The sequence below is a fragment of the Pseudophryne corroboree genome, chromosome 10 (assembly GCF_028390025.1).
Source record: "Pseudophryne corroboree isolate aPseCor3 chromosome 10, aPseCor3.hap2, whole genome shotgun sequence".
NCBI classification, from domain to species: Eukaryota; Metazoa; Chordata; class Amphibia; order Anura; family Myobatrachidae; genus Pseudophryne; species Pseudophryne corroboree.
In genome coordinates, this window is record NC_086453.1 from 284649734 (window position 1) to 284793912 (window position 144179).

The 144179-nt window shown below is 47.8% G+C and overlaps 1 protein-coding gene, 2 non-coding genes and 1 pseudogene across 4 annotated transcripts; all 4 read right to left on the reverse strand.

The window, feature by feature from the left end:
• Positions 1-10526: 10526 nt before the first annotated feature.
• Positions 10527-118898, reverse strand: TRIM28 (tripartite motif containing 28). Of its 2 annotated transcripts, none has more exons than XM_063943326.1 (17): positions 118432-118898; positions 112423-112532; positions 85916-86048; positions 55112-55244; positions 54881-54997; positions 35773-35887; positions 35116-35262; positions 34918-35032; positions 34031-34098; positions 33783-33807; positions 33656-33698; positions 33380-33572; positions 32997-33292; positions 32155-32263; positions 14644-14718; positions 14378-14512; positions 10527-11243 (listed from the first exon to the last, which is right to left on the reverse strand). In XM_063943326.1, the coding sequence occupies exons 1-17, from the start codon at positions 118679-118681 to the stop codon at positions 11031-11033; spliced, it is 2277 nt and encodes a 758-aa protein (XP_063799396.1). In that variant the 5' UTR covers positions 118682-118898; the 3' UTR covers positions 10527-11030. The 2 variants fall into 2 exon arrangements, with proteins under 2 accessions (XP_063799396.1, XP_063799395.1); XM_063943325.1 differs by having other exon boundaries at positions 33923-34098.
• LOC134967931 (U5 spliceosomal RNA) lies at positions 77522-77629 on the reverse strand (annotated as a pseudogene).
• LOC134968007 (small nucleolar RNA SNORD94) lies at positions 99260-99400 on the reverse strand. Its single transcript, XR_010189309.1, has one exon. It is a non-coding gene; the product is annotated as a small nucleolar RNA SNORD94 (small nucleolar RNA).
• LOC134968006 (small nucleolar RNA SNORD94) lies at positions 115302-115442 on the reverse strand. The gene has a single exon (XR_010189308.1). It is a non-coding gene; the product is annotated as a small nucleolar RNA SNORD94 (small nucleolar RNA).
• Positions 118899-144179: the final 25281 nt, after the last annotated feature.

A 144179-nucleotide genomic window follows, 5' to 3' on the forward strand; every position in this document is an offset into this window, starting at 1 on the left:
ATATGTTGTCAATAAGATCATACAGACAATAAACAGGTTGAGGCAAGCAGTGAGAGCTAGGGAGAATCAAGAGCCCCGTTAGCATAAATCAAAGGGTGAGAGAGAAGCTGGATAGGTACATGCATAGCTATAGATACCGCTACGAGCCCAGTGAATAGCCTGACCATAAACACATAGGCTACTTAAATATGATCATAGAAACACACTCCAGGCTATGTGTTCGTTGAGTCCATCTGGTGCTAGAGCTGATAAACGGTGAATCCATTCAATCTCTCTCTGTGCTAATGCTTTGGACCGATCTCCTCCTCGTGTATGAGGGGAATGTGGTCAATGATCATATACCGGAGTTGCTGTAATTTGTGAGATGCATTTTTAAAGTGCCGGGCAACCGGCTGGTCATTCGGCTTGCCCTCCAATGCAGCCTTAATGGCTGATCTGTGCAGGGCCATCCTTTCACGAAAAGTTCGTATAGTCTGTCCCACGTAGATTAACCCACATGGGCACGAGATGACATAAATGATAAACTGGGATGTACAGGTGACGTGATGTTTAATCTTGAAGACTTGTTCCGTTTTAGGATGTTTGAATACTGGGCCAGTGTCCATAAATTTGCAAGTTGTGCAAGAGAGGCATCTTTGGCATCCTGGTTTGGGCAGCTGTTTCCTACTCTGTGTAATGTCAGTTTTGACGAGAATGTCCCGTAAATTGCATCCCCTCTTGTAGCAAGGCATGATGGACGTCTGTTGAAAACAGGGTAGGGATGGATCAGTGCTAACAATAGGCCACAAAGCCTTGGTCGCACGAGTTATCACAGAACTTGCTGTCGTATATTCTGTTATCAGAGGAACCTTGTGCTTGTTGTTTTTCGTTGTCTGTACAAGAAGCGTTTCCCGCGGGATATGCAGGACTTCTTGTTTAATGGATTCCAATGTGCGTTTCTCATATCCCCTCTGTGTGAATTGTGCCACAACGTGCTCAAGTGCTGATGCAAGCTGTGTCGGGTCACTTGTAATTCTGGCAATCCTGAGCATCTGGGATCGGGGAAGTCCCTTCTTGAGTGCCGGGGGATGGAAACTGTTATGCATCAATAAGGTGTTACGGTCCGTAGGTTTGTAATAGACGGATGTGTGTATGCTGTTGTTGATGATGCTGATTTGTACATCCAGAAAGTGTATAGATGATGGACTGGATTCAAAGTTAAATTTAATTGGAGAGTCCCTCTTGTTGATGTTGGCACAAAGATTAACTAGGGCAAAAGCGCCCCCGGTCCAAAAGAGTAGCAAATCGTCTATATACAGTTTGTACAGTAAAATGTCGGCTTGTAGTGTGTCTGAGCCAAAGAGTGCCCGTTCTTGAGAGAACATGTATACATTGGCGTAACTAGGCGCCACGTTTGATCCCATAGCGCAACCGGTGAGTTGGACATAGAAGTCACCATTGTGTAAGAAATAATTATGCGTAAGAGTGTATTCCAAAAGTTGCAGAAAGAGTGGAATATGTAACCCCTGGAAATTTTCAGACTGTAGAAATTCTTTCATGGCTGATAGTCCATCCGCGTGAGGAATGACTGTGTACAAGCTGTGTACGTCCATAGTGCACATGATCGTGCCATGAGGAATATCTGTCATGTCGTGTAGTAGACGTAGTAAATGTGAAGTATCCTTTAGATATGTACTTTGTCTAGTAATTAAAGGCTGGATAAGGAGGTCAAGAAACTGAGAGATTGGCTGTGTCAATGAGCCACGGGCTGAGGTAATCAGACGTCCTGGCGGATTCACACAATCCTTATGCACCTTGGGTACCGTATATAATACGGGAATAATTGGATGTGCCTGCATGAGGGAATTTGCCTGCTTTGAACTGATGTGGCCTTCCTGTACAGCGGTTTTAAGAATAGCGTCGATCTCGGTCTTATAGGCTGCAGTGGGATTGTAGCGTAATTTTTTTTTATAGGTGGTGGTGTCCGCCAGTTGTCGATCAATATCCTGTATGTAGGCACTCTTGTCTTGTATGACAATTGTAAGATTTTACTCACCGGTAAATCTATTTCTCGTAGTCCGTAGTGGATGCTGGGAACTCCGTAAGGACCATGGGGAATAGACGGGCTCCGCAGGAGACTGAGCACTCTAAAAGAAAGATTAGGTACTATTTGGTGTGCACTAGCTCCTCCCTCTATGCCCCTCCTCCAGACCCCAGTTAGGATACTGTGCCCAGAAGAGCTGACACAATAAGGAAGGATTTTGAATCCCGGGTAAGACTCATACCAGCCACACCAATCACACCGTATAACTCATGATACTATACCCAGTTAACAGTATGAAATATAACTGAGCCTCTCAACAGATAGCTCAACAATAACCCTTTAGTTAGGCAATAACTATATACAAGTATTGCAGACAATCCGCACTTGGGATGGGCGCCCAGCATCCACTACGGACTACGAGAAATAGATTTACCGGCGAGTAAAATCTTATTTTCTCTGACGTCCTAGTGGATGCTGGGAACTCCGTAAGGACCATGGGGATTATACCAAAGCTCCCAAATGGGCGGGAGAGTGCGGATGACTCTGCAGCACCGAATGAGAGAACTCAAGGTCCTCCTCAGCCAGGGTATCAAATTTGTAGAATTTGGCAAACGTGTTTGCCCCTGACCAAGTTGCAGCTCGGCAAAGTTGTAAAACCGAGACCCCTCGGGCAGCCGCCCAAGATGAGCCCCTTTCCTCGTGGAATGGGCTGTTACTGATTTAGGATGCGGCAATCCAGCCGCAGAATGCTCCAGCTAAATTGTGCTACAAATTCAGCGAACAATAGTCTGCTTAGAAGCAGGAGCACCTATTTTGTTGGGTGCCTACAGGATAAAAAACGAGTCAGTTTTCCTGACTCCAGCCGTCCTGGAAATCAGATAAGGGCTTTTACATGACAAAGCCGCCAATTCTGACACACGCCTGGCCGAAGCCAAGGCCAATAACATGACCACTTTCCACGTGAGATATTTCAAATCCACAGTTTTAAGTGGCTCAAACCAAAGTGATTTTAAGAAACTCACCACGTTGAGATCCCAAGGTGCCACAGAAGGCACAAAAAAGGGGCTGAATATGTAGCACTCCCTTTACAAATGTCTGTACTCCAGGCAGTGAAGCCAGTTCTTTCTGGAAGAAAATCGACAGAGCCGAAATCTGGACCTTAATGGAACCCAAATTTAGGCCCATAGTCACTCCTGACTGTAGGAAGTGCAGAAAACGACCCAGCTGAAATTCCTCTGTTGGGGCCTTCCTAGCCTCACACCACGCAACATATTTTCGCCAAATACGGTGATAAGATTTTACTCACCGGTAAATTTATTTCTCGTAGTCCGTAGTGGATGCTGGGAACTCCGTAAGGACCATGGGGAATAGACAGGCTCCGCAGGAGACTGGGCACTCTAAAAGAAAGATTAGGTACTATCTGGTGTGCACTGGCTCCTCCCTCTATGCCCCTCCTCCAGACCTCCGTTAGGATACTGTGCCCGGAAGAGCTGACACAATAAGGAAGGATTTTGAATCCCGGGTAAGACTCATACCAATCACACCGTATAACTCGTGATACTATACCCAGTTAACAGTATGAAATATAACTGAGCCTCTCAACAGATGGCTCAATAACCCTTTAGTTAGGCAATAACTATATACAAGTATTGCAGACAATCCGCACTTGGGATGGGCGCCCAGCATCCACTACGGACTACGAGAAATAGATTTACCGGTGAGTAAAATCTTATTTTCTCTGACGTCCTAGTGGATGCTGGGAACTCCGTAAGGACCATGGGGATTATACCAAAGCTCCCAAACGGGCGGGAGAGTGCGGATGACTCTGCAGCACCGAATGAGAGAACTCCAGGTCCTCCTCAGCCAGGGTATCAAATTTGTAGAATTTAGCAAACGTGTTTACCCCTGACCAAGTTGCAGCTCGGCAAAGTTGTAAAGCCGAGACCCCTCGGGCAGCCGCCCAAGATGAGCCCACTTTCCTCGTGGAATGGGCTGTTACTGATTTAGGAAGCGGCAATCCAGCCGCAGAATGCTCCAGCTGAATTGTGCTACAAAATCAGCGAGCAATAGTCTGCTAAGAAGCAGGAGCACCTATTTTGTTGGGTGCCTACAGGATAATAAACGAGTCAGTTTTCCTGACTCCAGCCGTCCTGGAAATATAAATTTTTAAGGCCCTGACTACGTCCAGTAACTTGGAATCTTCCAAGTCCCTATTAGCCGCAGGCACTACAATAGGTTGGTTCAAGTGAAAAGCTGATACCACCTTAGGGAGAAACTGGGGACGAGTCCTCAATTCTGCCCTATCCATATGGAAAATCAGATAAGGACTTTTACATGACAAAGCCGCCAATTCTGACACACGCCTGGCCGAAGCCAAGGCCAATAACATGACCACTTATCACGTGAGATATTTCAAATCCACAGTTTTAAGTGGCTCAAACCAATGTGATTTTAAGAAACTCACCACGTTGAGATCCCAAGGTGCCACAGAAGGCACAAAAAAGGGGCTGAATATGTAGCACTCCCTTTACAAATGTCTGAACTCCAGGCAGTGAAGCCAGTTCTTTCTGGAAGAAAATCGACAGAGCCAAAATCTGGACCTTAATGGAACCCAATTTTAGGCCCATAGTCACTCCTGACAGTAGGAAGTGCAGAAAACGACCCAGCTGAAATTCCTCTGTTGGGGCCTTCCTGGCCTCACACCACGCAACATATTTTCGCCAAATACGGTGATAATGGTTTGCGGTTACTTCTTTCCTGGCTTTTATCAGCGTAGGAATGACTTCCTCCGGAATGCCCTTTTGCTTTAGGATCCGGAATTCAACCGCCATGCCGTCCAACGCAGCCGCGGTAAGTCTTGGAACAGACAGTGCCCCTGCTGTAGCAGATCCTGTCTGAGCAGTAGAGGCCATGGGTCCTCTGATATTATTTCTTGAAGTTCTGGGTACCAAGCTCTTCTTGGCCCATCCGGAACCACGAGTATCGTTCTTACTCCTCGTTTTCTTATTATTCTCAGTACCTTTGGTATGAGAGGCAGAGGAGGGAATACATAAACCGACTGGTACACCCACGGTGTCACTAGAGCGTCCACAGCTATTGCCTGAGGGTCCCTTGACGTGGCGCAATATCTAGTTTTTTGTTTATGCGGGACGCCATCATGTCCACCTGTGGCCTTTCCCAACAGTTGGAAGACTTCTGGATGAAGTCCCCACTCTCCCGGGTGTCGGTCGTGTCTGCTGAGGAAGTCTGCTTCCCAGTTGTCCACTCCCGGAATGAACACTGCTGACAGTGCTAAGATGTGATTTTCCGCCCATCGGAGAATCCTTGTGGCTTCTGCCATCGCCATCCTGCTTCTTGTGCCGCCCTGTCGGTTTACATGGGCGACTGCCGTGATGTTGTCTGATTGGATCAGTACCGGCTGGTTTTGAAGCAGAGGCCTTGCCAGACTTAGGGCATTGTAAATGGCCCTCAGTTCCAGAATATTTATGTGTAGGGACGACTCCTGACTTGACCAAAGTCCTTGGAAATTTCTTCCCTGTGTGACTGCCCCCCAGCCTCGAAGGCTGGCATCCGTGGTTACCAGGACCCAGTCCTGCATGCCGAATCTGCGGCCCTCTTGAAGATGAGCACTCTGCAGCCACCACAGTAGAGATACCCTGGTCCTTGGAGACAGGGTTTTCAGCCGATGCATCTGAAGATGCGATCCCGACCACTTGTCCAAGAGGTCCCACTGAAAGGTTCTTGCATGGAACCTGCCGAAAGGAATTTTGCTTCGTAAGAAGCTACCATTTTTCCCAGGACTCGTGTGCAGTGATGCACCGATACCCGTTTTGGTTTCAGGAGGTCTCTGACTAGAGATGACAGCTCCTTGGCTTTCTCCTGCGGGAGAAACTTTTTTCTGTTCTGTGTCCAGAACCATCCCCAGGAACAGCAGGCGTGTGGTAGGAACCAGCTGTGACTTTGGAATGTATAGAATCCATCCGCGCTGTTGTAGCACTTCCCGAGATAGTGCTACTCCGACCAACAACTGCTCCATGGACCTCACCTTTATAAGGAGATCGTCCAAGTACGGGATAATTAAAAACTCCCTTTTTTCGAAGGAGTATCATCATTTCTGCCATTACCTTGGTAAAGACCCTCGGTGCCGTGGACAGTCCAAACGGCAGTGTTTGGAATTGGTAATGGCAATCCTGTACCACAAATCTGAGGTACTCCTGGTGAGGATGGTAAATGGGGACATGTAGGTAAGCATCCTTGATGTCCAGGGATACCATGTAATCCCCCTCCTCCAGGCTTGCAATAACCACCCTGAGCGATTCCATCTTGAACTTGAATTTTTTTATGCATGTGTTCAAGGACTTCAAATTTAAAATGGGTCTCACCGAACCGTCCGGTTTCGGTACCACAAACAAACAGTGTGGAATAGTAACCCCGTCCTTGTTGAAGTAGGGGCACCTTGACTATCACCTGCTGGGAATACAGCTTGTGAATTGCCTCTAGCACAGCCTCCCTGCCTGAGGGAGTTGTCGGCAACGCAGATTTGAGGAAACGGCAGGGGGGGGGGGGAGACGCCTCGAATTCCAGCCTGTACCTCTGAGATACTACTTGAAGGATCCAGGTATCCACCTGTGAGCGAGCCCACTGATCGCTGAAATTTTTGAGGCGGCCCCCCACCGTACCTGGCTACGCCTGTGGAGCCCCCGCGTCATGCGGTGGACTCAGAGGAAGCGGGGGAAGAATTTTGATTCTGGGAACTGGCTGACTGGTGCAGCTTTTTCCCTCTTCCCTGTGCAGAAAGGAAGCGCCTTTGACCCGCTTGCTTTTCTGAAGCCGAAAGGACTGTACCTGATAATACAGTGCTTTCTTAGGCTGTGAGGAAACCTGAGGTAAAAAATTTTCTTCCCAGCTGTTGCTGTGGATACGAGGTCCCAGAGACCATCCCCAAACAATTCCTCACCCTTATAAGGCTCTATGTGCCTTTTAAAGTCAGCATCACCTGTCCAGTGTCGGGTCTCTAATATCCTCCTGACAGAATGGACATTGCATTAATTCTGGATGCCAGCCGGCAAAATATCCGTGTGCATCCCTCATATATAAGACGACGTCTTATGTTCGCAAAATAGTATCCCTGTTTGACAGGGTTACAGACCACGCTGCAGCAGCACTATCTGCAGGTCTCAGTCTAGTACCCGAGTGTGTAAATACAGACTTCAGGATAGCCTCCTGCTTTTTATCAGCAGGTACCTTCAAAGTGGCCGTATCCTAAGACGGCAGTGCCACCTTTTTTGACAAACGTGTGAGCGCCTTATCCACCCTAGGGGATATCTCCCAGCGTAACTTATCCTCTGGCGGGAAAATGTACGCCATCAGTAACTTTTTAGAAATTATCAGTTTCTTATCGGGGGAACCCACGCTTTTTCACACTTCATTCACTCATTGGATGGGGGAACAAAACACTGCCTGCTTTTTCTCCCCAAACATAAAACCCTTTTTTAGTGGTACTTGGGTTAATGTCAGAAATGTGTAACACTTTTTTTTTTTGCCGGGATCATGTAACGGATGTTCCTAGTGGATTGTGTATATGTCTCCACCTCGTCGACACTGGAGTCAGACTTCGTGTCGACATCTGTGTCTGCCATCTGAGGGAGCGGGCGTTTGAGCCCCTGATGGTCTTTGAGACGCCTGGGCAGGAGCGGGCTGAGAAGCCGGCTGTCCCAAAGCTGTTACGTCATCCAGCCTTTTATGTAAGGAGTTGACACTGTCGGTTAATACCTTCCACCTATCCATCCACTCTGGTGTCGGCCCACAGGGGGCGACATCCCATTTATCTGCAACTGCTCCGCCTCCACATAAGCCTCCTCATCAAACATGTCAACACAGCCGTACCGACACACCGCACACACACAGGGAATGCTCTGACTGAGGACAGGACCCCACACAGCCCTTTGGGGAGACAGAGAGAGTATGCCAGCACACACCAGAGCACTATATAATGTAGGGATAAACACTATCACTGAGTGAATTTTCCCCAATAGCTGCTTGTATAAACAATATTGCGCCTAAATTTAGTGCCCCCCCTCTCTTTTTAACCCTTTGAGCCTGAAAACTACAGGGGAGAGCCTGGGGAGCTGTCTTCCAGCTGCACTGTGAAGAGAAAATGGCGCCCAGTGTGCTGAGGGAGATAGCTCCGCCCCTTTTTCGCTGACTTTTCTCCGGCTTTTTTATGGATTCTGGCAGGGGTAATTATCACATATATAGCCTCTGGGGCTATATATTGTGATTTTGCCAGCCAAGGTGTTTTTATTGCTGCTCAGGGCGCCCCCCCCCAGCGCCCTGCACCCTCAGTGACCGGAGTGTGAAGTGTGTATGAGGAGCAATGGCGCACAGCTGCAGTGCTGTGCGCTACCTTGGTGAAGACTGAAGTCTTCTGCCGCCGATTTTCCGGACCATCTTCATGCTTCTGGCTCTGTAAGGGGGACGGCGGCGCGGCTCCGGGAACGAACACCAAGGACGGGTCCTGCGGTCGATCCCTCTGGAGCTAATGGTGTCCAGTAGCCTAAGAAGCCCAAGCTAGCTGCAAGCAGGTAGGTTCGCTTCTTCTCCCCTTAGTCCCTCGTTGCAGTGAGCCTGTTGCCAGCAGGTCTCACTGTAAAATAAAAAACCTAACATACTTTCTTTCTAGGAGCTCAGGAGAGCCCCTAGTGTGCATCCAGCTCGGCCGGGCACAGAAATCCAACTGAGGTCTGGAGGAGGGGCATAGAGGGAGGAGCCAGTGCACACCAGGTAGTACCAAATCTTTCTTTTAGTGTGCCCAGTCTCCTGCAGAGCCGTCTATTCCCCATGGTCCTTACGGAGTCCCCAGCATCCACTAGGACGTTAGAGAAAGTGGTATTCAAACAAGTATGAAATTTGCAAAAAAGACAAAAAAAAAACCTGTAAAAACTGAAGCTGTGTCAGCTAAGATTACATAATAGTCACAACTTGTCCATGGATAAGAGTGTTCTACATAGTGAGGAAATTAACAGTAAGATAAAAATAGCTGAAAGTGAGCCAAGCAAGCTTACGTTTACTACGTGTGCTTTCTACTAATCATTTACAAATATCAAGTGGCCTAAGTATGGCTGCAGTACATACAGAGCAGCCTTTAACGAAACCATTGCATCAAGTTTCAAATGTTTATTCCATATTAAGCATTCTAAAATATACAGGCATTTTGCAAGGAATAGCAGAGTTCGTAAAAGAAAATGAAGAAAGTATTGATGCTACTTTAGTGAAACAAAGAAAGCCTATTAGCTGAAACAATCATTTTAAAGTGTTGCATTATAAAAATAAAAAAAATTAAAAGGTTGTTTTAAACAAATGTTTGCTGCTCTTACAAAATGTTCTCACCAGGTATCACAGCTGATACCTAGGCAAACAGAACAGCACATTGGCTTAGGAGTAAACATTGTTTTTAAAAGTCTACGCGTAATATATGGGGGACGTCAGACTTCGGTTTTTAACAGTATAGCAATGATAGAAGAAAACCCAAATCCATCCAACATGTTCCGATAGTGTATTAAACAATGATCTCTCCGCTGGTACGGTTTGAAAATTTAGCTTCCCAATGTTTTCAGGTATTCCTGGCACTGTGTAACCAAAGACGGTCACTTGGTGATGCACGTCTGAGGGGCATGCGAATGAATCATAAAAGGCTTATGTGAACAGCCAAAAGTACCACAATTCTCTTAAGCCACTAGACAATAGTTTTGTAATCTTAAAGTAAAAAAAAATAAAAAAGTAAAACATTTTTTAAACTGAAAAAGGATAAGGGCGTGTGTGTTTGGGGGGTAATAAGTGTGATCCCATTGGATATTTATGTTCAGATCACCATTTCCTCCCTGCAAGTAGTAGCTTTTCTATAGCTCATCTGAAAGCCACCATTATGCAAACTGACTTCTCAATGTAAAACTCACCATGGAACATTAAGCACGTCATTGGAGAAATGAGAAAATAAATTGGCACAGGACAGGTTCCATACCAGAATTATTAAAAACCATGGCATATCGTACAGGTGCTCCAAAAACTTTAAAGCATTGTTCTTATAGTACGAGTCAATCTGCCTGTGAGTGAGTTTGTGGGGTTATTGAAACCATATTATTTTGTTTAATGTTATGTAACATTTTCCAAAGCTAATAGCACAAAACTGAACAAACTGAAATATCTTAATTAAAAGGCGAGCACTGCATAATGTGGCTTTGCACCAACAGTAATATCAATGAGAACCTTTAGGTAACAACATGCCAACAGATTTTTTTTTTTTTTTTTATCAAGGGCCCTGTGGCTCATGGATTCCAATGTTCTGTTGCATTGAAGGCAGCAGTTGTATGTGGGATGAGGGACATTTGGTCCTGGTTAAGGCTGCCACATAAAGAGTAACGTTTGCGTAATGGAAGTTGAGTAAGGGAACTTCCATCATCCAGAACAGAAATTGAGGCCAGAATACTGGCTAACCACACACAAATACAACAAAAACTAAATTTAATTGAAGAATACTTTTACATTGTAGAATTTCAAAGTAAAACTTTGCACAGATTCTACCCAGGAAGAGAGGTCGCACTTAACAGCACCGTTTCATCACAGCTAGACATTATGGGGTCCTGTCAGCAGAATAAAGACTGAAGTCTAAGCAATGACTGTTGGGCTGCCAAAATCAGTGCAATGAGTTTTTCTACACAGCTGAAACTGTAATAAGAGTTATGAAAACAATGAAAAACCGAAGAGGACACAATGCGAGTGAACGTAACACATAACTCGCTATTTCTACATTGGCCTCTCCCAAAATGTCTTCACTGCCTAGGGCATCCATTGTTCGTTTCCAGTGGCAACCTATCACTCATCTATTGAAAGAGGAGGGAGAAGGACTATACTGAAATGTCCAGTCACTTGCGCATTTGTGATTGTGGGAAACCAGACATGCGCATATCCACTTGAATTTGATTATCCGGGTACATCAAGCCAGGCTGAATTATTCTTGTTCAGCTGTGTTTTTAACAGATGATACACTCTCACTGGTCGTGCTGACTGGGGAACTTCTCTGAGTAACACTTTCACTCTGCTGCTCATCTTCACCTCCGACCTCCCCCAGGAGACATGAGAACTTCCGGTCACCGAACAGAAGGCTGAGTCTTGCCTCAAAGAAAGACTGTAACTCGATGATGGATTGCACCACAGCTTTATCCTGTAAACAAAAATAAAGAGATTGAAAACAACTCAACATCCCATCAGCAAGCAGTATAGTCAGGACAATTGCAAACATGATCACCATAATTTCATTGCAACACCGTGATCCTTACGTCAACCTGAAACTACCTATGACTGAAAAAGGTCTGACTGATGCTTAGACTGAAACCATGCGGTAGGTGTGGGATAAACTATTCTGCAGCCTGGACAATAGTACCGTTACTGATCAGGAGTAAAGAGTAACACCCAGATTTTACAGTACAGGTTGAGTATCCCTTATCCAAAATGCTTGGGACCAGAGGAATTTTGGATATGGGATTTTTCCGTATTTTGGAATAATTGCATACCATAATGAGATATCATGGTGATGGGACCTAAATCTAGTGTTCACTCTAGGTGTCTTTCACAGGGCGCTGCGCCCTGCCCCTTTTTTAGACACCTGAATGCCGCCCTGCCCATTTGTGTGCGCCCTCCCGCCCCGCACTTTGCTGCCCGCCGGACCCCGCCAAGCCACCGGACACATTACTGCAGTAATCCAGTGTGCTTAATCACAGTCACACTGTCTCCCTGCATGAGAGACAGAGACCTCCGCGGCCCGCCCCGTCTGTACCGCCCCATCTGTCCCGCCCACCTCGTCCGTCCCGCCCGCCCACCTCGTCCGTCCTTAGTTGTCAGCCGCAACATCTCCCCTCCTCTGCGAGAGACAGGAGGGCTGGGTTTGCCTCTCCCGCCGAGGCAAACCCAGCCCTCCCTCCTCTCTGTGTGCATGGCCAGACACCCGCGGGCAGCCCCCATCTCCCACCAGCCAGTGCCACTGGCCAGCGTACCCATCTACCGGAGTGTGACCCTCAGCTGCCAGAGTGTGAGTAAGTAGATACACACAAAGTAATGAACATGTATTTTAATGCATTGCCATATCCTGCCCCCACCCCCTGCATGTGACCCCATTTACCCCCAGCCTTTGTGTGTGGCACACTTTACCCCCCTCACCCTGGTTTGTGCGCCCCCCCCCCCCCCGTGTGTGTGACACCTTGTGCCCTCCTGCCCCCCCCCCCAACCCCCTGTGTGTGGCCCCACTACCCCTTGTCTTATGTGTGTGCGGAACCATCTACCCCCCCCCCCCCCCCCTCCTCCTCCAATGTGTCTCAGTGCTTTCTACCTGGTGCAATGTGTCTCGGTGCTCTCTACCTGGTGCAATGTTTCTCGGTGCTCTCTACCTGGTGCAATGTTTCTCGGTGCTCTCTACCTGGTGCAATGTTTCTCGGTGCTCTCTACCTGGTGCAATGTTTCTCGATGCTCTCTACCTGGTGCAATGTTTCTCGGTGCTCTCTACCTGGTGCAATGTTTCTCGGTGCTCTCTACCTGGTGCAATGTTTCTCAGTGCTCTCTACCTGGTGCAATGTTTCTCAGTGCTCTCTACCTGGTGCAATGTTTCTCAGTGCTCTCTACCTGGTGCAATGTTTCTCGGTGCTCTCTACCTGGTGCAATGTTTCTCGGTGCTCTCTACCTGGTGCAATGTTTCTCAGTGCTCTCTACCTGGTGCAATGTTTCTCGGTGCTCTCTACCTGGTGCAATGTTTCTCAGTGCTCTCTACCTGGTGCAATGTTTCTCGGTGCTCTCTACCTGGTGCAGTGTGTCTCAGTGCTCTCTACCTGGTGCAGTGTGTCTCAGTGCTCTCTACCTGGTGCAGTGTGTCTCAGTGCTCTCTACCTGGTGCAGTGTGTCTCAGTGCTCTCTACCTGGCGCAATGTGTATAACGTGCTCTGCCTGGCGCAAAGTGTAGAATGTGCTCTGCCTGGCGCAATATGTATAACGTGCTCTACCTGTCGCAGTGTGTATAGGAGGTTCTACCTGGTGCAGTGTGTATTAGCTGCACTATTGTGTGGTGTAATGTGAATTGCCACTATTATGTGGCCATGCCCCTAACCCCACGAAAAACAACGCCCCTAAATTTTCGCCTTTGGCGCGCACTGCCCATTCTTTATCATGTGGGAATGGGAGGACCAAGCATTATAGTATGTACCTAATTTTGCCCTTCTAATTGAAAAATGTGCCCTCCCGAACGAAAAATGTGCCCTCCCGAATGAAAAATGTGCCCTACCCGTGATCAGCACCCTGCCCTAAAAAATTCCTAGAGTGAACACTATAAATCTAAGCACAGAATGCATTTATGTTACATATACACCTTATACACACAGCCTGAAGGTAATTTTAGCCAATATTTTTTATAACTGTGCATTAAACAAAGTGTGTCTACATTCACACAATTCATTTATGTTTCATATACACCTTATACACACAGCCTGAAGGTCATTTAATACAATATTATTAATAACTGTGTATTAAACAAAGTTTGTGTACATTGAGCCATCAAAAAACAAAGGTTTCACTATCTCACTCAAAAAAGTCCGTATTTCGGAATATTCCGTATTTCGGAATATTTGGATATGGGATACTCAACCTGTATTACTTTTACATATTCTTTATATCTAGGTCAATCTCAAATATTTACTCCCTCTTACACAAAAACGAGTATTTTATTAATCGTGTTCGGTATGTAATAACATTGGTCATGACCGAGAGCAGCACCCAGACATCGGACGGGGTAAGTACTTCCTACCCTAACCCTCAGGAGGTGGCAGCTACTGCTAACCCCCCCACCCCCTTACCTTCAGGATGTCGGCTGTCTGTGTTCCAGCAACAGTCTCCTGGGTGATATCGGTATTCCGGCGCCTGTCACATGACTGCCAGCACATCATCAACTGCCGGGATGCAGATCGCATCCCTATTCATCACCCCTAATAAGAGCCCTCGATAAACCAGGGTTCCCAAACTAGGGCTATATCTAAACATTCATTTAGAATGGGGCATTATTCTAGCACCTACAACAATTGTTGCCCTCCAGGTATCAATGTAGGCTCCCTAAATTCAAATGTTCATTTTTAATAAAATGTTTAAGAATTTTTTTTTGTGCACACATGCATAGTTTCTTCCCAAATTTATATTACTGATTTAACAGCCAATGATTATGTTAACCTTTGCACTCTGCAATCATTGACATGCGGCTCTGAACACAACATAGAATTTTCGCACGGAAATTACGAGGTTGGAAAGACACAAAGGTTTTCTGACCTCTGCAAACTTGCTGACATTTCTAAACATCATCCATACATCTCTGACAAAATCATCAGGGCTGATATATGAAGGTGATAACTTCTGCTGTAGCTTGGCTCGGATGAGGGTTAAGTCAGTTAGCGGATCATCATCCTAAAAACACAAATTTTGGTATTAAGGACGGAGCACAACACTACCAAAAAAAAAAAAAAAAACCACACACCAAAAACCCCCAACACAAAAGCACACACTAAACAGATGTGCAAACATTGGGGAACACTTACCGTTCCACTAGACAGTCTGTGGAAGGGTCGGCAAGGATCATGGCAGAGTAGCTCCAATAATATACGTTCACATTTCTGATAAAGAAGAGGAAAGGAAGAGGATGAATAGGCGCAAATTTGAGAAACAGGCCGTACTGGATTTTTGTGGTGTTACCATTACTAATCTAATTTTGTACTGTACCATAAAGAATTTGTAATCTGTACTGACGACATTTATGCACTTAACTCATCTGTTTTGATAAATGATATATTGGAGCAATCTTTTTTGAAGTTAAGAAACTTTTTTTCCCTTCAAATTATACATATATCAAATAAATTAGTTAATTTTGCACAATCCTCTGTCCCCTGGAAGTAGTCTCATTGTACAATGGACAAGTTTATACATGTCCCTTTCCCAGCTTATGTGGCATGTACATATATAGGCAGATATCCTCATTTAACAGTTGCCAATCAAAAAAGTCAATGATCAGCGATCTGTTTTATTGACCAAAGAGAGGATTATGGTACTTGCCGATAAAACCCTCTCTCTGAATCCACTCGGGGACACTGGAGATCTAGACAGCTGGGGTGTGGAGGATGCAGTCCAGAGGTAGCACAATTAAAAAAAAAAAAAAAAAAAACACACATTACAAATTTTTGCACAGCTGGCTCCTCCCCCTTCACGCATCCCTATCCCTCCAGTTAGAAAAACTGATGGAGAGAAGAGGGAACATGAAAGATCAAGACCATATGGGAAGGAACCAACCGTACCACTATGTCAAACAGCAACAAAGACATTAACCAAACTGTTTGAACTAAAAATTTACACCACCACGCAGGCTGACAACACAGAGGTGGGCGTCCATTGTCACCGAGTGGATTCAGAGAAATGGATTTATCAGTAAGTACCAAGGTACTTTTTTTCTCCATCATCCACTAGCGGACACTGGAGATCTATACAGCTGGGGATGTCCCAAAGATACTCCCATGGGCGGGAGTACTGGCTGAAGCATGAAGAACCGAAAATGTCCAAAATTTGCATCTCTAGATGCAAACATATCAGACTTGTAGAAACAAGTGAACGTGTGTACGGACGAACACGTCGCAGATCTGCAATGATGGGTAGTGGAAGCTCCTCTAGCCGCAGCCCACGAAGAGCCTGCTGATCTGGTGGTATAAACACCTAGCCGAAATGGAAGTCTTACCACAAGAAATATATGTGATTGATGGTAAGTTGCATCCATCTGGCCACGGTTTGTTTTGAAGCCGGCAACCCCTCATACAATACAAACAAAACGTCAGACTTCTGAATAGAAGTCGTAGCCTGTATTTAGACTCGTAAGGCTCTGACTACAACCAAGGGATAGGTCCCCCTCCGACAATCCCTGGAAAGAGGGGGCCACAATCGGATGGTTTATGTGGAAGCCCGAAACCACCTTAGGCAAATACTCAGTTTTTTTAATACTCTTTTCTGTCCTTATGAAAAACTAGGAACGGACTCTTACATGACAAGGCGCCCAACTCTGAGACACGTCTTGCTAATGCTAAAGCAAGGAGCAGGACTGCTTTCCAGCTCACATATTTGAGATCAGCCCTTTCTAAAAGGCTCAAACACAGATGATCTCAAAATTTGTAGACCCAAATCTAGATCCCACGGGGCCGTGGGAGGGCGAAAAGGTGGTTGTATTCTCACACTCTGTAGAAACGTCTGGACCTCCTGCAAAGACACCAGACATTGCCGGAAAAGGATCGAGAGGGCCGAGACCTGTACCTTCAAGGATCCCAACCTCAAACAACCGTCCGAACCCTTTGAGAAACCTCAACAGTCTAGCAAGGTGGAACTCTGGGGTTCCAACCCCAAGGTTGGCACCAAGCCATTTACTTCTTCCAGATTCTATAGTAAATGTGCCGCAGTGACTGGCTTACTTGCCACTAATATGGTAGGAATAGCTGATTTTAGTATCCTGGTCTCAAGAACCACGCTGTCAAACGTAGACGGTTCAGGTCTGGGTGAAGGAATGGGCCTTGTGACAACAGGTCCTCCCTCTGCGGCAGTTTCCAAGTATCTTCTGCCAGAAGGTCCTCACAGTTTTTAACATTCTTGGTAACAGGGGAAACGACGGGAAGATGTACACCAGTTCAGGGGATCGCCAGCGCATCCACCACCTCTGTTGCTGGTTCCCGCATCCTGGCCACATATCTTGGCAGCCGATGGTTGTTCCGAAAGGCCATTAGGTCTATCTGCGGTAGACCGCACCTTCTTACCACTGCATCGAATACTTGTGGGCGTAGACACCACTCCCCTGGATGCATATCCTGACTGAGGTAGCCTGCTTCCCAATTGTCCACTCCTGGAATGAAGACTGCCGACAGGATTATGTTGCACTTTTCTGTCCAAGACAGAATCTTTGCGGCCTCTTTTAAAGCCATGTGGGTTCTTGTTCCTCCCTGTTCATGTATGCTGTTGCCGTCACATTGTCCGACTGTACTCTCACATGTTGAGCCCATACTAGGTCTTCTGCCAAAAGAGCATTGTAAATGGCTTAGTTCCAGTACATTTATTGGAAGACTGCTCTCCTGTGGCGTCCATCTTCACTGAAACTGATGGTTGTCCAGTACTGCGTCCCATCCTCTGAGACTGGCATCTGTTGTCAAAATCTCCCAGTTCTAGACTTCAAATCTTTCCCGCCGTAAAGATTCTTGTGAACCGACCACCAGATAACCAAAAGGTCCTGGCTTAATCCTTCAGTGTAGTAGTAAATGCATGCCTGCCCCCTGAGCAATTAAATTTAGCTGAAAAGGTCTGAAATGCAATTTGCCGTATTGGATCGCTTCGAAAGATACTACCATCTTCCCTAGAAGCCGTACACAAAGATGTAGGGAGACAGTCTGGTTCTGTAGAACCGGACGTAACATTCCCTTGGGGAGAAACACCTTCATTTGTATCGTATCTAAAATGAGACCCAGGAATTGAATCCTCTGCGTCAGTTGTAGATGTGAATTTCAAAAAATCCACGATCCAAACGTGACGAATCAGAAACTGATAAGTGCTCAGAGCATCCCAAATCAACTGGTCCTGAGAGGGAGCCTTGATAAGAAGGTAGTCCAGATACGGTATTATAGTTACCCCTTGCGATCTCAATTTCGCTACCATGACTGCCATGATCTTTATGAAGACTCTCGGGGATGATGATAGGCTGAACTGTAGAGCTCTGAATTGGTAGTGCGTCTTGCCCACTACAAACCATAAATAAGCTTGGTGCGGGGTCCAAATTGTGACACAGAGGTACGCATCCTTTATGTCCATGGACAACATGTACTCCCTTTGCTCCAGTCCCGCCATAACGGACTATGGATTCCATCTTGAATCTGAAAAACAGTCAAGAATTGATTTAGCACCTTTAAAATTTAGGATTGGCCTGACAGACCCATCCGGTTTTGTCACTATAAAAAGATTTGAATAAAATCCTGTCCCTTGGAACAGGCATAATTACTTGGAGTAACTTTTGAATAGCAGTGTCCAATGACCTCGCTGAGGGCACAGAGGAAGGCCCGTTGTAAAGAACAGACTGAGGTTGGTTCAGAAAATCTATTTTGTATCCCTGGGAAATAATATTGTTAATCCAGACTTCTGGTGAGGTTTCAGCCCAGGTGTCCTGAAACCTTTCCAACCATAGGATATCACAGGTGAGCTGGGAGACAGTCATGCCACGGTCGAGTCCTGTTTTTGGGCTGCGGACTGGAAACAGCCTCTGCCCCAGTTCCCACGAGCTTGACTGCCAAAACCTCTTCCTCTAGCATGAAAGGACTGAGACCTAAGAGATTTAAACACTGAACCAGAGTAACTTCTAACCAGTGGCGTGGTTCAAGGATAAGTGGTAGGCAGAAAAGTAGATTTTTCTGCTGTTGCCTGTGAAATCCACTTGTCTAGTTCCGGCCCAAATAAAGCCTCCCCTACAAAGGGGATCGCCTCCACCACTTTTTTGGAATCGGAGTCCACATGCCATTCTCTGAGCCACAGAATCCATCTGGCCGATATAGCCGAAGCAGAGATGCAATCCTGCTAGCATCCATTGTAGCTTGGCAAATGTATGTGGCAGACCCCCGGATATGTTCCGCTACTCTAACAATTTCCTCCTGACTTATCTTCCGCCACTGCCTGAACAATGTGACCAGCCCATGTTACAATAGCCTTATTTACCCAAGCACTGAAAAAATAAGAATTTACTTACCAATAATTCTATTTCTCATAGTCCGTAGTGGATGCTGGGGACTCCGAAAGGACCATGAGGAATAGCGGCTCCGCAGGAGACTGGGCACAAAAGTAAAAGCTTTAGGACTACCTGGTGTGCACTGGCTCCTCCCCCTATGACCCTCCTCCAAGCCTCAGTTAGGATACTGTGCCCGGACGAGCGTACACAATAAGGAAGGATTTTGAATCCCGGGTAAGACTCATACCAGCCACACCAATCACACCGTACAACTTGTGATCTGAACCCAGTTAACAGCATGATAACAGAGGAGCCTCTGAAAAGATGGCTCACAACAATAATAACCCGATTTTTGTAACAATAATTATGTACAAGTATTGCAGACAATCCGCACTTGGGATGGGCGCCCAGCATCCACTACGGACTATGAGAAATAGAATTATCGGTAAGTAAATTCTTATTTTCTCTGACGTCCTAGTGGATGCTGGGGACTCCGAAAGGACCATGGGGATTATACCAAAGCTCCCAAACGGGCGGGAGAGTGCGGATGACTCTGCAGCACCGAATGAGAGAACTCCAGGTCCTCCTCAGCCAGGGTATCAAATTTGTAGAATTTAGCAAACGTGTTTGCCCCTGACCAAGTAGCTGCTCGGCAAAGTTGTAAAGCCGAGACCCCTCGGGCAGCCGCCCAAGATGAGCCCACTTTCCTTGTGGAATGGGCTTTTACAGATTTTGGCTGTGGCAGGCCTGCCACAGAATGTGCAAGCTGAATTGTACTACAAATCCAACGAGCAATAGTCTGCTTAGAAGCAGGAGCACCCAGGATAAACAGCGAGTCAGATTTTCTGACTCCAGCCGTCCTGGAAACATATTTTCAGGGCCCTGACTACGTCCAGTAACTTGGAATCCTCCAAGTCCCTAGTAGCCGCAGGCACCACAATAGGCTGGTTTAAGTGAAATGCTGAAACCACCTTAGGGAGAAATTGAGGACGAGTCCTCAATTCTGCCCTGTCTGTATGAAAAATTAGGTAAGGGCTTTTATAGGATAAAGCCGCCAATTCTGAAACACGCCTGGCTGAAGCCAGGGCTAACAGCATTACCACTTTCCATGTGAGATATTTTAAGTCCACAGTGGTGAGTGGTTCAAACCAATGTGATTTTAGGAACCCCAAAACTACATTGAGATCCCAAGGTGCCACTGGAGGCACAAAAGGAGGCTGTATATGCAGTACTCCCTTGACAAACGTCTGAACTTCAGGAACTGAAGCTAGTTCTTTTTGGAAGAACATTGACAGGGCCGAAATTTGAACCTTAATGGACCCTAATTTTAGGCCCATAGACAGTCCTGTTTGCAGGAAATGCAGGAAACGACCCAGTTGAAATTCCTCTGTAGGGGCCTTCCTGGCCTCACACCACGCAACATATTTACGCCAAATACGGTGATAATGTTGCACAGTTACATCCTTCCTGGCTTTGATCAGGGTAGGGATGACTTCATCCGGAATGCCTTTTTCCTTCAGGATCCGGCGTTCAACCGCCATGCCGTCAAACGCAGCCGCGGTAAGTCTTGGAACAGACATGGTCCCTGCTGGAGCAGGTCCTTTCTTGGAGGTAGAGGCCACGGGTCTTCCGTGAGCATCTCTTGAAGTTCCGGGTACCAAGTCCTTCTTGGCCAATCCGGAGCTACGAGTATAGTCCTTACTCTCCTTCTTATGATTCTCAGTACCTTGGGTATGAGAGGCAGAGGAGGGAACACATACACTGACTGGTACACCCACGGTGTTACCAGAGCGTCCACAGCTATTGCCTGAGGGTCCCTTGACCTGGCGCAATATCTGTCCAGTTTTTTGTTGAGGCGGGACGCCATCATGTCCACCTTTGGTTTTTCCCAACGGTTCACAATCATGTGGAAGACTTCTGGGTGAAGTCCCCACTCCCCCGGGTGGAGGTCGTGTCTGCTGAGGAAGTCTGCTTCCCAGTTGTCCACTCCCGGAATGAACACTGCTGACAGTGCTATCACATGATTTTCCGCCCAGCGAAGAATCCTTGCAACTTCCGTCATTGCCCTCCTGCTTCTTGTGCCGCCCTGTCTGTTTACGTGGGCGACTGCCGCGATGTTGTCCGACTGGATCAACACTGGCTGACCCTGAAGCAGAGGCCTTGCCTGACTTAGGGCATTGTAAATGGCCCTTAGTTCCAGGATATTTATGTGAAGTGACGTTTCCATGCTTGACCACAAGCACTGGAAATTTCTTCCCTGTGTGACTGCTCCCCAGCCTCTCAGGCTGGCATCCGTGGTCACCAGGACCCAGTCCTGAATGCTGAATCTGCGGCCCTCTAGAAGATGAGCACTCTGTAACCACCACAGGAGAGACACCCTTGTCCTTGGAGACAGGGTTATCCGCTGATGCATTTGAAGATGCGATCCGGACCATTTGTCCAGCAGATCCCACTGAAAAGTTCTTGCGTGGAATCTGCCGAATGGAAATCGCTTCCCAGGACCCTTGTGCATTGATGCACTGACACTTGGCCTGGTTTTAGGAGGTTCCTGACTAGGTCGGATAACTCCCTGGCTTTCTCCTCCGGGAGAAACACCTTTTTCTGTACTGTGTCCAGAATCATCCCTAGGAACAGCAGACGTGTCGTCGGAATCAGCTGCGATTTTGGAATATTTAGAATCCATCCGTGCTGTCGTAGTACTACTTGAGATAGTGCTACTCCGACCTCTAACTGTTCTCTGGACCGTGCCCTTATCAGGAGATCGTCCAAGTAAGGGATAATTAAGACGCCTTTTCTTCGAAGAAGAATCATTTCGTCCATTACCTTGGTAAAGACCCGGGGTGCCGTGGACAATCCAAACGGCAGCGTCTGAAACTGATAGTGACAGTTCTGTACCACAAACCTGAGGTACCCTTGGTGAGAAGGGCAAATTGGGACATGGAGGTAAGCATCCTTGATGTCCAGAGACACCATATAGTCCCCTTCTTCCAGGTTCGCTATCACTGCTCTGAGTGATTCCATCTTGAATTTGAACCTTTGTATGTAAGTGTTCAAGGATTTCAGATTTAAAATAGGTCTCACCGAGCCGTCCGGCTTCGGTACCACTAACAGCGTGGAATAATACCCCTTTCCCTGTTGTAGGAGGGGTACCTTGATTATCACCTGCTGGGAATACAGCTTGTGAATGGCTTCCAATACTGCCTCCCTGTCGGGGGGAGACGTTGGTAAAGCAGACTTCAGGAACCGGCGAGGGGGAGACGTCTCGAATTCCAATTTGTACCCCTGAGATACTACCTGCAGGATCCAGGGGTCCACTTGCGAGTGAGCCCACTGCGCGCTGAAATTCTTGAGACGGGCCCCCACCGTGCCAGAGTCCGCTTGTAAGGCCCCAGCGTCATGCTGAGGACTTGGCAGAAGCGGGGGAGGGCTTCTGTTCGTGGGAAGAGGCTGTCTGCTGCAGTCTTTTTCCCCTTCCTCTGCCCCGGGGCAGATATGAGTGGCCTTTTGCCCGCTTGCCCTTATGGGGACGAAAGGACTGAGCCTGAAAAGACGGTGTCTTTTTCTGCTGAGAGGTGACCTGGGGTAAAAAGGTGGATTTCCCAGCCGTTGCCGTGGCCACCAGGTCCGATAGACCGACCCCAAATAACTCCTCCCCTTTATACGGCAATACTTCCATATGCCGTTTGGAATCCGCATCACCTGACCACTGTCGCGTCCATAACCCTCTTCTGGCAGAAATGGACAGCGCACTTACTCTTGATGCCAGAGTGCAAATATCCCTCTGTGCATCTCGCATATATAGAAATGCATCCTTTAAATGCTCTATAGTCAATAATATATTGTCCCTGTCCAGGGTATCAATATTTTCAGTCAGGGAATCCGACCAAGCCACCCCAGCACTGCACATCCAGGCTGAGGCGATTGCTGGTCGCAGTATAATACCAGTATGTGTGTATATACTTTTTAGGATATTTTCCAGCTTCCTATCAGCTGGTTCCTTGAGGGCGGCCGTATCAGGAGACGGTAACGCCACTTCTTTTGATAAGCGTGAGCGCCTTATCTACCCTAGGGGGTGTTTCCCAACGCGCCCTAACCTCTGGCGGGAAAGGGTATAATGCCAATAATTTTTTAGAAATTAGCAGTTTATCGGGGGAAACCCACGCTTCATCACACACCTCATTTAATTCATCTGATTCAGGAAAAACTATGGATAGTTTTTTCACACCCCACATAATACCCTTTTTTGTGGTACTTGTAGTATCAGAAATGTTCAAAACCTCCTTCATTGCCGTGATCATGTAACGTGTGGCCCTACTGGAAAATACGTTTGTTTCCTCACCGTCGACACTGGAGTCAGTGTCTGTGTCGACCATCTGAGGTAACGGGCGCTTTAGAGCCCCCGACGGTGTTTGAGACGCCTGTACAGGTATTAACTGATTTGCCGGCTGTCTCATGTCGTCAGTCTTTTGTAAAGTGCTGACACTATCACGTAATTCCTTCCATAAGACCATCCAGTCAGGTGTCGACTCCCTAGGGGGTGACATCACTAATACAGGCAATTGCTCCGCCTCCACACCATTTTCCTCCTCATACATGTCGACACAACGTACCGACACACAGCACACACACAGGGAATGCTCTGATAGAGGACAGGACCCCACTAGCCCTTTGGGGAGACAGAGGGAGAGTTTGCCAGCACACACCAGAGCGCTATATATATATACACAGGGATAACCTTTATAAGTGTTTCTCCCTGATATAGCTGCTGTATATATTTATCTGCCAAATTAGTGCCCCCCCTCTCTTGTTTTACCCTGTTTCTGTAGTGCAGGACTGCAGGGGAGAGTCAGGGAGCTTCCCTCCAACGGAGCTGTGAGGAAAAAATGGCGCCAGTGTGCTGAGGAGATAGGCTCCGCCCCCTTCTCGGCGGCCTCTCACGCTTTTTTATGGAAAAATTGGCAGGGGTTAAATGCATCCATATAGCCCAGGAGCTATATGTGATGTATTTTTTGCCATATAAGGTGTTTTTATTGCGTCTCAGGGCGCCCCCCCCCCCCAGCGCCCTGCACCCTCAGTGACCGGAGTGTGAAGTGTGCTGAGAGCAATGGCGCACAGCTGCGGTGCTGTGCGCTACCTTATTGAAGACAGGACGTCTTCTGCCGCCGATTTTCCGGATCTCTTCAGTCTTCTGGCTCTGTAAGGGGGCCGGCGGCGCGGCTCTGGGACCCATCCACGGCTGGGCCTGTGATCGTCCCTCTGGAGCTAATGTCCAGTAGCCTAAGAAGCCCAATCCACTCTGCACGCAGGTGAGTTCGCTTCTTCTCCCCTTAGTCCCTCGGTGCAGTGAGCCTGTTGCCAGCAGGTCTCACTGAAAATAAAAAACCTACTTTAAACTTTTACTCTAAGCAGCTCAGGAGAGCCCCTTAGTATGCACCCTTCTCGTTCGGGCACAAAAATCTAACTGAGGCTTGGAGGAGGGTCATAGGGGGGAGGAGCCAGTGCACACCAGGTAGTCCTAAAGCTTTTACTTTTGTGCCCAGTCTCCTGCGGAGCCGCTATTCCCCATGGTCCTTTCGGAGTCCCCAGCATCCACTAGGACGTCAGAGAAATTGTAGGTCTTTGTGATGCTCCTGCAGCAACAGAGATAGATTTTAGAGCCGTATCCAACTTGCAATCTGACACGTCCTTTAGTGTAGTCACGTTCGGTGTCAGTAAGATTGTCTTCTTTGACAGTCTAGCCAGGGAGGCGTCCACAATCTGAGGAACCTCCCACTTAATCATAACTCCCTTAGGTAGTGGGTAATTAGCAGAGAACTTTTTGGGAATCTGAAAGCATCCATCTGGTTGCTTCCATGCTTCTCCCATTTGATCCTGGAGATTGAGTAATCGGAAAAACTGCAGTTTGCGGTTTCTGAGACTCTGATAAGATACTTCAGGTTCCTTAACGTCTTCCTCCTTGAAGTTAAGAACCTGTTTCATGGCTTCAATTAGGGATTCTAACCCCTTGACCTCAGCATCTACCTCCTGGGAACGGACATCAATTACAGCCTCTATTAACTATCCCTCATCGAGACCCTCCTCCGACTCTTCCTGCAGGATAGGGAGGGGTCTCTTTACTGCTTTAGGCACATTATTTTCTACCTTAGAGTTAGTCTAATTAAGAATTCCTTCATAGTTTTGGAAAAACCCGCAGCCCATTCTAAATGTTACTTGCGGGATTCCGCCATTTCCTTAGAAATATCTGCCAGGGCATTTTCCCATGATCCGGACGGACCACTGCTCCCAGGGTGAGCATTCATTCCCAAGCTTGTATTGCACACCCCGAAGCTGCTAAAATTAGTTCTCTTTTTGTCACATTTTGAACAAACATAACAAGTTTTAGTGGTCTTGGTTGGTGCTTTAGACACGTTAAAACATCCACACACCAATCAGCAGTACTTTCACACTATTAAAATAGGAGGAGAAAGACCATAGAGATATAGGGAGCAATGAAAAATTGGGAGTCGCACAGCTGGAATTATATAAAAAAAATATTTTTTTTAAACCATCCTAACATTTACAACACCCACACCACAACTGTTGATACAAGCTTGAGTTGATCAGGTTGAGAAACTGTCGCTCCTGCTCTGCAGGACCCGTCAACAGTGTCCTTTAGAAAAAAAAAACATAACAAAAACACCTATTACTTTATTTCTCTCAGAAAGATCTGTTCAAGAGAGCTTCTTGGTTGGTGCTTCTGCTTAAAAAAAAAAAACTCACGCAGTACTAGTAGGGATTAATGATAACTGTACAGATGCTTAAGACTTTTGTTCAGACTGCCCTCCTTTAACCAAACACCTAATAAGTCCTTCCCCTTCAGAGAGAACTGCCCACTCTAATTGCGCACCTCACAGAACCTAAAAACGGCTGCCACTAAAAAAATGTTTTTGCCAACTCGCAGCCTAGCTCAGCACTATCTATTCCTGCTGTGTTATGAGAATTAGCACGCTCATTCTGGTTCTAACTGACCTCTGCAATTTCCCTCTATCCATGCCTGTACCTTAATGGCTTCTCCGTCTCCGATCTCACTTCACCAGAGCGTCTATTTGTGGTCACCCCGCTGGCTGCGCACTGAGCGCAGCAACGGTGTCCTGGCCTCCTGCGCCGCCATGCTGCCTCGTTTCCGCAGGACCCCCTCTAGCTGCACCTTCACCGCTGACTATATAACTCTGCTGTGGGGAACTCCACTTGCACTGCTATGGGGGATTAAGCTGCCTTGCTGCCCGCTCTGTCCCCTGCCCATAGCACCCACTGCTCTGAATCGTCAGATCTTCTGAGTGAAATGCTGATCCCTTCTAATTGGATCTTTGTGTCACTTAAACTGTAATCACACAGTCTTGAAAGCCTTCTCCTTACTCTCAGGTAGGCTGCATCAGCTCACATCAATATTTATAGGGGAAAAAAAAAAAGTCACTCATGAAGCAAGAGCTCCTCTCTTGTGCTGCTACCTCCAGCACAATTTTTCAAACTGGAGGCATTAGGGGGCATGAAGGGGGAGGAGCCAGCTGTGCATTTTTTATTTATTTTTTGCTAATTGTGCTACCTCCGGTCTGCATCATTCACACCCCAGCTGTCTAGATTCCCAGTGTCCCCTAGTGGATGATAGAGATACTGCATATTAAAAATTACCAGACTGATTTTTGGGTCTGAATTCAGGATTTTCACGACCCCAGCAGGACTGGGAATTGCCTGGAAAGCTTCTCGATGTATGGGCCCCATAACATGTTTGCTACCTCACAGCATCAGAGACACATTTTGGACTATGGGTCTAATTCAGACTTTATTGTATATGTAGGAGAAAATGCACATCTACGATCAGTTTCTTTGACATGAGGGAGGATGCCCAGCACAGGGCAAGTCTGCCCCACATGCCGTATTCAGCCTTCCCCCACATACGTGCGAGAGCAAAGCATGGCAGCAATGCTTTCACATGTATAGAGTAGCTCCCTGCTTGCGCAGCCTAGCTGCGAAGGCAGACAGCTACCCGCCATTTAAGAGTCACAGCGGCTGCTTGGCCGCGCCCCGCATACTGTCCGAACCGCGCCCCTAAAATGGATCATCAATGCCCTATCCCCCTCCAGGTTTTAAACTGCGTTCTGAAGAACGCAGTTAAGGACCTTCCACAAGTGCATACATGCAGAAATCGCTTCATAGTGATTTTTTGCACGTCAGGATCTGAATCTGCCCCTATAGCCTTATATCTACAAAGCCAGCATTGCTCATTTTTAAAACCTGTATTTGCCGCTACCTTTCGCTGTGATTATTTAAAAAACAAACCAGTATCCGAGCAGAGACATTAAACGGTCAAAACTGCCCCAGAACTGGACGGAACCACAATAGGTTAATTCAGATGAAATGCAGAGACAACCTTCGGCAGGAACTGCTGCCTAGTCCAGATCTCCGCTCTGTCCTTGTAAAAGACCAAGTACAGACTTTTACACGATAAGGACCCCAATTCTTAAACTCGTCGAGCACAAGCCAGGGCCAGTAACATCAGTCTTCCACGTGAGGTACTTGTCTTATACAGTCATCAGAGGTTCAAACCAGGAGGACTGTAGAAATTTCAACACTACATCCAAATCCCAGTGTGCCGTGGGCAGCACAAAAAGGTGGTTGTATGTGGAGTACACCTTGCAAGAAGGTCTGAACTTCAGGCAACACTGCTAATTTCTTTTGGAAGAAGATTGAGAGAGCTGAAATCTGGACCTTTATGGAACCCAGACATAAGCTCTTATCCACACCAGCCTGCAGGAAACGTCCCAAGTGAAACACTGCAGGCGGATACGTGCGTTCCTTGCACCAAGAGACATATCTCCTCCAGATACGAGGACAATGTTTTGACGTCATAGGTTTCCTTGCCTGATCCATAGCAGCAATAAACTTTTTGGAAGGCCTTTGTGAACTAGGATGTTCCGCTCAACTTCCATGGCGTCAAACGAAATTGCCGTAAATCCGGGTAGATGAACGGTCCTTGCTGAAGATCTCAGTGGTAGAGGCCAAGGGTCTTCGGCGGACAAGTCCATAAGATCCGCGTACCACGCCCTCTGAGGCCAATCCGGGGCAATCAGAATTGCCTAGCCACCCTGATGCCAATTCGCTTTAGCACCCTTGGGAGCAATGGAATCGTAGTAAACCGGTAGACCAGCCCACTGCCAGTGCGTCCACTGCCCTCGCCTGAGGGTCCCTGGTCCGTGAGCAGTACCAAGGAAGCTTCTTGTTGAGCCGAGAAGCCATCATGTCTATTTGTGGGCAACCCCACCGGTCAATGATCTGTTGGAACACCAGATGGTGGAGCCCGTGACAACTCGGGAAGTCCGCCTCCCAGTTGTCCACACCTGGAATGAAAATTGCTGACATTGCTCTTGCATTTCTTTCCACCCAGAAGAGTATTTTTCACACCTCTTGCATGCAGGTTCTGCTTTTTGTCTCTACTTGATGAGGCGTTGTCAGACTGTACCTGGATCGCGTGATCCCTGAGCAGAGGAGAGGCCTGAAGCAGAAAGTTCCAGAATGTTGATCGGAAGGAGAGCCTCGTGGGCTGACCACCTGCCCTGGAACTGTGCCCCTTAGGTGACCGCTCCCCATCCTCGTAGACTTGCATCCGTCAATGAGGAGGGTCCAATCCAGAGTCTCGAAACTTCGGCCCGCTAGGAGATTGTAGGACTGTAGCCACCACAGGAGGGAAATCCTGGCCTGAGGCGACTGCTTAATCAGCCGGTGCATCTGGAGATGCAATCCGGACCACTTGCTCAGGAGATCCAATTGAAATGTACTGGCATGGAACTTACCGTACTGGATCGCCTCGTATGAGGAAACAATTTTTACCAGCAATCTTATGCAAAGATGGATGGACACTCTAGTATGCCGGAGCACCATGCAGACAATCTCCTGAAGTGTTTTTGCCTTGTCCTCTGGCAGAAACACCTTCTGGGGCACAGTATCCACCAACATCCCCAGGAAAAGGAGCCTCTGAGTTGGCTCCAGGTGGGACTTCTGTAAGTTGAGGATCCACCCATGGTCCGAAAGATGGATGGTGTGGTCGATATAGAGCAACAAAAGCTCCCTGGATCGTGCCTTTAACAGAAGATCGTCCAGATAAGGGACCACATTGACCCCCAGGACCCGGAGTTGGAACATCGCCATCACCTTTGTGAATACCCACAGGGCTGTGGACAGGCCGAAGTGTAGTGCCTGGAATTGGAAGGGATTGTTTAGGAGGGCAAACCGCAGGTACGCCTGATGAGGCGGCCAAATTGGAATATGGAGATAGGCATCCTTGATATCCAAGGAGACCATAAATTCCTGTTCTTCCAGGCCCGCAATCACTGCTCGCAGGGACTCCATCTTAAACACCTTCAAGTAAGGCTTCAAGGTCTGACCAAACCGTCCGGTTTCGGCACCACAAACAGGATTGAGTAAAACCCTGTGCCGCATTGCGGTAGTCGTACTGGACAATGATGCGGGACTGAACCAACTTTTGGATTGCCTGTTGGAACTTAACTTGCATATCCTCCAAAGCTGGTAAGCTTGATTTGAATAATCATTGGAGTGTGTGGGTGTGTACCTTCATGCTGAGGCCTTAGTGGAATTAGAACCGGTGAACTGTTCCAGAGAACTGGTGCTTGCAGGTTTTCTGGACTTGCCTCTGGTGCATCTAGCCGCATTGGAGGGACATCTGGCTTTAGATCAAAATCTGTATTACCGATAGGACTGGACAGACGGCCCAGGATAGGAGCATCTCGCCGGCGGGGCCCCAGAGAGGAGAAACGTGGATTCCCAGCCGTAACTTTGGAAATCCAATTCGACCCCAAAAAGCCATTCCCCCGAAAAGGGGAGTTTTTCCACGCTACGTTTGGATTCTGTGTCCGCAATCCACTGACGCAACCACAAGGCCCTGCGCGCCGACACTGCCATAACAGAAGCCTGAGCATTAATGTTCCCCATCTCCTTGAGCAAATCACAAAGGACACTGGTAGTGTCCTGAATGTGCTTCAGGAGGGTCACTGTAGTAACTAAGCGCATATCTCCCGAGAGGCGCCCTGAATTCGAGTGGCCCAAGAATGAATAGCATGGGTCAACCAGCAACGACCGATCTTTACGATATACCGGCTGCTGTGTATATAGATTTTAGGGTAGTCTCAATCTTCCTATCCCCTGGGTCCTTCATGGTAAAGAAGCCCGGGGCGGGTAGCACCACTTTTTAGACAGGTAAGATACAGAGACCTCCATCCCAGGGGGGTTCCTCCTAAAATGGTCTACCTTCAGGAGCAAATGGGAAAATACACAAAAAATTTTTTGGACACTTGGAATTTTTTGTCTGGATTTTTCCAGGCCTGTTTGAATAAGTCATCTAACTCTGTAAAATCAGGGAAAGTGACAAGAGGCTTGTTTTGTACAAAGAAAAACGACTGCTGTGATGCAGCGTCCTCTAGAGGGAGCTGTAACACATCCTTTATAGCCAAAATGAGGTATTCAATACCCTGAGCAGCATCAGGATCCCCACTAATGGGGTTCAGGTCATCCCCCATCATCTGTATCCGATAGAATCCACGCTTCTGGGGACCTGCATCTGCCCTAGCAGCTAAATCTGCAACAGCTGCTTGTAGTAGCTGAGTTTTCTGCACATGAGCATTGAGCTGGGATAACATAGCTGACAGTTTTTAGAGGCCCTAACCAGTGGGGCTCTGGACCCTCTCCCCCAGCCCTTCACTGATTTGTGAAGATTGACTACATTGTTCACAGGAAACAGTAATTCTATAAGGGAGATAATCTAGTGTGACATACTGCACAGCTTGTGTTTACTCATATTCACAGTAAGCACAATAACATAGTTATATTGCAAGCCTGCCCTACTGTATGTGAGAGGAGACACAGAAGAGAACACCAGCACATCCTGAGCTGCACAGCCCCAGTGAGTAACACTAACAATTATTGTCCTAGATGGGATCAGGATAGTGTACACAAGCAGCTCTCCCCCTTTGCTACACCCTGTACCACATTTCCAGCGTGGAATCAGGAAGCGCTGTCCGTGCTGCAGTAAGCAGAGGAAGGCGCCAAAATGCCTCAGGTCCCGCTCTGAGGTAGCTCCGCCCCCTCCTATGGTGCCAGTTACATACATAGATTATACTGGCAAATCTCCTTTTATGCTTAAAACATCACACAAGTGCTAGTCAAGCTCTTTTGTGCCAGTTATACACAGGATGGGGGGGATCTTAGCGGGACCCCCCCCAGGAGGGTCCCGTATGCCACACCTGTAGTCAGCCACACTTTGGACTGGGGACCTCCCTAGCGGGGCCCCCGGTTTGTACTCACCACCAATGTCACCTTCAGGCAGCACTAGGGGTGCGCGGCGTGCTGCAGCTGTGACAGCCAAGGCACAGTGCTGCGCTGAACAACCCCTTAGGACGGTGGTCCCGCAGCGGGGAAATTGCTCTGCACCTCGTAAGGCCAGTGACCGCCCCCACCTACAGATGCGTCCACTTACATCTTTGCTTTTTAACAAATTTGGCACAGCATGCAGCTGTTTTTCACAAGTAGCGAGTGGATAAATGTTAACATTTTTGTTTGCCATAATAGAGTATGTATAAAGTAACATATTAAAGAAGAAAATTAAGAAAAATGACAAGGCATAGCTAAATCTCTGAGTCTATGGCATGCAAAACTGTGTCATACATGGTGGGATATAGCAAAGGTGTATGTGGACATATCTGTAACTCACATGGTGCAGGTATGCTGTTGCCCAGACAGCATGCCGAAAATAAGATTTAAAAGAAATTGAAGAAAACTCTGGAGCTGCAGAGATGTGCATCCTCTCCTGAGGGCACTTTTTTCTAAACTGCCTGTGGGAGGGGGCATAAAGGGGAGGAGCCAGCACACCCAGCTGAAGAAATTTAAAGTGCATTAGCTCCTTTGGACCCTGTCTATACCCCATCGTACTAGTTTCCCCCAATATCCCTTATGGATGCTAGAGAATTATCCATTTGTTCTTACTGCTTTAAAAGCGGGCAATTAGCACCCAACATTTAACGTGGGATAACCCATCCACATCATTTTAATGCAACTTTAGTGTTGCACTGCATGGGTTTCCTTCTCTTTATACCATCTAGTAAACACTTGCACATGTCTGGTGTAAAGCCTATAGGAACACAACTGCTACACATAAAACAGAAGCAGGAGACAATACTGCAAGTAAGGACAAGTCTGTCACACTGTATTCCTGAAAATCCAAATTGGCTATCTGTGTAACCTGTGAGCTACATACTGAAATCAACAGCAAACAAACCTTCTGGTCAGTCGAGGAGAGGTTTGTGGGATTGGCATCCACTAGTGGAATAATCTCACTCTGGTCATGCTTTGAAATGTCCTGACAGAGCATACACTTCCACTCCCCACTAAAATAAAAATAGAAAAGTTAGACATTCTATTTGGGACTGTAAACTACTCGCACCCTATCTGTTCTGCATTATAAAGAATACACCTATAAGTGCATTGACTTTTTTACACAATCACAAGGACTTCAGCAGACTACACATCAATAGTAAAAAAAATTTTGATAAACACAAATCTGAAATTAGAAATCCTATGAAGTGTCAGCTTAAAAAACTAGAGGCGTGAAATCAGAAAGGCTACATCAGGAAATCTGTTGGGTACATCACAGAAATAGAACATACTCTCTGCTGCCACCACAAGACGTGCTCTACCTGCTCCGCCCCCCTACAATCAATGGTTATTAATATCACACGAGAGTTTATGTCAGCAATTTCCAAAAATATCACTCAAAATACCCATACAAAAGTTACTAAAATTTACAACGTTATTGGAATTAAAGGTCCGAGAGTACAGAAATACATTAACATTTTATACAATGTATAATGGTTAGCATTACTGCCTCACAGCACTGAGGTCATGGGTTCGATTACCACCACGGCCCTGACCGTGGAGTTTGTGTATTCCTCCCGTGCTTAAGTGGGCGTCCAGCGGTTACTAAGGTTTCCTCCCACAACCAAAAACACACTAGTAGGTTAATAGGCTCCCGACAAAAATTAACCCTAAGGTGTACATGTGTATAGGGCAGACTAGACAGGCAAGTGGTTTAAATCTGGGCCAAGTTCCACCAAATTCTACCTTGAGATCTCCAGGATAGCAGGCAAGTGGCAGTCTCTATGGAAGCTGGTTTTACACTGGTTGCAGGCGAGTAGGGTTCCTTCTTTCTGGCACACCTTACAGCGAGAAGCAGTGCCAGTTTCTGGAAAACCACCAGCACTAGATCCCTGGAAATCGGAGGAAACACCATCGCTGGCTGCACTTGGTGGGCGGATGACAGGTGGCAAACTTTCTGGCAGACCATCAGGACGACCGTATGTTTTATCCTCTGTGGAAACATTTGTGGGGATACTGATGCCCGTTTCCATGGCTTCCTCCTGGCAGGGAAATTGCTGTTAGCACTACAGCACTAACAAACCTTGATTTGAGAGAGGCATAGCAGATATACCCCACCCATTGATTACCTTCACAATAGGTTCCCCTGCTGCATTTCCCCTCTCAATCACAATTAAATTATAGTCCTCATTGGTGTTTCCGGGGAAAACTTTGAAGACTGGCGGCTGTGTGTCTGGATTAAGATCCACATCCAATCGTTCCAGGCTGACACGAGGAACTTTCTTCAATAGTTCATTTACATCACCGTCTGAGCTGCGTCCTCTTTGAGAATATGTAAGAGAAATTACATTAAAGCTCAGAACAGACATGTAGTATGATGTGAAGAGTTACATTTGCAAGTGTACCTTTTATGACCCGCTACAGCTTCCAACCCTGAAGATTCACCCTCTGAAAAGAGGAAAAGAAAATTGTTCACGCACAAAGCTCATCTCAACATGGCAGGACAAAGCAAAACTTCAGTTTATAGCATACCTGCCCCATCATAGTCATCCATTGCCTGTAAATACAAAAGAGGGAAACATCAAGAGTGAATCCTAAAGAAAGTCACATCGCGCGCATTTAAGTCTGAGCGTGACCAGTACGAGGAGAGAACCGTGACCGCCAGACTGCACCTGCTGCATGAAGTTCCCAGGACCGCCAGCAGCTGCCCTTCCTTGAGAAACACCAGATCGTGATCGATTCTGTACCATTGGGTTAAAGTTGGTGAGCGGTGTCAGTACCTGACTGGAGTTTAAAGATGCAGATCCTGAAGATGGCAGAACACCAGTTTTATCAGATATGATTTTACCTGGAAATAAAAAGCAACCATTATTGAAAAATATTGCAAAGACTTGCTGCCTAGACACACCCAAAAGAGATGAAGGGCATGTGCTCACTTCAGTTCTGAGAAGTAATTGTTGAAAGAGCCAGAGATCAATGAAGTACTGCTGGTGCAGTGAGCACAGTTCTAGCAAAGGATGAACAAAGGGAAGTGGAGCATGTTCTGTTTTCTCTATGTCCCTAATCTAGTATTAAAATATAAAAATAGACCATTACATAATGCAGAGAGCACAGGACCTTTTTCAACTGGCCAGAAGATGGGATAAGTTTTATAAACCGTAAGTAATTCTACAGAACTTAATAGTCTCTTTGGTTAAATATTGATGATTTAAAACAAACACACACTTAAGCCAAAAATGCAAGTTACTAAATATAGTTCCTAGTAAGCTCAAGCAAACAAAGAAAACACAAGTGGTTGTACAAAGTGGTGACCTTGTCATAATTGTATCCTAGAAATAACCCCACTACTGATCAATGAGACCACATTCATGTTACGGTCCACCTTCAGACTGAGGAGCCTGTACATGCCTAGTGCCCTTTGCATAGAACAATTACGCTGTTTTCCATGGATGCTTCCCAGGCATGTGTTGCTATGACCATGAGGGGCTCTTTATTGTAAGCTCTGCTGCGCTAGCTAAGCACAGACTTAAGTAACACCCAGTAGATCACGCCAAAGGATGTATACAAGTCAGCAAACTTGCACACATTCTCCTGTAAGGGTTTCTGTATAGTTAAACAGCTGAGATTTGGGAAAGTAGGGGAGGGTGCAAACTGTAAAAATTCTTACCAAAGAACTCTGCATGTTTTGTCCAGGTATCCGAATCCCACTGAAACCTCAAGTCTCCTAATGGCTCAACAGGGTCTACTACAACTTTCAGAGCACGGTGGAGCTGGAAATAAATCTGAGACAACAGGTATCTGTTAGTTACATGAAGCATTAATTATAGAGAAGGAGAAAAAAAAAAAAGCCTTAAGATATTTATACCAGTTTCTTGGAAAGCAGCAACGCAGTATTATTGTCACTTTCTAGGGCCCACGTGGCGAAGCGGAGTATGTGTTCCTGGTGTTTCTGTAGCTTAGTCATAGTCCAGTGCTGTTTCTCTAGTTTATCCTGATGTCCCTCTGTCACTTTCTAAACAAAACATTCAAATTAAAAAAATAATAACTCACATGACTCTAAAATAAATCTTGTATTCCATAAACAAACCACACACTGCAACAAAACCTTACAACTCCGTAAACCAGGCCTGTCCAACCTGTGGCCCAACAGTTGTTCTGAAACTACAAGTCCCAGCATGCCCTGCCAGAGTCTTGCTATTAGGGCATAGGTTCCCAACTCTATTCTCAGGACCCCAGTCAGTCAACATTTTCCAGGTAACCCAGCAGGTTTATTAATTACTCACCGACAAATTTAAAAAAAATCCACAGGTGGAACTAATCATTTCACTTGTGATTCTGTGAGGAGACCTGAAAACCATGCACTGTCTGGGGTCCTGAGGACAGAATTTGAGAACCTGTGTATTAGGTAGTACTATAAGTGTGGCAGGACATGCTGGTATGTGTAGTTTAACAACTGCTGGACAGGTCTGCATAAATCCTTAGCCCTTACAAGTACATCTGGGTGTAGAAATTTCAGACAAACCTGCATATCATTTACTAGCAATTTGCCTCGCTTGTTAAGCTCCTTCATAATTTGGAGGATGGCCATCTTCACATCTACTTGTAGTTTCTTTTGTACATCAATCACCTGGCGAATCCTGAAAGTCAAGGAGCACAAATGAAACATTTAACATGCATGCACAGAAATCCATTTAAGTAACATTTTAAGGCATCGCCCTCTTCGGTTTAGAAATGCTAGTAAGCCGGCAAATGTGTGGCCAGGCATCCTGAGTGCACTTGCAGCTCCTCAAACTCCCTGTAAACGGATAGGTAGAATGGAAAGGACACTTTCAGAAACTAAGGAATACATATGGCGATATGGACGTTTGGAAAATATCCATTTACTTGACACAATATGGGGAAAATACGAGTATTACATCAGCCCCAATGTGGGAAGTGTTTTTTCTGTGTGGAGTATTTCATTGTCTGGTGATTACTAAACAGACAATTACTAATTTGGCCTATACTTTGAAATTGAGGACAATTTTAATCTAGGTCACCCCCGCATTAGGTGCCATAACTTATTTTTTTCGATAGCGCAGTTTAATATTGTCTGTAAAAAAAAAAATAAGATTTTACTTACCGATAAATCTATTTCTCGTAGTCCGTAGTGGATGCTGGGACTCCGTCAGGACCATGGGGATTAGCGGCTCCGCAGGAGACAGGGCACAAAAATAAAAGCTTTAGGACTAGGTGGTGTGCACTGGCTCCTCCCCCTATGACCCTCCTCCAAGCCTCAGTTAGGATACTGTGCCCGGACGAGCGTACACAATAAGGAAGGATTTTGAATCCCGGGTAAGACTCATACCAGCCACACCAATCACACCGTACAACCTGTGATCTGAACCCAGTTAACAGTATGACAAACCGATTTTTTTGTAACAATAACTATGTACAAGTATTGCAGACAATCCGCACTTGGGATGGGCGCCCAGCATCCACTACGGACTACGAGAAATAGATTTATCGGTAAGTAAAATCTTATTTTCTCTGACGTCCTAGTGGATGCTGGGACTCCGTCAGGACCATGGGGATTATACCAAAGCTCCCAAACGGGCGGGAGAGTGCGGATGACTCTGCAGCACCGAATGAGAGAACTCCAGGTCCTCTTTAGCCAGGGTATCAAATTTGTAGAATTTTACAAACGTGTTCTCCCCCGACCACGTAGCTGCTCGGCAGAGTTGTAATGCCGAGACCCCTCGGGCAGCCGCCCAAGATGAGCCCACCTTCCTTGTGGAATGGGCCTTGATAGATTTAGGCTGTGGCAGGCCTGCCACAGAATGTGCAAGCTGAATTGTGCTACAAATCCAACGAGCAATCGTCTGCTTAGAAGCAGGAGCACCCAGCTTGTTGGGTGCATACAGTATAAACAGCGAGTCAGATTTTCTGACTCCAGCCGTCCTTGAAATATATATTTTCAATGCCCTGACAACGTCCAGCAACTTGGAATCCTCCAAATCGCTAGTAGCCGCAGGCACCACAATAGGCTGGTTCAGGTGAAACGCTGAAACCACCTTAGGCAGAAACTGAGGACGCGTCCGCAGTTCTGCCCTGTCCGAATGGAAAATCAGATATGGGCTTTTATACGATAAAGCCGCCAATTCTGACACTCTCCTGGCTGAAGCCAGGGCCAGTAGCATGGTTACTTTCCATGTAAGATATTTCAAATCCACCGATTTGAGTGGCTCAAACCAATGGGATTTGAGAAAATCCAAAACTACATTAAGATCCCACGGAGCCACTGGGGGCACAACCGGGGGCTGTATATGTAGTACTCCTTTTACAAAAGTCTGGACTTCAGGAACTGAAGCCAATTCTTTCTGGAAGAAAATCGACAGGGCCGAAATTTGAACCTTAATGGACCCTAATTTGAGGCCCATAGACAATCCTGTTTGCAGGAAATGTAGGAATCGACCCAGTTGAAATTCCTCCGTCGGGGCCTTCCTGGCCTCACACCACGCAACATATTTTCTCCAAATGCGGTGATAATGTTGTGCAGTCACCTCCTTCCTGGCTTTTACCAGGGTAGGGATGACCTCTTCCGGAATGCCTTTTTCCCTTAGAATTCGGCGTTCAACCGCCATGCCGTCAAACGCAGCCGCGGTAAGTCTTGGAATAGACACGGTCCCTGCTGAAGCAGGTCCCGTCTTAGAGGTAGAGGCCACGGATCTTCCGTGAGCATCTCCTGAAGTTCCGGGTACCAAGTTCTTCTTGGCCAATCCGGAGCCACGAGTATCGTTCTTACTCCTCTTTGCCGTATAATTCTCAGTACTTTTGGTATGAGAGGCAGAGGAGGAAACACATACACTGACTGGAACACCCACGGTGTTACCAGAGCGTCCACAGCTATTGCCTGAGGGTCTCTTGACCTGGCGCAATACCTGTCCAGTTTTTTGTTGAGGCGGGACGCCATCATATCCACCTTTGGTTTTTCCCAACGGTTCACAATCATGTGGAAGACTTCTGGATGAAGTCCCCACTCTCCCGGGTGTAGATCGTGTCTGCTGAGGAAGTCCGCTTCCCAGTTGTCCACTCCCGGAATGAACACTGCTGACAGTGCTATCACATGATCTTCCGCCCAGCGAAGAATCCTTGCAGCTTCTGCCATTGCCCTCCTGCTTCTTGTGCCGCCCTGTCTGTTTACGTGGGCGACTGCCGTGATGTTGTCCGACTGGATCAACACCGGCTGACCCTGAAGCAGGGGTTTTGCCAGGCTTAGAGCATTGTAAATCGCTCTTAGCTCCAGTATATTTATGTGAAGAGACATCTCCAGGCTTGACCACACTCCCTGGAAGTTTCTTCCCTGTGTGACCGCTCCCCAGCCTCTCAGACTGGCATCCGTGGTCACCAGGACCCAGTCCTGTATGCCGAATCTGCGGCCCTCTAACAGATGAGCACTCTGCAACCACCACAGAAGAGACACCCTTGTCCGTGGAGACAAAGTTATCCGCTGATGCATCTGCAGATGCGATCCGGACCATTTGTCCAGCAGATCCCACTGAAAAATTTGTGCGTGGAATCTGCCGAATGGAATCGCTTCGTAAGAAGCCACCATTTTTCCCAGGACTCTTGTGCATTGATGTACAGACACTTTTCCTGGTTTTAGGAGGTTCCTGACAAGTTCTGATAACTCCCTGGCTTTCTCCTCCGGAAGAAACACCTTTTTCTGAACCGTGTCCAGAATCATTCCCAGGAACAGCAGACGTGTCGTCGGGGTCAATTGAGATTTTGGAAAATTCAGAATCCACCCGTGCTGTTGCAGCACTACTTGGGTTACTGCTACTACGTCCTCCAGCTGTTCTCTGGACCTTGCCCTTATCAGGAGATCGTCCAAGTAAGGGATAATTAATACGCCTTTTCTTCGTAGAAGTAACATCATTTCGGCCATTACCTTGGTAAAGAGCCGAGGTGCCGTGGACAATCCAAACGGCAGCGTCTGAAACTGATAATGACCGTTTTGCACCACGAACCTGAGGTACCCTTGATGTGAAGGGCAAATTGGGACATGCAGGTAAGCATCCTTGATGTCCAGGGACACCATAAAGTCCCCTTCTTCCAGATTCGCTGTCACTGCTCTGAGTGACTCCATCTTGAACTTGAATTTTTGTATGTACAGGTTCAAAGATTTCAGATTTAGAATAGGTCTTACCGAGCCGTCCGGCTTCGGTACCACAAATAGTGTGGAATAATACCCCTTTCCCTGTTGTAGGAGGGGTACCTTGACTATCACCTGCTGAGAATACAGCTTGTGAATGGCTTCCAATACCGTCGCCCTGTCTGAGGGAGACGTTGGCAGAGCAGACTTTAGGAACCGGCGAGGGGGAGACTTCTCGAATTCCAACCTGTAACCCTGAGATACTACCTGCAGGATCCAGGGGTCCACCTGAGTGAGCGAGCCCACTGTGCGCTGAAATTCTTGAGTCGACCCCCCACCGCCCCCGAGTCCGCTTGTAAAGCCCCAACGTCATGCTGAGGGCTTTGCAGAAGCCGGGGAGGGCTTCTGCTCCTGGGAGGGAGCTGCTTGGTGCACTCTCTTACCCTTTCCTTTGCCTCGGGGCAGATATGACTGTCCTTTTGCCCGCTTGTTCTTATAGGAACGAAAGGACTGCGGCTGAAAAGACGGTGTCTTTTTCTGTTGGGAGGGGACCTGAGGTAAAAAGGTGGATTTCCCGGCTGTTGCCGTGGCCACCAAATCCGATAGACCGACCCCAAATAATCCCTCCCCTTTATACGGCAATACTTCCATATGCCGTTTGGAATCCGCATCACCTGACCACTGTCGCGTCCATAAACTTCTTCTGGCAGATATGGACATCGCACTTACTCTCGATGCCAGAGTGCAAATATCCCTCTGAGCATCTCGCATATAAAGAAAAGCATCCTTTAATTGCTCTATAGTCAATAAAATACTGTCCCTATCCAGGGTATCAATATTTTCAGTCAGGGAATCCGACCAAACCACCCCAGCACTGCACATCCATGCTGAGGCGATGGCTGGTCGCAGTATAACACCAGTATGAGTGTATATACTTTTCAGGGTAGTTTCCAGCCTCCTATCAGCTGGATCCTTGAGGGCGGCCGTTTCAGGAGACGGTAACGCCACTTGTTTTGATAAGCGTGTGAGTGCCTTATCCACCCTAGGGGGTGTTTCCCAGCGCGCCCTAACCTCTGGCGGGAAAGGATATAATGCCAATAACTTCTTTGAAATTAGCAGTTTTCTATCAGGGTTAACCCACGCTTCATCACACACTTCATTCAATTCCTCCGATTCAGGAAAAACTACAGGTAGTTTTTTCAGACCCCACATAATACCCCTTTTTGTGGTACTTGCAGTATCAGAGATATGCAAAGCCTCCTTCATTGCCGTGATCATATAACGTGTGGCCCTACTGGAAAATACGTTTGTTTCTTCACCGTCGACACTAGATTCGGTGTCTGGGTCTGTGTCGACCGACTGAGGTAAAGGGCGTTTAACAGCCCCTGACGGTGTCTGAGACGCCTGGACAGGTACTAACTGGTTTGCCGGCCGTCTCATGTCGTCAACTGATTTTTGTAACGTGCTGACATTATCACGTAATTCCATAAACAAAGCCATCCATTCCGGTGTCGACTCCCTAAGGGGTGACATCACCATTACCGGCAATTGCTCCGCCTCCACACCAACATCGTCCTCATACATGTCGACACACACGTACCGACACAGCAGACACACAGGGAATGCTCTTATCGAAGACAGGACCCCACTAGCCCTTTGGGGAGACAGAGGGAGAGTTTGCCAGCACACACCCAAGCGCTATAAATATATAGGAACAACCCTACAGAAGTGTTGTTTCCTTTATAGCAGCTTAATATATCAATATCGCCAAAAAAGTGCCCCCCCTCTCTGTTTTTTTTACCCTGTTTCTGTAGTGCAGTGCAGGGGAGAGTCCTGGGAGCCTTCCTCGCAGTGGAGCTGTGCAGGAAAATGGCGCTGTGTGCTGAGGAGATAGGCCCCGCCCCCTATTTCGGCGGGCTCTTCTCCCGGTGTTTGTGAGACCTGGCAGGGGTTAAATACATCCATATAGCCCCAGGGGCTATATGCAATGTATTTTTAGCCAGAACAAGGTATTATCATTGCTGCCCAGGGCGCCCCCCCCCAGCGCCCTGCACCCTCAGTGACCGCTGGTGTGAAGTGTGCTGACAACAATGGCGCACAGCTGCAGTGCTGTGCGCTACCTCATGAAGACTGAAAAGTCTTCTGCCGCCGGTTTCTGGACCTCTTCACTTTTCGGCATCTGCAAGGGGGTCGGCGGCGCGGCTCCGGGACCGGACTCCATGGCTGGGCCTGTGTTCGATCCCTCTGGAGCTAATGGTGTCCAGTAGCCTAAGAAGCCAATCCATCCTGCACGCAGGTGAGTTCACTTCTTCTCCCCTAAGTCCCTCGTTGCAGTGAGCCTGTTGCCAGCAGGACTCACTGAAAATAAAAAACCTAATAACTTTTTCTAAGCAGCTCTTTAGGAGAGCCACCTAGATTGCACCCTGCTCGGACGGGCTCAAAAACCTAACTGAGGCTTGGAGGAGGGTCATAGGGGGAGGAGCCAGTGCACACCTAGTCCTAAAGCTTTTATTTTTGTGCCCGTCTCCTGCGGAGCCGCTAATCCCCATGGTCCTGACGGAGTCCCAGCATCCACTAGGACGTCAGAGAAATAATAATAAGTACCACATCATTTAAAGAAGGGACTGCCCCTGAAGTAATGGAAAAGGGATGGGGGGAAATCTACTAGAGGGGTTATTGTCTGGTGCACACAAGGCTTCCCCTTCAATGGCTGCACCTAGTTCGAAAGACACTTCCTCTTTCAAAACAACTGTGCCACATGTTTTGCAGGCACCAGAAGAAGTTAAGATGGGACTTGGTACCTTACACGGCTTCCTAGTATCTGTGGGCCCTTTGCTGCATACAAGTGGGACTCTTCAACTGCAAATTTGATGTATATGGGAACGAGGATCATCACTTCTTCACAGAGAAGGGATCAAACACATGCATATAAAATACACCAGTGGATACGAGCTCACAAATAAACTAAAAATCCTCCAACTGGTGGGCAGACTCCTGGGTAGCAGCAATAGAAAACAGAAAAGGGAAATAAAAGATTTTACTCACCGGTAAATCTATTTCTCGTAGTCCGTAGTGGATGCTGGGAACTCCGTAAGGACCATGGGGAATAGACGGGCTCCGCAGGAGACTGGGCACTCTAAAAGAAAGATTAGGTACTATCTGGTGTGCACTGGCTCCTCCCTCTATGCCCCTCCTCCAGACCTCAGTTAGGATACTGTGCCCGGAAGAGCTGACACAATAAGGAAGGATTTTGAATCCCGGGTAAGACATACCAGCCACACCAATCACACCGTATAACTCGTGATACTATACCCAGTTAACAGTATGAAATATAACAGCCTCAACAGATGGCTCAACAATAACCCTTTAGTTAAGCAATAACTATATACAAGTATTGCAGACAATCCGCACTTGGGATGGGCGCCCAGCATCCACTACGGACTACGAGAAATAGATTTACCGGTGAGTAAAATCTTATTTTCTGACGTCCTAGTGGATGCTGGGAACTCCGTAAGGACCATGGGGATTATACCAAAGCTCCCAAACTGGCGGGAGAGTGCGGATGACTCTGCAGCACCGAATGAGAGAACTCAAGGTCCTCCTCAGCCAGGGTATCAAATTTGTAGAATTTAGCAAACGTGTTTGCCCCTGACCAAGTTGCAGCTCGGCAAAGTTGTAAAGCAGAGACCCCTCGGGCAGCCGCCCAAGATGAGCCCACTTTCCTTGTGGAATGGGCTTTTACTGATTAAGGATGCGGCAATCCAGCCGCAGAATGCGCCAGCTGAATTGTGCTACAAATCCAGCGAGCAATAGTCTGCTCAGAAGCACCTAGTTTGTTGGGTGCCTACAGGATAAAAAGCGATTCAGTTTTCCTGACTCCAGCCGTCCTGGAAACATAAATTTTCAAGGCCCTGACTACGTCCAGTAACTTGGAATCTTCCAAGCCCCTAGTAGCCGCAGGCACTACAATAGGTTGGTTCAAGTGAAAAGCCGATACCACCTTAGGGAGAAACTGAGGACGAGTCCTCAATTCTGCCCTATCCATATGGAAAATCAGATAAGGGCTTTTACATGACAAAGCCGCCAACTCTGACACACGCCTGGCCGAAGCCAAGGCCAATAACATGACCACTTTTTTCCACGGGAGATATTTCAGATCCACAGTTTTAAGTGGCTCAAACCAATGTGATTTCAGGAAACTCAACACCACGTTGATATCCCAAGGTGCCAAAGGAGGCACAAAAGGGGCTGAATATGTAGCACTCCCTTTACAAATGTCTGAACTTCAGGCAGTGAAGCCAGTTCTTTCTGGAAGAAAATCGACAGAGCCGAAATCTGGACCTTAATGGAACCCAATTTTTAGGCCCATAGTCACTCCCGACTGTAGGAAGTGCAGAAAACGACCCAGCTGAAATTCCTCTGTAGGGGCCTTCCTGGCCTCACACCACGCAACATATTTTCGCCAAATACGGTGATAATGGTTTGCGGTTACTTCTTTCCTGGCTTTTATCAGCGTAGGAATGACTTCCTCCGGAATGCCCTTTTCCTTTAGGATCCGGAATTCAACCGCCATGCCGTCAAACGCAGCCGCGGGAAGTCTTGGAACAGACAGGGCCCCTGCTGTAACAGATCCTGTCTGAGCGGTAGAGGCCATGGGTCCTCTGATATCATTTCTTGAAGTTCTGGGTACCAAGCTCTTCTTGGCCAATCCGGAACCACGAGTATCGTTCTTACTCCTCGCCTTCTTATTATTCTCAGTACCTTTGGTATGAGAGGCAGAGTAGGGAACACATAAACCGACTGGTACACCCACGGTGTCACTAGAGCGTCCACAGCTATCGCCCGAGGGTCCCTTGACCTGGCGCAATATCTCTTTAGCTTTTTGATGAGGCGGGACGCCATCATGTCCACCTGTGTGTAGGTCGTGTCTGCTGAGGAAGTCTGCTTCCCAGTTGTCCACTCCCGGAATGAACACTGCTGACAGTGCTAAGACGTGATTTTCCGCCCATCGGAGAATCCTTGTGGCTTCTGCCACGCCATCCTGCTTCTTGTGCCGCCCTGTCGGTTTACATGGGCGACTGCCGTGATGTTGTCTGATTGGATCAGTACCGGCTGGTTTTGAAGCAGAGGTCTTGCCCGACTTAGGGCATTGTAAATGGCCCTCAGTTCCAGAATATTTATGTGTAGGGACGACTCCTGACTTGACCAAAGTCCTTGGAAATTTTTTCCCTGTGTGACTGCCCCCCAGCCTCGAAGGCTGGCATCCGTGATCACCAGGACCCAATCCTGTATGCCGAATCTGCGGCCCTCTAGAAGATGAGCACTCTGCAGCCACCACAGCAGAGACACCCTGGTCCTTGGAGACAGGGTTATCAGCCGATGCATCTGAAGATGCGATCCCGTCCAAGAGGTCCCACTGAAAAGTTCTTGCATGGAACCTGCCGAATGGAACTGCTTCGTAGGAAGCTACCATTTTTTCCAGGACTCGCATGCAGTGATGCACCGACACCTGTTTTGGTTTCAGGAGGCCTCTGACTAGAGATGACAGCTCCTTGGCTTTCTCCTGCGGGAGAAACACTTTTTTCTGTTCTGTGTCCAGAACCATCCCCAGGAACAGTAGATGCGTTGTAGGAACCAGCTGCGACTTTGGAATATTCAGAATCCAGCCGTGCTGTTGTAGCACTTCCAGAGATAGTGCAACTCTGACAAACAACTGCTCCCTGGACCTCGCCTTTATAAGGAGATTGTCCAAATACTGGATAATTCTTTCGGCCATTACCTTGGTAAATACCCTCGGTGCCGGGGACAGACCAACGGCAACGTCTGGAATTGGTAATGACAATTCTGTACCACAATTTTGAGGTACTCCTGGTGAGGAGGGTAAATAGGGACATGCAGGTAAGCATCCTTGATGTCCAGTGATACCCTGAAATTCTCCAGGCTTGCAATAATCGCCCTGAGCGATTCCATTTTGAACTTGAACCTTCGTATATAAGTGTTCAAGGATTTCAATTTTAGAATGGGTCTCACCGAACAGTCTGGTTTCGGTACCACAACATTTTTGGAATAGTAACCCCGGCCTTGTTGAAGGAGGGGTACCTTGATTTCACCTGCTGGAAGTACAGCTTGTGAATTGCCGCCAGTACTAACTCCCTATATCCGAGGGCAGCAGGCAAGGCTGATGTGAGGTAACGGCGAGGGGGAGTCGCCTCGAACTCCAGCTTGTATCCCTGTGATACTACTTGCAGAACCCAGTGATTCACCTGTGGGCAAGCCCACTGGTCCCTGAAGTTCCCGAGACGCGCCCCCACCGCACCTGTCTGTGGAGCCCCAGCGTCATGCTGTGGACTCGGAGGAAGCGGGGGAGGATTTTTGATCCTGGGAACTGGCTGTCTGTGCAGCTTTTTCCTTCTTCCCTTGTGCAGAAAGGAAGCGCCTTTGGCCCCCTTGCTTTTCTGAAGCCGAAAGGACTGTACCCGATAATACAGTGCTTTCTTAGGGTGTGAGGAAACCTGAGGTAGAAATTTTTCTTCCCAGCTGTTGCTGTGGATACAAGGTCCCAGAGACCATCCCCAAACAATTCCTCACCCTTATAAGGCATAATCTCCATGTGCCTTTTAAAGTCAACATCACCTGTCCACTGCCGGGTCTCTAATACCCTCCTGGCAGAATGGACCTTGCATTAATTCTGGACGCCAGCCGGCAAATATCCCTCTGTGCATCCCTCATATATAAGACTACGTCTTTAATATTGCTCTATGTTAGCACCATATTCTCCCTGTCTAGGGTATTAATATTATCTGACAGGGTATCAGACCCTGCTGCAGCAGCACTATTCATGCTGAGGCAATTGCAGGTCTCAGTATAATACCTGAGTGTGTATATACAGACTTCAGGATAGCCTCCTGCTTTTTATCAGCAGGCTCCTTCAAAGTGGCCGTATCCTAAGACGGCAGTGCCACCTTTTATGACAACCGTGTGAGCGCCTTATCCACCCTAGGGGATATCTCCCAACGTGACCTATCCTCTGGCGGGAAAGGGTACGCCAGCAGTAATTTTTTTTTAAATTACCAGTTTCTTATCGGGGGAACCCACGCTTCTTCACACACTTCATTCACTCATCTGATGGGGGAACAAAACACCGGCTGCTTTTTCTCCCCAAACATAAAACCCCTTTTATGTGGTACTTGGGTTGTCAGAAATGTGTAACAATTTTTATTGCCGAGATCATGCAACGGATGTTCCTAGTGGATTGTGTATATGTCTCAACCTCGTCAACACTGGAGTCAGACTCCGTGTCGACATCTGTGTCTGCCATCTGAGGTAACGGGCGTTTTTTGAGCCCCTGATGGTCTTTGAGACGCCTGGGCAGGCGCGGGCTGAGAAGCCGGCTGTCCCACAGCTGTTACGTCATCCAGCCTTTTATGTAAGGAGTTGACATTGTCGGTTAATACCTTCCACCTATCCATCCACTCTGGTGTCGGCCCCACAGGGGGCGACATCCCATTTATCGGCATCTGCTCCGCCTCCACATAAGCCTCCTCATCCAACATGTCGACATAGCCGTACCGACACCGCCCACACAGGGAATGCTCTGACTGAGGACAGGACCCCACACAGCCCTTTGGGGAGACAGAGAGAGAGTATGCCAGCACACACCAGAGCGCTATATAATGTAGGGATAAACACTATCACTGAGTGAATTTCCCCCAATAGCTGCTTGTATAAACAATATTGCGCCCAAATTTAGTGCCCCCCCTCTCTTTAACCCTTTGAGCCTGAAAACTACAGGGGAGAGCCTGGGGAGCGGTCTTCCAGCTACACTGTGAAGAGAAAATGGCGCCAGTGTGCCGAGGGAGATCGCTCCGCCCCTTTTTCGCTGACTTTTCTCCCGCTTTTTTATGGATTCTGGCAGGGGTAATTATCACATATATAGCCTCTGGGGCTATATATTGTGATTATTTTGCCAGCCAAGGTGTTTTTATTGCTGCTCAGGGCGCGGCGCAGAGCGCCGCCCCCCCCCCCCCCCCCCCCAGCGCCCTGCACCCTCAGTGACCGGAGTGTGAAGTGTGTATGAGGAGCAATGGCGCACAGCTGCAGTGCTGTGCGCTACCTTGGTGAAGACTGAAGTCTTCTGCCGCCGATTTTTCGGACCATCTTCATGCTTCTGGCTCTGTAAGGGGGACGGCGGCGCGGCTCCGGGAACGAACACCAAGGATGGGTCCTGCGGTCGATCCCTCTGGAGCTAATGGTGTCCAGTAGCCTAAGAAGCCCAAGCTAGCTGCAAGCAGGTAGGTTCGCTTCTTCTCCCCTTAGTCCATCGTTGCAGTGAGCCTGTTGCCAGCAGGTCTCACTGTAAAATAAAAAAACCTAACATACTTTCTTTCTAGGAGCTCAGGAGAGCCCCTAGTGTGCATCCAGCTCGGCCGGGCACAGAAATCTAACTGAGGTCTGGAGGAGGGGCATAGAGGGAGGAGCCAGTGCACACAAGATAGTACCTAATCTTTCTTTTAGAGTGCCCAGTCTCCTGCGGAGCCCGTCTATTCCCCATGGTCCTTATGGAGTTCCCAGCATCCACTAGGACGTCAGAGAAATCCCAGTTAAAGTTGGTGTTCTCACTACAGCATGCAAGATTATTGGAACACATCATGCTGAATTTTTTCTTTGTGCTGTGACTGGGTTATGGTCATATAAAGAAATAAACAAACATCCAGGGTGAGCAAGAGAACCCATCTATGAAGGGGACTAACTGTACCTACTTGCACAAAGCATTACTCCATGCAGGAAGGGCACCAACATGAGGACTAAAGACCTTCAATACCACTTATCAGGAAACAGTCCCACCGTTCAAAGTGTGGCAGCAGGGCCAACTATCCATGCTGGTAGTACAGAGCATCCTCACCAGTAACCAAAGCTGATTTGAAATAATCACTAGGCAGACTAAGGCTAAATGTGCACTGCTACCAGAGATACCTGCATTAGAACTCTGATATGCTAGAGAAGCAGTTTAAAGAGCCCATTAATTTGTTCAAGTTTGAGTTGCAAGGATTTAACACCTAACTGACCCTACAAGTAGAAGACCTTGATAACTGGTGGAGATTTACACATTAGGAAAGTACTACATTTGAGAACTTCTTGTTGAAGCTATTTAAGCAACTGCTTTAAGATGAAGGTGCAGAATATTATTACAGCGTGGACCTGGGAAACTACCCAAGAATTTGACTAATCAGGGTCTAAGTGACGCACTCAATCAATTTACAGCTGTTAGATAGAAACCAGGGGCAGACGTCCTCTCAGTGTATGTCAACACAGAACACATAACACTCACATTCAGGAGGAAAGCAGACAATATTAACACAGATTGGAGCTCCATCTCTGACTCTTTGTTCGGAATGAAAACCATTTCCCAAGAAAACGGGCTCATCGATTTTTAAATCATTAGTCACAGGACTGTGGAAGGAAACCATCCATGCCCTTAACCCCAATGGCAGGAAGTCACCATTAGATGCTCTCTATACGTTACAGCTTTAATGAATTAAATGAGATCTACTCCTCAAAGTTGTCACATTTACACAATGACCAAGATCTTAAACTGATCCGAACATAACCCAGATGTCAGTTCTTCATGACCCCAGATAGAGGAAACTTCCCCCAGTGTTTCCACCCCAATATTGAGAATCCTATTGCGCCACCTAGGGTGGCAGGGAGCCACACACCTACCGATTTACTGGGCAGAACAAAACTGCTCCAAAAAACCATATGTGAACGTACTGATCAAAAAAAAAAAAAAAAATAAGAATTTACTTACCGATAATTCTATTTCTCGGAGTCCGTAGTGGATGCTGGGGTTCCTGAAAGGACCATGGGGAATAGCGGCTCCGCAGGAGACAGGGCACAAAAAAGTAAAGCTTTACTAGGTCAGGTGGTGTGCACTGGCTCCTCCCCCTATGACCCTCCTCCAGACTCCAGTTAGGTACTGTGCCCGGACGAGCATACACAATAAGGGAGGCATTTTGAATCCCGGGTAAGACTCATACCAGCCACACCAATCACACCGTACAACTTGTGATCTAAACCCAGTTAACAGTATGACAACAGAAAGGGCCTCTTAAAGATGGCTCCTTAACAATAACCCGAATTAGTTAACAATAACTATGTACAAGTATTGCAGATAATCCGCACTTGGGATGGGCGCCCAGCATCCACTACGGACTCCGAGAAATAGAATTATCGGTAAGTAAATTCTTATTTTCTCTATCGTCCTAAGTGGATGCTGGGGTTCCTGAAAGGACCATGGGGATTATACCAAAGCTCCCAAACGGGCGGGAGAGTGCGGATGACTCTGCAGCACCGAATGAGAGAACTCCAGGTCCTCCTTTGCCAGGGTATCAAATTTGTAAAATTTTACAAACGTGTTCTCCCCCGACCACGTAGCTGCTCGGCAGAGTTGTAATGCCGAGACCCCTCGGGCAGCCGCCCAAGATGAGCCCACCTTCCTTGTGGAGTGGGCTTTTACAGTTTTAGGCTGTGGCAGGCCTGCCACAGAATGTGCAAGTTGAATTGTGTTACAAATCCAACGAGCGATCGACTGCTTAGAAGCAGGTGCGCCCAACTTGTTGGGTGCATACAATATAAACAGCGAGTCAGATTTTCTGACTCCAGCCGTCCTTGCAATGTATATTTTTAAGGCTCTGACAACGTCCAACAACTTGGAGTCCTCCAAGTCGCTAGTGGCCGCAGGCACCACAATAGGTTGGTTCAGATGAAATGCTGATACCACTTTAGGGAGAAAATGCGGACGAGTCCGCAGTTCTGCCCTATCCGAATGGAAGATTAGATAAGGACTTTTATAAGATAAAGCCGCCAATTCAGATACTCTCCTGGCAGAGGCCAGGGCTAGTAACATAGTCACTTTCAATGTGAGATATTTCAAATCCACCTTTTTCAATGGTTCAAACCAATGGGATTTGAGGAAATCTAAAACTACATTTAGATCCCACGGTGCCACCGGAGGCACCACAGGAGGCTGTATATGCAGTACTCCCTTGACAAAAGTCTGGACCTCAGGGACAGAGGCCAATTCTTTTTGGAAGAATATTGACAGGGCCGAAATTTGAACCTTAATGGATCCCAATTTGAGACCCATAGATAATCCTGATTGCAGGAAATGTAGGAAACGACCCAGTTGGAATTCCTCCGTCGGAACCCTCCGATCCTCGCACCACGCTACATATTTTCGCCAAATGCGGTGATAATGTTTCACGGTGACTTCCTTCCGTGCCTTAATCAAGGTAGGAATGACTTCTTCTGGAATGCCTTTCCCTTTTAGGATCTGGCGTTCAACCGCCATGCCGTCAAACGCAGCCGCGGTAAGTCTTGAAAAAGACAGGGACCCTGCTGTAGCAGGTCCCTTCTCAGAGGTAGAGGCCACGGTTCGTCCGTGAGCATCTCTTGAAGTTCCGGATACCAAGTCCTTCTCGGCCAATCCGGAACCACTAGTATTGTTCTTACTCTTCTTTGCCGTATGATCTTCAATACCTTTGGTATGAGCGGCAGAGGAGGAAACACATACACTGACTGGTACACCCAAGGAGTTACCAGTGCGTCCACAGCTATTGCCTGTGGATCTCTTGACCTGGCGCAATATTTGTCCAGTTTCTTGTTGAGGCGAGACGCCATCATGTCTACAATTGGTCTTTCCCAACGGTCTATTAACATGTTGAAGACTTCTGGATGTAGACCCCACTCTCCCGGATGAAGATCGTGTCTGCTGAGGAAGTCTGCTTCCCAGTTGTCCACGCCCGGGATGAACACTGCTGACAGTGCTATCACGTGATTCTCCGCCCAGCGAAGAATCTTGGCAGCTTCTGCCATTGCACTCCTGCTTCTTGTGCCGCCCTGCCTGTTTACATGGGCGACCGCCGTGATGTTGTCCGACTGAATCAACACCGGCTTTCCTTGCAGGAGAAGTTCCGCCTGGCTTAGAGCATTGTAGATTGCTCTTAGTTCCAGAATGTTTATGTGAAGAGACTTTTCCAGACTCGTCCATACTCCCTGGAAGTTTCTTCCTTGTGTGACTGCTCCCCCGCCTCTCAGGCTGGCGTCCGTGGTCACCAGGATCCAATCCTGAATGCCGAATCTGCGGCCTTCTAATAGGTGAGCCTTCTGCAACCACCACAGAAGTGACACCCTTGTCTTTGGTGACAGGGTTATTCGCAGGTGCATCTGCAGATGCGACCCTGACCATTTGTCCAACAGATCCCTTTGGAATATTCTTGCATGGAATCTGCCGAATGGAATTGCTTCGTAAGAAGCCACCATTTTTCCCAGGACTCTTGTGCATTGATGTACTGACACTTTTCCTGGTTTTAGGAGGTTCCTGACCAGATCGGATAACTCCTTGGCTTTTTCCTCTGGAAGGAAAACCTTTTTCTGAACCGTGTCCAGAATCATTCCTAGGAACAGCAGACGAGTTGTCGGGATTAAATGGGATTTTGGAATATTCAGAATCCACCCGTGTTGTCTTAGCACCTCTTGAGATAGTGCTAAAGCTGTCTCCAGCTGTTCTCTGGACCTTGCCCTTATTAGGAGATCGTCCAAGTATGGGATAACTAATACGCCTTTTCTTCGAAGAAGAATCATCATCTCGGCCATTACCTTGGTAAAGACCCGAGGCGCCGTGGACAATCCGAACGGCAGCGTCTGAAACTGATAGTGACAGTTTTGAACAATGAACCTGAGGTACCCCTGGTGTGCGGGGTAAATCGGAACGTGTAGATACGCATCCTTGATGTCCAAGGATACCATAAAGTCCCCTTCTTCCAGGTTCGCTATCACTGCTCTGAGTGACTCCATCTTGAACTTGAACTTTTTTATGTAGAGGTTCAAGGACTTCAGATTTAGAATAGGCCTTACCGAGCCATCCGGCTTCGGTACCACAAATAGAGTGGAATAATACCCCTTTCCTTGTTGTAATAGGGGTACTTTGACTATCACCTGCTGAGCGTACAGCTTGTGAATGGCTTCCAACACCCTCTCCCTTTCGGAAGAGACGGTTGGTAAGGCAGACTTCAGGAAACGATGAGGAGGATCCGTCTCTAATTCCAACCTGTACCCCTGAGATATTATCTGCAGGATCCAGGGGTCTACCTGCGAGTGAGCCCACTGCGCGCTGTAATTTTTGAGACGGCCCCCCACTGTCCCCGAGTCCGCTTGAGAGGCCCCAGCGTCATGCTGAGGTTTTTGCAGGAGCCGGGGAGGGCTTCTGTTCCTGGGAAGGAGCTGCCTGTTGGTGTCTCTTCCCTCTTCCTCTGCCTCGTGGCAGGTACGACAAGCCCTTTGCTCTTATTTTTGTAGGAGCGAAAAGGCTGCGGTTGAAAGGTCGGTGCCTTTCTCTGTTGGGGAGTGACTTGAGGTAAAAAAGTGGATTTCCCGGCAGTAGCCGTGGCCACCAAGTCTGATAGACCAACTCCAAATAACTCCTCCCCTTTATACGGCAAAACCTCCATGTGACGTTTTGAATCCGCATCGCCTGTCCACTGTCGTGTCCATAAGGCTCTTCTGGCTGAAATGGACATAGCACTCACCCGAGATGCCAGTGTGCAAATATCCCTCTGTGCATCACGCATATAGATAAATGCATCCTTTATTTGTTCTAACGACAGTAAAACATTGTCCCTATCTAGGGTATCAATATTTTCAATCAGGGATTCTGACCAAACTACTCCAGCACTGCACATCCAGGCAGTTGCTATAGCTGGTCGTAGTATAACACCTGCATGTGTGTATATATTCTTTTGAATAACTTCCATCTTTCTATCTGATGGATCCTTAAGTGCGGCCGTCTCAGGAGAGGGTAACGCCACTTGTTTGGATAAGCGTGTGAGCGCCTTGTCCACCTTAGGGGGTGTTTCCCAGCGCGCCCTAACCTCTGGCGGGAAAGGGTATAATGCCAATAACTTTTTTGAAATTATCAACTTTTTATCATGAGCAACCCACGCTTCATCACACACGTCATTTAATTCTTCTGATTCAGGAAAAACTGTTTGTAGTTTTTTCACACCATACATAATACCCTGTTTTACGGTATCTGTAGTATCAGCTAAATGTAACGTCTCCTTCATTGCCAAAATCATATAACGTGTGGCCCTACTGGAAAATACGTTTGAATTTCTACCGTCGTCACTGGAATCAGTGCCCGTGTCTGGGTCTGTGTCGACCGACTGAGGCAAAGGGCGTTTTACAGCCCCTGACGGTGTTTGAGGCGCCTGGACAGGCATTAATTGATTGTCCGGCCGCCTCATGTCCTCAACTGACTGTTTAAGGGAAGATAAACCATCACGTAATTCCACAAATAAAGGCATCCATTCTGGTGTCGACCCCCTGGGGGGTGACATCTGCATATTTGGCAATTGCTCCGCCTCCACACCAATATCGTCCTCATACATGTCGACACCACGTACCGACACACACCGCAAACTCACAGGGAATGCTCTAATGAAGACAGGACCCACTAGCCCTTTTGGGGAGACAGAGGGAGAGTCTGCCAGCACACACCACAAAGCGCTATATATACAAGGGATATCCTTATATTAAGTGCTCCCTTATAGCTGCTTTAATATATATATATATAGCCATTAATGTGCCCCCCCTCTCTGTTTTACCCTGTTTCTGTAGTGCAGTGCAGGGGAGAGACCTGGGAGCCGTTCTGACCAGCGGAGCTGTGACAGAAAATGGCGCCGTGTGCTGAGGAGATAGGCCCCGCCCCTTTTTCGGCGGGTTCTTCTCCCGCTATTTTTCCAGTCAGGCAGGGGTTAAATATCTCCATATAGCCCCTATGGGCTATATGTGAGGTATTTTTAGCCTTGTATAAGGTTTATATTTGCCTCTCAGAGCGCCCCCCCCCAGCGCTCTGCACCCTCAGTGACTGCCCAGTGAAGTGTGCTGAGAGGAAAATGGCGCACAGCTGCAGTGCTGTGCGCTACCTTATGAAGACTGAGGAGTCTTCAGCCGCCGGTTTCCGGACCTCTTCACGCTTCAGCATCTGCAAGGGGGTCGGCGGCGCGGCTCCGGGACCGGACTCCACGGCTGGGCCTGTGTTCGATCCCTCTGGAGCTAATGGTGTCCAGTAGCCAAGCAGCAAATCCACTCTGCATGCAGGTGAGTTTACTACTTTCCCCCTAAGTCCCACGTTGCAGTGATCCTGTTGCCAGCAGGACTCACTGTAAAGAAAAAAACCTAAACTAAACTTTCTCTAAGCAGCTCTTTAGGAGAGCCACCTAGATTGCACCCTTCTCGTTCGGGCACAAAATCTAACTGGAGTCTGGAGGAGGGTCATAGGGGGAGGAGCCAGTGCACACCACCTGACCTAGTAAAGCTTTACTTTTTTGTGCCCTGTCTCCTGCGGAGCCGCTATTCCCCATGGTCCTTTCAGGAACCCCAGCATCCACTTAGGACGATAGAGAAAGAAGGATTCCAGAACAGGACATCTACTTACGAAGATCGGACATCCTTTGTAGATTTCTGCAGGGTAGTGTGTTTTTCTCCAAGCCGCTTCACTAGAGCAGACAGGATTTTACGCTGGTTTTTGACAGCATCCTCCAAAAACTGATACCTAGAATATTTCCATGAGAAACAAGTTGGGAATTAGCTTGATTAGAAAAAAAAAAAAAGCAGATTTAACACAGAACAGGTTAGACAAATCCAGAAGTAGCTTTATTGTACTTACTGATGGTCCTTGTGTCCCTGTAGTTGGCAGTCACGACAGGTCAGAGTGTCACAAGTATCACAGAAGAGCATTAGAGGCTCCTGTTTATGAACTGGACAGAAGACTGTATGCTCCGTTTCTTTTTTAGATCCACCTAAAAAATAATGTAAGCAGTGTTACAATACTGAAACAACCATTTGCTATGGACATTGCAGTAGTTATGGCTGTAATCACGATGCGTGTTACATTAACTGTGCAAGTAAATACTACAGCAGGGAGTACATAGCACATATGCTATGCTAAGGGTGTGCAATGGAAACTACTCATTTACAAGATGTGCACAAATCGGCCCTTTAAGCTTGCTTGTTCGTTCTTGCGGCAAAACACAAGTGAAATTCTCAACCTTGCACCCTTGTTTAAGCCAACTAAGCTATACGCAGACCTTGTAGCAAGCTACTGATAATGGAACATTTTGCAAAAAGAAAAACAGGAGTGGAGTGAAGACTGGTCATTCAACAAGACTGAGGGAGAAGAAGTTATCAATAAGAGAATAATGACTCGTACACACTGGCTGATATATAATCGGGCGTTCTATCGAACGACAGATATATCGCAGGTCTGTCGGCCACTGTGTACGGGCGATATGCCTGAACTCTGTTGGACAGACATATTAGCTGTTCATGAGAAGAGGGGATGTCTCCTGCTGCTAATAGGCGCCCAGACGGAGCAACAATTCAATGGCTCCATTTTAAACAATTGGGGGGGGGGGGGGGAAGGAGGAATAAAGTTGCCAGTGGGGAAAAAATAAAAATAAAATAAAAAAATAAAATACACAACCCTGTGGCGCAGGGTTTTGCTATTCAGTTATGGGACAGAAAATAGGATGCAGTGATTTCTACAGTTAAATCTACAGAGATCACTGCATCTTGCTCACACCTCCAGAGCAAGTCAGAATTTTTTTCTTACATTTTTTCTTTTAGGAGAAGTCAAGGACTTTCTCTGGGACCCCAGCAGTAATCCAGTATCGGGCACGAGGTATGCAAGGTTTATTTACCCTGGTAACCTCACTCCCAATTGAATTACCCACTCAAAACAGAATAGAGGAAACCAACACATTAGGGGGATGTCAACTAAAGTGAAATATAAAAAGGTTGGCAGACCCCAGATAAGGAGATTTATGGTAGACTTACCATTGTTAAATTTTTCTGCGAGGTACACTGGGTTCCACAGGGAATACATTGGGGCAGAGATGGATCTTAATCCAGGCACCAACAGGTTAAAGCTTTAGCTGTCACAAGATGCATTGGGGTCTCCTCTATAACCCCACCTCCAGACACTGAGCTCAGTTTCGTTAACCAGTCCAATGCAGGAGCAGGTAAAAGTAGGCAGATCAGATATTAGTCACATAGAACCACATTCTCACGAGGATAAAGGCGCTGGGGGGTTTGCCAGAATCAGCAAATCGTCCAGATATGGCAGGATCCAAACTCCCTTGCAACGGAGATGAGTCGTCATGCTGGCCATAACCTTGGTGAAGATCCGAGGGACCATGGCCAGTCCAAACGGCAGAGCCTGGAATTGATAGTGAGGGTTGCCGATCGCAGATATTGCCGATGCGATATGGCAATAGGCATATGCAGGTAAGCATCTCTTATATCCAGGGAAACCATATAGCCTCCAGGTTCCATTGCCAGTACAATTGAGCACAGTGTTTCCATTCGGAACTTGGACACTCTCAAAAAATAGGATTTGGGTACTTACCAGGTAAATCCTTTTCTTTGAATCCATAGGGGGCACTGGAGTACTCTTGGGATATGGACGGTGTTAGCAAGGACTGGGCACTGAATATTCAAATTTCAGTAACTCTCCTCCCCTCCATACTCCCAGAATACCTCAGTGTTTTTTCCTGAGGCGAACAGGATAGAGAGGATGAACAATGGAGAATTACCTATAACATTATAACACAACGGACAACAATAAAGTTGACACATAACGTAACTGACAACTAACCAGTTGACACCATAACCGATAAAATCGGTGAGAATGTGTTACCATAAGATCCACTGAACTTACCACAACCAGGTAAAACTGCTCTGGGTGGGCGTCCAGTGCCCCCTATGGATTCAAAGAAAAGGATTTACCTGGTAAGTACCAAAATCCTATTTTCTTTTTCATCCACTAGGGGTCACTGGAGTACTCTTGGGACGTACCAAAGCTTCCCCTGTGGGCGGGAGAGCTGTTTGGCACCTGTAACACTAAGCGGCCAAAGCTATATGCTGATGCCGCAAACGTATCAAACTTGTAAAAGCGCATAAACGTGTGCACTGATGAGCATGTAGCCGCACGGCAAAGCTGCGTTGTAGAAGCCGCACGGCAAAGCTGCGTCGTAGAAGCTCCACGACCAGCTGCACATGAAGTTCCCACAGAACGTGTGGAATGAGCTGTTACTGATGTAGGCGGCTGTAACCTAGCATGAAGGTAAGCCTGACGTATGGTCAGTTTCATCCATCTGGATAAGGTCTGCTTAGAAGCAGGCCAACCCATCTTGGCAGCATGATAGAGAACAAACAACGTATCCGTCTTACGAACTGTAGACGTTTGGGATACCTAAACGCGTAATGCGCGTACCACATCCAAAGTTCCCGAATTACCTGTTCACACAGAAACTACCATTGGTTGATTTATGTGAAAAAGAGGACACTACCCATGGCAATAAAACGGAATTCGTCCGAAGTTCCGCTCTGTCATCATGAAACCCCAAAAATGGTGGCTTGCATGACAAGGCACCCAAATCTGAAACACGCCTTGCCGAAGCTTAGGCTAGAAGAAAAATTGTTTTCCAAGTGAGAAACTTAATATCCACTTGCTGTAAGGGTTCAAAATATGACAACTGTAAGAAATCTAAAACCAGATTCAAGTCCCATGGCGCTGTAGGTGGAATGAATGGAGGCTGTACTCGGAGGACACCTTGCAGAAAGGCGTGTACAGACGGCAATAGAGCCAATCGTCTTTGAAAGTAAATTGACAAAGCAGAGACCTGCACCTTTAGTGTAGATAAACGCAGTCCTCCATCTAACCCCGTCTGTAGAAATAACAAAAGACGGGATAAGTTGAAAGATGATGTCGGAAACTTCCGAGCTTCACACCAACCTATATAGGCACGCCAAATTCTGTAATAATGAGCTGCCGTAACTGGCTTCCTAGCACGTAACATGGTTGGTATAACCGATTCTGGAATGCCCTCTCTTCTTAAGAGGGCGGTCTCCACAGCCACCCCGTCAAACGCAGCCGCGCTAAATCGGGGTAAAGGAACGGACCCTGTTGTAACAAGTCCGGACGTAGTGGGAGCGGCCAAGGATAGTCTGCGAGTAATCCGCGGAGTTCCGAGAACCAAGCTCTCCGAGGCCAATGAGGCGCCACTAGTATGACTGTGGCGGACTCTTGATCCGTTTTAGCAACCGAGGGAGCAGCGGAAACGGTGGAAACAGCTACACGAGGCTGTACGGCCACGCGATTGTGAGAGCATCCACCACCACTGCCTTTGGATCTTCTTGTCCTGAACACATACTGGGGCGTTTGGTGATTGTGGCGAGATGCCATCAGGTCCACTTGAGGGTAACCCCACCTTTGGACCAACATGTGAAACCCTTCTGGATTTAATGCCCATTTTCCTGGATGAAAATCCCGACGACTGAGATAATCCGCCTCCCAGTTGTCCACTCCCGGAATGAACACTGCCGACAATATCACTTGGTGATGCTCGGGCCAAATGAGGATTCGAGCTACTTCCCGCATTGCCATGTGGCTTCTCGTTCCTCTTTGTTTGTTAATGTACGCGACCGCCGTCGCGTTGTCTGACTGCACCTGGACAGTCTGAGACCGGAGCATGTACACTACTTGTCGTAGCCCATTGTAAATTACGTGGAGTTCCAGGACATTTAGAGACAGCAATCTTTCGTGATCTGCCCAGAGACCCTGGAGCTGACAATTTTGAACCACAGCTCCCCAACCTCTGAGACTCGCGTCCGTCGTTAGAGTTATCCAATTCCAGGCGTTGAACCGTTTCCCTGCGGTTAGATTGTGTACTTTGAGCCACCAGAGTAGAGATACTCTGGTCCGTGGCGACAACCTCACCCTGTGGTGAATCTGCAGATGCGAGCCCGACCACTGTGCGAGCACATCCAGTTGAAAAGGACGAGAGTGAAATCTTCCGACCTAAAGCGCTTCGAAAGCCACCACCATTGTGCCTAAGAGGCGCATGCACAAATGTACCGTGACTGTGCGTGGCTTGAGCACTAATTGTACCAGATGACGAATAATCTGTACTTTCTGTTCTTGTAGGTAAATTCTTTGATTTACCGTATCGAGAATCATACCTAGGAATTGAAGTCGTTGAGACGGAATTAGATGTGATTTCTTGAAGTTGACAATCCAACCGTGCTGAACTAGTACATTGTACGTTAACAACGCATGTTGGAGGAGCATCTGTTGAGACGGAGCTTTGATGAGCAGATCATCCAAGTACGGAACTATTATCACTCCCAAGGATCTGAGATGAGCTATCATCACAGACATCACTTTGGTGAATACCCGAGTCACCGACGAGAGGCCAAACGGTAGAGCCTGAAACTGGTAATGGTTCTGCCGTATCGCAAAACGCAAGAACCTCTGATGAGGTGGCCAAATCGGAATGTGTAAGTACGCATCCTTGACATCCAGCGCAATCCTGAATTCCTGTGGCTCTAAACCTGCAATTACTGACCGCAGAGATTCCAACTTGAATCTGTAGTAAGTGACGTACTGAATGAGACCCTGTAAGTTCAATATTGGCCTGACCGAGCCATCCGGCTTTAGTGGCACAAACAGACTGGAATAATAACCCTGACCTTGTTGGTGTACAGGGACCGGAATCAAAACTGCGGAATCCAGCAGAGACTGAATGGCAATTTGCAGAACCGCCCTCTTGTCGTCCGACACAGGCAGTCCTGTCTTGAAAAACCGCAGTGGCGAGAGACAGTCTAACTGTATTTTGTAACCTTTTTACATTAAATTGCGGATCCACCCATCTGTGGATGTCTGGAACCACGCCAAATGGAACGTCTGAAGGCGTGCCCCCACAACTGGAGATCCGAGATGGCTGGGAACCCGTCATGCCACTGGCTTGTTGATGGTCTTAGCGTCCCGACGACGGTTAGTGGTTTGTTGAAACCACGTCCTCTACCACGTCTACCATGTGTGGTTGTTCCTGTACCACGGCCTTGATAGGGCTGAGGTCTAAAGGATTGGAACGCTGGTTCAGAGTATTACCGTCTAGGTACCTCAGAAATCCATATGTCCACTTCAGGACCAAACAATTTCCTCGCCAGCGTAACGCTTCTATACCTCGTTTAACCTCTGCCTCCGTCTGCCAAGAACGCAGCCAGAGGGCACGTCGTGCCGCATGATCATCTTTCTGTAGACTGACCTGAGCTGTGTTCCACGCAACTATAGCCTTATTCTCCCAAATTCCCCCTAAAGTAGGTCTAAGCAACACCCCCGCTGCTGTATACATTGACTTTAGTATAGCTTCTAGCTTACACTCTGACGGGTCTTTAAGCGTAGTAGCAGATGGAATGGGTAACTGAAAGTTTTGACACCAGCGAATCCACAGCCGGTGGATTTTCCCATTCATAGACTCTGGTTTATTAAGAGAATCTGAATAAGGAAAACACACTGAAGATCTGTTTAGCAAATAACACTTCATTTGAAATAGGTTCTTCAGTCTGTACAATCTAGAACCTGACGTACTGCCCTGATGAGATCATCACTGGCGGGGCTAATAGTACCCTCACTATCTGACTACTGGCACACCTCACCCTCATTCTTCTTGCAATATGAGGTATGGCATTGAATCGTCATAACTATTTTTCGGAATAGAGCTAGACTTTTGTGCAAAGTGCTGGACGACTCCTGAGCCCCTACTGGTATCTCAGGAGGCATTGTCCTAGCCTCAGATCTCGCCGTCTCACGTTCCTTACCTGCCGTGGCCATTTTTGATTGTAAACCCGACATAACATCCTCCAGCCTTGGTATGGAGGCTGAGGGGAAGGGAACGTATTTGTTGTATTTACAAACATTGTGTCACACACGCACAGACGTTGCAGTTAAGCTGCCTTTGAGTTAGCATTAGCCTGACTCATTATGTACAGATACAGACAAGTAGACAAAGATAACAAGTCCCACGACTTAGTAAATGTTATTAAAGTGTATATAAGCCTGAAGTGCAGTGCACATGGGCTACACTACATGAAACCTGATCTGTGCAAAATTCCTAGTAACACCCATGCTCCATCCGATGGCAGAGTGTAGTAGGACAGCAACTTCCTGAAAAAAGCAGGAAGTAGAGTCAAAATGGCATCCTGCCATGTGCTTAATATATACAAAAATATATATACCTCCATCCAGTATCTACACATATTAATTATATATATATATCCAAATACAGAAGCATATATACCCATTTAAAGCTATATGCAATATAGGCTTAAAAGCCTGAACGTGTGCTGCTGCATTAAAATGCAGCTTAGTTTATAGGGCCTCTCGCTTCAATGCGAGCGCAATCCTCCCCTCTCCCGCGCGACCTCCCCTCACAGACAGACCGCGGCAGCAAGCACTGTCCGCGGTCAGTCTCCCCCGTCTCCTCCCCCTGCAGACAGAGCAGCGCCAGCCGCCGTTCGCGGCCCGGAGCTCTGAAACGGGAGGAAGGGGAAGAGCAGTGGCGCAGGGAGCCGAGCGGTGGGGAGCGCCTAGCTGCGGCTGCTAATACAATCAGTCCGGGGCTGGGTAGTGGCGGCAACAGGCATGATGCTGTGACGGGCTCTCTGGCTCCCCTCTGCGCCGGATTGTTACACTGGCGGTTGCGGGCGCTATGGAGCCTGTGACAAGAGGCAGGCAGCAGATGGCGGTGCGCAGTACCACACACGGCGGGGCGGCAGCGGGAGCTGACCGCCCCGGGCATAAATACCTGCGATCCAGTGCTCCTGGACTCTGACGGGGCTTCTCCAACAAGTTCCGTCCAGTCCTTTCTGCAGCCTCAGCTGTTGTTAGCTGAGCTGCTTGTGGCTGTGAGGGGGCTCCTTTGTGAGGCCCGACACGCCAAGAGCTGCACGCAGCAGCGTCTATAATCCCGTACCCAGAGCTTTTGTGTAAGCTGGGAAAGTCTCTCCCATAGAGATGATCGGGTGCCGGGAAGCGGGCGGACAGACGGAGCGCAGCAGCAGAAGAAGCAGGAGCGGAGCAGTGGTAAGTTGTTTTTGTGTGCGTTTGTAAGGGGCGACGGGGGCACAGCAACAGGGGGCAAAGAAAGAGGGGGCACAACTACTGGGGGCAAAGAAAGGGGGCACAACTACTGGGGGCAATGAAAGAGGGGGCACAACTACTGGGGGCAATGAAAGAGGGCATAACTACTGGGGCAATGAAAGAAGGGGCACAACTACTGGGGCAAAGAAGGGGCATAACTACTGGGGGCAAAGAAGGGGCATAACTACTGTCAAAGTCAGAAAAATATCACGCTGCACATTGCCATATATGCACCTCATGCGTGTGCCCGCTGCTCGTGCACAGACCCTCCCGTGCGTGCGCACACTCGCCGTCACGGGCGCACGGTGCGCATTTACGGTAGAGTTTGTGCGCATCTAGCATGCGACACGATCGCTACATATCTAATCAAAATAATGTATTTTATAAGTTAATATTCCCCTGAGTTCAGCAAAGTATGGTATATTTAAAATGGCTCTTTGACCTTAGAGATTCCCCAAACAATAGCTTTCATGTTGGGAGGGCTTCACATGTTCTTATGCATAGTTAAGCACAGGAATAGTAATTGAAGATTAATTGTATTCCGAATAAATTACACCTAAGACCAGTCAGTTTCTTTCCCGCAGACGGAATACAATAGCCTTTAATTACACTAAGCTTTAAGATTCAATGAAGAGGGCTGGCACTTTGTTTACGAATGGGGCTGGGTTTGTCTCCAGAAGAATGATTGCTGAGATGTCATTGTCTCAACTGAAAGTGGATAGTGAGACAGTATTCGCCAAACAATAGCTTCCCACAAGACAGGAATTTGTTAGTCATCACCCAACGTTTTGCATAACCAAGATCACATATCCAGCTCAGCTCACTGATACAGCTAGCCCACATGCTGTGAAAGACACACTTCCTGTGGATCACACCCCCCCACAGCTGGAACGCAGGTATGATATATCCACTGGAAATCACAGGGCTCACTCACTCAGGACCAACCTAGCACCCAGAAGCATGGCTGGCTCATCACCAGGACTGATCTTACGAAGGCTAAGTATTGTATACACATGGCTTAATGGCATAGAATAGTTTAAATATGTATTTGTGGTAAAGTAGTTGTGAAATGATTGGCATAGAATAGTTAGTTTGGAGATACAAATGGCTTAAGGTTAATGATGCTTGTGCAGTTATGTGATTGTTGTATGGTTGTGATGATACTCTATGAAATCTGTAATGAATTGGAACAGTAGACAATCTGTAGCATAGCATCTCTGGTATACATTTATGGATGGTGATTTATAACAGATTATAGTAGTTTTACATGATGCATCTTGCTGAAGGTTAGAAGTCAAAACATACTTCCTTTTGTTACTGTAGTCATGTGCTTGTAGCAATAGCAGGCTGATACTTGTGGGTACCTGGTAATCTGGCCTTGTGATGGCTCATATGGACAGCATGAGATATGTGGTGCTGATTCTGGAAGGATAGCATAGTCAGCATACCATATGCTCTGGTTATGGAGATACTGTGTTGGCTTGAAATTGTGAAAGGTGATTTAGATGGTTTGGAATTGTAAAATCAGCACATATGCATTTATTGAAGCTTAGACATTTTGGAATATAGTGGAGTCTTATGTTTTCTGCTATGTGATTATGATGTAGCAAAGAATGCCATGTGTTTGGACTTGCAAATCTAAAATGGCTGCTGGCATTCCCTTTTGAACCATATGTTACAGACTTTGGAATCATGGGAGTTTTTCCCAAAATGGAGTCTAGCTTCTGTCCCATGCGGTACTGTAGGGACCATTGTGTTGTTGCTGTGTGTTGTGTATATAGGGACAGCCAGCCTGGGTGAGCTCAAGTTTCTCAACACAAAGGTTCTCAGCATTGACTAACTGCGCAGCGATCATTCTCACATGTGTAAATTCTCTGCAACCATATTTATCTCCTATTTTGTTGTAAGCCATTCTCTCTCTCCTTCCCCCTTAAATGTAATTGTGTCTTTGTTGTATTTTAACGTGTAGTAACTCGGTTAGGTATTTTATGTTATTTTGGTAGTGTATAACTTGTATTGTGTATTCTTTTGCAATTGAACGTTCATTCTCTCCCTTAAAGGTGTTAGAACCTTAGACCGGTATTTGAGTGTTTAATATATTGCTAAATGGTTCTCAGAGCGTCACAGACGCTCATACAGCTTTTAAGCTAACAAGGTTACACTGCATTACATCTACACATTATCACTGCACAAAGGTTTACAGTATAAGTACATTCCTTAAGGTATAGTTATTAAAGTTTAATTCTGTAAGTATCTGCGACGCCTGTGTTCACACCCTGTGCACAGCGTCTGCTACGCTAAGGGCGTACCCTTGCGGTACTTTTTGCGCCAATTGCGTACTGTGTCTCCTAACCTTTTAGAGTGTTTTAAATAGGATAAATATATAGGCTTTAACACTACTGGGGGCAAAGAAGGGGCATAACTACTGGGGGCAAAGCAACGGGGGCATGTTTTTATCTGTCACTGTGGGGGGATATCTGTCACTGGGGGTATATGTGGCACTGGGGGCACAACCCTACCAACAAGCATTACCCCCTGGCAACAAGCATAACACCTACCGCATGAAACCCCTGGCAACGAGCATGACACCCTGAGCATAAAAACCCCCCCTGGCACCGTGCATTTCCCACCCTAGGCTTATACTGGAGTCCGTAATTTTTCCCAGTTTTTTGTGGTAAAATTAGGTGCCTCGGCTTATATTCGGGTCGACTTATACTCGAGTATATACGGTAACTCTGCAGGGGAAGGATATCGAGCTAATGCCCGTTGTAGACGGGGGAATGTCTTCCCTGGATTAGACCAGGTGTCTTGTCTGATGTACACTTAATGGTCAGATTGTGGTAACAGTTATTTACCCTCTGATGTGTGAGCATATCAGTTTGTTTAACCACAGTAGGGAAATCCTATCAGTGATTTGTAGGATTTGTTTCCCAGTAACTACAAAGGCAGTGGTATCATTTAGCAATGAAAAATCCTTGTCAGAAACACCTAATATAGGAACTGACAGGACAGCATGATTCCCCATTCTTCAGATAAAATATCAGAAAGATTATTGGATATGGGGCAGCCCGCTTAGATGACCCAGAGACATGGAATAGGGTTTTGCCTGACCAAGGAATGAGTCATACGCTACAACCTGTAAGGTAAAGTTATCCCGCCCAAAGCAGAGTAACCATGGGGACATCAGTGACTAATGTTACAGGTGGTCCCATATGGGGCGTAAAGCGCTCAACTAGAGTACCCAGTAGGTTTGATAACGTAGCCCAGGTTGGCTCCAGATTGATTACAGGAGCTGTGGACTGACTGGGAGATGTATGAGACATAGCAGATAGACCATCACACAAAACTTTCCCCTCACGTAAATCAGTTGCGCATGCTATGCAGTGGAGATGCGATCCGGACCATTTGTCCAACAGATCTAGCCGGAAGGGCCTTGCGAGAAACCTTCCATACTGTAGCGTCTTGTAGGCGGCTACCATCTTCACCCGAAGGCGAATGCCGAGATACACCGAAATCCGGGCTGGAGTAAAGACATCCTGCACCATGGACTGTATTACCAATGGCTTTTCCAATGGAAGGAATACCTTCTGTGCCTCCGTATCCAGTATTATCCTCACGAACGGAAGCCTCCGCGTTGGTTTCAGGTGATATTGATAGGTTCAGAATCTACCCGTGATGCTTGAGTAGTCGAGTTGAGAGGGCAATGTTGTCCAACAACCTCTCCCTGGATGGTGCCTTGATCAGCAGGTCGTACAGGTACGGATATTTCTCCTCCTGTTTGCGGAGGAGAAATATCATCTCTGCCATTACCTTGGTGAACACCCTTGGTGCTGTGGAGAGGCCAAATGGTAGGGACTGGAACTGGTAGTTACAGTCCAGTAAAGCAAACCTTCGATAAACCTGATGAGGCGGTCAGATAGGAATATGAAAGTATGCATCCTTGATAACCAGAGACACTAGGAATTCCCCCTCCTCCAGACCTGAGATCACCGCTCTCAGAGACTCCAGGTTGGAACAATAATCTTTGTTCTGCAGCTGAGGTGGAACTGGAACAATGACCAGAGTCTGTACCAGTTTTTGAATTGCATCCTGTAAAATTATACTTGCCTCTTGAGAAGCTGGTAAGCCTGATTTGAAGGATCTGTGAGGTGGGAGTTCCTTAAAGTCCAGCCTATAACCCTGGGTGATAAGCTCTATGACCCAGGGATCCTGGCATGATGTCACCCATATGTGACTGAAATCTCTTAACCAGGCTCCCACCGTCATGCTGAAGGCTTAGAGGAAGCAGAGTGGCTTTTTGAAAAGGACTTCATATCACACAAGTGACATATATTTACATTTATTATATTGGTAGCACCTTCGATCTATCCTCATATTGTATGTTTTAGATTGTTTGTGATGTTATTTTGGGCAGATCTATATAAAGGATTTAGATTGGGCTGACAACTTTGCACCAGAATTCACACTGTTTTCTTCCAGAGGGAAAATGGTGCTGGTGAGCCGCTGGATCCACTCAGTGAAGCCCCGCCTCCTTAATGGTACGTGGGCTTTTTTTTTTTTTTTTTAAATACTTGCTGAGGTTATCTTTTTGCTTTCCAGTAGGTTAGAACACCTGTAAGCTATATTGCCAGTGTGGGTATTCAGTTGTAGCTTCAGCTCGCCCCTCACAGCGGAACACACATAACCTGCATGCCTCTGAAGCCTGTCAGCGCTGTGCTCCTACCCTCATGCCGCCATTACCGCCGGCGACCCGCTAACCGGGATGCCGGCTTCCTACTCACCACTCTGCTCACTTCTGGCTCTGTTAGGGGTGGCGGCGTGCTGTGGGAGGGTACGCTCGCCGTGGTGGGGCTTGCGAACGTTCCCTCAGGAGCTCAGTGTGCCGTCAGCGGGGAACGGGACCATTAACCCTGTAGGAGGTTGGGCCGTCCTCCACCTGCAAGTCCCATGAAGCAGGCAGGCTGGTGCCAACCAGACCTGCCTGAAAATATCAAACGAAAAATTAAATGCAGAAAACTCTTCAGGAGCTTCCCTAAGCGTGACCGGCTCCTCCGGGCACATTTTCTAAACAGTCTGAAAGGAAGGGCATAGAGGGAGTAGCCAGCGCACACTAATTTCTTAAGTGCCCAAGGCTCCTACCTAGTGGACCTGTCTATACACCATGGTACTAATGTGGACCCCAGTATTCTCTAGGACGCAAGAGTAAATAAGATTTTAAACCTACCGGTAAATCTTTTTCTCCTAGTCCGTAGAGGATGCTGGGGACTCCGTAAGGACCATGGGGTATAGACAGGCTCCGCAGGAGACATGGGTACTATAAAGAACTTTAGAATGGGTGTGCACTGGCTCCTCCCTATGCCCCTCCTCCAGACCTCAGTTAGAGAACTGTGCCCAGAGGAGACTGACAGTACGAGGAAAGGATTTTGGTAATCCAAGGGCAAGATTCATACCAGCCCACACCATCCACACCGTATAACATGGAATATACGCAACCAGTTAACAGTATGCAACAAACAGTATCAGGCAAAGACTGATTTCAACTGTAACATAACCCTTATGTAAGCAACAACTATATACAAGCCTTGCAGAAAATAGTCCGCACTGGGACGGGCGCCCTGCATCCTCTACGGACTAGGAGAAAAAGATTTACCGGTAGGTTTAAAATCTTATTTTCTTACGTCCTAGAGGATGGGGACTCCGTAAGGACCATGGGGTTTATACCAAAGCTCCAGACCGGGCAGGAGACTGCGGACAACTCTGCAGCACCGACTGAGCAAATGCAAGGTCCTCATCAGCCAGGGTATCAAACTTATAGAACTTTGCAAAAGTGTTTGAACCTGACCAGGTAGCTGCTCGGCAAAGCTGTAAAGCCGAGACGCCTCGGGCAGCCGCCCAAGAAGAGCCCACCTTCCTAGTGGAATGGGCCTTTACCGAAATTGGTAATGGCAATCCTGCCGTAGAATGAGCCTGCTGAATCGTGTTACAGATCCAGCGAGCAATAGTCTGCTTCGAAGCAGGAGCGCCAACGTTGTTGGCTGCATACAGGACAAACAGTGCTTCTGTTTTCCTAACCCGAGCCGTCCTGGCTACATAGATTTTTAAGGCCCTGACTACATCCAGGGACTTGAGTCCTCCAAGTCACCTGTAGCCACAGGCACCTCAATAGGTTGGTTCATATGAAATGATGAAACCACCTTGGGCAAAAATTGAGGACGAGTCCTTAACTCTGCTCTATCCACATGGAAAATCAGATAGGGGCTCTTGTGAGACAAGGCTGCCAATTCGGACACCCGCCTCGTAGATGCCAAGGCCAACAACATGACCACCTTCCAAGTGAGAAATTTTAATTCAACCGTCTGAAGCGGTTCAAACCAGTGAGATTTTAGGAACCGTAATACCACGTTAAGGTCCTATGGTGCCACTGGGGGCACAAAAGGAGGCTGGATATGCAGCACTCCCTTTATAAAAAGTCTGGACTTCTGGGAGAGAAGCCAATTCCTTCTGAAAGAATATAGATAGGGCCGAAATTTGTACCTTAATGGAGCCTAACTTCAGGCCCATATTCACTCCTGTCTGTAGAAAGTGGAGAAAACGGCCCAGATGGAAATCCTCAGTAGAAGCATTCTTGGCATCACACCAAGAAACATAACTTTCTCCAGATACGGTGATAATGTTTCGCCGTCACCTCCTTCCTAGCCTTTATCGGCGTAGGGATGACTTCTTCCGGAATACCTTTCCCAGCTAGGATTCGGTGTTCAACCGCCATTGCCGTCAAACGTAACCGCGGTAAGTCTTGGAACACGCAGGGCCCCTGCTGTAACAGGTCCTCCCTGAGAGGAAGAAGCCACGGATCTTCTGTGAGCATTTCCTGAAGATCTGAGTACCAGGCCCTTCAAGGCCAATCTGGAACAATCAGTATTGTCTGCACTCTTTGTCTTATGATTCTCAATATTTTTTAGATGAGAGGAAGAGGAGGGAACACATAGACCGACTGAAACACTCATGGTGTCACCAGGGCGTCCACAGCTACTGCCTGATGGTCCCTTGACCTGGCACAATACCTCTGAAGCTTCTTGTTGAGGCGTGACGCCATCAGGTCTATTTGAGTAATTCCCCAAAGACTTGTTATCTCTGCAAAAACATTCTTGATGAAGTCCCCACTCTCCTGGATGGAGATCGTGCCTGCTGAGGAAGTCTGCTTCCCAGATGTCCACTGCCGGAATGAAGACTGCTGACAGAGCGCTTACGTGATTTTCCGCCCAGCGAAGAATCCTGGTGGCTTCCGCCATTGCCACTCTGCTCCTTGTCCCGCCTTGGCGGTTTACATGAGTCACGGCTGTGACGTTGTCCGATTGAATCAGAACCGGTAGGTCGGGAAGATTCTCCGCTTGTCGTAGGCCGTTGTATATGGCCCTTAATTCCAGTATGTTGATGTGTAGACAAGCCTCCTGGCTTGACCATAGTCCCTGAAAATTTCTTCCTTGTGTGACTGCTCCCCATCCTCAGAGGCTCGCGTCCGTGGTCAGCAGAACCCAGTCCTGAATGCCGAACCTGCGACCCTCTAGAAGGTGAGCACTCTGCAGCCACCACAGGAGAGACACCCTGGCCCTGGGGGACAGGCTTATTTTCTGATGTATTTGTAGATGGGACCCGGACCACTTGACCAGAAGGTCCCACTGAAATGTCCTCGCATGAAACCTGCCGAAGGGGATGGCCTTGTAGGCTGCCACCATTTTCCCCAGAACTCGAGTGCATTGATGAACACACACTGTTTTTGGTTTTAGCATGTCTCTGACCATGTTCTGGAGTTCCTGGGCTTTTTCTATTGGGAGAAAAACCCTCTTCTGTTCCGTGTCCAGAATCATGCCTAGGAATGATAGTCGAGTCGTTGGAATCAATTGTGATTTTGGCAGATTTAGAATCCAACCGTGCTGTTGTAGCACTCTCAGGGAGAGCGACACGCTTTTCAGCAATTGATCTCTCGATCTCACTTTTATCAGGAGCTTGCCCAAGTACGGGATAATTGTGACTCCCTGCCTGCGCAGGAGCACCATCATCTCCGCCATCACCTTGGTGAAAATCCTCTGGGCCGTGGAAAGCCCAAACGGCAACGTCTGAAACTGGTAATGACAGTCCTGTACAACGAATCTCAGGTACTCCTGATGAGGAGGATATATGGGAACATGAAGGTATGCATCTATTATGTCTAGTGACACCATAAAATCCCCCCCTTCCAGACTGGAGATCACTGCCCAGAGCGATTCCATCTTGAATTTGAACTTTTTCAAGTACCGGTTTAGGGATTTTAGATTTAAAATGGGTCTGACCGAGCCATCCGGCTTCGGGACCACGAACAGGGTTGAATAGTACCCTTTCCCCTGTTGGACTAGGGAAACCTTGATAATCACGTACTGTTGACACAGCTTTTGAATTGCAGCCAACACTACTGCCCTCTCTGGGGGAGAAGCTGGCAAGGCCGACTTGAAAAATCGGCGAGGGGGCACCTCTTCGAATTCCAGTTTGTAGCCTTGGGATACAATTTCCTTCACCCAAGGATCCATGTCTGACAGAACCCAGACCTGGCTGAAGAGTCGAAGACGTGCCCCCACCGGTGCGGACTCCCTCAGTGGAGCCCCAGCGTCATGCGGTTGATTTAGTAGAAGCCGGGGAGGACTTCTGTTCCTGGGAACTAGCCGAAGCAGGCGTTCTTTTCCCTCTACCCTTACCTCTGGTGAGGAAGGATGAGCCCCGACCTCTTCTGGACTTATGCGACCGAAAGGACTGCATCTGATATTGTGGAGTTTTCTTTTGCTGTGGGGGAACAAAAGGCAAAAAAGTAGATTTACCCGCGGTAGCTGTGGAAACCAGGTCCGCAAGACCTTCCCCAAATAAAAACTTCACCCTTGTAAGGTAAAACCTCCATATGCTTTGAGTCGGCATCACCCCGTCCATTGGCGGGTCCACAGGGCTCGCCTAGCAGAAATCGCCATGGCGTTGGCTCTCATACCTAGCAGCTCAACGTCTATTTGAGCATCTCATATATAAGACTGCGTCTTTAATGTGACCTAAGGTCAATAAAATGGTATCCCTATCTATGGTATCAATGTCAGCTGACAAGGTATCTGTCCAAGCTGCAACTGCGCTACATACCAATGCCGATGCTATTGCCGGTCTGAGTAAAGCACCCGTATGCGTATAAATAGATTTTAAGGTATTTTCCTGTCTGCGATCAGCAGGATCCTTGAGAGCTGCAGTGTCTGGAGACGGTAACGCCACCTTCTTGGACAAACGCGTTAAAAGCCTTGTCCACCCTGGGCAAGGATTCCCACCGTACCCTGTCCTGTGCAGGGAAAGGATACACCATAAGAATTCTCTTGGGAATCTGCAGTTTCTTGTCTGGAGTATCCCAAGCTTTTTCAAATAACTCGTTCAGCTCATGAGATGGGGGAAAGGTTACCTCAGGTTTCTTTTCCTTAAACATGCGCACCCTCGTGTCAGGGACAGAGGGGTCCATCTGTGATATGCAAAACATCTTTTATTGCAATAATCATATAATTAATACTTTTGGCCACCCTTGGGTGTAACCTTGCATCATTGTAGTAGACACTGGAGTCAGAATCCGTGTCGGTATCAGTGTCTGCTATTTGGGATAGAGAACGTTTTTGAGACCCTGAAGGGCCTTGTGACAGTCAAAGCCATGGATTGACTCCCTGCTTTTTCTCTGGACTCTGCTTTGTCCATCCTCTTATGTAATAAGGTCACATTTGCATTTAAAACATTCCACATATCCAACCAATCAGGTGTCGGCGTTGCCGACGGAGATCATCTGCTCCACCTCCTCCTTAGATGAGCCTTCCTCTTCAGACATGCCGACACACTCGTACCGACACCCCCACACACACACACAGGGATATATTTATATGGAGACAGTTCCCCAATAAGGCCCTTTGGAGAGACAGATAGTATGCCACCACACACCCAGCGCCAATTGGCACTGGAAATAAATTCCCAGATAATATAGCGCTTTTATATATAATTATCTGTATAATACACTCACTGCGCCTTACAAATGCCCCCCCCCCCCCACCCCTCTTTTCTGCCCTGTGTCACCGTGTTCACCAGGGGAGAGTCCGGGGAGCCAGCTTTTCTGCAGTGCTCTGTGGAAAAAATGGCACTGGTTAGTGCTGTGGAATCAAGCCCCGCCCCCTCCAGCAGCGGGCTTCGGTCCCGCTCAATTTTGTAATACTGGCGGGTTTTTTTTTTATATCTACTGCCTCCTCTGCAGCCTATATATATGTATTTGCCAGTCCTAGAGGTTTATATTGCTGCCCAGGCTGCCCCCCCCCCCCCCCTCCCCTCCCCCCCTGCACCCATCAGTGCCTGCAGTGTGTGTTGTGTGTGGGAGCAATGGCGCGCAGAAGATCTGAAGTCTTCTTTCTTCTTATACTCACCCGGCTTCCGGCTCTGTGAGGAGGACGGCGGCGCGGCTCTGGGACGAACGGCAAGGGGAGACCTGCGTTCCGACTCCCTCTGGAGCTAATGGTGTCCAGTAGCCTAAGAAGCAGAGCCTGTCAGTCAAGTAGGTCTGCTTCTCTCTCCTCAGTCCCACGATGCAGGGAGCCTGTTGCCAGCAGTGCTCCCTGAAAATAAAAAACCTAACAAAATTATTTTTTCAGAGAAACTCAGGATAGTCTCCTCTGGGCACAGGAACTAACTGAGGTCTGGAGGAGGGGCATATAGGGAGGAGCCAGTGCACACCCATTCTAAAGATCTTTATAGTGCCCATGTCTCCTGCAGAGCCAGTCTATACCCCATGGTCCTTACGGAGTCCACTGCATCCTCTAGGACGTAAGAGAAATTTAGATATCTATATCGATATATCTATAACAATGCGCGGTCTGAGACCAGATGTAAATATCAGAATACTCGTACAATATATTCTGGCACAGGTACACTTGTTCTTAACTAACGGTGTCTTAATATCGACATGTAGAATACTTAAGTGTTTGTAAAAAGAGGATTTTGGTACTTACCGATAAATCCATTTCTCTGAATCCTCTAGGGGACACTGGAGCATTCTTAGACATTAGGGGTGTGAAGCTTGCAACCGGAGGTGTGGCACAATCCAAAAATTAGCATTGTCTGCAGCCAGCTCCTCTCCCTTCACATCCCTCCTCCCTCAGTTTGAAAAATTTGACTGAGAGAATTGGACATACTATAGCACATGGCGAGGAACCGAACCATACAACATATCAAACAGCATCCAAGAACTCTTAACCGAATAACCAACGCTGTTTGCACGAACTGTTTTAACAAGAACTTTGAACACAGCAGGTTGACAGCACCGAGGCGGGCGTCCAGTGTCCCCTAGAGGATTCAGAGAAATGGATTTATCGGTAAGTACCAAAATCCTCTTCTCTTTCATCCACTAGGGGACACTGGAGCATTCTTAGACATTAGGGGACGTACCAAAGTTATCCCCCAGGGAGGGAGTGCTGTCGATGGCCTGTTAAACTAAACGTCCGAACTTAGAGTCTCCGGATGCAAAGGTATCAAACTTGTAAAAGTTTGCTAACATGTGGTCTAAGGACCACGTCGCCGCTCTGTAAAGTTGAGTAGTGGAAGCACCTCTGACAGCCGCCCATGAGGCACCCACTGAATCGGGTGGTATGAGCACCCGTCCGAACCGGAACCTGTTTACCACAGGAAATATAAGCTTGCCGAATGGCAATTCTAATCCATCTAAAACAAAGACTGTTGAGATGCTGGCCAACTCTTCTGTGGCCCATCATAAAGACAAACAAAAGGTCCGACTCTCTGGACGACATAACTTGTACGCACACCTGTAAAGCTGAGACAACATCCAAGGACACGTCCCCATCTGCGAGCCACGGAAAGATGGGACCACAATTGGCTGGTTTACGGGAAACCCCGAAACAACCTTAGGAAGGAAAACTGCTCTTGTACGGAGTTCTGCCCTATCCTCATGAAAAATTAAAAAAGGGACTCTTACACGTTGAGGCTCCCAACTCAGAAAACCCGCCTGTCCTAAGCTAAGGCAAGCAATAATGTGACCATCCAAGGGAGATACGTCAGGTCTGTTCTTGCTAGCGGCTCAAAAATTGGTGATCACCAAATTTCCAACAGCTAATTTAAGTCCCAATGCGCAGCGGGAGGATGAAAAGGGGGTTGGATCCTCAGAACCCCCTGTAAAAAGGTTTGAACCGCTGGCAAGGATGCTACCCGCTGTTGAAATAGGATGGAGAGAGCCGAAGCTTAAACCTTCAGAGAGCCCAGCCTCAGTCCTATATCTAGACCGGTCTGAAGGAAAAGTAGAAGTCTGGATAAGTGGAAGTTCGTCGAATTCCACCCACGTTCTTGCCACCAGTCCATGTGTCTCTACCAAATCCTGTAGTAGTGCATGGCTGTGACCGGCTCCCTAGCGCCAATCCTCGTATGAATGGCCTTTCCTGGTATCACTCGATTTCTTAAGATCCGGGTTTCAATAGCCACGCCGGTAAACGCAGCCTGTCTGGGCGGTGGAACTATCCCGGAGATAGCCGATCCTCTCTCTGAGGTAACCGCCAAGGATCTTCCGCTAGTAACCCTCGCAGGTCAGGGTACCAACTCCTGCGGGGCCAATCTGTGCGATGATAATTGCCCACACTCACCCTCTGTTCAACCTCGTCAGAACTCTGGGTATGAGTGGGAAAGGTGTGAAGATGTAAACCTTCTTGTAACACCAAGGTTAACGCGTCAATTCTGCAGCTGGATCTCTTGTCCTGGACACATCTGGGTAGCTGATGATTTTGCCGAGACGCCATTAGGTCGACTTGAGGTAGACCCTCAAAAATAGGATTTTGGTACTTACCAGGTAAATCCTTTTCTTTGAATCCATAGGGGGCACTGGAGTACTCTTGGGATATGGACGGGCGTAGCCGAACAAAGGCACTGAATATTTAAATTTAGGACTCTCCCCCCCTCCATATCCCCAAGTACCTCAGTGTACTTTGCCAGTGTTTTTTACTGAGCGAACAGGATATAGAGAGATTGACAATGGAGAATCCCTATAACAGACAACCACAAAGTTGACCTGTAACCTTATTGTCAACTAAACAGTTGACACCTTAACCGATAGAACTTTATAATTTGAGCCAATCGGTGAAAATGTGTTACCATAAGCTCCTTTGAGCTTAACACCACCTTATTGTCAACTAAACAGTTGACACCTTAACCGATAGAACTTTATAATTTGAGCCAATCGGTGAAAATGTGTTACCATAAGCTTCTTTGAGCTTAATACCACACAAGTAAAATTTGTTCAGTAAGCTCCCTTGAGCTTAAAACAACCCAGGTAAAACTGCTCTGGGTGGGCGTCCAGTGCCCCCTATGGATTCAAAGAAAAGGATTTACCTGGTAAGTACCAAAATCCTATTTTCTTTATCATCCACTAGGGGTCACTGGAGTACTCTTGGGACGTACCAAAGCTTCCCTCGTGGGCGGGAGAGCTGTTTGATACTTGTAACAGTAGGCAGCCAAAGCTATATGCTGACGGCGCCACCATTCATAACGTGTAAAAGTGCACAAACGTGGTGCACTGAAGGCTATGTAGCCGCGTCGTAGACGCTCCACGACCCGCTGGGTCTGACATTCCCACAGAACCTGTGGGATGAACTATTACTGACGTAGGCGATTGTAACTTAGCCTTAAAGTAAGCCTGACTTGTAGTCATTATTATCCAACTGGATAATGTCTGCTGAGAAACTGGCTAGCTCCAGTTTGCAGTATCATATAGAACAAACAACGTATTCATATCACGTACTGTAGTCGTTCGGTACATATATAAACGCGTAACGCGTGTACCACATTCAGAATTTTAGAATGTGGTGTCCACACAGGAACCACTATTGGTATATTGATGTGAAGAATACGAAAGCGGATTTCGTCCGAAGATCTGCTTTGTCATGAGAAAACTCAAATACGGTGGCTTGTAATACAAGGCAACCAAATCTGAAAACAAACCCCTTGTCGAAGCACTATTGCCGAAGCCAAGGCTAGAAGAAAAAGGTTTTCCAAAGTGAGAAACTTAATCCCCATTTTTTGAAAGGGTTCCAAAATATGAAAACTTAATTCCCTTTTGTTGAAAAGGTTCCAAAATATGAAAACTGTCATAAATCTGAACCCAACCTCAAATCGCCTAGCGCTGTAGGTGGGATAAATAGAGTCTGAACTTTGGTGACACCTTGTAGAAAGATGTTTACAGACGCAAATAGAGCAAACGCTTTGAAAATAAGTTTACCACACAGATACCTGCACTCTTAGTGCAGATGACCGCAGTTTTCCATCCCATTCCGTTTAACAGAATACGGTTACTTGAAGGATGATGTTGGAAACTTCCGAGGTTTACAACCTATGTAAGCACACGAAATCTTTTTAATAATGAGCTGCCTTAAGCGGCTTACTATTTCGTAACATGGTTGGTATAACCGATACAGTAACGCTCTATTTTTTTTAAGAGGGCGGTCTGAACCCTCACCCTGTCAACCGCAGCTGCGGTACATAGATAATAGGTACATAGGTAACTATGGGTAAAAGAACGTTTCCTGATGTAACAGGTTGGACGTATTATGAGCGGGCCCAGATCGTGTGCAAGTATTCCTTGAAAATTCGAGAAGCAACTTCTCTGAAACCCATGAGATCCCACCAGTATGACTGTGACGAACTGTCTTCTGATCCGTTTTGGCAACGAAGAGAGAAGCGGAAAATGGTGTAGCTAGACACACGATGCTGAATGACCCCATGAATGTGATGTACACATACTGATATACTTGAGGGTAACCTCCTTGTGTGGACTCACATACGAAACACCTGTGGATTTAATGTCCAGTTTTCAAGATCCAAACCCTGACGGGTGAGATCGTGTGTCTAACAGATGTCCACTCACGGATTGATGTCTTGACATTTTCACATAATGGCGTTCTGAGCCATTGAAGATTTGAGTTACCTGCCGCATTGTCATGCGGCTTCTTGGTTCTCACTGGTTGTTGAGTATGCAACTGCCGTTGCTTTGTTTGACTGCTTAAGGGCAGCGTGAGCCAGGCCTGAAAAACAAAATTACATGAAACTCACGGTTGTTTCTCTCCACAGAAATCTTTAGTAAAAAGCGAAAGATTTATTCGTTCTGAAGAGAAACCAGAGTCTATCTCTGGTTCGACTGAAAGCGAATCATTTAATGCATTGTAAAATGCACAGAGTTCTAGGACATTTATCTATTGCATTGTAAAATGCACAGAGTTCTAGTACATTTATCGACAGCAATGTGTCGTGTTTTAGAACCTTTGCGTTGAATTTAAATACAAATCCTGACTCTCTGTGACTGTTGTCCAGATTATACGCATCCTTGCATTCCAGAGTATACGCACCCTTGTCCCTTTGTGGGAAACGCGAGTGAAGGGTGGCGAACTAACTGAAAACACATCTTTATTCTTAATAAGTGAATACAGCAATATACCGCTAGTGTGCGTGTACTTTTGTTGTTGCTGGTGTAGTAGGTAAAAGTATTTGATTTACCGTATTTATAATCTTACTTCGGAATTGATATCGTTTAGACAGACTTAGATGTGATTGTTTTCGAACTTAATCTGCTACCGCAGTATATCTTAGTAGCGCAAGATAGAGGACTTTGTTGATACATAGTTCTTATGTGAGATGAGCTATCATTGCAACATCACTTTGGTAAATACCGGAAGCGATAAGCAACGGTAGAATGGAAATGGGTAATGGTTGTGGCGATTTGCAAACGCTATAACCTGTGATGAAGAAACCGGACTGGGTAAATACGCATTGTGAAGATCAAATGCAATTATACAATTTTGTGGCTCGAAAAAGCAAAAAACTCACTGCAGAAAAGCCATTTTCTAACTGTAGTAAATGACTTGCTGATTGATATTGCAACGGAGCTGTTTGATTTTGCTCAAACAGAGGGAAATAAGTAACTTTGACTCTGTTGGCGTACTATTGCCTGGTTTATAAACCAGCAAAGACTAAATGACAACCTGCCAAACCGTTCGACAGAAGCAGTTTTGTACTCCAAGCTGTAAATAGCTGAGACATATATGAGTTGAAGTCATGAAACCTCGCAAAGGTAACATGAAAAGACGCACTTCCACAATTGTAAAAGAGGTCATCAAACCCCTGGCTTGTTGACTGTAACGTCTTGTCGTTACAAGGCGTGACTGTTTCTTATACAGGAATAAAACGCCGTTACAAGTATACTGTATGCGCTAATGTCAGAATATCCTAAAAGGGATAAAATGCCGTTACAAGTATATTTAGGAGCAAACAAGCTCTGGCCTTTTAGCGCTTAACTAACGACAATGAAAATAACCGGCGTTAGCAGAAGCTTTACAGATATACTGTGCAGCTTATTTAACCGTGATCGACATGGTTTCATACATAGAATCTAGGGGTTTTTATAATGTTTGACAGAAACGCATATACCAATGGCGGATCGCGTCTGTATGGTTGTCCAAAACCCCGCACTATCTGAGTGCTGGACTAATGTACCCTTCTCACTCGTAGTTATCGGTGTGAGATTTGACATAGAATCGTGCATTAAATTATAAGACCAGTGAAATAAACCCTCTGGTACCCAAAGGAAAATTGTCCCTTTGGAAAGATTGTCTTTTGTTAGCGCTGGCGGAGTTATTCCGAGACTCCTATTACCGCTGTTTTAATTTGAATTGCCAATGTTAACATTTTTAGTCTGCACTAGAGCCTTATTCGCTATGTAGACAGACATCTTAATAGGCAACAGACAGACACTTGCACGACTTAATAAATTTATTATATGGCATATATATCTATATATATATATGTTATTGCTGAACAGCATATTTATTAGGAACTAAAGTGTTCCTTATGTGAAAAGCATTTCACATGGGCATGAAACCCGAACCAAATTCCTACTAACACCCCTGCGCCTTCTGGTGGCTTAAAGATGTAGGGCAGGAATGTTCTAGAATTATCCTAAACTAAAAATTCCCACTAACACCCCTGCGCCTCCTTGTGGAGTAGAGGTGTATTGCCGGAATGTTCTGGAATTATAACTGGAAAAACAGCAATGATTAAAATGGCCGTCATGCCATGTTTTCACATAAAATCACAGTACAGGTTACCTGCTGCATTTTTAATATAGACTTAATAGCCTATTATACAGATTATACAGTGATAACACAGGTGTAGGATACAGTAAAATACATGTATTTAGTTAGCCTTCATTAATATGAACACTGCCTGCAGTGAATGTCTTATAGAAATTAACAGAAAACATGGTTAAACCTGCAATAGATTATGCCACTGATAGCCTATTGCCAACCAAAGCCTCATATATATATTATATATATATATAAACTGCTTAACATATAATCACAGTTTCATACTGATATTAGACACAGTCTGGCAGCAACAAGCTTCATTATATATTCGATATATAAAATGTGCTGAACATATAATCACAGTTCCCACTGATCTTATATCTACAGTTTTATACTGATAATATAGCTTCTGATTCTGTTTAAAACGCTGCGCTGCTTATTTTAAACCCATGCAGCCTTTGCTGCTGCTATGGGCATTACTCCCCCTCCCCCCCCGTCTCCCCATGGTACCTGCAGCGTACGGGGTTCGAGGTGCAGGGAGAGCAGGAGAGCGATAGCAGAAGAGCGCTGTATATAGCGCCGGGGAGCCGTCCGGACGAGCGGGCGGCGTAGTACACAGTCTTCTGTGTCCGGCCAGCAGCGTGCAGTGTGTCATTGAAAGAGCGGCCGGCGTCCGTGAGTGACGTGCGGCCGCTCTTTAGCATACAGGAAAGTCTCGGCAGTGTTAAAGTCTCGGCAGTCTCTGTGCGGCGTGTAGTGGTGCCGGGCATTAGCGCAGTGAGAGCGGCCGGCGTCTGAGTGACGTGCGGCCGCTCTGCGCGTATTCAGCACACGGAGTCTCTCCGGTCATCAGCACAGTGAGAGCGGCCGGCGTCTGAGTGACGTGCGGCCGCTCTGTGCATAGTTTAGCAGGACCCCTTCAGCGGTGCTTAGCGGCGGGTACAGTTAACACTTTCACACACAGCAGGGCGGCAGCGTGAGCTGACCGCCCTGACACCCCTACCTTGTGCCGTTTTCATCCTGGCTGTGATCTGTGTAAACTCCGTTACAGCCTCCAGCTTCTCATCTGTGACGGGGCTTCTGGTGTAAGCTCCTTGCAGATGTAGTTTCTTCCAGCTCTTTGTCTCATCCTGGCTGTGACGGAGCTTCTTCCTGTAAGCTCCGTTCAGTTTGCAGGAGACAGTGGCTGCGTGTGGCTGTGAGGGTGCTCTTTGTGAGGACCGACACGCCATGCGCTGCCTTGTAGCGCCTGTGGCTGTGAGGGTGCTCTTTGTGAGGACCGACACGCCATACGCTGCCTTGCAGCGGCACCATCCCGGACCCAAGTTTTTCCAGAAACTGGGACGGGAAGTGTAAAAATTAAAAATAAAAATAAAAATCTTCTGAAAAGTGGCCATTGCCACAAGCCGATGTTCATCTGTGAGCACCGAAAAAACACTGGCAAAGTACACTGAGGTACTTGGGGATATGGAGGGGGGGAGAGTCCTAAATTTAAATATTCAGTGCCTTTGTTCGGCTACGCCCGTCCATATCCCAAGAGTACTCCAGTGACCCCTAGTGGATGATAAAGAAAATCCGTGGATGTAGGCACCACTCTCCCGGATGCATGTCTTGTCGACTAAGATAATCTGCTTCCCAGTGTTCCACACCTGGAATGAACACTGCCGAGAGGAAGATGTTTCGCCTTTCTGTCCACAACAAGATCCTTGTGGCTGCCTTTAACGCCATCCTGCTCTTTGTTCCTCCTTGACTGTTTATGTAAGCCGTCGTCGTGACATTGTCCGACTGTATCATGACGTGTTGACCAGTGACCAGGTCTTCGGCTAAGAGAAGCGCATTGTGAACTGCTCTCCATTCGAGTATGTTTATTGGTAGGCTGTTCTTTAGTAATGTCCATCTGTCCTGAAACTGATGGTCCTCGAAGACGGCACCCCAACCTCTGAGACTGTCATCCGTTGTCAGGATCCTCCAAATCCAAATGCCGAATCTCCTGCCTGCTGCGAGACTCTTGTGCAACGACCATCAAATTAAGGAAGTTCGTATGCGTGGTGGAAGCTGGATTCTCCAATGGAGCAGCTAGTGTGAACCTGCTCCCTGAGCAATGAGGTTCAACTGGAATGGTCGGGAATGAAGTCTGCCATTGGAGAGCGTTGAACGATACCACCATCTTCCCGAGAAGTTGTACACAGGGATATAGAGAAACCATGTGTCCTCAGTACCTGAGCCACTAATCTTTGTAAGTCCTGGACCTCAGTCTCCGGTAGGAATACTCTCAATCGTACCGTGTCCAAGATGAGATCGAGGAATTGAATCCGCTGAGTTTGTATAAGGTCGGATTTCTGGAAATTCACAATCCATCCATGTTGAACGAAACAGTGATGAGATGTCTGAACATCTGATCAGCTGTTCTTGAGACGATGCCTTGATCAGTAGATCGTCTAGATAAGGTATAATCATGACCCCCGACCGTCTCAATCTTGCAGCCATGATTGCCATAATCTTTGTAAAGATTCTTAGGGCTGATGATAGACCGAACGGCTAGACCCTGAATCGGTAGTGATCCGTCACCAGTGCGAACCCTAAGTAAGCCTGGTGAGGAGTCCAGATTGGGATATGCAGATATGCATCCTTTATGTCCATGGATGCCATGAACTCGCCCCATTTCAAACCTGCAATGACCGATTGGATTGATTCCATCTTCAATTTGTAGACCCTTAGAAACTGGTTTAAAACTCTTTAAAATTTAGTATTGGTCTGACCGTCCCGTCTGGCTTTGGCACGACAAAAAGATTGTAATAGAAACCCATTCCTCTCAGAGAGGCTAAAACCAGGGTAATGACTTCCTACCGTAGCAATTTTTGAATTGCTGTCAGTAATGTTTTTGCTTTGTGAGGACACTGAGGCAATACAAACATAAAAAGACTGACTGAGGCCTCTGTTGAAAATCCAGTTTGTACCCCTGGGGGATTAGGTCGTTTATCCAAAGTTCTGGTGAGGTTTCGGCTCAGACGTCCCGAAAACCTTCCAGACGTGCGCCCACCAAGGGAGACCCCAGGTGATCTGGTAGGCCGTCATGCCACGGTTGTGTCAGCAGGTTTACCCTGCTTTCTGGTCGTCTGTGAACAGCCTCTACCTCTGGCTCTGTGTGCTTGTGTACCGAAACCCCCTCCTCGGGCTTGAAGGGACTACGATCTAAAAGAATTAAACATTGGTTCCGAATAACCTCTCCTAACCTGTGGAGTGGTTCTCGTATTAAGGAGTAGGAAGGAAGGTGGACCTCCATGCCGTAGCTCGTGAAATCCACTTGTCCAACCCTGGCCCGAAATGCACTTCACCCCTAAAGGGGATGGATTCCACTGCCTTCTTGGTGTCAGAGCCTCCCTGTATGCAGAGAAGCACGATGCTATCCCACTAATATCCTTTGAGGCGTGACACAAGTCTGAAGCCGATTCTCTAAGGCATTCCGGCAGTTGGGTTATTTCTTCCAAGCTATTTTCCTCCTCAATAGCCTGTACAATACGTCCAGACCAAGCTCTCATGGCCTTGTTAACTCAAGCACAGACGCTCGTAGGTCTCTGTGCTGCACCTGCTGCTACAAAAAAATTGACCTTAAAGCCGTGTCAATCTTTAAGGTCGTTACATTAGGTATTGGTAAGATTGTCTCCTTTGACAACCTTTCTAGAGATTTAAACTTGCAGTTTAGTATCTTAAGCGCTTCCATAAGGAAATCTAGACCCGTAACCTCTGGGTCCTCCTCCTGAGTATTGACATCAAAGTCTCAATTAGGTTGCCTTAATGTATGACCAGACCCCTCTCCGACTAGTAGAATTGTGAGGTGTCTCTGACCGCCTTGCGCCATTATTTATTGTACGCTGGCAGTGTTAAGTTAATCAGAAATTCTCTCTAGCTTTGAAATCCCTCAGCCCTGTCGGACTGATGTCTGCGGGATTCTTCTCTTGGGATTATTTGCCAGGGCTTGTTCCCATGCCCCTGTTGGAATACCGCTCCCGGGTTTAGCGTCCTTATGAATCGCATATCCCGGAGCTGCCCCCGTAGTGTTATTACACTTGTTTGTGGTGCTTTAACCACTGAGCGCACCGTAAAGCTTTTCCTCCTTTTATTATAGGAATGGAAACACCATAACGGATGATGGGCGAAAGGTACACTGGATACACCTGGTTGAATTTATTTATTTATTTTTAAATAAAAAAATCATACTAAAAAAATAAAATAAAAAAAATATTTTAACATCAGCCTTGTTGCAACCCCCACACACCCAACTGTTTTTTCAGCTGTGAGGCCGGGTTTGTGATCCAGTCGTTTTTTATTCTCTCAGGATCTGTGTATCAGAAGTCCTTTGGAAATATAGATTATCCTCATTAAAAACACATTGAAAATCCATTGCAGCAGAGCCTAAATTCCCAGTAGAGGGAGCAACATCTCTCTATTATAAAGAATCCCTCCCTCTATCCTGATTTGCTGTCCCTAGTGGGGCGTCGGCTAACCTGTTGGCGCCTCTTCTGTATTGAAAGATGGCCGCCACTGAAAATCTTTAAAACAACCGTAGCGCCCCTTCAGCATGTTTAAGCTTCTGTTTGGGCTTTAATGTGTTGATGCCTCCTGATGAGCCACTGAGGCTTTGGCATGCCGCTGTCATAGTCCGCCCACCCCCCCCCCCCGCTTAGCCCACCGTGCCCTTTGTACTAGTGCATGCGACTGTAGGAGGTTTGCAGGGGCATAGTACATGGCGAGCATTGGGGAGCCACGGCTTCCAGCCGCTACATCACTGCCAGCGGAGGGAGATGGGGCGGCTGTGGAAGAAACCGTCAAGGCTGCGGCTTCAAGCCGCGAAATGTCCCGGCATCAGCTGAAGAGGGGGCGGAGGGGGCAGCCGCGTTACGTCCTCCTCAGAGACCGAAGGCAGCGGATTGCAGAGACCGGTGGGACTGCAGCCTCCAGCCGCAAGATGTCCCAGCGTCAGCGGAAGGAAGGGAGGCGGAGGGGGAAGCTGCGTTGCTTCCACCTCCGATAATGAAGGCAGCTAAGCGATCGCAGAGACCGGCGGGACTGCGGTTCCCAGCCGCGAGGTGTCCTGCGCCAGTGGAGGGAGGGAGGGGGACGACGGAGGAAGCTGCGCTGCAGAGCCAGGGCTTTGAGCCAGAAGACAGCAGCGTGAAGAGCGTGAGGCGTGGTTCTTGGTGGCGGGGTAAGTGCCGTCGCATGGTGAGATTAACTATGGCCCTTAACAACCAGTACTCACTGCCCGTGATCCTGTGCTGCTCTGTGCTCAGGATTAAAGACATTTGTCCCCCTTCTCATTAGGTTGACTCAGTCTCTGAATTCCTTGTAGAAATAAAAACTTTCTGTGGAGCATAGCTCCTATGTGCTTCACCTCCAAGCACAATTTTTCAAACTGAGGGAGGAGGGATGTGAAGGGGGAGGAGCCGGCTGTGCAGACAATGCTAATTTTTAGATTGTGCCACACCTCCGGTTGCAAGCTTCACACCCCTAATGTCTAAGAATGCTCCAGTGTCCCCTAGTGGATGAAAGAGAAATCAAGGCGCTGATGTACAGGCGGGCTTACAAAGGAGACCTTGCCCTGCAGTCCCGGAGACAAGTCGCATCTATTTTATAAAATGACGCCCAGCGTCTCAGTCAGGGAGCGAGGGAGAGTGTGAGTCAGCTCCAGGGCGGGAACACCAGCAGTAGATGGCTCCCCTATGCTAGACTTCGCAACATGGTACCGTGGAGTCTTATTAAAAGTGGACATTAGTATATCCGACCTGTACTTCTATGCCCTGGTGGACATAGTGGTGTCCCTGCTCGGTCAGTGTCCACGTCAGTGTCGCAGTCCGTCTCCCTAGACTACGATCGGAACGCAATTTAATGGTGGATCCCGCCTGGGGGACCCTCTTACCTCCTCCCCGTAGCGGCCACGTGAACCAGTAGAGCGTCTGCGACTGTGTGCCTATGCGTCTCCGCCGCAAGTACCCAGGAACTGAGCCAGCGGGAGTAGGAGACACCGCTTGGGAGCTGCAGTGCTGAAGTGTCACCCTGACATACAGCACTGACAGCCCAGTTTTGAAGACATATTCTGTCAGAAAAGGCTTTTTCAGGGCTGCCCAGTGAAGCCCACCTGTAAAGTGACCTGCTTCTGCAAACACCAACTGAAAACTGAGCTCACAGTGCCTGGAGGCGGGGTTATAGAGGCGGCCCCAAAGCATCTTGGGACAACTAAAGCTTTAACCTGTTGGTGCCTGGATCAAGATCCATCCCTACCCCAATGTATTCCCTGTGGAACAGTGTACCCCGCTGCAGAAAGGTTAATTACCTGTTACTTTGACAGTATGATCCTTTGTGTACTTGACTCGTTGATGGGCCTCAACACAGGTCTCACATAGCCATTCTGTGCACTCAATGCAGTAACTGTTAGCTATAGCATTGTCCTCACAGCTGGTGCATCTCTGAAGTATAAAAATTAAAAAGTTATAATCAGGTGTATCTGTGAACAAAAATATCTACTGAGAATAATAATGTATGAAAGTAGACAGCAACTAGAGAGCCCAATAAAATTAGATTCCCATAAGCGTGTAATGCAATGTACAGACAAATACAAAACCTATGTTATGTTACATTTACTAAGCAGTGATAAGAGCGGAAAAGAGGCAAAATACCCATCAGGTTCAACCTGTATTCTATATTAAGCCGAGTTCCTTATAATGTCCCAATTGAAATAATTTTTTATGTATAGTTATCAACTGTAAATCATGTTCCTCCCAGAATAAAAATGTCAATATTTTAAATGCTATAACCTTGGATATCTTTTTCAGTCAGATGGGAACTGGTCACAAACCAGCAATCGGGATGCCAATGCCAGAATCCCAACACTGGTCAAAAGGCTGGTGCCAGAGGAGCCGAGGAAGCCGCCGGAGTATTAAGGCGGAGAAACGCGTATTCGAGTGACTACGTCATGGAATTTTCACCTCCAGAATACTGCATTACGGGGATATGAACTGTTGGCACACAGTGTAAACTGCAATACGGGCAATCACCAGCGGAGGGAGCCTGAGCACTGTGAGTGGAAGCACTGAACCATCGATGCCTTATACCTGTTAAAGAGGAACCGTAACAGCAAAGAGTTCAATCACTGGAGGTGATATTATAATGAGTCTACATGGTACATACCTGTGAAGGTAAATTAATGTGTGCACACATAATTTAAAAGGAATCCAAGTGAACTTGGGACACTCTGGAGATCATCAGAAATTGAATCAGTTTGGGATCACAGAATTATGTCCCATGTGAGAGAACAAAAATAAGAATTTACTCACCGGTAATTCTATTTCTCGTAGTCCATAGTGGATGCTAGAAACTCCGTAAGGACCATGGGGAATAGACGGGCTCCGCAGGAGACTGGGCACTCTAAGAAAGAATTCGGACTACTGGTGTGCACTGGCTCCTCCCTCTATGCCCCTCCTCCAGACCTCAGTTAGGGAAACTGTGCCCGGAAGAGCCGACACAATAAGGAAAGGATTTGGAATCCCGGGTAAGACTCATACCAATCACACCGTACAACTGGTGATACTATACCCAGTTAACAGTATGAATAACAACTGAGCCTCACGAAGAGATGGCTCATAACAATAACCCTTTAGTTAGGCACTAACTATATACAAGTATTGCAGACAATCCGCACTTGGGATGGGCGCCCAAATTCTTATTTTCTCTGATGTCCTAGTGGATGCTGGGAACTCCGTAAGGACCATGGGGATTATACCAAAGCTCCCAAACAGGCGGGAGAGTGCAGATGACTCTGCAGCACCGAATGAGCAAACTCAAGGTCCTCCTCAGCCAGGGTATCAAACTTGTAGAAATTTGCAAACGTGTTTGATCCCGACCAGGTAGCAGCTCGGCAGAGTTGTAAAGCCGAGACCCCTCGGGCAGCCGCCCAAGAAGAGCCCACCTTCCTCGTGGAATGGGCTTTGACTGATTTAGGATGCGGCAGTCCAGCCGCAGAATGTGCAAGTTGAATCGTGGAGCAGATCCAGCGAGCAATAGTCTGCTTAGAAGCAGGAGCACCCAACTTGTTGGGTGCATGCAGGATAAACAGCGAGTCAGTCTGACTCTAGCCGTCCTGGAAACATAGATTTTCAGGGCCCGGACTACGTCCAGCAACTTGGAAGCCTCTAAGTCCCGAGTAGCCGCAGGCACCACAATAGGTTGGTTCAAATGAAACGCTGATACCACCTTAGGGAGGAATTGGGGACGCGTCCTCAATTCTGCTCTGTCCATATGGAAGATCAGATAGGGGCTTTTACAGGACAAAGCCGCCAATTCTGACACCCGCCTAGCCGAAGCCAAGGCCAAAAGCATGACCACTTTCCACGTGAGACATTTCTGAAGTGGCTCAAACCAATGTGACTTTAGGAAATCCAACACAACGTTGAGATCCCAAGGTGCCACTGGGGGCACAAAAGGGGGCTGAATATGCAGCACTCCCTTAACAAACGTCTGAACTTCAGGCAGTGAAGCCAGTTCTTTTTGAAAGAAAATAGACAGGGCTGAAATCTGGACTTTAATGGATCCCAATTTTAGGCCCATAGTCACTCCTGACTGTAGGAAGTGCAGAAATCGACCCAGCTGAAATTCTTCTGTGGGGGCCTTCATAGCCTCGCACCAAGCAACATATTTTCGCCATATGCGGTGATAATGCTTTGCTGTCACATCTTTCCTAGCTTTTATCAGCGTAGGAATGACTTCAACCGGAATGCCCTTTTCCATCAGGATCTGGCGTTCAACCGCCATGCCGTCAAACGCAGCCGCGGTAAGTCTTGGAACAGACAGGGCCCCTGCTGTAGCAGGTCCTGTCTGAGAGGCAGAGGCCAAGGGTCCTCTGAGATCATTTCTTGTAGTTCCGGGTACCAAGTCCTTCTTGGCCAATCCGGAACGATGAGTATAGTTCTTACTCCTCTCTTTCTTATTATCCTCAGCACCTTTGGTATGAGAGGAAGAGGAGGGAACACAAACCGACTGGTACACCCACAGTGTCACTAGAGCGTCCACAGCTATCGCCTGAGGGTCCCTTGACTTGGCGCAATATCTTTTTAGCTTTTTGTTTAGGCGGGACGCCATCATGTCCACCTGTGGCCTTTCCCAACGGTTTACAATCAGTTGGAAAACTTCTGGATGAAGTCCCCACTCTCCTGGGTGGAGGTCGTGCCTGCTGAGGAAGTCTGCTTCCCAGTTGTCCACTCCCGGAATGAACACTGCTGACAGTGCTATCACGTGATTTTCCGCCCATCGGAGAATCCTTGTGGCTTCTGCCATCGCCATCCTGCTTCTTGTGCCGCCCTGTCGGTTTACATGGGTGACCGCCGTGATGTTGTCTGACTGAATCAGCACCGGTTGGTTTTGAAGCAGGGGGCTTGCCTGACTTAAGGCATTGTAAATGGCCCTTAGTTCCAGAATTTGTGTGTGTGTAGGGAAGCCTCCTGACTAGACCATTGTCCTTGGAAGTTTCTTCCCTGCGTGACTGCTCCCCAACTTCGGAGGCTTGCATCCGTGGTCACCAGGACCCAGTCCTGTATGCCGAATCTGCGGCCCTCTAGAAGATGAGCACTCTGCAGCCACCACAGCAGAGACACCCTGGCCCTCGGGGACAGGGTGATCAGCCGATGCATCTGAAGATGCGATCCGGACCACTTGTCTAACAGATCCCACTGAAAGATCCTTGCATGGAACCTGACAAATGGAATTGCTTCGTAAGAAGCTACCATCTTTCCCAGGACTCGCGTGCAGTGATGCACCGACACCTGTTTTGGTTTCAGGAGGTCTCTGACCAGAGATGACAACTCCTTGGCCGTCTCCTCCGGGAGAAACACCTTCTTCTGTTCTGTGTCCAGAATCATACCCAGGAACAGCAGACGCGTCGTAGGAACCAGCTGCGACTTTGGAATATTCAGGATCCAGCCGTGCTGTTGTAGCACTTCCTGAGATAGTGCTACTCCGATCAACAACTGTTCCCTGGACCTCACCTTTATAAGGAGATCGTCCAAGTATGGGATAATTATAACTCCCTTCCTTCGAAGGAGTATCATTTCGGCCATTACCTTGGTAAATACCCTCGGTGCCGTGGACAGACCAAACGGCAACGTCTGGAATTGGTAATGGCAGTCTTGTACCACAAAACGGAGGTACACCTGGTGAGGTGGGTAAATGGGGACATGCAGGTAAGCATCCTTGATGTCCAGTGATACCATGTAATCCCCTTCTTCCAGGCTTGCAATAACCGCCCTGAGCGATTCCATTTTGAACTTGAACCTTCTTATATAAGTGTTCAAGGATTTTAAATTTAGAATGGGTCTCACCGAACCGTCTGGTTTCGGTACAACAAACATTGTGGAATAGTAACCCCGTCCCTGTTGAAGGAGGGGAACTTTTATTATCACCTGCTGGAGGTACAGCTTGTGAATTGCCGCCAGCACTACCTCCCTGTCCGGGGGAGTAGCTGGCAAGGCTGATTTGAGGTAACGGCGAGGGGGGAGACGTCTCAAATTCCAGCTTGTATCCCTGATATACCACTTGTAGAACCCAGGGATCCACCTGTGAGCAAACCCACCGGTCACTGAAGTTCCGGAGACGGGCCCCCACCGCACCTGGCTCCACCAGTGGAGCCCCAGCGTCATGCGGTGGATTTAGTGGATGCAGGGGAGGATTTCTGTTCTTGGGAACTAGCTGTATGGTGCAGCTTTTTCCCTCTACCCCTGCCTCTGGGCAGAAAAAACGCGCCTTTAACCCGCTTGCCTTTCTGGGGCCGAAAGGACTGTACCTGATAATACGGTGCTTTCTTTGGCTGTGAGGGAACCTGGGGTAAAAATGTCGACTTCCCAGCTGTCGCTGTGGAAACTAGGTTCGAGAGACCATCCCCAAACAATTCCTCACCCTTGTAAGGCAAAACCTCCATGTGCCTTTTAGAATCCGCATCACCTGTCCACTGCCGAGTCCATAATACTCTCCTGGCAGAAATGGACATTGCATTTATTCTAGATGCCAGTCGGCAAATATCCCTCTGTGCATCTCTCATGTATAAGACTACGTCTTTAATATGCTCTATGGTTAGCAATATAGTGTCCCTGTCAAGGGAATCAATGTTATCAGACAGGGAATCAGACCACGCTGCTGCAGCACTGCACATCCATGCTGAAGCAATAGCAGGTCTCAGTATAGTACCTGAGTGTGTATATACAGACTTCAGGATAGCCTCCTGCTTTCTATCTGCAAGCTCCTTTAGGGCGGCCATATCCTGAGACGGTAGTGCCACCTTTTTTGACAAGTGTGTGAGCGCTTTATCCACCCTCGGGGATGTCTCCAAACGTACCCTGTCCTCTGGCGGGAAAGGGTACGCCATTAGTAACTTTTTAGAAATCACTAGTTTTTTATCAGGGGAAGCCCACGCTTCTTCACACACTTCATTTAACTCATCTGATGGGGGAAAAACCACTGGTTGCTTTTTCTCCCCAAACATAATACCCTTTTTAGTGGTACCTAGGTTAATGTCAGAAATGTTCAACACATTTTTCATTGCCGTAATCATGCAACAGATGGCCCTAGTGGAATGTACATTAGTCTCGTCGTTGTCGACACTGGAGTCAGACTCCGTGTCGACATCTGTCTGCCATCTGAGGTAGCAGGCGTTTTTGAGCCCGATGGCCTTTGAGACGCCTGGGCAGGCACTGGCTGAGAAGCCGGCTGTCCCACAGCGGTTATGTCATCGAACCTTTTATGTAAGGAGTTGACACTGTCGGTTAATACCTTCCACATATCCATCCACTCTGGTGTCGACCCCGCAGGGGGTGACATCACATTTATCGGCACCTGCTCCGCCTCCACATAAGCCTCCTCATCAAACATGTCGACACAGCCGTACCGACACACCGCACACACACAGGGAATGCTCTGACTGAGGACAGGACCCCACAAAGTCCTTTGGGGAGACAGAGAGAGAGTATGCAAGCACACACCACAGCGCTATATAAACAGGGATTTACACTACACAGTGATTTTCCCTATAGCAGCTATAATATACAGTTTTGCGCCTAAATTTAGTGCCCCCCCTCTCTTTTTTACCCTATTGAGCCTGGAAACTGCAGGGGAGAGCCTGGGGAGCGTCCTTCCAGCGGAGCTGTGAAGAGGAAATGGCGTTAGTGTGCTGAGGGAGATAGCCCCGCCCCTTTTTCGGCGGGCTTCTCCCGCTCTTTTATTAATATTATGGCAGGGGATTTTTACACATATATAGTTTATGAGACTATTATTTTTTTTTGCCATTTTAAGGTAATCTAATTGCAGCCCAGGGCGCCCCCCCCCCCAGCGCCCTGCACCCATCAGTGACCGGAGTATGTGGTGTGCATGGGGAGCAATGGCGCACAGCTGCAGTGCTGTGCGCTACCTTAATGAAGACCGGAGTCTTCAGCCGCCGATTTCCAGGACGTTCTTCTTGCTTCTGGCTCTGCAAGGGGGACGGCGGCTCGGCTCCGGGACCGGACGACCGAGGCTGGGCCTGTGTTCGATCCCTCTGGAGCTAATGGTGTCCAGTAGCCTAAGAAGCCCAAGCTAGCTGCAAGCAGGTAGGTTCGCTTCTCTCCCCTAAATCCCTCGTAGCAGTGAGTCTGTTGCCAGCAGATCTCACTGAAAATAAAAAACCTAAATATACTTTCTTTTCTAGAAGCTCAGTAGAGCCCCTAGTGTGCAACCAGCTCGAGCCGGGCACAGATTCTAACTGAGGTCTGGAGGAGGGGCATAGAGGGAGGAGCCAGTGCACACCAGTAGTCCTAATTCTTTCTTAGAGTGCCCAGTCTCCTGCGGAGCCCGTCTATTCCCCATGGTCCTTACGGAGTTTCCAGCATCCACTAGGACGTCAGAGAAAAGTAATTTTCCTTGCACTTTATTGGGACATATTGATTGAATGTGGACACCATTCAGCTGAATTGTTTTTAGTTCAAGCATGAGATCAGGATATTAGCAAGCCTCTAGGGATTTTAGATGCATTTTTAATGTGGGATTAAATTGTATTGTTTTTTATTTATGCAGCAGCATTTTCATTGTACATGATAAAATTCTTTTGGTTTATGTTTAGAAAAATCTTTTTCATGAATAAAAAGATTATAAAATAATCTGTGAAATTGAATAATAGTATAGAAATTGGGGTGGAAGCGGTGCTCTTGGTGTACTTCTGGGATGTTATATCCCGGTTGGTGTATTAATTATTCTTAGGTATTATAAGGAATGCAATTATCCTTATTAGCTAAGAGCAGCAGCATCTACCTTTTGTAAATATCTCCTCTATTGGTTAGTACCAGTGCCCTTTAGTGCACACACTGGGGCCCCTGCGAGTTAAGTAGTGAGCCCTGTGTGTGCAATTACATGTGTTTGGTGCCAGAACTAACAGATCAAAATGCCACCTCTGGATTTCCTGACTGCTGGCATCCTGGTGGCAAATATGTCAGTCAGGGTTAGGATCAGGCTGGGGGTGGTTTGGCTGAGGCTGTGGGGAGGAGGGTGAGGTTGTTAGGGTTAGGCTGCGGTATTCTGACCACCTGCATCCTGATACCAACCCTATGCAGACAACTGCAGGATTTAAAAGAAATCCAAGACTTCAGAACTATAACTACCCGTGTACAGTTTCTGAATGAATTCTATCATGTGTGCATGTGTTACAGTTATGCTTCTTTTAACTTGATAGGTGAGCAATTCAATTGCTTTCCCTGCAGTTGTCACTAGTGGGTGTCTGACTGAGCAGTTCAATTTCTGCTTCATTCAAGCACAAGTGCCTTGGGTGGGGGTACACCGTTATCCCTGCAGCCGCCATTTGGGTGCACCAACCAGGACTTTTGACGTGTTTAGTTGCCATACTGACTGGTTTAGTTGCTATACACCGCTAAACCCTGACTATTTGGGTGCGATAAGCTTGACAATGGGTGCCCAGAATGGATTTGCTCCGATGGACGACCAATTACAGCGGCATCCAAAACAAATTAAACCCCCCGTCCACCAGTTTGTCTGATGTCAACTTCTGATGCCAATGTGACTTAATATATCCCTACATTCCATATGACATTTTGGGGGTGATTCAACGGTTTGTCGCTCCCATCTATACTGCACTGGAGCTATTCTATTGTTTGCTCAGCCAAACCCAAGGCTGCACTTATCACAATTCCTGTTTGCACCCTCCTGAGGTGCTAGCACAAATCTGTGTAAAAGTATGGCTTTGAGGTTACCTCACACCTCATTGCACTGTAAAAACCAGACCTCTGAGCAGCTAGGTAGTGCAGTGTTTCCTTGCGACACACTGCTCTGAAATTAATTCCTCCCATTATGAACTGAGGGGCATTATAAAGTGGCATAATGTAATCTAAAGGGCATTGTAAAGATAAAATGTATGGTGTGCCTTCATTTTAGCATCTTGCTTAGTGTACCAATGCTGCTTTTGGTCATGCTATTCAGGTTGCTGAATCAAGGCTGTATCTAATCAAGCACCCTACTGCATTTCCGTACTTCTTGCTTTAAATGGCACAAAGGAGTGACAGATAATCCAGAGCCTCAGAAATGTTACAGTCTCCTGAAAGGGAAAAAACAAACAAACCGCACACTACACTAACCAATACCACCTAATCTGGTTTGGACACATTCATAATTCAACTGGATTACATATGTGCTTGATCTAGAATGAACTTTCAATTGTTATGGTTCAAGTTCATGGAAACAAGTGTTATAATGCATAAAGTGTGCTGCAGAGCTTGCAATCCAAGCTTCTATACTGGAAGGCTTTCATTAATGGCAAGCTAGAGTAACCTGGAACAGAAATGACACTAATGCTGGGTACACACTGGACGATATATCAGCCAATATATCGTTTACTGATCGGCAAATGTCCCCGCTTGTGTCCAGCTCCCTTGCCGGTGTTGCCAGTGGTCCTGGCAGCACTGGCGTCACCTGTCAGCAATTGATTCCCTTAGTGCTGCAGTCCTCGCAGTATCGTCGCCGCTGCTGCTATATGTGCTGCCGGGAGTCAAGAGCCGGCAAGCAACAGCACTCCCGGGAATGGGTGGGAATGGACTGGCAGGTTTGGTGCGGGTGATGTGAGGTCTGGCTGGAGGGGTGCAGATGATGAGCCAGTGATTGCAAATTTCGCACCAGTAGCGAGGGACTTTTTTTTTTATGAGAGCAGCGGGTCCTGCAGGACGCACTCAACCCCGAGTCACTCCTGTTCAGTAGGGACAGTGGAGATGCTGACTGGCTGGAGCCATGTCCAAGCAGAGCACCCTCTTCAGCTTCTTCACCAAGTCCAGCCCCGGAGCCACAAGCTTCAGAGCGGGGACTCTCTACAAAGGATACCACGGGGTTCTAGAAGAGGGAAGACTCCCCACTCCCCCAAACCCAGGTACGGCAGCACAGTGGCAAGGGGTGGTGCATATGGAGAGATAGACAGGGTTGGGCTCTGGCTGTTGAACTACAGGGGCCAGCAGGATATTGACAGTCTGTGTAGTGTCACTCTGGGGCATGTGTGTCACACCTGGCACTTACCAGGTGTCACCTGCAGTCCCCATGGGCCAAGGCATAGCTCCTGTATATAGTGTCACCCTGGTGTGTGTTTGCATAGTGTTCACTCTAGGCTGTTTTAGCAGGGCGCCGCGCCCTGCCTGTTTTTTAGCAGGCAAAACCCGCCCTGCCCCTTTTGCGGCACCCTGCTAGAACAGCCGCCCGCTTCCTGCCCTCCCGGCGTGTATAGATGCCGTGCGCATGCGCGCGGCATCCATTCACGCATTGGGAGAGGGCTGGGGGAAGCCCAGCACCGACGGAGGTGCTGGGCACGCCCCCAACAGTGACGTCGCCGGCCACAGTCGCTCTATAGTAGCGTCTGTGGGTCGCCCCGCCCCTAAAATGATGTAGGCGTGGCCACGCCCCCTAATTTGCGTGGCCGCGCCCCCGGAGTCCGGCGCCCTGCCCCTTTTCACTCCTAGAGTGAACACTATATGCATCACATCTAGCTAGAGTGTGTGAGTGTGTGTGTTTGTGTCTATTAGCAGTGGTTAATTACCGCAGCGAATTGTCCTGCCAGAGGACATCCTATTAGCCCCGATAAGCCGATGCGAGCTGCGGCTTACCGGGAATTTTGTTTCACCTGCCTCAGGCAAAACCAAAATTTCCGAAAACAGCCCCGTTTTCATCCGAACACACACACAGGTTTCACTATGATTTCGGGAGAGAATTTTTTTTTTTTTTTTTATTACACAGGCAACCAAATTGGATAGCCTGTAAAAAAACATGCGGGTTCACCTCCAATTGGATATCCCCCTTAGTATCATCACTTTGGTATCAGATCACCTAGCACGGACCACATGTCACCTGCAGTCCCCATAGGGCCAGCTCCAAAAGAGATTACAAAATACGCGCTATAGCACGTTTTTATGTGCTACTGGCAGCGAGAGGCTCAGTTTTTAAAAAGGATGTCCTGCAGGACACTCTATGCTCTGAGTCACTAAATCCTGTGCAGTGGGGACAGTGGATGCACGTAATGGAAACTGGAAGTGGCCTGCCAAGCATGAGTCTGTGCCACGTCATCTTGTATGGTGGGGTGTTATAATCTGATTCAGTCACCGGACCGGCGTAACCCCATTAGACGCAAGTATGTACCGCTATGCTATACCTCCTCCCCCTGTGCCCTGCCGGGATGCCAGAGTATGGGGCAGAGACACACGCACCAGGCTCATCCCTGCATATAGAGGCAGCAGCGCATATGTGCAGCATCATTTCTGTTGTGCAGGAGAAGGTGGCTGCTGTTAGTGTGTAATGGACGGTGGCCACGCTTCTGTTACTGGCCATAGGCAACCTGTGGCTTCCAGCTGTTATGGGACTACAAGTCTAAGCTTGGCCTCTTGGAATAGGTTGTTAAATGGCAGCCAGTGAGACTGGTTGTTTGGGAAAGTGTGTACTACTGTGTAAACAGATGTGTGTAAATTATTCTTTATAAATTCACTGGTTTATTATATCCTAGGGGTGGAATCAATTTATTGCACCCAATCGTCTGTGTAGTGGTGGGGTGATGCTCAGTTGTTCCAGCGGGCGAGAGTTATTGGACACCCAAATGACCAGCTATACCCATGGAAAGTAGTGGGTCCCCTGGGGAGCCCAAAAGCCCAGCTGCTATCTACAAGTATCCCCTCCCTACCCCCAGCACTACCTTACCCAACCCCATTTCCTTTACTTGTGTGCTCTTTAGAAGGCCAGCCCATTATGTAAAATTCAGGAATATTTGGCACTTTTCATGATGACGATCTGCCATTGTGTACAGAGGAAAGATTAAATTGGCCAATGTTCTTAACAGATACATCTGCAGATTGCAGGGGTGGTTGGTCAGTGTGTACTATCTGCAGATCGATTGATCAGCAGATAGATCTTTAGGTGTGTACCCACCTTTAGGACAATTAGGATATCACATTATGAAGTTTTTAGTGATGTTGAGTGTGTGCCAAGTCGAGAGAAAACAAAAAGGCCTATTAACAAGACTGATACCACTGTACTGCTATTAAAAACTTTGATTCAGGCTACAACTTAAATGTCAAGTGTTTAGATCTCATTTACCTTCTAAGCAAGGTTTTTGACTCAAATTATTTTGCACCTATTTTTTATACATTTAAAATAGGGCAGACTGGGGAAATTTTCAGACAAAACTTGGGAGTAATTAAGAAACAGCCACAATACCCCTACAGGAATTAGAATTTTGTTGAACCACCTTTATTTTCTTTGGGAACAGTTATTTTCCTTCAGCTGTCTGCATTTTGTGGGAAATTTGCCTATTATGTTTCCTGAACTAGGTCTCTACATATAGCAAAGTAATTAGTGCCAAACTTTGTTTTGTGACTAGTACCTTAATTTCTTCTCAAGCAAAAGGTACAAAGATGTCTGCTCAGTTGGTTGCTCATATCAGCACTTTAAATTGCCCACGTCTGAAAATTACCTGACAAAAAGGTCTAATTTACCTCATCCCTTGGGGTATTTTCTAGAAAATTGGATAAAAGTCTGAAAAACAATTCTCAGAATTAGGCACGTGAAGATTTCATTAATTAAAAAAAAAAGGGAGGGGTCTACAAAGTCTCTGTTACAGAAAAAGTTGTTTTAGTCTGAAAATTACCCCAGGTAGCTTGATCCTTATCACTTATATTGAGCAACCAAAGGGGGCAAGGATACCAATGTAACTGCCCAAAGCTGTACCTAAATTAGGGTCTTCTCAATTGTGGTGCATAGCATCTTCTCTCCAGATGCCAGTTTTGCCATTAATATGTAGAATTTGACCAGGTTGATGTCTGGCACAAATGCTCAGCAGACCCACTGCCTCCCCACCTAGGAGGCTCTCACCGAATTGCCTGAATACATCCTCATATAACAGACAATCCTGCCTCAATGCACGACTAGGAAATGAATTAAGTGTCTGTGAGAACTGCATCTTTCTAGCCATACCGGGGGTGATTCAATTGTTTGTCTGCGCTGGATCTCCCATCTAAAGTGATGGGAGATCAGGGGTCTCTATTGAAAGGTTTTCTTAACCTGATGATCGCGCCCGTAAGTGTCGGGTTTAGCGGTGTAAAACAGCTAAACCTGACCAACATACTTGGCGCAATGCAAAAAGTGCAGTTTGGTCACTTTTTGCACATTTCTGCTCACCAGCACAAGGGGCCGCGAGCAGAAACGCCAGTGCAGGCAGCTAGTTGCACCCAAATGAAGCAACAATTCAACGGCTGCGTCGGGCGCCCAGTAGCGAGAGCTGCAAGCACACACACATTTGCGTTCCAACCATAGTCAAAGCCTTTACAACAGCCAAAGAACAAATAACGCTGCCTTTTTCTGGTGAACTATTCCATATATAAGGCAAGGATTGGGAGACTAATTTGGGCTGAGAGGGGGGGGCTTCATGAGATGAGAAAAGACAGACAAAAGTGAACTCCTATCTCCCAGCAGTGAACAAACAGTAGTGGAGTACTCCAGTTAAGTAACTGCAGCATCCTCATTTAAAAACCAATAGATTCAGAGCAGTTGAAAAGCCATCCGCTTTAGGATAACATTTTCCAAGGTGATAACGATATGCCGGCGGTCATATGACACACCGGAATCCCAACAGGAGTCAAGTAAGTATGTTCCTACTACACCCTATTGTTGCCAATCCCGAGATTGGATGCTTCCAATCCCAGGATTAGCCAGACAATACTTTTAAAAGCCAGGTAGCGCTGAGCACCTTCAGCATATGGCTCAGACGCTGCCCGACTCCACGCAGCACGACCTGATGTAAGATGCCCACATCAGACCATAAATTGTGCTGCCCGCAGCTAACCTTGCCACCTAGCGAGGGAGAGTCACTGTGAGGGCTGGCCGGGGGGCATTTTAATATATATTTCTTTCACTAACCCAATTCCTGGTATCCCAGGATTGATTGTTTATCAATCTCAAATCCCGGGACTGGCCTCCATACTCCCTTCTTGCAGCCTAAGCTGCACGGTGGTGCGTAACCCTAACCCACCTTTCCCCGCAGCCTAAACCACTCATGAAAAATAATTCTATACCACAGATTACATTACAGGCTTAAGCAACACACATTAGAAAAATACATTTAAAAAAGGACTCTGTGGTGGCTCAGTTGGGCAGCAATGTCATACAGGCCTGTTCCAAGCAGCCAACTACATGTCAGCAATCTTAGATAAGCCAGACCTGCATTCGGCTCCCATGATGTAGCCGAGGTCCGTACCCCTGCGCAACTCATCATTGCCACCAACCTATTCATCTTATAGGACAAGGATTATAAATATATGCGCCTTGGCAACCACTCACTACAAGTCAACACAGCTGGGCAAAATAGGATTTTTTTAATACCTACCGGTAAATCCTTTTCTCTTAGTCCGTAGAGGATGCTGGGGACTCCGTAAGGACCATGGTGTATAGACGGGATCCGCAGGAGACATGGGCACACTATAAGACTTTGAATGGGTGCAAACTGGCTCCTCCCTCTATGCCCCTCCTCCAGACCTCAGTTAGAAAACTCTGCCCAGGGAGACGGACATTTCAAGGAAAGTATTGTTTAAACACGGTGAGTGTCATACCAGCTCACACCACGAACATACAGCAGAACGTGGCATTCAATAGAATACCAGCCAACGGCATGAACAATACACAGCCACATGCTGAGAGAATATGTAACAACCAGTGAGTCAACACAACCACTAATAAGACACCGCATGGCATGCACAATGTCAGCAACAGCCTGTCAGAAAACCACCACAAGAGTGTAACCATCACCAATAACTGCAGACACAGTACGCACTGGGATGGGCGCCCAGCATCCTCTACGGACTAAGAGAAAAGGATTTACCTGTAGGTATTAAAATCCTATTTTCTCATACGTCCTAGAGGATGCTGGGGACTCCGTAAGGACCATGGGGTTTATACCAAAGCTCCAGACCGAGCGGGAGAGTGCGGACGACACTGCAGCACCGATTGAGCAAACATGAGGCCCCATCAGCCAGGGTATCAAACTTGTAGAGCTTAGCAAAAGTGTTTGAACCCGTTCAAGTATCCGCTCGGCAAAGTTGCACTGCCGAGACTCCTTGGGCATCCGCCTAAGAAGAGCCCATCTTCCTAGTAGAATGGGTCACCACCGACTTCGGTAACGGCAATCCAGGCGTAGAACGAGCACGCCGAATCGTATCACAGATCTAGCGTGTAACAGACTGCAAAGACGCAGGCGCCCCAATCACGCTGGGAGCATACCGGACAAACAGAGCCTGTTTCTCCAATCTGAACCAAATTGGCAACATAAATATTCAAAGTCCTGACTACATCGAGAGACCTTGAATCAGCCAATGCTTAAGTAACCACAGGCATCAAAAAGGCTGGTTTCCACGAAACACCGAAACCACTTTTGGCAGAACTATTATCAGAGTTCTCAATTTTAATCTATCCACCTGGAAGATCAAACAAGGGCTCATGTGAGACCCAGCCGCTACTTCAGACATACGCCTTGTGGACGCCAAAGCCAAAAACATGACCACTCTCCAAGAGAAAATTTAACACAACCTTTCATAAAGGTCCCAATCATTGTGACACAAGAAAATGCAACACCACGTCAAGATCCCACAGTGCCAATGGAGGCACAAATGGAGGTTGGATGTGCAGTACTCCTTCCATGAAGGTCCGAACTTCCGGAGAGGTGGCCAATTCTTTCTTGAAAGAAAATTTATAAGGCCAAAACCGCACTTAAATGGAGCCTAACTTTAGGCCTGCACCCACACCTGCTTGCAAAGAATGGAGAAGAACGACCCAGCTGAAAACTTCCGTAGTAGTCTCCTTGGATACACACCAAGACACATTTTTCTCCAAAACACGGTGGTAAGGCTTTGCCGTTACTTCTTTTCTAGCCTGAATTGTGGAACAGACTTCACTGGGAATACCCTTTCTGGCTAGGATATGGCGTTCAACCGCCACGCCGTCAAACGCAGCCGCGGTAAGTCGATACACACCCGGATCTTGCTGTAACATTTTCTCACGTAGAGGAAGAGGCCAGGGATCTTAAATGAGTAAATCTTGAAGAACTGGATACCAAGCCCTCCTTGTTTAGACTGGAACAATGAGGATCGCCTGAACTTTTGTTCTTCTTACATTTATCACCTTCAGAAGAGTGAAAACGGAGGGGACACATAGACCGACTGAAAACACCCAAGGTGTCCCGAGGACATCCACTCTTAGAGCTCGAGTGTCCCCTGACCTGGAACAATATCCCTGAAATCTCTCGTTGAGGCGAGACGCCAACATGTCCAATTGAGGCACTCCTCCAAGACTTGTCGCTTCAGTGAAAACTTCTTGATGACTGTATTTCTCCCGGATGGAGATCGCGTCTGCAGAGGAATCTATTTCTCAGTCGTTCATATCCAGAACGAAGATTGCTAATATAGCGTTTACCAGTCTTTCCACCCAGCGGAAAACTTTCGGCACCTGCCATAGCCACGTTGCTCTTGTTCCACCCTAGCGGCTTACTTACACCACTGCTGTCATGTCGGCCGACAGAATTAACGCGGCCAGATCACGAAGCATATGTTCATTGAAAATAGCTCTTAATTCAAGAAAGCTTATTGCAGACAAGCTTCCCAGCTTGACCTTTTCCTCTGGAAATACTTCCCTTGCAAGGACTGCTCCCCAGTCTCGGAGATCTGCATGCATGGACACCAGGATCTCATCCAGGATTCCGAACGTTCGTCCCTCTAGGAGGTGAGAACTGAGCAGATACCACAGGAGCGATATCCTTGCCATTAGTATTATATTCTGGCACATGTGCTGGTGATACCCGGACCACATTTCCAACTGTCCCCGTGAAAACCACTCTGGCCTTTGACCTGCTCACCGAAAATGCCTCTTAAGCCGCACCCATCCTCTTCATCAACGGAACATATTGATGGATTTTCACAGCAAATCTGATCCGACTCCGGATCCTCAGACCTCTTTCCACAGGAACACCCCAGAACCTCAACCGTCCAGTATCTACTCTGATACCCACCTCCGACGTCCGCGTCATTGGGAACAACAGCCTTCCCCTGTGTTGAAAGACAGTCAGAGAGAAACAACGATTTGCACTTGTGTCTTGACCTCGCCCTAATCAGGGGAGTCTCCCAGTACCGAATAACAATGGCTCTCACTATTGAAAGAATACGATCCTACTGCCATCACTCCGGTGAAATGGCAAAGACAATCCTGGATAACAACCAAGGTAGCCGAATGCAGAGAAAATAAGATTTTACTCACCGGTAAATCTATTTTTCGTAGTGGATGCTGGGGACTCCGTAAGGACCATGGGGAATAGACGGGCTCCGCAGGAGACTGGGCACTCTTAGAAAGATTTAGTACTACTGGTGTGCACTGGCTCCTCCCTCTATGCCCCTCCTCCAGACCTTAGTTAAGGAAACTGTGCCCGGAAGAGCAGACATTACAAGGAAAGGATTTTGGAATCCAGGATAAGACTCATACCAGCCACACCAATCACACCGTATAACTTGTGATCACATACCCAATTAACAGTATGAACAACAAAGCATCAACCACGGATGCCAACATAACATAAACCTTTATTAAGCAATAACTATATACACGTATTGCAGAAAGTCCGCACTTGGGACGGGCGCCCAGCATCTACTACGGACTACGAGAAATAGATTTGCCGGTGAGTAAAATCTTATTTTCTCTAACGTCCTAGTGGATGCTGGGGACTCCGTAAGGACCATGGGGATTATACCAAAGCTCCCAAACGGGCGGGAGAGTGCGGATGACTCTGCAGCACCGAATGGGCAAACACAAGGTCCTCCTCAGCCAGGGTATCAAATTTGTAGAATTTTGCAAAGGTGTTTGAACCCGACCAAGTAGCTGCTCGGCAAAGCTGTAATGCCGAGACCCCTCGGGCAGCCGCCCGAGAAGAGCCCACTTTCCTTGTGGAATGGGCTTTTATCGATTTTGGATGCGGCCATCCCGCCGCAGAATGAGCCTGCTGAATCGTGTTACAGGTCCAGCGAGCAATAGTTTGCTTTGAAGCAGGAGCACCCAGCTTGTTGGATGCATACAGGACAAACAGCGAGTCAGTTTTCCTGACTCCAGCCGTTCTGGCCACATAAATCTTCAGAGCCCTGACTACATCAAGCAACTTGGAATCCTCCAAGTCACGAGTAGCCGTAGGCACCACAATAGGTTGGTTCAAATGAAAAGATGACACCACCTTCGGCAGAAATTGTGGACGAGTCCGTAATTCTGCCCTGTCCACACAAAAAAAACAGATAGGGGCTTTTACATGACAAAGCCGCCAATTCTGACACGCCTAGCCGAAGCTAAGGCCAATAGCATGACCACCTTACACGTGAGATACTTTAGCTCCACGGTCTTAAGTGGCTCAAACCAGTGGGATTTCAGGAAACCCAACACCACGTTGAGATCCCATGGTGCCACAAAAGGGGGCTGAATATGCAACACTCCCTTTACAAACGTCTGAACCTCAGGAAGAGAAGCCAGTTCTTTTTTAAAGAAAATGGATAGGGCTGAAATCTGGACCTTTATGGACCCCAACTTCAAGCCCATAGTCACTCCAGACTGTAGGAAGTGCAGGAACCGGCCCAGCTGGAATTCCTCTGTAGGGGCCTTCCTGGCCTCACACCAAGCAACATATTTTCGCCATATACGGTGATAGTGTTTTGCCGTCACGTCCTTCCTAGCCTTTATTAGCGTAGGAATAACTTCATCCGGAATGCCTTTTTCTGCTAGGATCCGGCGTTCAACCGCCATACCGTCAAACGCAGCCGCGGTGAGTCTTGGAACAGACAGGGCCCCTGTTACAACAGGTCCTGTCTGAGAGGCAGAGGCCATGGGTCCTCTGTGAGCATTTCTTGCAGTTCCGGGTACCAAGTCCTTCTTGGCCAATCCGGAACAATGAGTATTGTTCTCACTCTTTTTCTTACGATTCTCAGCACCTTGGGTATGAGAGGAAGAGGAGGAAATACACAGACCGACTGGAACACCCACGGTGTCACTAGTGCATCCACAGCCATCGCCTGAGGGTCCCTTGACCTGGCGCAATACCTTTTTAGCTTTTTGTTGAGGCGGGATGCCATCATGTCCACCTGTGGCAGTTCCCATCGATTTGTAATCTACGTGAAGACTTCTTGATGAAGTCCCCACTCTCCCGGGTGGAGGTTGTGCCTGCTGAGGAAGTCTGCTTCCCAGTTATCTACTCCCGGAATGAACGCTGCTGACAGTGCTTGCACGTGATTCTCCGCCCAACGAAGAATCCTGGTGGCTTCCGCCATCGCCACCCTGCTTCTTGTGCCGCCCTGTCTGTTTACATGAGCCACTGCGGTGATGTTGTCTGACTGAATCAGCACCGGTTGGTTGCGAAGCAGAGGCTCCTCTTGACTCAGGGCGTTGTATACGGCCCTTAGTTCCAGGATATTTATGTGCAGACAAGCCTCCTGACTTGACCACAACCCTTGGAAGTTTCTTCCATGAGTGACTGCCCCCCATCCTCGGAGGCTCGCATCCGTGTTCACCAGGACCCAGTCCTGTATGCCGAACCTGCGGCCCTCGAGAAGGTGAGCACTCTGCAGCCACCACAGAAGAGACACCCTGGCCCTGGGGGATAGGGTGATCAGCCGATGCATCTGAAGATGCGATCTGGACCACTTGTCCAACAGGTCCCACTGAAAGATCCTCGCATGGAACCTGCCGAAGGGAATGGCTTCGTATGATGTCACCATCTTTCCCAGGACTCGCATGCAGTGATGCACCGACACCTGTTTCGGTTTTAAGAGGTCTCTGACTAGAGTCACGAGCTCCTGAGCCTTCTCCGCCAGGAGAAACACCTTCTTCTGGTCTGTGTCCAGAAGCATGCCAAGAAAGGGCAGACGCGTCGTAGGAATCAGTTGCGACTTTGGGATATTCAGAATCCAGCCGTGCTGTTGCAACACTTCCTGATAGTGTGCTACGCTGATCAGCAACTGCTCTCTAGACCTCGCCTTTAATGAGGAGATCGTCCAAATATGGGATAATTGTGACTCCTTGCTTTCGAAGGAGCACCATAATTTCCGCCATTACCTTGGTAAATATTCTCGGTGCCGTGGAGAGCCCAAACGGCAACGTCTGGAATTGGTAATGACAGTCCTGTACCACAAATCTGAGGTACTCCTGATGAGGTGGATAAATAGGGACATGCAAGTAAGCATCCTTGATGTCCAGAGACACCATAAAATCCCCCTCTTCCAGGCTTGCAATGACCGCTCTGAGCGATTCCATTTTGAACTTGAATCTTTTCAGATAAATGTTCAGGGACTTTAAATTCAATATGGGTCTGACCGAACCGTACAGTTTCGGTACCACAAACATTGTGGAATAGTATCCCCTTCCCTGTTAAAGGAGAGGAACCTTTACCACCACCTGCTGGAGATATAACTTGTGAATTGCCGCTAGCACTACCTCCCTTTCCATGGGGGAAGCTGGCAGGGCCGATTTGAGGTAACGGTGAGGGGGCATCACTTCGAATTTCAGCTTGTATCCCTGAGACACAATCTGTATAGCCCAGGGATCCACCTGTGAGCGAACCCACTGGTGGCTGAAATTTCGTAGACGCGCCCCCACTGCTCCTGGCTCCACCTGTGGAGCCCCAGCGTCATGCGGTGGATTTAGTGGAAGCCGGGGAGGACTTCTGTTCCTGGGAACTAGCTGTATGGTGCAGCTTCTTTACTCTACCCCTGCCAAGAAAGGATGCACCTCTGACTTTCTTGCTTTTTTGTGATCGAAAGGACTGCATTTGGCAATACGGTGCTTTCTTAGGCTGTGAGGAAACATATGGCAAAAAATGTGACTTCCCAGCCGTAGCTGTGGAAACTAGGTCCGAGAGACCGTCCCCAAACAATTCCTCACCCTTGTAAGGTAAAACCTCCATGTGCTTTTTGGAGTTGGCATCACCTGTCCACTGCAGAGTCCACAGGACCCTTCTGGCAGAAATTGACATTGCATTTATTCTAGAGCCCAGTAGGCAAATGTCCCTCTGGGCATACCTCATATATAGGACAGCGTCTTTTATATGACCCAGGGTCAGTAAAATAGTATCCTTGTCCAAGGTATCCAGTTCCTCAAACAGATTATCTGTCCATGCTGCTACAGCACTACACATCCAGGCCGACGCAATTGCCGGCCTCAGTAGAGTACCTGAATGTGTATAAACAGACTCCAGGATACTTTCCTGCTTCCTATCCGCAGGATCCTTTAGGGAGGCCGTATCCTGTGACGGTAGTGCCACCTTCTTAGATAAGCGTGTCAGAGCTTTGTCTACCCTAGGGGAGGATTCCCAGCGCATCCTGTCCGTTGGCGGGAAAGGGTACGCCATAAGTAACCTTTTGGAAATCAGCACTTTACTATCAGGGGAATCCCACGCTTTTTCACATAACTCATGTGAAGGGGGAAAAGTCACCTCTTGCTTTTTCTCCCCAAACATATAAACCCTCTTTTCAGGGACAGGGTTTTACCTCTGATATGTGCAATACATCCTTCATTGCTATAATCATGTAGCGGATGGCTTTAGCCATTTTAGGCTGCAATTTTGCATCATCGCCATCGACACTGGAGTCAGAATCCGTGTCGATATCTGTGTCAATAATTTGGGATAGTGGGCGCTTCTGAGACCCTGACGGCCTCTGCGCTGTAGGATCAGGCATGGGCTGAGACCCCGACTGTCCCAAGGTTACAGCTTTATCCAACCTTTTATGCAAGGAGTTTACATTATCATTTAACAGCTTCCACATATCCATCGAATCAGATGTCGGCGCCGTCGGCGGAGACACGTCATTCATCTGCACCTGCTCTGCCTCCACATAGCCCTCCTCGTCAAACATGTCGACACAAGCGTACCGACACCACACACACAGGGGATGCTCTATATGAGGACAGGACACCCACAAGGCCTTTTGGAGAGACAGAGTATGCCAGCACACACCCCAGCGCTATATAACCCAGGAATTACACAGTAACTTCGTGTTTACCCAGTAGCAGCTGTATATATGATTAATGCGCTAAATTTATGTGCCCCCCTCTCTTTTTACCCTCTTTCTACCGTGAGCCTGCAGGGGAGAGCTTCCTCTCAGCGGAGCTGTGGAGAGAAAATGGCGCTGGTGAGTGCTGAGGAAGAAGCCCCGCCCCCTCAGTGGCGGGTTTCTGTCCCGCGATTTTGTGTAAAAATAATGGCGGGGGCTCGTGCATATTACAGTGCCCAGCTGGGTTAGTGTGGGAGCAATGGCGCACAGCTGCAGTGCTGTGCGCTACCTCATATGAAGACAGGAGTCTTCTGCCGCCGATTTTGACGTCTTCTTGCTTCAACCCGCCGGCTTCTGTCTTCGAGAGGGGGACGGCGGCGCGGCTTGGGAACGGACGACCAAGGTTAAGTTCCTGTGTTCGATCCCTCTGGAGCTAATGGTGTCCAGTAGCCTAAGCGCAACCTAGCCGCAGTTAGTAGGTTTGCTTCTCTCCCCTCAGTCCCACGTAGCAGAGAGTCTGTTGCCAGCAGAAGCTCTCTGAAAATAAAAAACCTAACTAAAATACTTTAATAGCAAGCTCAGGAGAGCTCACTAAAATGCACCCAGCTCCTTCCGGGAACAGATTCTAACTGAGGTCTGGAGGAGGGGCATAGAGGGAGGAGCCAGTGCACACCAGTAGTACTAAATCTTTCTTAGAGTGCCCAGTCTCCTGCGGAGCCCGTCTATTCCCCATGGTCCTTACGGAGTCCCCAGCATCCACTAGGACGTTAGAGAAAAACACATTTAAACCCTTTTCTACATTTACGTGCTGGAGCTCCCTGGCCTGAGAGATTCCATCCTGTAGTTCAACCTGCCCTGAACCCGACGCAACTCTGATATGGCGTCGCATACTACCTCTCCCCTTCCAGAGGGGAAACGGCAAGATCTATTTGAAAAATTAGTGAGGGAAACCATCTGTAAACGCCAGTATATCCCCCTTTGGATTCTATAAGTAACTCACAGGTCCAAGTCCATTCCCGGACTGACTGAAGAGTAGTAGACGAGTGCCCACCGGAGTGGGCTCCAGCCAGATAGACCCAGCGACATGCGGTGGATGTGGTAGAAACAGAAAACGACATTCGCTTCTGTGAACCTAACAAGGCTGCAGAACTCTTACCTTTTCACCTTCCACTATCTGCACCGAAAGGGAAAAAAGAACGGTATTGAACCGGTTAAAATGACTGCATCCCACAACAGAATGCGTCACCAACCGTTGTGAAGGAGTCTAACTCACGAAGTTAGATTTACTAGTGGTATCCGCCGAGATTAACTGAACTGAGGTATCCCCAAATAGCTGTATACTGTCCCAGGAAGAAACTCCAGTATCTCCCGGAATCAGCCTCAGCATTCTCCCGGCGACACCTCCTGCCGTCACGCGGCAGCCTGCTGCAATGTTAGAGAGAAGAATCAACATAAGAAACCCCTCTCTCTTTAGGGTAATTCTATCGGATGCCTTTCTGAATATAAACACTCCCCCATGCGCATGTAATGCAAATAACTCCAAAGTATAGAAATAAAATATCACTTCGCTTCCTGTGTACGATCCTTTGTGACAGGGCCCGGTGTTGACCAGGAGTTGACTTTCACAGTATTCTATCCGCGGCGGGAAAAGACTATACATTCGGACTCCTTGTGAGGATCTGAGACCAACTCGTCACGGCTGACCTAGAGCTTTATCAACAGAGCGACCAGCACATGAGAAGGAACACTTATTATAAATCATAATATGAATATACATAATGCAATACACAAAAAAAAACAAAAAAATAAAAAACACATACTATATATCATACATATAAGCGGATTGTCTGGAACCGTTGGGTCCCTAGTGACATAATGCGTTCTGAATGTGTATGACTGAATGCCCCAGTTGTGGATCTAATAGGAAACCTTATGGTCGACAGAAAACATAGTATTCGTCGACAGCAGGGAGTACTAACCAGGCAAAATAACATTCTTGCGACCCCTGAGGGATGGATGATAGATATATAGTGAGTGCCGTTGGTGTGTGGGAGCATGGAGCACAGCGCTACCGCTGCGCTTACCTCCGTTACTGAAGTCTTCTGCCTTCTGTTCTTCTAATACTCACCCGGCTTCTTTCTTCTGGCTTCTGTGAGGGGGGGTGACGGCACGGCTCCGTGAACAAGCAGCTAGGCGCACCAAGTGATCGAACCCTCTGGAGCTAATGATGTCCAGTAGCCTAAGAAGCAGAGCCCTTGAACTAAGAAGAAGTAGGTCTGACTTCTCTCCCCTCAGTCCCACGATGCAGGGAGCCTGTAGCCAGCAGGTCTCCCTGAAAATAAAAAAACCTAACAATGGGGTCGATTCTATTCGGCAACTAATGAATAGCGCCGGGAATTAGCTCCCGACGCTATTCAATTCAGCAACTAGTTACGTCGGCGATGGCCCGTTCTCGCCGACAAAACAGGTTGAATTGTCGGGAGAACGGGCATTCTCCGACTTAACTCCCCGGCGCGAGGCTGATTCCCGACAGAATCAGCCTCGCGCCGGCCGCGAGGCAGCACTTTTGTCGGGTTTCTCTTCTCATCCCCCGGGGATGAGAGAAGAATTCCCGACAATTGCAGGTAAAAAGTCGCTGAATTGAATAGCGTCGGGAGCTAATTTCCGGCGCTATTCATTAGTTGCCGAATAGAATCGACCCCATTAAAGTCTTTAGAGAAATGCTGCAGAGCTCCCCTAGTGTGTGTCCAGTCACTCCTGGGCACAGAGTCTAACTGAGGTCTGGAGGAGGGGCATAGAGGGAGGAGCCAGTTCACACCCAAAGTCTTATAGTGTGCCCATGTCTCCTGCGGATCCCGTCTATACCCCATGGTCCTTACGGAGTCCCCAGCATCCTCTAGGACGTATGAGAAATATAACTTATTTACCATTGTATCAATTATTTTAAAGCCAATATATTATCAGCAACTTGTCCTGAACAATGCCGTTAATTACAGCAAGTAAAGTCAATATTAAAAACAGACAAGGTTAACAATAAGGACTCATTTACACTCACGCTGGAAAAGTAATTCCAGTAATATGCGCTATTGGCAGGACACAAATGAGGGAAAGCTTTACATTTTAGAACACAATGGTGGAAACAAATTCTTACGTTTCATTTTCCCTCCATTAAATCATTTCAGCAGATAGTTGGAAAACTAACCCTAAATGTTACCTGTTTTATGCATAAAACTACTAAAGGTTTCACAGGTATTCGCTATGAGCATCCACTGTGACCGAAGGTAGAAATCAATTTCTAGTTTCAATTAGGAGACTATTAGAATGTGCACATGGATCAAAAAAAAAAAAAAAATTAAAGTAAAAATGAAAACACAAGACAGGTGTGCAAATTTCTCAGAGTCGTTTTAACACTATGGGGACAATTTAATTCTTTTTGCACACCTGATGACCAGTGTAAAGTGATGGGAGATCAGGATGCGCAATCGCGCCCAGATAGACTGGGTTGGGCCGTGTAAAACGGCAAACCCGACCAAAGGGATCACTTCACACACATTCTTCGCGCCAGCATGGGGGCCTGGGAGAATGTCTGCACTGGCAGCTCTTCACACCCGGCGTAAAAATTCAATTGCTCCATCTAGTAGCAGCTGGGGCGAAAAACTGAATTCTCCACTACAACCATCCAGCTTTAGTAGGACAGGAGTCATGGCGGTATCCAAACTCCTCCTCACATCATGTCACATGCAGCCCTGTTCTCACTAACACATTACTCATCTCCTGCTATACTCTGTGCTGCTGGGGGACTCCGCTCCTTCCACTATATAACTCTCAATCTGTGGCTTCCTGCTCTCCTCACATCATTATGTCATTGACTTGTCAAATGCAGCTTGTGCCTCACTAAACCCGATCCTCATTTCTCGATGCACTCTGCTCTGCTGGGGGACCTTGGTCCTCACAATATAACACTATCTGGTTTCTTCATGCCTCCATTACCCTTCTCATGTTTCAGTCACATACAGTGCCTGTGAATGACACATTAATACAAGTCACTGCCCTGCCCACAGAACTGACTCCACTCCCACTGCAGTGTCCATTTTTGTGTTCTGATCCTTACGTAGGCACAGCAATAAAATTACTGATTCCTATGCAAAAATGGTCAGAACACTTTCTAAAATGTAAAAAAAAAAAAAAAAAAAAATTTTTTAAGACACATGACTGACAGCAGTATTATTAATATTGGCCAAGTGATTTCTGAAGATGTTTTGGGTTTTGTACAACTGCAAAATATCTCTACATAGGAATGAAGTCTGTTCACACATCAGTGAAAATAGACATGAAAATTAAATACTCAGGGAAAAGGTTATATAAAAGAAAGACAAATATAGTAATGTTCTACTACATTATAAGAGGTCTTGTATACCGCCCTGTTATTAAAGAATAACCAGTACCACACACAGGGCTTTCATAACGCTTAAGGTGTTTACACAGTGAGATCTTAGTTAGGAAAGTTAGTGCAGATCGCAAGGTGAAAGTCACCTTGCGATACCGATGCACGGTCGGTATCGCAAGCCTAGATAGTCAAAATTGTCTTGCCTGCACAGTCTCTCGTAGAAAAGATAGTCAAAATTGCCACTTAGCCAAAATCAGACAAAGCCAGTATTGCAAGCAGTCATTATATGCTTGCGATACCGACCTAGCCCCTATCGCATAGTGAGAATCGGGGCTAGCCCGAATCTCACCGTGTGTATGCACCTTAAGAGAAATGTGAGAGAAGTACATAAAAGCATTTAACCACATCTTTAAAATGTGAACCTGTTACTGCACCAAGTTGAGACACCCACTTTATGGGCTTAATTAGAACTCAATCAAATGTGGCCTCTATCAATACCTCATGAGAGTGCCTCAGTGATGTCCCCATTTCTTATGCCCCTTTAAGACACAAATACCAGATCTGACTTGGTATAATGAACACTGCTTCAACCCATGTTAATGCCCCTTTCACACCAAGTGTTAGGACCTGTGAAAAACCCAGGTGTGCTGGCATGCAAGGGTTGACCTGATCATGACCAGGGTTTCTCTCAGGTCTGAGCCGGATACACTGCGTTCCCAGGTACGCTACATAAGTTTCCTACGTGTGTTGGTAACAGGTCTACTTAAAAACATAGGCAATAACGAGTGTGTTCTCGCGCTCACAATATTAACTATTACATTACAGCAGGTTAACAAGTAAGCCGAACAGTCTCACCTGAATTGTCTCTGTCACTTGCTCAGACGGGGAGTCCTCTCTAAGGAAGTAGTTCTCAACAATATCCTTCTGAAAGCACTGATTCTTGCACACCGGGCAATTAACCATAGCTGAAAATGTAAAGGAGGATGTTCAGTCTCATCAAAAAATAAATTGGAATGTAGTTATGGTCAGAACATCTCATGATTTTAAATGATGCAATTTCAGTCTCTCCGTTGTATGGAAAAAGCACAGCATTACAAATATGCATCAGGAGCAAAAAGGTTAACATGGAGGTTTCTCAATAGTGGGTCTGTCTCACATAACGCAATATGGGTTAAGGGGAATCCTGGATCTTTCTACTTAAAATGGTAAAAAAACAATATATAAAGTGATCCTCTATAAAAATGAACATACCGTATATACTCGAGTATAAGCCGAGTTTTTCAGCACATTTTTTGTGCTGAAAAAGTTCCCCCTCGAAAAGTTCCCCCTAAAATGAGCGAAAAGTGACCCACTAGGACGCCCAAACGGGACTTTTCACATCATGTCCATTACTTAAAATCAAACCTCAGAAAGAGAAAAAAAAACACACAAAAAACAACGAACGAGTGAATTACACCCCCCATCATTTTAGAAGGAAGACGTTTCCTGCATTCTGCCTATTCAATTGAATCTCGTCCTAAGTTTTTAGGTCAACAGTGTAGATCAATTTTGTATGCAACACTAATAAGGTATATCTGTAATAATGTTCATTATGTTTCATAAGTCCTATTTGGTAAGAAGCCCCATACTCCACAATGTACATTGTGCACACTGAGATGTGCCACACTGGTGTCATACATTGTGTCGGATTTTATTGTTTGTCTCCCTGTGTGCTACTAGAGGACGCCCAATGGAGCAATTCAATCGTTGCTTCATTGGGGCAGGCATTGGGAAAGACATTACTAATGCCCGGTACTAATAGGCGCACATATGGGGCATGTGCACCCAACTGGAACAATTGAATAGCCTCGGTCGGCACCTAATATGTTTGGGCACCCACAAAACAACTAAATAGGCACTGCCCATTATATGCAGGATGTTACGTTTATCTCCTGATAATTACAATAAGAAAAGGATTGTGTCATACTGATAAGTTCTCTACTGAATCCTACTGTATACCATGTGTTTCATTTCAAGCCATAAATTCCATGCCATGTTGGGGGAGTGCTCTGTAATCCTGCTTTCAGACAGGAGACCCATGTATCTGCTGGGTCTAGCAAGCCGGCAAATTCCCAGGCCTCAGCTCTGCAAGCCTGGTCAGGAGCAGGGTCGTGGACCAAGGACTTAAGGTGGGTACACACTATTAGATATATCTGCAGATCAATTGATCTGCAGATATATCTATGTACGGATCGGGCAGTGTGCTGTGCATACACTGCCCGATCCGTCGGGGGACTGACGTCATGAACTGGGCGGGCGCTCGCGCCCGCCCAGTTCACCTGTCAATCACCGCCGGCCACCGCAGCATGTGTACGGGCGGTCGGACGACCGATCCGTACACACAGCGACGCGCCAATATATCGTTAGATATATTGGCTGTCGGCTGTGCTGCGCGGCCGACGCGATACGTCTGAACGACGGAGTTCACAGACGTATTGCCCGTACACACTGGCCGACGGTCCCACGATGTATCGGCCGTTCAAGAGAACGGCGGATACATCGACCAGTGTGTACGGGCCTTTAGTCCCGGGTTGTTTGCATTCACACAAACAGAAATCCTAGGTTGATGAACATTCACTTAAAAAAAATAATGGATTTCCATGTACAGTACGTGTGAAAGGGGATTAACTTGTATGGTGTGTACACACAATGAGATTTTTTCTTATGATTTTGACTGGTCAAAATCAAAAAGTTAGTGCAGATCGCAAGGTGAAAGTCACCTTGCGATCCCGATTCAATGCCGATGCGCGGTCGACATTGCAAGAATAGACACTGTGCAGGCAAGTCAATTTTGACTCTATAGAAGAGATAATCAAAACTGACACTTAGCTAAAATCACACATAGTCACTATTGCAAGCACACTCATTATGTGCTTGCGATACTGACTATGTGCCGATCTGGTCCCTGTCGCATAGTGAGAATCGGGCATAGCCCGAATCTCACCATGTGTATGGGCCTGTACAGTGAATACAAGTCTCAAACCTCTCCCTAGTACACTTTATTTCTACACAAATATGGCTGCTCATTCTCACTTTATAGCTGTATCTGGATATTTGTTATTTCATCTCCCTTCCCACACACACTATGGGGTCAATTAAATTCTCCGACAGTTGAATAGCACCGGGAATTAGCTCCCGTTGCTATTCAATTCAGCGCATGTTAAGTCGGCGAATGCCCGTTCTCCCAGACTTAACGGGTTGATTAGTCGGGAGAACGGGCATTCTCCGACTTAACTACTTGGCGCGATGCCGATTCCCATCAGAATCAGCCTTGCGCCGGCCGCACTTTTGTCGTATTTCCTCTCGCAACCCCAGGAGGTGAGAGAAGAATTCCCGACAACTGAGTGTCACTTGGCGCTGAATTGAATAGCACCAGGAGCTAATTTCCTGCGCTATTCAACTGTGAGAATTTAATCGACCCCTATATAGTGGAGAAAACATTTTCATGCCAAAAAAAATACAAAAATCTAGACAACTTCTTGGTGACTAAGGTATAACAACTTAGCTTAACATGTGCTGCAAGCAACACAGGTGCCATTACAGAGGAGAGAGAGAGAGAGAGAGAGAGAGAGAGAGAGAGAGAGAGAGAGAGAGAGAGAGAGAGAGAGAGAGAGAGAGAGAGAGAGAGAGAGAGAGAGAGAGAGAGAGAGAGAGAGAGAGAGACACAGACACACACATGTATTAAAGACTCGGTGGTGGCTCAGTTCGGCAGCAATGTCATACAGGCCTGTTCCAAGCAGCCAACTACATGTCAGCAATCTTAGATAAGCCAGACCTGCATTCGGCTCCCATGATATAGCCGAGGTCCGTACCCCTGCGCAACTCATCATTGCCACCACCCTACTAGATATTTTATTTTACATACTATGGTCTAAGAACTTTTTTTAATGTAATAAACCAGGCTGAAGACTGGCATTTCAACATATAGCCACGTAGACAGTACCAAACTACAAGATAATTTCAGGCAGACGACTCAATTTCTCAACTATGGCCATGATGTGCAGTTTCTGAATGGCAAATAAAGTCCATCTACTTCACATGTTTTACCTCACACCTATAGGTTACGCAAGAGAACTAGAGATGTCGGCGCTACCTACCACAATTGGCAGATACATTTGTAGCCGGCATCAGCAGACCACCCATACGGGGCTATTCAATGGTTAATTAACCTACGAAGGAGCAATTCAATTGTTCTGCTCAAGACCTCAGTTCGCAGCAAGAGGAAATGTGCACCCCCAAGGCACTTGCACCTTAATAGAGCAACAATTGCGTCCCCTACTCCTGAGCATCTGGCGCTTGGGAAGGAGGGGGGAGGGGTTTAGGGGGAAATCAAAGATCAATGCAAAAGCAGTAATGCGTTAAAATGCTATGGGCGAAAAAACCTGTAAGAGGACTGCAAAACAAAACTATCAATGGGGAAAAGCTTAATGCAATGCGTTTTACCTGCATTACAAGTTCTTGGAAAACTTGTGATGTCGGCACTACCGTAAGTGCCCAATGCCCGTGCACACCGACTTCGGCACAGCACCACATTTCAAACTGCATTCCCGCCAATGATTTCAAAGGGGGGAATTAAATTGTTTAATCGCGCCCAATCTCCCGTATAAAAGTGATGGGAGATCACAGGGCAATAGTCCCCACTTATTGCACCCTAAACTCGACTAAACTAATGAGCGCGAAAACATGTTTGGGCACCCAAACAGGTCTCTTTACACGCAATTCAGCTCACGCTCACCAGATCCCTCACCCCGCTCCCCCCCAGGGGTAGCAAGCTGAAATGAACTTCTCTCGCCAATAACATCTGAATAGCTGCTGGGACTGGGACCCACGGTAAGATTTGAATTCGGACCAAAGACAAAAAAATAAAAACCACTAGAGACAAACATAACGTAAGCATGCAGTATAAGAGTTTCAGATCACTAGTGCAAATTTCCTATCACAAGGCATGCTCGTCTCCTGACACAATGCAGCCAATGTTATGTATGGCTAATGCCACGCTTTGCAGACATCACTAACCTTAACAAATAAAACAAGTTATAGTTGTACTGTAGATGCATACAATATTGGGAACAAGCAAGGAAGAACAAATGCACAAACACTTATAAACTGTTGAAATAAATGGGATGATGAATGGACAGAAGAAGACTTATAAGGGGATATCTACCAGTAAGGGACCAACTGCTGATTGTTATAAGCCACCAATTGTGCATACTTCATTACTACAACAAACTGAAAGGGAAGCAAAGTAAACAAAATTGTGACACTCAAGAGTTTTTCACAAAATCTAAAGTTAGAATAAAAATAATGGTTCTGGTACACAAAGCAGATCACTAGTGGCAGAAGAAACTACAGCAGGAAGTACTGGTGGTCTTCTGCTATAGATGCCTCTTATAAATATAGGTGCTGTCATGGACAGGCTGCTGCCAGGAGAAAGCCACACAGTCATTCATCAATCTGCCAGTTGACCTTGGTTGTTTTTGTGTTTTTTTTACATCATTACGTATCGTATAAACAGGTGTGCTAAGGTATAACAGAAAACAGCACGTATACAGGCAGAGCACAATGGACAGTTGGGAACAGAACATATTACGACTTGGCTAAAGTTACTAGCCATGCAGTACGGCGACTGATATTGGGGACTACACTAAAGGGCCCCATACCCTAGAGCGATAGTGCCCGATTTCATGCATTTGGCCCGATATATCGGATGAAATCGGGCATTTTGGAGGCGTTTCCGATCCAAGTTCCCGTGCAGCACGCACATTCAATCAGGTCCGACCTGGGGGCATGGCTGGGATCGTCCAAGATACATTGTATGCAAAAGAACAGCATACGATGTATCTTGGGCGACCCTTCCCTCCGTGTCGCATAAGTGTATGGGGCCCTTAAAGCTAGGTGCACTGTACAATTATCTGTCCAATCTGGCTGCTGGGGACGAAAATCTGGTAATGTGTGGGAGTGACAATCATTTCCTCCAATACACTGGAAAAATTGTCAGATAAATTGATTACATCAAGTGGATTTTACCAATGTGTTAGAACTGTTTTTGCCCGTTTTCCAGTGTTTAGGGTCAAATAGTCGATTGTCACTTACTCCCATATATTACCAGACGTTTATCCCCACCAGCCAGAACTATATAGTGTGTACATAGCTTTAGTCTTTATTCATCATCTTGTAGATGACCCCGAGCTATGTAGTGTAATTCTGTAGCATCAGCACAGGGGACACCGGCACCATGGCACATTACGCCAGTATCTGTGGATCACACTGGGCACTCAGCCCCCACTACAGCTATGAGGGGAGTAGCCAGCCTCCACTACAGTACAGGAGGGCACCCATCGGCCACTACACCTGGTGAGGGGAGGGGAGGGGGGGGGGGGGGGGAGGGGAGGGGGGGGGGGGGCTTGGGATGAGGTACCCAGCACCTGGGCACAAGGAGGTGCACCACTACAGCGAGGGGGGGCGACTGGCATGGGTTACCCTTCAACCGGGGACACAAGGGGTACAGAAGCACAGAACACCCTAGCACCCAAATCCAGGAAAGCAGGAGAATGCTGGGACTGGCAGTCCAACACCCGCTGGAAAGCCACTCGCAGCATGCTGAAACTAGTAGTGCCACCAGAGCTCTGGTGATCACTCTGCACTGGAGGGGAATCGTGGGTCACACAACAGTCCCGCTGAGTGGGCCTGGCACCCGGAAGACACGCTGCTCTTTGTTCTACAGCAGCCCGGCCTGGCGGCGGTGGGCCTGTGAGGGGGGCGGGCCGGGGGCAGAGCAGGTTGTGATTGCGGGGAGGAGGGCGCCGCCATGGCGGGAGACCTTACCAGAGTCGGGCTCTGCAGCGCCGGTGTCGGCGGACTCGGCACTCAGGCAGCTCTGGCACACGGAGTGGAGGCACGGCAGCAGCTGCGGCACCCGCTCCGCACTCAGCCGGCTCTTGCACACGCTGCAGTTCTCCAGCATCTCCTGCCCGTCGCCGGCCGCCTCCCCGCCGTTATCCCCGTTGTTATTGCTGGCGGGAGCGGTGGCTGTGGCGGCCGCGCTCCTCTTCTCACGCGTGGCGGTTGCCGACATGGTGTCCGGGTGTCTCCGGTGCTGTCCTGGGCGTGCTGCGCTCTCTCTCACCTCAGCGGCGGCGGATGGATACGCACGCGGTCCCTCAGCGCGGCAAAGAAGAAGAAGAAAAAAAATAACACCCCAGGTCCAGCGGCGGAACAATCAATTAAGAGAGTGCGTGGACCGGCGTGCTGACGTTGGGAGGAGGGCGTGTCCTCTGCTAACGGCGCCATGTGGTGACTGGCTGACTGATTTCAACTGAGCCGCCCGGCGCCTCTTTTTCAATTTCCTCCTTCAACTCCCTCCGCGTTATAGAGTGGGCATATCACTCCGCTCAGGAGAGAGTTCCTCGGCTTCCGCAGTCCTCTTGCTGTACGCTATTATGTAGAACAGGTATTAGGAGATGTCCTCTCTGCACATTCCTAGTCACCAATAACAGGGACAGACCCTATCTCTGGGTTATGAAACAATCCATATTATGAAATTGAAGTATAAGGACCCTGTTAATTGGCAAATAATAATATTATTATACTTTATATGGTGCCAAAAGGGGTCTGCAGCGCCTAAAAGTACATGAACAAAGGCACAGAACAAGTAAACAGTGCAAGACAAATGCAGAATAAGGACATAAGTTATCAAAGGATGAATGTTTCTAAGGATGTCGTCTGTAACTTATCCTGGACTTAAACTGGATGAAAACTGAAATGAAACAACTAGAGATGAGCAGGTTCGGTTCCTCGGGATCCGAACCCCCCGAACTTCTCCCATTTTACACGGTTCCGAGGCAGCCTCGGATCTTCCCGCCTTGCGCGGTTAACACGAGCGCGCCCGAACGTCATCATCCCGCTGTCGGATTCTCGCGAGATTCGTATTGCATATAAAGAGCTGCGTGTCGCCGCCATTTTCACTCGTGCATTGGAGATGATAGCGAGAGGACGTGGCTGCGTTCTCTCAGTTTCTGTGTTCAGTGTGCTGCAAATATCTGTGCTCAGTGTGCTGCAAATATCTACGTTCTCTGCCTGAAAACGCTCCATATCTGTGCTGCATTGTAGTATATAGTAGGAGGACAGTGCAGAATTTTGCTGACCACCAGTATATATATAGCAGTACGGTACAGTAGTCCATTGCTCTACCTCTGTGTCGTCAAGTATACTATCCATCCATACCTGTGCTGCATTGTAGTTGTGCGCAGTATATAATAGGAGGACAGTGCAGGATTTTGCTGACCACCAGTATATAGCAGTACGGTACAGTAGTCCATTGCTCTACCTCTGTGTCGTCAAATATACTATCCATCCATATCTGTGCTGCATTGTAGTATATAGTAGAAGGACAGTGCAGAATTTTGCTGACCCCCAGTATATATATAGCAGTACGGTACAGTAGTACATTGCTCTACCTCTGTGTCGTCAAGTATACTATCCATCCATACCTGTGCTCCATTGTAGTTGTGCGCAGTATATAGTAGGAGGACAGTGCAGAATTTTGCTGACCACCAGTATATATATAGCAGTACGGTACAGTAGTCCATTGCTCTACCTCTGTGTCGTCAAGTATACTATCCATCCATATCTGTGCTGCATTGTAGTATATAGTAGGAGGACAGTGCAGAATTTTGCTGACCACCAGTATATATATAGCAGTACGGTATAGTAGTCCATTGCTCTTCCTCTGTGTCGTCAAGTACACTATCCATCCATACCTGTGCTGCATTGTAGTTGTGCGCAGTATATAGTAGGAGGACAGTGCAGAATTTTGCTGACCACCAGTATAAATATAGCAGTACGGTACAGTAGGCCATTGTCACACCGCTGCGGCCGCTGCGCTTACCCCTCCGGGTGCGCTGGGTCTCCTGGCGGCCGTCCCCGCTGGTGGTCTCCAGGTCCCGGTGTCCCGTTGGCGTGGTCCCGGCAGTCATTCAGAGTGTGGACGCCGCGGGTACGCCCGCCATCCACGGAGGATGAGTGGGTGGGTGTCGTCATCGGCGCTCCCCGCCAATCAGACGGAGGCGGGAAGTTCAAATTCAGACGCCGGGCAGAGCTCCGGCGCCTGAGTATCATCTCTTTCTTGGATAAGAGAACTCCAGTGCTCCAGCGTTCTAAGTGTCTCCTACTTCTGCCAAACGAGCTTCTGTGCTTCCAGCATCCTGTGCTCCAGCATTCAGCATGCTCCTCTGCTGCATGGACCTCTGTGCTTCCAGCATCCTGTGCTCCAGCATTCAGCGTGCTCCTCTGCTGCACGGACCTCTGTGCTTCCAGCATCCTGTGCTCCAGCATTCAGCGTGCTCCTCTGCTGCACGGACCTCTGTGCTTCCAGCATCCTGTGCTCCAGCATTCAGCGTGCTCTTCTGCACGGACCTCTGTGCTTCCAGCATCCTTGTGCTTCAGCAACGCTCACAATCATCGGGCACCGTGTGCTTCAGCAACGCTCACAATCAATTGTCAGTGTTCTTCAACATCACTCACAAATCCTCTAAATCACTGTGCTTTCAGCATCGTCCTTAAATCCCTGTCTCTGTGCTTGTCAGCCTCAACCCCAGTGCTCCTCAGCATCGCTCACAGTGATTCTTCAGCATCACTCACAGTACTCACCAGCACCCTTCTCAAGTCCTTGTCTTTCAGGTGGCTTCCAGTATCCGTCACGAACCTTGCCTGCCGCTAAATCCTGCATGAAGAAAACCTACATTCGGCCATCTCTACTTCGGCCCAGCTGTGGTTCCCCTTCCCGGTCACCGGAAGAACCCCCGAGTTCACACCACTCTCAACCCAGATCAGTGATAGTATACTCAGGCCACATGGACCCGGGGGATCGGAACACAGAGTCGAGCGCCATCCAAAATTTGGCTTCCCGAGTTCAGAGTCAGGAGGCGACACAGGGCCAGGTGATGCAGTATCTCCAGGAATTGTCTGGACGATTGGATCAAATTCAGGCATCCTTAGCTTCAGTAATTCCGGTTCCAGTTCCCGTAACCGCTCCAGTTGCCGTTTCCAGTAATGTCCAACCTTCGGCCGGTACCAGGACACGCCTTCAGCTTCCTACTCCTTCCCGCTATAATGGGAATCCAAAGAATTGCCGTGGTTTTTTAAACCAGTGCGAAGTGCACTTCGAGCTTCTCTCACATAATTTCCCTACGGATCTTTCTAAGGTGGCGTATATTATTTCCCTGCTCGAAGGGTCAGCGTTGGATTGGGTATCTCCACTATGGGAACGATCTGATCCATTGGTTTCCAACTACACCGACTTCATCACGTCCTTTAGAGGAATCTTCGATGAGCCCGGCAGGATGACCACTGCTTCTTCCGACTTGCTCCGTGTCCGTCAGGGCTCCTGCTCCGTGGGTCAGTAGGTGGTTCATTTCCAGACCATTGCCTCTGAACTTCGCTGGAATAATGACTCCCTGAGGGCTGCTTTCTGGAACGGTCTCTCCGACGTCTGAAGGATGAGTTGGTCACTAGGGATCTGCCGGATCCATTAGAAGAGTTGATCTCCCTCTGCGTCAAGGTGGATCTCCGGATGCAGGAGCGTGGAGGAGAACGTAGTCGATCGGATCGTTCCAGGTTCCGGCTTCCTCCTCCTAGGCAAGCGGCTGTACCAAGTCCGGACGAACCCATGCAAATTAACCGATCCTGATAGTCTCCGGAGGAATGACAGCGTCGTCGTGAGGGTAAACTCTGTCTTTTTTGTGGAGCCGCAGATCATTTCATCAAGTTTTGTAAATCCCGTCCGGGAAACGGGCAGGCCTAGCTTGTTCCGGAGGAGTCAAGTTTTGAGTCACGTCCAAATCTTCTCCGACTTTGGATTGCTTACTTTCCGTGTCTTTGATCTCCAAATCAGTTGCCAAATCTTTTAATGCCCTATTGGACTCTGGGGCTGCTGGGAATTTCGTTTCTTTTTCCTGTGTCCAAAGTCTGGATTTAAAGTTGCAGTCTATGAAACGGCCTATTTCATTGACTGCTATCAATGGTACCAGAATATCCAATGGCCTCATTACATGTCGCACAGAGCCCATTAGGCTGCAGGTCGGAGCTCTACATCAAGAACATCTGGAGTTCCTCGTGATTCCGGAGATGCCTCACGATCTTGTCCTCGGGTTGCCTTGGCTCAAAATTCATAATCCCCACATCGACTGGAAGTCTTCACAAATTCTGTCTTGGAGTTCATTCTGTCACACTAATTGCCTTACTCCCGTCTGTCCGCTCCGTGCATCTTCTAGGTCAGACGAAGAGCTCATTCCGGAGGCCTATCAGGAGTTCACGGATGTGTTCTCTGAGCAGGCGGCTGATCAGTTACCACCCCATAGACCTTGGGACTGCCAGGGAAGATGCCGCCTCGGGGTCGCACGTATCCTCTGTCTCTACCTGAGACCCAAGCTATGTCGGACTATATTAAATCCAATCTTCTTAAGGGATCCATTCACCCCTCTATCTCTCCGGCTGAAGCAGGTTTCTTTTTCGTGAAGAAGAAGGACGGGGGGTTAAGACCATGTATCGATTATCGTGGCCTAAACGATATCACCATCAAAAATAAATACCCCTTGCCGCTAATCACGGAGCTATTTGATAGGGTTCGTGGAGCCCACGTTTTTTTCGAAGCTCGACTTGAGAGGAGCCTATAATCTTATACGTATCCGACAGGGGGACGAATGGAAGACCGCCTTCAATACCAGGGATGGGCATTACGAATATCTGGTAATGCCGTTCGGCCTTAGCTATGCTCCTGCCGTTTTCCAGAGATTCGTTAACGAAATCTTCCGAGACATGTTATACCAAAGTGTAGTAGTGTATTTAGACGACATTCTAATTTTTTCCAAGAATCTTGCAGAACACAGGACACAGGTCAAAGAAGTACTTCTCCGACTACAAAAGAATCATCTCTACGGCAAGATTTCCAAATGTACTTTTGAGGTATCGTCAATTCCGTTCCTCGGTTATGTCATCTCGGGTACGGAGCTTCGCATGGATCAGGAAAAACTCACTGCCATTCGCGATTGGACTCAGCCTCTCTCTTTGAAAGCAGTACAAAGGTTCTTGGGCTTTGCAAATTACTACAGGAAATTCATTAGGAGTTTTTCCACCATTGTTGCACCCATTACCGCATTGACCAAAAAAGGTTCCAACCCGAGTTTGTGGTCTTCCGAAGCCGTGGAAGCTTTCACCCAGTTGAAATCAGCTTTTGTGTCAGCTCCGGTACTCCAACAACCAAATTTCGAAGAACCGTTCTTCCTGGAGGTCGATGCTTCCTCAGTCGGAGTCGGAGCCGTTCTTTCCCAGTACTCTTCGGATAAGAAATTGCATCCATGTGGTTTCCATTCTCGTAAGTTCTCTCCTGCTGAACAGAACTACACTATTGGAGATCAGGAACTTTTGGCAATAAAATCCGCCTTGGAAGAATGGAGATACTTATTAGAAGGTGCCAAACATCTGATTACTATTTACACCGATCACAAGAACTTGTTGTACATCAAAACCGCACAATGCTTGAACCCCCGTCAAGCTAGATGGGCGCTCTTCTTTACTCGATTCTCTTTTGTTATTAAGTACCGGGCCGGGACTTTCAATACAAAAGCTGATGCTCTGTCTCGTTCTCTAACTGCCTCAGATGAAGAGAATTTCTTTGAGAGGAGTTTAATTCTCAGTCCAATCTCCATTTCCGCTGCTTCCACTTCTCTAGGTCCTCCTCCTGGAAGAATGTCTGTACCAGTTGAATTCCGACCGAGAATACTGCAGTGGGCCCATATCTCCAAGTTCTCCGGTCATCCGGGGGTCCAAAAAATGTTCGAATTCCTGCGAAGGTCTTACTGGTGGAACACCATGAGGAGGGATATACAAGATTATGTTAGTTCTTGTCCACAATGCACGCAGCACAAAACTCCTCGTCTGCCTCCTGCCGGATTGCTTCGTCCTCTGTCCATTACTAGGAAACTCTGGACCCATATTTCTATGGACTTCATTAACGAGTTGCCCCACTCCAAAGGTTACAACACCATCTGGGTGATTGTCGACCGTTTTTCAAAGATGGCACACTTCGTTCCGTTAACAGGTCTACCGACGGCTCCCGAACTGGCTCTTACTATTTATCCGGGAGCACTTTCGTTTGCATGGCTTACCTCAGGAGGTGGTCTCAGATCGAGGGGTACAGTTCACTGCAAGGTTTTGGAGAGCTCTCTGTTCCGCCTTACAAATTAAACTCAAATTCTCGTCTGCCTATCATCCCCAAACAAATGGACAAACTGAACGAGTCAACCAGGATTTGGAGACTTTTCTCCGCGTTTATCTCTCTCCTTCACAGGACGACTGGGTGGAACTGTTACCCTGGGTGGAGTTTGCCCATAACCATTTGTTTCATTCCTCCACTGGCGAATCCCCGTTCTTCATCAATTATGGGTTCCATCCACGGGTTCCAGAATTACCAATCCTTCCGTCGGAGGAGGTTCCGGCTGTAACTTCCACTCTACAACACTTCAGTCAAATTTGGAGTAGGGTTCATGCTAACCTCAAGAAAATCTCTGTCCGATACAAATTCTTTGCGGACAAGGGGGGTCATTCCGAGTTGTTTGCTCGTTATTTTTTTCTCGCAACGGAGTGATTAGTCGCTAATGCACATGCGCAATGTCCGCAGTGCGACTGCGCCAAGTAAATTAGCTATGCAGTTAGGTTTTTTACTCACGGCATTACGAGGTTTTTTCTTCGTTCTGGTGATCGTAATGTGATTGACAGTAAGTGGATGTTTCTGGGCGGAAACTGGCCGTTTTATGGTGTGTGCGAAAAAACGCTACCGTTTCTGGGAAAAACGCGGGAGTGGCTGGAGAAACGGAGGAGTGTCTGGGCGAACGCTGGGTGTGTTTGTGACATCAAACCAGGAACGAAAAGCACTGAACTGATCGCAGATGCCGAGTAAGTCTGGAGCTACTCAGAAACTGCTAAGAAGTGTCTATTCGCAATTCTGCTAATCTTTCGTTCGCAATTTTGATAAGCTAAGATTTACTCCCAGTAGGCGGCGGCTTAGCGTGTGCAGAGCTGCTAAAAGCAGCTTGCGAGCGAACAACTCGGAATGACCCCCACGAAACGGCGGGCCGCTCCTCAATACAAGGTTGGCGATAGGGTATGGCTCTCCACCCGCAACCTCCGTCTAAAAGTACCCGCTATGAAATTTGCTCCAAGGTTCATCGGTCCTTACCCTGTTTTACAAGTCCTGAATCCTGTGGTCTGCAAATTGGGTTTGCCCCCTCACTTTCGTGTACCAAACTCTTTCCATGTTTCTCTCCTTCGTCCTCTCATCCTAAATCGTTTCCATTCAGAGCCTTCTAGTCCAACCTCAGTAGAGACTGAAACTGGAACACAATTTGAGATCAAAACTATTCTGGACTCTCGTTACTATCATAAGAATCTACAATATTTGGTAGAATGGAAGGGTTATGGACCTGAAGAAAGAAGTTGGATAAAGGCTTCTGAGGTCACTGCTCCTCGACTAATTCGGATCTTCCATTCTAGACACCCAACAAAACCAGGAAAGTGTCCAGGGGCCACTCTTAGAGGAGGGGGTACTGTCACACCGCCACGCTTACCCCTCCAAGTGCACTGGGTCTCCTGGCGGCCGTCCCCGCTGGTGGTCTCCAGGTCCCGGTGTCCCGTTGGCGTGGTCCTGGCGGTCATTCAGAGTGTGGACGCCGCGGGTACGCCCGGCGTCCACGGAGGATGAGTGGGTGGGTGTCGTCATCGGCGCTCCCCGCCAATCAGACGGAGGCGGGAAGTTCAAATTCAGACGCCGGGCAGAGCTCCGGCGCCTGAGTATCATCTCTTTCTTGGATAAGAGAACTCCAGTGCTCCAGCGTTCTAAGTGTCTCCTACTTCTGCCAAACGAGCTTCTGTGCTTCCAGCAGTCAGCGTGCTCCTCTGCTGCACGGACCTCTGTGCTTCCAGCATCCTGTGCTCCAGCATTCAGCGTGCTCCTCTGCTGCACGGACCTCTGTGCTTCCAGCATCCTGTGCTCCAGCATTCAGCGTGCTCCTCTGCTGCACGGACCTCTGTGCTTCCAGCATCCTGTGCTCCAGCATTCAGCGTGCTCCTCTGCTGCACGGACCTCTGTGCTTCCAGCATCCTGTGCTCCAGCATTCAGCGTGCTCTTCTGCTGCACGGACCTCTGTGCTTCCAGCATCCTTGTGCTTCAGCAATGCTCACAATCATCGGGCACCGCGTGCTTCAGCAACGCTCACAACCCTTTTCACCGTGTGCTTCAGCAATGCTCACAATCATCGGTCACCGTGTGCTACAGCAACGCTCACAATCCTTTGTCACCGTGTGCTTCAGCAACGCTCACAATCATCAGTCACCATGTGCTACAGCAACGCTCACAATCCTTTGTTACCGTGTGCTTCAGCAATGCTCACGATCATTTGTTACCAAGTGCTTCAGCAACACTCACAATCAATTGTCACAGTGTTCTTCAACATCGCTCACAAATCCTCTAAATCACTGTGCTTTCAGCATCGTCCTTAAATCCCTGTCTCTGTGCTTGTCAGCCTTAACCCCAGTGCTCCTCAGCATCGCTCACAGTGATTCTTCAGCATCACTCACAGTATTCACCAGCACCGTTCTCAAGTCCTTGTCTTTCAGGTGGCTTCCAGTATCCATCACGAACCTTGCCTGCCGCTAAATCCTGCATGAAGAAAACCTACATTCGGCCATCTCTACTTCGGCCCAGCTGTGGTTCCCCTTCCCGGTCACCGGAAGAACCCCCGAGTTCACAACACTCTAAACCCAGGTCAGTGATAGCCATTGCTATTGATATATTATATTACTGGCATATAATTCCACACATTAAAAAATGGAGAACAAAAATGTGGAGGGTAAAATAGGGAAAGATCAAGATCCACTTCCACCTCGTGCTGAAGCTGCTGCCACTAGTCATGACCGAGATGATGAAATGCCATCAACGTCGTCTGCCAAGGCCGATGCCCAATGTCATAGTAGAGCGCATGTAAAATCCAAAAAACAAAAGTTCAGTAAAATGACCCAAAAATCAAAATTAAAAGCGTCTGATGAGAAGCGTAAACTTGCCAATATGCCATTTACGACACGGAGTGGCAAGGAACGGCTGAGGCCCTGGCCTATGTTCATGGCTAGTGGTTCAGCTTCACATGAGGACGGAAGCACTCATCCTCTCGCTAGAAAAATGAAAAGACTTAATCTGGCAAAAGCACAGCAAAGAACTGTGCGTTCTTCTAAATCACAAATCCCCAAGGAGAGTCCAATTGTGTCGGCTGCGATGCCTGACCTTCCCAACACTGGACGGGAAGATGTGGCGCCTTCCACCATTTGCACGCCCCCTGCAAGTACTGGAAGGAGCACCCGCAGTCCAGTTCCTGATAGTCAAATTGAAGATGTCACTGTTGAAGTACACCAGGATGAGGATATGGGTGTTGCTGGCGCTGAGGAGGAAATTGACAAGGAGGATTCTGATGGTGAGGTGGTTTGTTTAAGTCAGGCACCCGGGGAGACACCTGTTGTCCGTGGGACGAATATGGCCATTGACATGCCTGGTCAAAATACAAAAAAAATCAGCTCTTCGGTGTGGAATTATTTTAACAGAAATGCGGACAACAGGTGTCAAGCCGTGTGTTGCCTTTGTCAAGCTGTAATAAGTAGGGGTAAGGACGTTAACCACCTAGGAACATCCTCCCTTATACGTCACCTGGAGCACATTTATCAGAAGTCATTGACAAGTTCAAAAACTTTGGGTGACAGCGGAAGCAGTCCACTGACAACTAAATCCCTTCCTCTTGTAACCAAGCTCCTGCAAACCACACCACCAACTCCCTCAGTGTCAATTTCCTCCTTAGACAGGAAAGCCAATAGTCCTGCAGGCCATGTCATTGGCAAGTCTGACGAGTCCTCTCCTGCGTGGGATTCCTCCGATGCATCCTTGAGTGTAACGCCTACTGCTGCTGGCGCTGCTGTTGTTGCTGCTGGGAGTCGATCGTCATCCCAGAGGGGTAGTCGGAAGACTACTTGTACTACCGTGTTTCCCCGATAATAAGACACTGTCTTATTATTTTTTTTCCAACAAAAAACACCATAGGGCTTATTTTCGGGGTAGGGCTTATTTTAATTAACATTGACAGCAAATTTAAAAAAAACAGGTGCCACCATGCCCCCAGTCCTGCTTTTACAGCCCCCAGTCCTCCTTTTACAGCCACCATTCCCCCAGTCCTGCTTTTACAGCCTCCAGTCCTCCTTTTACAGCCACCATACCCCCAGTCCTGCTTTCACAGCCCCCAGTCCTCCTTTTACAGCCACCATGCCCCCCAGTCCTGCTCCTCACCTACAGCACTTTCCAGTTCCAGTTCTTCTTCTTGCTTTCTGCCAGCGCCACTGCTACTCCGCTCCCGCCGTGTACAGAAGCCATGTGATGTGCGCGGTGAAATCATGCGCAGGGCGCAATGCATCCCTGGGACTTGGAGATGGAGTCTTCAGTACTGTACAGCATCCCTCAAGCAGGGCGGCGGTGAAGGGGGTTAGCGGGGGTGGAGCTGGGGGCATTGAATTTAGTGCACGGACTCGGGTAATGGGAATTTTGATAGGGCTTATTTTCGGGGTAGAGATTATTTTGGACCAGTTTCCAAAAGCAAGGGTAGGGCTTATTTTCGGGGTAGGGCTTATTATCGGGGAAACACGGTACTTCCAGTAAGCAATTGACTGTCCAACAGTCCTTTGCGAGGAAGATGAAATATCACAGCAGTCATCCTGCTGCAAAGCGGATAACTCAGGCCTTGGCAGCTGCGGTGGTGTTAAACGTGTGTCCGGTATCCACTGTTAATTCACAGGGAATTAGACAATTGATTGAGGTACTGTGTCCCCGGTACCAAATACCATCTAGGTTCCATTTCTCTAGGCAGGCGATACCGAGAATGTACACAGACCTCAGAAAAAGAGTCACCAGTGTCCTAAAAAATGCAGTTGTACCCAAAGTCCACTTAACCACGGACATGTGGACAAGTGGAGCAGGGCAGATTCAGGACTATATGACTGTGACAGCCCACTGGGTAGATGTATTGCCTCCCGCAGCAAGAACAGCAGCGGCGGCACCAGTAGCAGCATCTCGCAAATGCCAACTCGTTCCTAGGCAGGCTACGCTTTGTATCACCGCTTTCCATAAGAGGCACACAGCTGACAACCTCTTACGGAAACATCGCAGAATGGCTTACCCCAATTGGACTCTCCTGGGGATTTGTGACATCTGACAACGCCACCAATATTGTGCGTGCATTACATATAGGCAAATCCCAGCACGTCCCATGTTTTGCACATACAATGAATTTGGTGGTGCATAATTTTTTTTAAAAACGACAGGGGCGTGCAAGAGATGCTGTCGGTGACCCGAAGAATTGCGGGCCACTTTCGGCATTCAGCCACTGCGTGACTCTAGAAAAACCCTGGAGGTGCTCCCTTTCAAGGGAGATATTCTGTTTGGGGAGGACTTAAATAAGATAATGGCTGACTTGGCTACTGCAAAACTGCCTGTCTGCCAAGTACCGCTCCTTCTGTGTCGAAGGCTAAAGGTACATCCTTTCGCCCCTTTCATCCTTCAGGTAAAGCAAAAGGTCAGGCGTACAACAAGCAGGCCCGCACTTCCAAACCTGGTAAGCCGAAGCCCAAAAGAGCCTGGGCTGCCCGTCAGCCAGCTGCCAAGACCGATAAGCCTGCCGCATGACGGGGCGGGCCTCCCCCTGGGGGATCCCAGGGTGGGGTCCGGCTTCTAGGGTATACCAAGGAATGGAAAGAAGAAAAAATAGAGGCGCTCATTTCATTTTGACACTGTAGAAATCTAAATTCATCACAACCAAAGGATAATTAAAATTGAATATTTATTCTTAAATTAAATGAATAAAAAATATACAAAACCACTTTGTTATGCACAGGGTTATATATAAAAATCACAATTGATATTCCCTATTCTCACAAATTTGCCACATATAGAATAAATCGCTCACATGGATTGCTTGTGCTGCTACAGCAAACAATTAAGAAAATGATACACACTAATCAGCTGCCGGCAGTCCGAGTGTATCAGCTGTTGTAACACTGTAGCCAAGACTGTTATAAACCACTATTTGGATGAAGCACAGTTACTGGATAGGAATGCATATATTGAAGGAAATGAATTACTTCTTGTGAATGTTAGGATGTATAATACATTGTCTCAACGTTCCAGAAACCAATTGTATGGAAATATTATGTTGAATTACCTCTCCAGTAGGGCTACAGAACCCGAGCGTCCTCAGGTAGATACAAATTGCCCAATGCGCAGTAGATCGGAGGGTCTGTCCATACACTCCGGAATCCCACAGTTGTATGATTCTTCCCCTGGACGTGCACCGCCCGCTGCAGTGTGTGGGGAGAGACAGGTGTGCGGCTGATTAGATCGAAGCCGCTGTGGGGATCCGGCACTCTGTGATGCTTCTCCAATACTCTCTGGACGTATGCTGTCCGTGAATAATGAGAGGGAGAGAGAATGACGTCCGGCCACTGTCCGTATGCTGAGCTGGTGCTGCGGTTTCGTCCTGTGTTTTAAGACGTACACCGTTCGCTCCTATAGCCGGTGAAATGGAGTTGTAGATAGTATCCCAGAGCGTGCGGCCAGTATGTGAGAAAGGGGGAGGAGTCCTGACGCGTTTCGTCACGCAACACGTGACTTTTTCAAAGATCAAGGAATGGTTGAAGACCACTTCAGATGCCTGGGTACGGGAAGTCGTCACTCGAGGTTACGCCATAACCTTCAAAAACCGACCCCCTCATTGATTTTGCCTGACAGACGTCCCTTTGGACCAGACAAAGGCAAAAACTCTACACTCGGTGGTACAGACCCTCCTGGATACAGGAGTCGTCATACAGGTGCCTCTTGCTCAGAGTGGCCGGGGGTACTATTCTCCGCTGTTTCTAGTCCCGAAACAGAATGGGTCATTCCGGCCCATTCTCAACCTCAAGGCAATGAACAGGTTTGTGAAAGTTTCCAAGTTTCCGTATGGAAACCCTTCACTCTATAGTTCTGGCCTTGGAACCTGGGGACTACATGGTCTCCCTGGACATACAGGATGCTTGCCTGCATATTTCTATAGCAGTGTCACATCAACAATATCTGAGGTTCGCTATTGGCAACCTACATTACCAGTTTCGGGCGTTACCTTTTGGTTTAACAACGGCTCCGCGAGTCTTCTCCAAAGTTATGGTGGTGATGACGGTGGTACTCCGCCGTCAAGGGGTCAGGATACTGCCGTATCTGGACGACTTGTTAATCCTGGCAAATTCCCCAGATCTTCTCCTGCGTCATCTGGATATGACGGTCCGGTTTCTACAAGCCCACGGGTGGCTCATCAACTGGAAGAAATCCTCCCTGGTCCCTGCTCAGAGCATGGTGCACCTGGAAGCGTTGTTGGACACTCACAACCAGAGGTTGTTCTTGTCTCAGGAGAAAGTCCTGAAGATTCAGGACAGGATTCGTTGCTTCCTTTCTCGTCCGCAAGTGTCGATACATTCGGCAATGCAAGTGCTGGGCCTAATGGTATCAGCATTCAACATGGTGGAGTGTGCTCAATTCCATTCTCGCCCCCTCCAGAGGCTGATTCTTGTCAAGTGGGACGGCCTGCCTCACCGGATCAGATCTCAAATGATCTTCTTGACTCCGGAGGTCCGTCTGTCGCTACACTGGTGGCTCCAGGACCAACAATTGTGCAGGGGTCATCCCTTCTGGACATCCATCTGGGTCCTGTTGATGACAGATGACAGTCTAAGAGGTTGGGGCGCGGTGCTGGAGCAACACTCCCTTCAGGGTCAGTGGAGCAAGGAGGAATCTCTCCTCTTGATCAACATTCTGGAATTGCGGGCGGTCTTCAATGCGTTGAACCTGGCCCAGCATTTAATTCAGAACCGTCCTGTTCAAGTACAGTCGGACAACCCCACCACAGTGGCTTACATAAATCATCAAGGCGGCACTCGAAGCCGTTTGGCAATGAAGGAAGTCTCACGGATTCTACGTTGGGCGGAACGCCATCTACCGGCTATATCGGCAATATTCATTCCGGGAGTCCTGAATTGAAAAGCAGACTTTCTCAGTCGTCAGGACGTGCATGCCGGCGAGTGGGGCCTCCATCCAGAAGTGTTTCAACTCCTCGTGGAAAAGTGGGGTCTTCCAGACGTGGATCTGATGGCGTCTCGACACAATCACAAGGTTCCGGTCTTCGGAGCAAGGACAAGGGATCCTCAAGCAGCATTCATGGATACGCTGGCGGTACCGTGGAGGTTTCGGCTGCCGTATGTGTTCCCTCCGGTGTCACTCCTGCCCAGGGTAATTCGGAAGTTCAAGCAAGAAAAAGGAAATCTGCTTCTCATAGCTCCAGCGTGGCCCAGACGGCACTGGTTCTCAGACCTGCAGGGCCTATCGTCAGAGCGTCCAATTCTACTTCCACAACGCCCAGACCTCCTCGTTCAGGGCCCCTGTGTCTACCAGGACCTAGCCCGGCTGTCTTTGACGGTGTGGCTCTTGAAGCTTCCGTCTTAAGGGCTAAGGGTTTTTCTGAGGCGGTCATTAAAACTATGTTGCGGGCCCGGAAACCGGCTACTGCTCGGATTTACCATAGGGTCTGGCATTCCTACTTTGTTTGGTGCGCATCTAACAATTATGACGCTTCCACATTTAGTACAGCCAAGCTTTTGGCTTTTCTGCAGCAAGGCCTAGAGTTGGGCCTGCGTCTGGCCTCCCTTAAGGTTCATATTTCTGCCTTGTCGGTGTGGTTTCAGAGAAAAATTGCGACTTTGCCTGATGTTCATACTTTCACTCATGGTGTGTTGCGTATCAAACCTCCCTATGTCCCGCCTGTGGCTCCTTGGGACTTGTCGGTGGTTTTGGAGGCGTTGCAGGAGCCTCCGTTTGAACCCCTTGGTTCAGCTGACCTTAAGTGGCTTAAGGTGGTGTTCTTGCTGGCTATTGCCTCTGCTAGAAGAGTGTCGGATCTGGGTGCCTTGTCTTGTAGTTCCCCATATCTGATTTTTCACCGTGATCGGGCGGTTCTTAGGACTCGTCCCGGATATTTACCTAAGGTGGTTTCTTTGTTTCACCTTAATCAGGAGATTGTGGTTCCGGCCTTTGTCTCTCCTGATTTGTCTCCCAAAGAGCGGTCTTTGGATGTGGTACGGGCTCTCCGTATCTATGTGAAGAGAACTGCTTCTATCCGAAAATCTGATTCTCTCTTTGTTTTGTTTGGATTTCACAAACGTGGCTGTCCTGCTCACAAGCAGACCCTGGCCAGATGGATTAGAATGGTGATTGCACATGCTTATGTGAAGGCTGGTCTCTCTGCTCCTGTTCACATTAAGGCCCATTCTACTCGGTCTGTTGGACCTTCTTGGGCGGCCCAACGTGGTGCGACCCTTGAACAATTGTGCAAGGCGGCTACGTGGTCTTCCAGGAACACGTTCATAAGGTTCTATGCCTTCGATACTGGCGCTTCCCAGGATGCTTCCTTTGGACGCCGGGTTCTTGTGCCCGCTACAGTGCGTCCCCTCCCATAAGGAACTGCTTTAGGACATCCCCACTGTCCAATACTTGTGGAGCCCAGTGTACCCCGCAGCAGAAAACGAGTTTTATGGTAAGAACTTACCTTTGTTAAAACTCTTTCTGCGAGGTACACTGGGCTCCACAAGGCGCCCACCCTGACGCACTTAGCTTCTTTGGGTTGGTATGGCATTAGCCGCTGACACTTCTCTTGTCATGAGAGTGTGGTGTATGTGGCTACTAACTGTTGTCGTCTCTTTTCCTGCTACTGCAACAGTACCACACATATATATATCTTTTTTTCCCCATGGCGACACCCACATGGGAGGAAAAAGCACCCTGATTGAAGGAAATAGAGAAACCCCTGAAAAGAAACCGCTACGGGTTTGAACCCACCTCCTTCTTTGTAAGTGAGGTAGGCATATGCTTTCCTGCTAGAAAGATTTCATCATATTGTGTGGTTGGACATAGTGGAGGATAAAAGATACCTTTATAGGTTCATACCATTCATGTGAAAAGTGAGTCAGGGTACGCTTTCCCAGTGAAAGAGATATAATGGAAAGAAAAAACATCAGGCCAAAAGGAATAAGGAACCATCAGCGAAAGAAACCTTTATATGTTTGAGGCAGCCTCCCTTGATTGTAAGTGAGGTACGCTCATCTTTCCTGGCTAAAAGGGTTTACCACGAGAGTGATTTTGTCTTACACAGTGGTGGATAAAAGATACCTTTATGAGCTTCACCTTTCCCTTGGAAAAGTGAGTTGGGGTACACCTCTTCGGTGAAATAAGCACCAGCCTCACCACTCAATAGCGTTTAACAACAAGAGAAACTTATATACTGATAAAAAACTTTATTACACATATATACAATCCTCTCATTTCATGGTAACATCGACACGAGTGGAAAAAAGGCCTGTTTGAAGAAGATCAGGAGTTTTGTCGATCCAGCTGAATGGAATGTATCTAAGGAATGTATTGTAAAGTATAACTTATGTTAATGCTATAGCGCCTGTTTTTGTTTGAGTCCCACACATCCTTTTGTGCTAAATCTGTATAATTTTTTGAATCTTGGGTGAGATTCAATTGTGGTGAATCAGAGTACGGGCAGCTTCCAAGGCGCCATCTACAGGGGTTCACATATTGATATTTCTCTGTACTGCATTGGGCTGGTTAACTAAAAACTGAGCTCCTGTGCTGGGAGGCGGGGTGATATAGGAGGTGACGCTGTGCATTCTGGGAACAGTCAAAGCTTTGAGCCTGTTGGTGCCTTGGATCAAGATCCTACTCTACACCCCACTGTCACAACTGAGGGCTGGAGACCGTGACTGGGAGCCTCAGTTGTAGGGGCTGACGGGTACTTCAATTTAGGAGGAGCTATGTGACTCCTGGACATGCGTATTGACAGCAGCAAAGAATGCCCGAGGGCGTGACCACGACAACTGGGAATTCCTTAAGTGCTTTTATTAAATAAAAAGTCAAATAACGTGCAAAAGAATAATAGAAAGTCACACGTGATAATTAGGTTCACAACTGGTAAAGGCCAGTAACCTGGAATATGGAAGAAAGTCCTGTAAACAATAAATGAAGCTGGGGTTCGCTGGAAGACGAGGAATGAAGCTGGAGTTCGCTGGAAAATGAGCAATGAAGCTGGAGTGTGCTGGTAATGATGAATGAAGGATGATTACTGAAAAGCAAAAGTTCAAACACAGGAATCCAAAGTAGACTGTAGAGGGTTAACACTGGAGAGTCGGGTTACACTGCAGAGTGTAATCACCAGGGAAGTCAGGCTGAACTGCAGAATGGAATTGCAGGAGAAAGTCTGTAGTGAAGCTTGTAGGCTGGAATCACAGATGACAATGGAAGCACTGACAATTTCCTGGCCCAGGCACAGGATACTTATACCTGCAGCAAGGCAGGCATTGGCTGGACAATTATGCAGATTCCAGAGATAGTGGATTGGTGGAAACTGAGGCATGTGACTGAAACCAAGATGGCTGCGCCCATGTTAGCACTTGGAGGGAAAGTTAGTTTGGAAAACCATGTGGAGATTCAGCAGCAATGGCGGCGAAGGCCACGGAGGGCAGGAAACGCCACACTGGCAACTTGTATACTGGAACCGCATGGATGACAGCGGAGACCGCGGCAGACATGAGACGTTACACTGGTAAGTCCATATACTGGAAACACAGGAACGGCGGCGGAGGCCGCGGAGGGCGTACAACCAGAAGGGAGATAGTGTCTCAGTACCCGGATCGTGACAGTACCCCCCCTTTTAGGAGTGGCCCCAGGACACTTCTTGAGTTTACCTGGCCAACTGGAATGGAACTTCTGGATGAAGACTTGTGCCAACTTGGAAGTGGGGAATCCATGACAGAATCCATCGAGGGATGAGCCCACAGACGATGAGGATCAGACAAGGAAACCAGTTGCCTAGTGGGTAACTGGCGGGATACTTTGTGCTGGGCACATTTCGGGCAGGAGGCCACAAATTCAGCAATGTCCTTCTTTAGGGTCGGCCACCAATTTGACCTGGAAACGAATTTTAAGGTCTTGCGTATGCCCACGTGTCCGGCAAAGCGAGAGGAATGTGCCCGATGCAAGAGCTTCCTCCTGAAAGCCGGCTTCACAAAATTTTTCCCTGGCGGGGGCATAGAGTCCATCCTCACTGCGAAGAACGCCACTGGATCAACAATACAATGCTTGTCAGTAGACTCAGACTCATTTTCTTGCTCCCGGGAGCGGGAAAGGGCATCAGCCTTGTGATTCGGTGACCCTGGACAAAACTGTAGTTTGGAGTCTTGGCACGGAGGAGACGGGACATCAGAAGACTTGTAGAAGGATATGCGAACTGGAAGCTCTTTTTGGAGACAGGTCTCTGAGCAGGAAGGACCCCATGCCAGGATTCGGGTCGACTTCCAATCAACTTGAGGATTATGCAGACGTAGCCATGGAAGGCCTAGGACCACAGGATGGGTGGCCCTGGGGATAACCTGGAAAGAAATCAACTCTGTATGCTGATCCCCTACCTTCAGACGGATAGGTAGGGTCTTGGAGGTAATCACCGCATCAGGAATCCTACTGCCGTCCACGGCAGTTAGAGATATCGGTGATGACAGTCTCTCAGTGGGTAGAGACCACTGCTTAACAAACCTCTCTGTAATAAAGTTTCCGGCTGCTCCAGAATCCAATAAGGCAGTGAGATTCTTAGTACGCTGAGCCACCTGCAGAGAAACAGAGAGATTGCAGTTACTTGGAAATGGAGAGAAATTTGTCACTCCTAGCTGGTCTTTTCCTTGGTGGGCTACGACTTGGGGTTGTCCCGGACGCTTGGGACAGGACTTAATAACGTGAGAAGATTCGGCACAATACAAACAGAGACGCTCAGCAAGACGTCTACTACGCTCTGCCTGAGATAAACGAGAGCGACCTATCTGCATAGGTTCCTCCCTAGACGGAGATGGCTGACGAGGAATGGAAACAGTAGGAATCCTGGGAAATGTGGATCTTCCTCGTTCAACAGCCCTTTCACGGAACCGTAAATCGACCTTAGTGCAGAGGGAAATGAGCTTGTTTAACGTTAAACGTAAGTCTCTAGCAGCAAGCTCATCTTTGATACGCTCGGATAGCCCTCCCCAGAAGGCTGCATAAAGAGCGTCATCATTCCAGGAGACTTCAGATGCCAAGGTCTGGAATTGCACCAAATACTGACCGACAGTTCGCGTCCCCTGACGCAGTCGAAGGATCTCTGAAGAAGCTGATGTCACTCGACCTGGCTCATCGAAAATTCGTCTGAACGTTGCCACGAAGTTAGCATAGGATGACAACAGAGCATCAGACCTTTCCCATATAGGTGAGGCCCAGTCTAGAGCAGCACCAGTGAGTAGAGAAATAAGGTATGCCACCTTAATGCGGTCAGTAGGGAAACTGCTGGGTTGCAATTCAAATTGGATCTCGCACTGGTTTAGGAAACCCCTGCAGGCTTTAGGGGATCCATCATATTTAGCAGGAGTTGGCAAGTGAAGATAGGGAGCAGGAACAGGTATGGTGGGTGGGGACACCACCGGAGGCGCTGGAGTCGGCACACTGGACACCCCTGATCCACGGAGGGCCGCTTGAATTTCATACAGCTGGGAGGAGAGGTCCTGGAGACAGCGACCAACATGGCCTACAGCAGCCTCCTGACGTTCAAGGCGGGTTGCCAGTTCTTGTATCAGCCTAAGCGCTTGGGCCTGGTCTCCGGCTGGATCCATAGGGTCAGTGCTTACTGTCACAACTGAGGGCTGGAGACCGTGACTGGGAACCTCAGTTGTAGGGGCTGACGGGTACTTAAATTTAGGAGGAGCTATGTGACTCCTGGACATGCGTATTGACAGCAGCAAAGAATGCCCGAGGGCGTGACCACGACAACTGGGAATTCCTTAAGTGCTTTTATTAAATAAAAAGTCAAATAACGTGCAAAAGAATAATAGAAAGTCACACGTGATAATTAGGTTCACAATTGGTAAAGGCCAGTAACCTGGAATATGGAAGAAAGTCCTGTAAACAATAAATGAAGCTGGGGTTCGCTGGAAGACGAGGAATGAAGCTGGAGTTCGCTGGAAAATGAGCAATGAAGCTGGAGTGCGCTGGTAATGATGAATGAAGGATGATTACTGAAAAGCAAAAGTTCAAACACAGGAATCCAAAGTAGACTGTAGAGGGTTAACACTGGAGAGTCAGGTTACACTGCAGAGTGTAATCACCAGGGAAGTCAGGCTGAACTGCAGAATGGAATTGCAGGAGAAAGTCTGTAGTGAAGCTTGTAGGCTGGAATCACAGATTACAATGGAAGCACTGAAAATTTCCTGGCCCAGGCACAGGATACTTATACCTGCAGCAAGGCAGGCATTGGCTGGACAATTATGCAGATTCCAGAGGTAGTGGATTGGTGGAAACTGAGGCATGTGACTGAAACCATGATGGCTGCGCCCATGTTAGCACTTGGAGGGAAAGTTAGTTTGGAAAACCATGTGGAGATTCAGCAGCAATGGCGGCGAAGGCCACGGAGGGCAGGAAACGCCACACTGGCAACTTGTATACTGGAACCGCATGGATGACAGCGGAGACCGCGGCAGACATGAGACGTTACACTGGTAAGTCCATATACTGGAAACACAGGAACGGCGGCGGAGGCCGCGGAGGGCGTACAACCAGAAGGGAGATAGTGTCTCAGTACCCGGATCGTGACAGTACCCCCCCTTTTAGGAGTGGCCCCAGGACACTTCTTGAGTTTACCTGGCCAACTGGAATGGAACTTCTGGATGAAGAACTTGTGCCAACTTGGAAGTGGGGAATCCATGACAGAATCCATCGAGGGATGAGCCCACAGACGATGAGGATCAGACAAGGAAACCAGTTGCCTAGTGGGTAACTGGCGGGATACTTTGTGCTGGGCACATTTCGGGCAGGAGGCCACAAATTCAGCAATGTCCTTCTTTAGGGTCGGCCACCAATTTGACCTGGAAACGAATTTTAAGGTCTTGCGTATGCCCACGTGTCCGGCAAAGCGAGAGGAATGTGCCCGATGCAAGAGCTTCCTCCTGAAAGCCGGCTTCACAAAATTTTTCCCTGGCGGGGGCATAGAGTCCATCCTCACTGCGAAGAACGCCACTGGATCAACAATACAATGCTTGTCAGTAGACTCAGACTCATTTTCTTGCTCCCGGGAGCGGGAAAGGGCATCAGCCTTGTGATTCGGTGACCCTGGACAAAACTGTAGTTTGGAGTCTTGGCACGGAGGAGACGGGACATCAGAAGACTTGTAGAAGGATATGCGAACTGGAAGCTCTTTTTGGAGACAGGTCTCTGAGCAGGAAGGACCCCATGCCAGGATTCGGGTCGACTTCCAATCAACTTGAGGATTATGCAGACGTAGCCATGGAAGGCCTAGGACCACAGGATGGGTGGCCCTGGGGATAACCTGGAAAGAAATCAACTCTGTATGCTGATCCCCTACCTTCAGACGGATAGGTAGGGTCTTGGAGGTAATCACCGCATCAGGAATCCTACTGCCGTCCACGGCAGTTAGAGATATCGGTGATGACAGTCTCTCAGTGGGTAGAGACCACTGCTTAACAAACCTCTCTGTAATAAAGTTTCCGGCTGCTCCAGAATCCAATAAGGCAGTGAGATTCTTAGTACGCTGAGCCACCTGCAGAGAAACAGAGAGATTGCAGTTACTTGGAAATGGAGAGAAATTTGTCACTCCTAGCTGGTCTTTTCCTTGGTGGGCTACGACTTGGGGTTGTCCCGGACGCTTGGGACAGGACTTAATAACGTGAGAAGATTCGGCACAATACAAACAGAGACGCTCAGCAAGACGTCTACTACGCTCTGCCTGAGATAAACGAGAGCGACCTATCTGCATAGGTTCCTCCCTAGACGGAGATGGCTGACGAGGAATGGAAACAGTAGGAATCCTGGGAAATGTGGATCTTCCTCGTTCAACAGCCCTTTCACGGAACCGTAAATCGACCTTAGTGCAGAGGGAAATGAGCTTGTTTAACATTAAACGTAAGTCTCTAGCAGCAAGCTCATCTTTGATACGCTCGGATAGCCCTCCCCAGAAGGCTGCATAAAGAGCGTCATCATTCCAGGAGACTTCAGATGCCAAGGTCTGGAATTGCACCAAATACTGACCGACAGTTCGCGTCCCCTGACGCAGTCGAAGGATCTCTGAAGAAGCTGATGTCACTCGACCTGGCTCATCGAAAATTCGTCTGAACGTTGCCACGAAGTTAGCATAGGATGACAACAGAGCATCAGACCTTTCCCATATAGGTGAGGCCCAGTCTAGAGCAGCACCAGTGAGTAGAGAAATAAGGTATGCCACCTTAATGCGGTCAGTAGGGAAACTGCTGGGTTGCAATTCAAATTGGATCTCGCACTGGTTTAGGAAACCCCTGCAGGCTTTAGGGGATCCATCATATTTAGCAGGAGTTGGCAAGTGAAGATAGGGAGCAGGAACAGGTATGGTGGGTGGGGACACCACCGGAGGCGCTGGAGTCGGCACACTGGACACCCCTGATCCACGGAGGGCCGCTTGAATTTCATACAGCTGGGAGGAGAGGTCCTGGAGACAGCGACCAACATGGCCTACAGCAGCCTCCTGACGTTCAAGGCGGGTTGCCAGTTCTTGTATCAGCCTAAGCGCTTGGGCCTGGTCTCCGGCTGGATCCATAGGGTCAGTGCTTACTGTCACAACTGAGGGCTGGAGACCGTGACTGGGAACCTCAGTTGTAGGGGCTGACGGGTACTTAAATTTAGGAGGAGCTATGTGACTCCTGGACATGCGTATTGACAGCAGCAAAGAATGCCCGAGGGCGTGACCACGACAACTGGGAATTCCTTAAGTGCTTTTATTAAATAAAAAGTCAAATAACGTGCAAAAGAATAATAGAAAGTCACACGTGATAATTAGGTTCACAATTGGTAAAGGCCAGTAACCTGGAATATGGAAGAAAGTCCTGTAAACAATAAATGAAGCTGGGGTTCGCTGGAAGACGAGGAATGAAGCTGGAGTTCGCTGGAAAATGAGCAATGAAGCTGGAGTGCGCTGGTAATGATGAATGAAGGATGATTACTGAAAAGCAAAAGTTCAAACACAGGAATCCAAAGTAGACTGTAGAGGGTTAACACTGGAGAGTCAGGTTACACTGCAGAGTGTAATCACCAGGGAAGTCAGGCTGAACTGCAGAATGGAATTGCAGGAGAAAGTCTGTAGTGAAGCTTGTAGGCTGGAATCACAGATGACAATGGAAGCACTGAAAATGTCCTGGCCCAGGCACAGGATACTTATACCTGCAGCAAGGCAGGCATTGGCTGGACAATTATGCAGATTCCAGAGGTAGTGGATTGGTGGAAACTGAGGCATGTGACTGAAACCATGATGGCTGCGCCCATGTTAGCACTTGGAGGGAAAGTTAGTTTGGAAAACCATGTGGAGATTCAGCAGCAATGGCGGCGAAGGCCACGGAGGGCAGGAAACGCCACACTGGCAACTTGTATACTGGAACCGCATGGATGACAGCGGAGACCGCGGCAGACATGAGACGTTACACTGGTAAGTCCATATACTGGAAACACAGGAACGGCGGCGGAGGCCGCGGAGGGCGTACAACCAGAAGGGAGATAGTGTCTCAGTACCCGGATCGTGACAGTACCCCCCCTTTTAGGAGTGGCCCCAGGACACTTCTTGAGTTTACCTGGCCAACTGGAATGGAACTTCTGGATGAAGACTTGTGCCAACTTGGAAGTGGGGAATCCATGACAGAATCCATCGAGGGATGAGCCCACAGACGATGAGGATCAGACAAGGAAACCAGTTGCCTAGTGGGTAACTGGCGGGATACTTTGTGCTGGGCACATTTCGGGCAGGAGGCCACAAATTCAGCAATGTCCTTCTTTAGGGTCGGCCACCAATTTGACCTGGAAACGAATTTTAAGGTCTTGCGTATGCCCACGTGTCCGGCAAAGCGAGAGGAATGTGCCCGATGCAAGAGCTTCCTCCTGAAAGCCGGCTTCACAAAATTTTTCCCTGGCGGGGGCATAGAGTCCATCCTCACTGCGAAGAACGCCACTGGATCAACAATACAATGCTTGTCAGTAGACTCAGACTCATTTTCTTGCTCCCGGGAGCGGGAAAGGGCATCAGCCTTGTGATTCGGTGACCCTGGACAAAACTGTAGTTTGGAGTCTTGGCACGGAGGAGACGGGACATCAGAAGACTTGTAGAAGGATATGCGAACTGGAAGCTCTTTTTGGAGACAGGTCTCTGAGCAGGAAGGACCCCATGCCAGGATTCGGGTCGACTTCCAATCAACTTGAGGATTATGCAGACGTAGCCATGGAAGGCCTAGGACCACAGGATGGGTGGCCCTGGGGATAACCTGGAAAGAAATCAACTCTGTATGCTGATCCCCTACCTTCAGACGGATAGGTAGGGTCTTGGAGGTAATCACCGCATCAGGAATCCTACTGCCGTCCACGGCAGTTAGAGATATCGGTGATGACAGTCTCTCAGTGGGTAGAGACCACTGCTTAACAAACCTCTCTGTAATAAAGTTTCCGGCTGCTCCAGAATCCAATAAGGCAGTGAGATTCTTAGTACGCTGAGCCACCTGCAGAGAAACAGAGAGATTGCAGTTACTTGGAAATGGAGAGAAATTTGTCACTCCTAGCTGGTCTTTTCCTTGGTGGGCTACGACTTGGGGTTGTCCCGGACGCTTGGGACAGGACTTAATAACGTGAGAAGATTCGGCACAATACAAACAGAGACGCTCAGCAAGACGTCTACTACGCTCTGCCTGAGATAAACGAGAGCGACCTATCTGCATAGGTTCCTCCCTAGACGGAGATGGCTGACGAGGAATGGAAACAGTAGGAATCCTGGGAAATGTGGATCTTCCTCGTTCAACAGCCCTTTCACGGAACCGTAAATCGACCTTAGTGCAGAGGGAAATGAGCTTGTTTAACGTTAAACGTAAGTCTCTAGCAGCAAGCTCATCTTTGATACGCTCGGATAGCCCTCCCCAGAAGGCTGCATAAAGAGCGTCATCATTCCAGGAGACTTCAGATGCCAAGGTCTGGAATTGCACCAAATACTGACCGACAGTTCGCGTCCCCTGACGCAGTCGAAGGATCTCTGAAGAAGCTGATGTCACTCGACCTGGCTCATCGAAAATTCGTCTGAACGTTGCCACGAAGTTAGCATAGGATGACAACAGAGCATCAGACCTTTCCCATATAGGTGAGGCCCAGTCTAGAGCGGCACCAGTGAGTAGAGAAATAAGGTATGCCACCTTAATGCGGTCAGTAGGGAAACTGCTGGGTTGCAATTCAAATTGGATCTCGCACTGGTTTAGGAAACCCCTGCAGGCTTTAGGGGATCCATCATATTTAGCAGGAGTTGGCAAGTGAAGATAGGGAGCAG

Bases quoted from the DNA above. Each gene is read 5' to 3' on its own strand.
- TRIM28 (XM_063943325.1), bottom strand. From the start codon at position 118,681: ATGTCGGCAACCGCCACGCGTGAGAAGAGGAGCGCGGCCGCCACAGCC. The intron at 33,808-33,922 runs GTGCAGTCTGGC...TTGTATTTACAG, and splicing joins CTGGGAACTTCATGCAGCAG to GCAATGGATGACTATGATGG. The intron at 11,244-14,377 runs GTCAGAAAACCT...TTTTGTTTACAG, and splicing joins ATGTCAGCAAGTTTGCAGAG to GATAAAGCTGTGGTGCAATC.